The sequence below is a fragment of the Gopherus evgoodei genome, chromosome 6, assembly GCF_007399415.2.
Source record: "Gopherus evgoodei ecotype Sinaloan lineage chromosome 6, rGopEvg1_v1.p, whole genome shotgun sequence".
NCBI lineage: Eukaryota > Metazoa > Chordata > Testudines > Testudinidae > Gopherus > Gopherus evgoodei.
Genome location: NC_044327.1, coordinates 114,843,706 through 114,987,884, shown reverse-complemented (window position 1 = coordinate 114,987,884; position 144,179 = coordinate 114,843,706). Strand labels below are relative to the sequence as shown.

The window sequence follows — 144,179 nt, the reverse complement described above, 5'->3', positions numbered from 1 at the left end:
ACCTTTACTGCCATTAGTCTTTTCCTGGAACTTTATTCTCCTGCTTACAGGTGCGTTTTCCTTGCACTGTTGACACATTAAATTCATACACTAACATGCAGCTTCCGAATGACCCATTATGCCATATCAAACGCATCCTCATCTACCTGACATTTTTCTTGCAAGTCTCATTGTTAGGAGGGTAGATGTAGGCAGTCTTTAGCTAGGAATCAAGTCCTGGAGTGTCACCTGGAAGCGCATTCAAAGCCAGGGCAGTCCATAGAAACTTTCAAGTGTGCTGGGATTGGGATGGAATTTGGAGAATGCGATCCCTGCTGGAATCTACCTGTCAGTTGGGTGTCCCTCGCTTCATTGCTTCTGTAGGCCAAGCTTACTACACACACCAGGGGCTCTATGTGCATTCCTCTATACCACCCCCCTGGTGTCTCAGCCTCTCACCCGCCTTTATCTCAGGGACTTACTGAAATACCCCCTCTCTGTTGCTCATGCCAGAGGTTCTGGGCATCCCCCATTCCCTTGCCCATGCCAGGGCTTCCCCATTCCCCGTCCTACCAGGGTCTCACATTCTCCCTCCATTCCTTCCTTTCTTTCAAGTCTTCTGATTCTGCTCCCCCACCATTCTTTCTTTTCAGGGTGCTGACATTTTAACCTCAAGAGGGACATGGACAGAGCTAAAATGAAGACTATTCTTACATGGAATGTGCTGATTTCTGCTGTCAACCATTTCTTTGCTCTATACCGAATTACAGAAATGATTGAAGCTGCTGGTTTTGCTAACCAGATGTAAGGGGTCCATTTCCCTCTTCTGGTTTTTCCATCGTTCACAAAAATCAGCAGGGTTTTGCCCATTGAGACCTAGAAGATTCCCTGAAATTTTGGAATTGACAGATGCAGTGTTCCAAACTTATCATGTTACATCCAACCAGAGAAAAGCCATCAAGATGAGTGTAGGGGCCTCACAAGCCTAATCACTTATGGTAAAAATATTATTTACTGAGCTGTGACCATCATCCTACAGACATAGGAGAAGACCCAGTGTGAAATCCTGTCCCCACTGAAATCAATGGGAATTTTGCCATTGATTTCAATGGAGCTAGGATTTTACCCAGTCTTGGCCCCAATTTTTGGTTTGAACCAATGGTGTCCACCATATTTTCAGGAACTTCTAGTGGATTTTACAAAACTAGAATATTGAGATTATTCACCTATCATTTTAATCCGCTGATGATTGAATAATTTTTTAAATATAAGTTATGCAAACAAACATATATAAGTTATAGGCAATAAACAGATCTGGCTGAAACATTTTTAGGGGTGGGAGCAAAAAATGGCTTTTCAACTGAAACCAAATTTTTTATTAGTCCAGATTATTTATTATTAAAAAATGAAACAAACTGAAAATGAAACATTTGGGAGGGGGGAATTTTTGGTGTAAAATTTGTTTTCAAACTGAAAACACAAATTTCTAAACCAAAAACAAAAAATTTTGTTTTTGGTTTTCAAAACCAATTTTTGGTGAAAAATTTTGAAACAATTTTTTTTAACTGGCACTGGTTGAAAAGAGCAATTATTCTTCATGAGAAATTTTGAAAGCAATTTTTTTCCAAAATTTCCCATGAAAAATAATTGATATTTTTCAACTAATGATAGTTAAAATGTGTTTTATTTAAAAACTGTTGGATGCAAATGTTTTAAACATTTACTATCTTCTTGATGATCATTTGATTCCAGTACTTATACAAAGATATATTAAGAATATTTGTCAATAGTATTTTTACCTATCTAAATGATACTGAGGCATCAATGAGTTATTCCTCACATTAGCAGATGGTGGCTCAGTAAGAAGATATGTTTTCATACCCTCACAATTTATTCCCAGACTAAACAAAGCCACTTAGATAATAGGGCTAATTTATTTCAATCTATGTTAATATATTTCTTATCAAACTCCATCAGCCTACTACATCTGAAGATTGTCTAGACTTTGGATAAGAGTCTTCTTTATGATATATGAAAAGCATCATTAGAATTTCAATACAACACAGCAATTTTTGTGTTAATTAGGTAAGACCATTTAAAGTGCTAAAGTAATGTTAAGCATTTGTAGCAAGAAGCACCATAAAATATGGTGATCAGAAATGTGGCACAGGGCAGTTATAAGGACACACGATTGTTTTGTTTTGTTACAGACATTATTGCTTGCACACAGGTGAGATAAGAGGGGCTGTAAAATTTGCATTATCTGAAACCAAGCTCTTTCTTTTATTCTGTGTCTTTGTTATAATTTTTATTGCCTGTTTTGAAAGGTGTTAGAGGAAGCTGATTTTAAAAGAGGTCAATCCAATTTTTCTGCCAGCAAAAGCTTATATTATGGCATTTAAATGTGTTTCTGCAAGTATGATAAGCTAAATAGGATTTAGGTCAGTTCTCTACATTTTATCATTTTATTGTTATAGCTGAATAACTGACTAATTTAATAATTCACCTATGTTTAATGGACAAATATGCCAAAAATAAGGATTTTTAAGAAATAAATAAATATAAGGTTTCTAAACTAAGATTCATGCTTTTTAAATGTAATTGACATTTTTAAAATGTTGACAAACAAATGCTGTCTGTACCAAACGACAAGGTAATCACTCTCCCATTACACTGGGCCAGTTTTACACAGCTCCTTAAAGATTTTTTTTATACAACTTTACTATGAATCCTTAAATGTTACATGTCAATAAGCAATTTGAGCTTTAGGGGTGAACTTGACAGTTCATTTTACATTATATATTTAAATATTCAAAGAAAACTGATTAATATGAATTTAGAGAGACCAAGTGGGTGAGGTAATATCTTTTATTGGACCAACTTCTGTTGGTGGGAAGTGAAAGCTTTTGAACTTGATAGATTTTACATGATTTTAGTAAGTCACATTTTCTCACCTTTATTTTTAATCCAAAAAATGTAATTGGACATTAACAAAAACAAATAGAATAAAAACACATATCAAAGTAAAATTATAGTGTAGGACAGGGGTCGGCAACCTCTGGCACGCAGCTTGCCAGAGTGCTTACCCTGGCAGGCCGGGCCAGTTTGTTTACCTGCCGTGTCGGCTGGTTCGGCCAGTCATGGCTCCCACTGGCTGCAGTTTGCCATCCTAGGCCAATGGGGGTGGCGGGAAGCTGCGGCCAGCACATTCCTCGGCCCGCACCACTTCCTGCAGCCCCCATTGGCCTGGGACAGTGAACCATGGCCATGGGAGCCACGGTTGGCTGAACCTGCCGACGTGGCAGGTAAACAAACTGGCCCGTCCTGTGAAGGGTGCTTACCCTGGTGAGCTGCGTGCCAGAGGTTGCCGACCTCTGGTGTCGGACCTTTTTATTGTGTTCTGTATCTCCTGAGTTTAGCCGCTGTATTTCTGGTAGCAAATGATATGCAGAGATGAGGTGGACTGCAAAGATCTCTGTCTGTTCAGAAGGACAGTGTGTTCTAGTGGATAAGCTATGGGACTAGAATCCAGGAGATATTGTATTTCTGGCTCTGCCTCTGATCTGCTGTGTGATGTTGGAAAGCCACTCCAACACTTTCTTTTCTTTGTTTTTATAAACAGTAGCATGCTGTCTCCTGGGAGTGTATTGTTTCCTCTTCAAACTTCTTTCCTATCAGGGTGGGTACACTATGGACAAATTTTATTAAAGGAAAACAGGAAGTTCAAAAAGGGTAAGAGGGACTCTTCACCAGGAAAGAATTCTGAAGTAACATTTTCAAAGGCAATTAGATCAGAGCTGGAGGGGGGGGACACTTCAGGCCTGCGCCTTTGATGTCAGTGTGAGTTTTGTCTGTGAGAAACTGTATCCCCAACATTCCTCAAAGTATGTGTGCGTGGACACGGAGCTAATGCTCAAATGTTCTAATTTTACAGATTTTGTGCCAGTAACTAAGTTCTTTAGATGCCATATCCTGAAATCCTTACCCAAGACTAAGTCAAGTAAAACTTCCTATGAAATGCAACCTGAGTCAGTCAGGAGCACAGCATTTAACCCTTCATGATTATTAGAAGCTCTGGGTTTTTTCTGTCACCATCCAGTAGTACTATTTTTAAGATGTCCAAAATCATCGCATGTACAATGAGTGTAACTAGCCACTAGGTGTCACTGTTATTCTGTAGAGATACAGGGACAAGGTGTTCATATAAAACTGTATAAAGCAATTTTGGATAACTGATATTTTTCTTTTCCTACACCTATGTGGGTAGAAATTGAAGTTAACCAATAGTCCAACGTTATGGGCTGTAGAAGAGTGTTGGTGGGGATTTCAAATCCACTCCAAAATTGAGGCTTCAATCAAGGATGCTGGAACAATTTGTACAGTGTGGGTGCTGAGAGGCATTGAACCAAACTGTAAACTCTGACTATGATGGAAACCACTTCAAGCCAGGGGGTGCGGCAGTAACCCCAGCATCCCTAGTTCCAGCATCTATGGCTTCAATGTTTCCTAATGGAATCAAACTCTTGGAGGGTTAATTTGTGCTTAATAGTGTGGAGAAACAGAGACAGATGGTGGCATTTACCTGTCTGTTCCTTTGTTGCCTCAGCCGGTAATAAAATTGTAGGGGGTCCTTCAAGTGAAAAATAAGGAGCAAGAGGGGAAGTAGTGGGATTTTTTAGGATACAGTGAAAGCCAGGTAACTGAGCAGTGAAGTCTGGGAGGCTGGGTAGTCGGGAAGCAATGGCTGAGAAGAGGGAAGAGTTCTGATAGAGAGGTTCTTGGGAGTAGAAAGGGGCAAGGCGACAAGAGATCTGTTGTGAGGAACAGGGGACTAGCTACCAACATGAAGTGCGTACACGTGCTGGAAGAACCAGTCTCCGCAGTATGCCAATAGTTTCCCCAAGGAAACCTGACATTACACACAATCTAATCACTAACACAGCAGACTTTCAGCTAACAAGTTTTGTCTTCACTGACAATAATGGTGTGCTTTTACCACAGGATAACTAATGCACGTTAGCTATCTCTTTGTAAAAACACAGTGGAGGTAAGGCACGGTAGTTTTACCGTGAGGTAAACTAGTGAGATCAATCAAGGATGGAGTGTATAGCGCTGAACTTACCTAGCTACCTCATGGTAAATGCTTCCAGTACTTTGTCTCTGCTAAGATTTTATAGCAAGGTAACTAGCCCATATTTGTTATCTCATTGTTAAAAAAAGCCCCACACCTTTGTGTCGGTGAAGACAAAAAGCCACAGAGTTCTAATATTGGTTGATAAAGCACTAAAAGAACTGTAAAAAATGTTGTCTCTGGAAATTTTAAATTGTTGATTCGCCACTGGGCCCGAGCATGCCCTCTCTTTCTGGTTTATTCCCCCCAACCCTGACATACCTTCTCCCTCCTCTCATGCTGACTGGGAGAGAAGAGGTACCTGTGCAAGAGACAGAGTAGCTGGTGTAAGGGTGGAGTAGGCACCTCACACCTATGGAAAGTCCCACTACATATGAGGAATTCTCAGATATCTTCAGCTGCTTTAGGCTCTCATTGCATGATATAAGCAGCATAAAGTGAACGTGGCAAACTGGGGAATCCAATCAATTGCGTTGTGTATGTAGAACAGACCTGGCTACAGTGATGGCATAAAGAGAGAGTAGATGGTGGAAATGACCAGTGTACATTTTCTTCACACGTATTCACATGGGATTGGAAAATGTAGGCACATTTTGGTACAGAGTGATTCCTTTCCTTCCCAACACGCCAATATTGACAAAGTTACTGATGTCACTTAGAACACAACTGAGCTCTTAGTCACAGTAGCTCACTTTAAACTCCTTTCCAGACGAGGGAAGGCTTGTATCAAAAGCAGTAATGGCAGAGCTAACCAATACCCATATTGAAATAAATATCTGAGAGGGGAACAGGCAGAGGGAGTTAAAAACCAATGCTCAGTAATAAGATGGGCTCATTGGAGAGGAGAGCAGATGCAGCTAAATTTGATTGGCCATTTACAGAAGCCAGTTGAAACTCTGTCTTTAAGATAGAGGCTTAGTGATACATTAATTCAATGAGGCTTCCTTTGCTTTCCTCTACTAAATAGCCAAGCTGCGTAGGTAGCTGAGTGACAGCCTCGGCTGCTTGCTCTTATCCACAAATTTATAGTGAGATTTCAAAAGCATGTAAATTAGGTGCCCAGCTCCCATTTATGTTCAGTGGATGTTGGGCATCAAACTCCCTTAAGCACTTTTGAAACTCCCACTTTGAATGTGTTTTGGAAGGAACATAGAAATAGCTGACTGGGTCAGACACCTAGAGAAGCTACTCCAGTGTCATGTCTCCAGTGGTGATCAACACCAGATGCTTCAGAGTAAGAGATGAAAAACTCCACAGCAGGCAGATAATCTTATCCTCTCCCTAAAGAGTTAGAGATTGGTTTCAAACATGAGGTTTTATTTCCCTTCCAAACATTTTTATTTGGCATTTACCCTTCTAAATCTGGCAATTCTTGTTATCCATATAAAAGTCCAGTCCTCCTTTGAATCTTGCTAAGAATTAAACTACAGCTGGAAGAGTATTTCTGTTACTGTACTAAGAATCTGATGGGGACCTTGAATACAGCTGCTTGTTGGAGTGCAGCCAGTGTTGTACTAAATCTAACACCTCTGCACCATATTGGGTCTCTCTTGCACCTTTCAGCAACTGTCAATCTTGCTGCAAAAAGCATACTGGCTTCTTTAGCTGGTGCCCCCCTACATGATATTTGAAAAGTTGCAAGACTGACTACCTTCTTTGTAATTTGTGCAGCTGCTCTGTGGATGATGTTGGCATAGCTGTGAAGCTAAACCACCAGTTTGGTGGGCAGTCTGATCAAGATGAATGTCAGCTGTTTATAACCCAAAGTTTAGGGTAGGCAACCTATGGCACGGGTGCCGAAGGCGGCACGCGAGCTGTTTTTCAGTAGCATTCACACTGCCTGGGTCCTGGCCACTGGTCCGGGGGGCTCTGCATTTTATTTAATTTTAAATGAAGCTTCTTAAACATTTTTAAAACCTTATTTACTTTACATACAACAATAGTTTAGTTATATATTATAGACTTATAGAAAGAGACCTTCTAAAAACATTAAAACATCTTAAATTAGAGTGAATGAATGAAGACTCGGCACACCACTTCTGAAAGGTTGCTGACCCCTGCCCCAAACTGTTAAATTGCTCATCTCTTTCAGAGCCGTGGCAACACACCAAATATTAATGGAGTGATTATGCATCCGCATGGGAAATTCAAAAAGATCCTAATCAGTCTAAAATCAGTTTGAAAAAAAATTGGATTAATTTGGTCAGGGAAAATAACCCACTTCCTCCCCTGACGAACCAAGGGACAGACCCCACCCATGTACATATTCACTACAACAACACTGACTTAGACTCTAAATACACTCTCTGGGTGGCATACCCAAGGTCACTTATTCAACGATGCTTTAAAAACTCCCGCAACCCAATCTGGGTCTATGCTGGTTATGTGCTATGTATGTATCTTGTGAACCTTGTAACCGATACTTATAACTTCTCATAACTCAAGCCTGACCCCAGATGTACAATACCTTCCCTCTTAACTTGTGTTAATTTGATTTTAAACATTAGCTTTCATAAAAAAATTTAATTTGTTTTAGAGATTTTTTTTTTGGTTTTTGTTTTGTTTTGCTTAGTTCTCTTTTGAAATGTAATTATACGTGTTGCTGTGGCACCAGCAGAGAGAGTACAACCCATTGCATGCTGGATTCTGCCCCTGGCTTTGGCCACTATACCCTGCTCTAGTGGTGTATAGGAGCTGTAGGGGAACCTCAGTGAAAGAATTCCCCTACCACAGGAAACAGCATAGAGCCCATGTAACCAGTCCAATCCTGCTCACCCTTACAGGACCTGTTGAGCTGGGAGGCACGGGCAGGGGCAGGTAGGTGAATCAGGGGTAGAAGGGAGCGTGCATGTAGCACTCATTGTTATATGGAGTCTGGGCTGTCCATCAGCCCAAGTACCATAAACTGAGTGTAAAATTCATCTCCTTTGATCACCTGATATAAAACATTGCCCTTGAGCTCAAAATGGAGTATCTGCACAACTAAGTTGAATCACTTCACTCTCTATGAGGGATATTCCTTTTTTGTATACCCTACAGAGGAAGGCCTCACTCTGTTGCTCCATGCTCAAATTAGAGGGACCCAGCAATTTATCTACATCTACGGGATCCTGTTCCCCACCTATCAATACAGCCGGGATGTCCAGGTGGGTTCAGGTCAGGTTGTCTTCCATCTATGTTGGACTAGCACTTTCTCCCACCCACGAGCCAGTGTTTTCCCGCTGCTGGTCCCTGTCTTCATGCCTGGTGACTCTTCTTTCCCACTTGGCTTTATGGGATTTTGTCTGAGCTATGAACAAGTCTTCATTTGTAAATGTAGAATGCTCTCCCAGGGTCTTCTCCACCTGGGAGGGAGTTTCCCTGATTTCTTCCATCAGTATTTGTAGCAGGTGTCAGAAATCCAGCCAGTCTTGACCTGTCAGACCAAAGTGGTCCTCCTTGGCTATTGAACATAAGAACACAAGAATGTCCATACTGGGCCACAGCAATGGTCCACCTAGCCCAGTGTCCTGTCTTCCAACAGCAGCAAAGAATCCTGTGGCACCTTATAGACTAACAGACGTTTTGGAGCATGAGCTTTCGTGGGTGAATACCCACTTCCTCAGATGCATGACATGCATCTGAGGAAGTGGGTATTCACCCTCGAAAGCTCATGCTCCAAAACGTCTGTTAGTCTATAAGGTGCCACAGGATTCTTTGCTGCTTTTACAGATTCAGACTAACACGGCTACCCTCTGATACCTGTCTTCCAACAGTGGCAAATGCCAGACGTTTCCAAGGGAATGAACAGAACAGGGCAATCATTGAGTTATCCATCCCCTGACATCCAGTCCCAGCATCTGTCAGAGAATGGGGTTGTATCCCTGACCATCTTGGCTCATAGCTCCATGAACTATGGAACTTGGCTTCATGAACTTAACTAATTCTTTTTTGAACCCAGCTATATTTTTGGCCTCCACAACATCCCATGGCAATTAGTTCCACAGGTTGACTGTGCATTGTGTGAAGAAGTACTTCATTTTGTTTATTTTAAATCTGCTGTGTATTAATTTCATTGGATGACCCCTGTTTTCTGTGTTATGTGAAGGGGTAAATAACACTTCCTTATTCACTTTCTCCACACCGTTCATGATTTTATAGACCTCTATCATATCCCCCCTCACTCATCTCTTTTCTAAGATGAACAGTCCCAGTCTTTTTAATCTCTCATCATATGGAAGCCGTTCCATACCCTTTAATCATTTTTGTTGCCCTTCTCTGTACCTTCTCCAATTCTAATATGTCTTTTTTGAGATGGGGAGACCAGAACTGCACGCAGTATTCAAGGTGTGGGTGAACTCTGCATTTATTTAGTGGCATTATATTTACTGTCTTAATATCTAGCCCTTTCCTAATGGCTCCTAACTTTCTGTTTGGTTTTTTTTGACTGACACTGCACTTTGAGTGAATGTTTTCAGAGAACTATTCATGAAGACTCCAAGGTCTTTGAGTGGTAACCACTAATTTAGATTCCATATTTTTGTATGTATACTTGGGATTACATTTTCAAATATGCATAACTGTTGTAATCACATCACTATTATAATGGTGACATGATTCATTTGTCCTTCCTCTGCTGACCCTACCTTCTCAGTGAACGCAAATCCTGAAATCACTTCAGAAGTCAGTTTTAATTCTGAAAAGATCAAGAAAAGAAACACCCATGATGATAGCAATGTTTGGATTTTTTTTAAAAGAAGAAATGTAAATAGATTTTCTGAAATACTAGTATTAGCCTTTGCTAGGGAGAAAGAGAGATCATGTTTTATTCCCAGTAAAGCATGCGATGGGTTCGATGGATCTCTCATTGGTTATTATAGCATTGTTGAAACAATTTAGATGTCTTTTAACCCATTTTAAAAATTACATTTGTTTTTTAAAAAATCGTTAGGAAAAACTTAGCGCTTGCAATATCAAAGCTTTTAAGTTTTTCAGATTTACATAAAGACGAATTGATAAGTATTTAAAATATTTTAGATGAATCTTGTTTTAAATCAATGTACATTGAGTAATATATCAATTCAACATGTTAGCTTATAAAATTTATCGCTACCTTTATTTGGTTGAACCATAGAACTTTTTGGGAAAGGTCTATTATGTTTCCTAGCTCAGGGGTTCTCTAACTTTTCTGTAGTGTGGGACCACATGCTTAGATTCAGCGGTGATAGGCACTATGTAAAAATCTTAAATACATTTCAATAGAGAGAGTGTCTATGGACCACTACATCTCACACTCGTTATCTCATCATAACACTTTTGTGGCAACTGGAGCAACTGCTTGTGTAGTGACATCCCTGGAAGGTATCATCACTGAACCAGGCACTAGAGCTCTTTGAAATTTTTTTGAAAACTTGTCATAGAAAAAGGGACAAACGTTGCACTAAAATTTTCAGGAACAGATTTCCCGGTGTGTTGTTTAAACCAGCTCTACCTGGATCCTCTGAACCTAAAGACTTGTGCCTCTATTGTTTGAGCTAAAGAGGCAGAGGTGAGAGTCTCAGGGTACATCTACACTACAGGATTATTCCGATTTTACATAAACCGGTTTTGTAAAACAGATTGTATAAAGTCTAGTGCACGCGGCCACACTAGGCACATTAATTCGGCGATGTGCGTCCATTGTCCGAGGCTAGCGTCGATTTCTGGAGCATTGCACTGTGGGTAGCTATCCCGTAGCTATCCCATAGTTCCCGCAGTCTCCCCCTCCCCTTGGAATTCTGGGTTGAGATCCCAGTGCCTGATAGGGCAAAAATCATTGTCGCGGGTGGTTCTGGGTACAGCCTCACCCCTCCCTCCCTGAAAGCAGCAGACAACCGTTTCGTGCCTTTTTTTCCTGGGTGAACTGTGCAGATGCCATAGCACGGCAAGCATGGACCCTGCTCAGATCGATACCGCAATAGTGGACATTGTAAACACCTCACGCATTCTCGTGCAGTCTATGCTGAACTGGAACCTGCAAAGCCAGGCGAGGAAGAGGAGGCAGCTACGGCAGCGTGGCGACAAGAGTGATGAGGACATGGACACAGAATTCTCTCAAACTGTGGGCCCCTGCGCTTTGGAGATCCTGCTAGTAATGGGGCAGGTTCTAGCTATTGAATGCTGATTTTGGGCCCAGGAAACAAGAACAGACTGGTGGGACCACATAGTTTTGCTGGTGTGGGACGATTCGCAGTGGCTGCGAAACTTTCGCATGCGTAAGGGCACTTTCATGGAACTTTGTGACTTGCTTTCCCCTGCCCTGAAACGCCATAATACCAAGATGAGAGCAGTCCTCACAGTTGAGAAGCAAGTGGCAATAGCCCTCTGGAAGCTTGCAACGCCAGATAGCTACCAGTCAGTCGGGAATCAATTTGGAGTGGGAAAATCTACTGTGGGAGCTGCTATGATGCAAGTAGCCAAAGCAATCATTAAGCTGCTGCTACGAAAGGCTGTGACTCTGGGAAACGTGCAAGTCATAGTGGATGGCTTTGCTGCAATGGGATTCCCTAACTGTGGGGGTGCGATAGATAGAATCCATATCCCTATCTTGGCACCGGAGCACCAGGGCACCCAGTACATAAACCGCAAGGGGTACTTTTCAGTGGTGCTGCAAGCACTGGTGGATCACAAGGGACGTTTCACCAACATCCACGTGGGATGGCCAGGAAGGGTTCATGACGCTTGCTTCTTCAGGAACACTACTCTGTTTAAATGGCTGCAGCAAGGGAATTACTTCCCAGACCAGAAAATAACAGTTGGGGATGTTAAAATGCCTGTAGTTATCCTGGGGGACCCAGCCTACCCCCTGATGCCATGGCTTATGAAGCCATACACAGGCAGCCTGGACAGTAGTCAGGAGCTGTTCAACTACAGGCTGAGCAAGTGCAGAATGGTGGTAGAATGTGCATTTGGCCGTTTAAAGGCGCGCTGGCACACATTACTGACTCGCTCAGACCTCAGCCAAACCAACGTCCCCTTTGTTATTGCTGCTTGCTGTGTGCTCCACAATCTGTGTGAGAGTAAGGGGGAGACCTTTATGGTGAGGTGGGAGGCTGAGCCAAAACCCCTGGCCACTGATTACGCGCAGCCAGACACCAGGCTGATTAAAAGAGCACACCATGAAGCGGTGCACACCAGAGAAGCTTTGAAAATGAGTTTCATCATGGGCCAGGGTACGGTGTAACTGTTGTGTTTGTTTCCCCTTGATGACCCCCCCCCCCTTGATTGACTCATTCCCTGTAAGCAACCCATCCTTCTCCTTCGATTACAGCTTGCTTAAGGAAATAAAGTCACTATCGTTTAAAAATCATGTATTCTTTATTAAAAAGTCATTATAAAAAGAGGGAGAGGAATGATAAGGTATCCCGGGTGTGGCTTGGGAGGAGGATAGGAGGGAAGGAAAAGGCTACTAAAAACATTTCAGTGTAATGACAGCCTTTTGGTTGGGCTGTCCATGGGTAGAGTGGGCGGGTGCACAAAGCCTTCCTCCACTCATTCTTACACGTCTGGGTGAGAAAGATATGGAACATGGTGAGGGTGGTTACACAGGGGCTGCAGCGGCACTCTGTGACCCCGCTGCTCTTCCTGAAGCTCCACCAGCCGTCAGAGGATGTCAATTTGATCGCGCAGCAGCTCCAGCATTGCATCCCACCACCGCTGATCTTCCTGCCTACACCTCTGATCTTCCTGCCGCCACATCTCATCTCGAGAGTCCCTCCTGTCCTCACGTTGGTCCCTCCTGTCCTCATGTTCACTGGCATCTTTCCTGTAATTTGATACCACGTCCTTCCACTGATTCAGATGAGCTCTTTCATTGCGAGTCACTTCCATGATTTCCAAGAACATTTCGTCTCGCATCTTCTTTTTCCTCCGCCTTATCTGAGATAGCCTTCGGGATGGAGTAGGGAGACTTGAAAAATGTGCAGCTGCATGAGGGAGGGAAAAAAGGGAGAGAAGTATTTAAAAAGATACATTTTACAGAACAATGGTTATACTCTTTCACAGTGAACAACACTATTCACCTTACATAGCACATGTGATTTCACTACAAGGTCGCATTTTGCATCTTAATATTGAGTGCGGCTCTGGTGTTACAGATCTCACAGACGCAGGTCCAGGCAGCAGAATTCAGCTTGCATGCGGCCATGGTAAGCCATTGTCTTTTGGCTTCTGCATCCTTCATATACACAGTGCTCTCCTTTCCCAAATACCAAGCAAAGCCCGTTCAGTGCTGCTTCTTTCCTGTTAACATGCAGCAGCAGAAGCCACACCCTCAGGGCTGGTGCTACCATTTAGGCAGCTGAGGGCACCAGAATAATTGGTGGGCACTGTTTTGCCGGAGGGGGCGGCAGGCGGCTCCGGTGGAGCTGCCGCAGTTGTGCCTGCGGATGGTCGGCTGCTCGCACGGCTCCGGTGGACCGCCCGCAGGCATAACTGCGGCAGCTCCACCGGAGCCACGGAGCACTGGACCCTCCGCAGGCACCACTGCAGCAGCTCCAGCAGAGCCGCGGGACCAGTGCGTGGGGCGGCGAAATTGCCGTCCGCCTAGGGCGCTCAAACCCCTAGCGCCAGTCCTGCACACCCCCCCTCCAATTCTGTGGAATGATCGCTTTACCCCTCCCCTCACCGCATGGCTGGTATCAAGGAAGATCACTGCTAATCACCCCCCTCCCCCCGCCCACTGCGTGGCTGGTAGCAGGGAAGATCCCTGATAGCCAAACGCGAAAAAGCTCAGCACTATTCCACTCCCCCTGCTTGGCTAGCGCAAGGAAGGATTTCTTTTAAGCAACAGGCAAACAGGCCAGTAGGAATGGCCATCTCCGTCCCCTTACTTAAATTCCTGAATTTCAACCAGGTTACCATAAACGATATCACTTTCCTGAGGATAACACAGCGAGATAAAGAATGGATGTTTCTTGAATGCCAGCAATCACCAGGACTATATGCAGCTAGGCTTTGTCATGCAATGATACCCGATTACTTGCTACATGCATGGTGTGGTAAAGTGTCCTACCATGGTGGACGGAATAAGGCTGCCTTGCCCAGAAACCTTCTGCAAAGGCTTTTGGAGTACCTCCAGGAGCGCTTCATGGAGATGTCCCTGGAGGATTTCTGCTCCATCCCCAGACATGTTAACAAACTTTTCCAATAACTGTACTGGCCACGTATGCATCCCAAGTCCTCAGGGCAAATCAATCATTAAAAAATGCTTGCTTTTAAACCATGTTTTATATTTACCAAGGTACACTCACCAGAGGTGGCTTCCATGGCTTCACTGTCTGGGCTAGTGGCTTGGGAGGGCTGGGAGGGTAATTCCATCTGGGTCACAAAAAGCTCCTGGCTGTTGGGGCTAACGGAGTGCTGTGTGCTCTCTGCAAGCTCATCCTCCTCTTCCTCCTCCTCATCTTCCCTGTCCACAGAATCCTCAGGCATGGCTGAGATTACCACCCCAACCTTGGAATCCAGGGACAGGGGTGGGGTAGTGGTGGCGGACCCCCCCTAGAATTGCATGCAGCTCAGCGTAGAAGTGGCATGTTTTCGGCCCTGCCCCAGACCTTCCATTTGCTTCTTTGGGTTTCTGGTAGGCTTGTCTGAGCTCCTTAACTTTCACTTTGCACTGCACTGAGTCCCTGGTGTGGCCTTTCTCCATCATAGCCTTGGAAATTTTTTCAAATATTTTTTCATTTCGTCTTTTGGAATGGAGTTCTGTTAGCACAGAATCCTCTCCCCATATAGCGATCAGATCCAGTACCTCCCATGTGGTCCACGCTGGAGCTCTTTTTCGATTCTCAGGAGACTGCATTGTTATCTGTGCTGATGAGCTCTGTGTGGTCACCTGTGCTGATCAGAGCTCCATGCTGGCCAAACAGGAAATGAAATTCATAAGTTCGTGGGGCTTTTCCTGTCTACCTGGCCAGTGAATCCGAGTTGAGATTGCTGTCCAGAGCGGTCACAATGGTGCACTGTGGGATACCGCCCGGAGGCCAATACCGTCGATTTGCGGCCACACTAACCCTAATCCGATATGGTAATACTGATTTTAGCGCTACTCCTCTCGTTGGGGAGGAGTACAGAAACCGATTTAAAGAGCCCTTTATATCGATATAAAGGGCCTCATTGTGTGGATTGGTTTAACGCTGCTAAAATTGGTTTAAACGCGAAGTCTAGACCAGGCCTGGCCTGGCCGCTTTATTCTGGATGAAAGAGCCAGGGTGGCTGAAGAGGGTGCTAAAAGCCCCAGATCTAGCGTATGGAAGATAGTCCTGGCACAGGAACTGACAAACACAGCCATAAGGTGTCTTCCAAGTCCTATATTAGGGGCATCTAAAGGTGTGTTTCAGGGGTGGTGCTGCAGCATGTAGCCCTGTAGCTTGTAGCAATGCTCTGCCACAGCACTAGGCAAGGCAATGACTCTAGCCCCAACACCTGGGCACCTGAATGAGTGGCACAGGCCCAGTTCTTGACCTTGAGTTGAAAGGGAGAGGGAGAGTCATAGCTCTGCTAGTGACACCAGACTCTGCAAAAGTTGCAGAAAGGGGTGCGGGAGGCTCCCTCCTTTGGCACTGACTTTCAGAATAAACTATGTCTTTGTGGGGAAGCACACACTGCACTTCCAAAGAGGCAGCTTACGAGCCATTCCAAGCATGATCCTGGAGGTATTTTGCCTGCCTCAGCACAGCAGGCTGCAGCAGCAGCCAAAATGCAGATAGAATCTGTGTCTGATGTGCGGCCTCTTCTGTCCCCATAATGCAGCTAAGCTATGGCTTTGAAAGCTACTGTAGAGTCCAGATTTTATAAGGCACTTGAGATCGTCTAGGGTAAAAGGCTTTGTATGATACGTGTAAGATCATAATTATTAGCACTTTGGATTTATTTCCATTGCTTTACGTGACATAATGGATGCTCTGAAGAACAGTATTGCATATGTTCTACCACACAAAAAGATTACATATTTCAAGGTTTCAGGTACTAGACAGAACAGAACACAAGTGCCATCAATATACTTTGCACTTTACTTATCCAAACTATGGAATTCTAGCTTTCGGAAGGAAGAGAAGTTCAGACTAACAGAGAAGAGGATTCAGAGAAATGCATCTCCTTATGTTTGTTGCCAGAAGAATCATCACATATACAAAGTAGTAGAGGCTTGACAGTGAGTCAGCCACCAGTAGACAGGTGACACAATGGTCCCAGGACTTTCTAAATTATGTTAGGGTCTATAGAATAACCCAGGATTGGGAAAATACAAAGGAGACTTAACCTCTCTTCCCTTCCTCTTCAGCTGTTTGTTCTGTGCTGTCTCCTGGTGGTGCAGCACAGAACCTCACTCCAGGTGCATTGGCTCAGAAACAGAAGCAGACTTCTAAACCCTTATATGTGCTCTAGTTGGTGACAGAGAATTATATGGTGTTAGCATGGGTTACACTTCCATGGAAAAGTAATATTTATGGATTTTGACAAAAGGAGGGCAGCCAGCATCATCTGACCAGCAAACTTTCTGTGGACCATTAGTGGTCCACACATTTCAAGTAGAGAACTTCTGATCTAATCCTTCCCTTCCCCTCCCCCGACCTCTCCCAGAGAAGGACTGTACCCTGCAGCACCTTGATTCCCCAGTGCTTTGTTCCGTCTAGATTAAGCTGTTCCAAGTGCAAGGGTGTCTACTACTTCCCTCAGAAGGCACTTCTGCATCCTAATAGATCTCACTGCCAGGAAGTCTTTTCTGATATTCAGATTACATTTTCCTTTCCTTACTATCATTCATTTTATTTCTAACTGCATCCCCCTCCTATGCCACCTTAAACAATTTCCACCCTTTCTTGGTGTTTATCAGATGCTTGTAGATGGTTATCATATTCTTCCTACCTCTTTTTAGTTGGTATTTAGTCAAACTATGTAATTAGGTTTTGTTTCAGCAGAGGAACAGGCAGTGTCCTTTTAGCATCAGAAAAGGAAATCCTCAAATACAGAACTTGTGTATTTCTACATAAATCCCATTTAGTTCATATGACTCATCCTTTATAACCTTTGGTGGTGATGAATCAGGTGACCTTCCTCTAGCAGCATAGATAATGCTAGATAATGCTGGTTAAAGAAAGTTTCTGATCGCTCAGAAGTTCTGGCTGTAAATTAATTCCCCTTTTTTTCAAATCCACTTCAATATAGAAAGAACATAACATTCAGCCTTAAATTAGTGACTGCAGACAACCTCAACTGCTAATGGCAACTTCATCTGTGAGGAAAGAGTGTTTCCTGAGGCAAACACAATAGAAAGGACGTTAAAGTAATGTCACTCTTGCATAACCTATCGAAATGGATGTTGACAATGAATGAACAGCGCCTTTCCCAGGCTTTAAGGGAAACCTAGATCACCTTTACTTCAAAATTATAAATATAGCTTTCTTTCTGCAGGGTAAGCACGTTAGTCTTGGCTATACTCGATGCACCCATGCTGACAAGGATCTCTGTAACCTATATGACCTCTGTGTATCGAGGTTGTCATCTTATCCTGACAATTTCTGTGCCAGGAAGCAGAGGCAACTTCCCAAGTGGTGCTCGACCTCCGCCAGGAGCGGCACCAGGGTTTTTGGCGCCCTAGGCGGGGGTCCTTCCGTGCTCCTGGTCATTGGCGGTAATTCGGCGGCAGGGGGGTCCTTCCGCGCTCCCGGTCTTCAGGGCACTTCGGCGGTGGGTCCCAGAGCGAGTGAAGGACCTGCCGCAGAATTGCTGCCGAAGACCTGGAGCGCGGAAGGACCCCCTGCTGCCGAATTGCCACCGAGGGCGGCAAGATGCCGCCCCCCACAAATCCTGATGCTCTAGGCGACTGCCTAGGTCTCCTAAATGGAAGCACCGGCCCTGACCCAGGCCCTAGTGGTTAGTGCCCCAGACCTCCAAACCCTTGTTTCTCTGTCAGGGTGGAGGTAGCAGTACCTGGTTCCTGACCTAAGGTCAGGAGTGTTTGGACCTCCTCCCCCTCCATCTGGGCCTTTGTCCTTAAGTAGGGTGTGGTAGGTGGACCCTGGCCTTCCCTCTGCACTGGGTGGCAAACCCAGGGCCTTGTGGGAAGTAACACTAGTAAGGTCCTCTGTGCAGTGAGTCTAAGTCTGCTGTCTTGGGCTACTTCTTATCTATGTACTCCTTCAATCTGGGGCATTGACCCTATAGTCCAAACAGTGAATAGCTTCACAAAGTCCAAATGAGCAGGGCCCTGCAAGATCCGCTGGTTCTTGAAGTGGTGGTTGAAGAAGGCTCTGCCTGAGAACTTTATCTTCTCTGTGGTTCGCCTCTCAAGGTCCACCTTCTGTCTGGCTTCCTGGAGAAGAATTCCTCTCTCCTGCAGCCTGTCCACCACCCTTTTCTTGTGCTTCTGAGGTCCTTTTAACCCACTCCTGCAGCTGGAGTCTGCTAGGCAGGGCTACCTGAATTCAGCTAAGGTGACCAAATAGCAAGTGTGAAAAATCAGGATGGAGTTGGAGGGTAATAGGCACCTATATAAGACAAAGCCCAAAATATCGGGATTGTCCTTATAAAATTGGAACAGCTGGTCACCGTAGTTGCTCAGCATTGCCTTGTAACCCCTTCGGGCCAAGTGTGCGGTTTGTTTACAGCATCACAGCCCCCCCCCATCAATTATTAGCTCAGCTCTACACCTATTAAAAGGCCTTCTCTTCCATCTCTCCCCTTTTTCCCAGGGCAAGAAACTAACAAAGTACTGAGCCCAGCATAGTCAGTGCCCACTCTGTCCACGTCCCCAGGATTCAGGGCATCACACCTTCCGTACTGACCAGCAGGTTTGGGGGATGATGGAGAACTTGGATTTGAGAACTAATTGCACCATTTTTTACTCAAAAGATAAGGCAGGTGCAATTAGACCAAACTGTTGGTCCATTTTGCTTGTTTTCCAGTTCCTAATTGGATTATTTCCTGACTGTTGAGACTTGTGCCATAAAAAGCACTTGGGAAATACAAGTGCATTCCTTGTGTCTGTTGGTGGCTCATGTTATCAGGCGTTGTATGTTGGTAGTGCACACTGAAGACTAGAGTGTGTGAAGGCCTTCTGCGCCATTGCTCACTGGCCACTTCTTGCTGGGAGAAGCTAGACTCCAATAAATGGTGCGAAGAAAATGGGGTCATGGCCTCAACCTTTAGGCTTCTTTTTTTCCATTCACTCACAGAAGCAAAGGGAGCAGGTCTGGCATGCCGGAGAGAACAATCTGCAACATCCTAATAGCTCTGCGCTGCTTCCTATGCAGGTCTTAAAAGTCAGGGGCCAGCCTTAATTTTGACGAATCTCCAGTTTTCCGCACATTTGCTTGAAAGAGTCTCCTAGCAAAAATGTTATTCATTCTGATTAAGGGCAGTGCTCTGCATGGCCAGAGGATTTTGGTTTGCTTGGTTTCATTTATAGGATTAATTTTACTTTGACACCAGGCCATGCTGTATTCTTGTTCTATTTCCTGCTCTGCCTCAGAGGAAGTGTTCATCATTTTGTTGCAATAAGCAGCAGTACAGCAGGCTAGCTTCCAAGATGCAACAGATTAATTTGATGCTTTTGTTACAACACACTGGTCTGATTATTGCCAAATTAACTTTAAGGTAGCTATGGAATTGACTCTGGCACTTCAAGTTTTCATGTAGACTGGTAGAGGGACTGCTGGAATTTGTTTTTAGGATGAGATGTCCTGATCAGGTGTAGTGTTTAAGATTTCATGGACTGTTTTGCAAGAATAGGAGGAGTTTAACTCTGGTTTCCTGGCCAAATACAATTAGGATGATAATAGTTGTGCAATCTCAACTACACCTGCAGTTTACACTAATTGCAGCATTGCCACACCTGCCTACAGTGGGCAACTGAAAAGCCTGAGGTTTGCATCTTGACTGTTCCTGCACACCTGTCCCTAAGGTTTTTCTTTGCCCTTAGATATACATACAGAAATATTGGCATAAAAGAAACTGATTTTCTTCTAATCAGGAAAATAATATATAATGTAACTTGAGTGACTCTGGACTACAGCATGTTTCATGAGCTCAAATGGTGTCTTCTTTGCAGCCTGTTTTAATAAGACCTATTTCCATATCCCAGAGCTACAGCTCTGAAAGTCCTCAAATTATGGAGGCAGACCTGACAAATCCTACAGACCCCGAGGGTTGGCAGGTCTGAACATTTTCCACTCCCTGTCCTTGAGGCCCGATTTTCAAAAATGATCAGCCCCCATAATTCCCACTGAAGTCTATGGAAGCCACAGGTGCTCAGCACCTAAAAAAGTTATTCCATTAGTGTGCAATGCTACCAGAGACACCAAATTACACTGCAAAGGTGGCTGCCCTTTTTCAATTGTGAGTGAAATGATTGCTAGACATGAAGGAACATGGCCTTATTCAGGGACAGCCTCAGCATGTGGGTACTTGGACAAGTGCCAGGCCCAATTGCAGGCCTTGAACTTGAGTTGAAGGGAAGGGGAGTCATAGCTCTTCCAGTGATATTAGACTCTCTGAAAGCTGCAGGAAGGGGTTAGGGAGGCATTGGATTTCAGAATAAACCATGTATTGGTGGAGAAGCACATACTGCACTTCCGAAGAAACACTCTAGGAGCCATTCCAAGGATGATCCTGGAGGCATTTTGCCTGTCTCAGCAAAATGCAGCTGGAATCTGCATCTGATGTGTAGCCTCTTCTGTCCTCATCATGCAGCTTTGAAACTATGGCTCTGAAAGCCACAAAAGAGCCCAGATTTTAGTGAGACACTTTAGGTCCTTTGGGATGAAAGGTTTTGTCTGTTACTTGCAAGGGACTATAATAATTAGCACTTTTGACCTATTTTATTGCTTGAGGTGAAGTAACAGATGCTTTGAAGGACAGTATTGCAAATGTTCTACCACACAAAATGATTGAATATTTCAGTGAAAAGGTATCGGGTACTGTATAAAACCAAAGACAGGTGCCATCAATATAGTCCAAACTGTGGAATTCTACCTTGGAGAGGAAAAGAAGTTCAGACTAGCAGAGAAGAGGAATTCAGAGAAATTTTTCTCCTAGTGTTTGTGGCCATGAGAATCATCACACATACAATGCAGTGGAGGCTTGACAGTGAGTCAGCCACCAGTAGATAGATGACATGATGTCTCAGTTGACATTGAAGTAAATAATCAGTTAATCCTATATACAAAGTTCAACTCCAGCCTTCTTTCTACACCCCTGTGTAAATGCAGGTGAACATGTAGCATTCAAATAGCTGATGATAGCACCATCTGCAAAAGGCTAATGGCTCAGTCATCAAGCAGTGTGAGCCACAGTCTAATCAGATATTGTAAGATGAATAATTCAACAATAATCCAAGTGCTTTTGAATAAATATTAATTGAAGCAAAAACATACATATGGCACGTTACGGGAACAAAAAAGGCATTTTTCAATTTCCCAGGCTGACAAGCTTGGTTATATTAGACATTAATCATGTGCATGCCTAAGACCCACGGAGAGGTTTTGAGTGAGGTGCTTGTGACACGGCATTAGTAAGCAGAAGGAGCTACAGAGCCCATGAGAAGATCTATTAGCTCTGTACTTTGTGGTTAGAGCCATGTAATCTGCATGCGGTACTACTAGAGGAAGGATGAACCAGTACACAGGGCAGTAGCCTGGGATTTGGGAGATCCAGGTTTGATTTCCTGCTCTGCCAAAGACTCCCTCTGTGATGTTGGGCAAATAAGTTTGTCATCACCAGTTGTTAGCTCAAGATATAACTTGTGTGTTGCCTCTAACCTGACTCCCGTCCACACACAAAAATCTCTGACGGGAATGGGGGTTGAAGCTCAAGTACTGCAGATGCTTGAGCTAATGCAGTGGGGACTCAGCTACTATGTGCGGCTAATCCAATCACTCTGTGCATAGGGTGACCCGATGTCCCAGTTTTATAGGGACAGTTCTGATATTCAGGGCTTTGTCATATATAGGCACCTATTACCCCCCACCTCCTGTTGATTTTTCACGCTTGCTATCTGTGCAGCTCCAGTGTTGTTTTGTGGTTTGTCATTTCTCACTCAAACTAGGTTAACCTGAGTGTAGATATTTCACGTCAGCACTGCACTGAGTGAAGGCAAGGTTTTAGTCTCTCTCAGCCTCAGTTCTGAATCTGTAAAATAGGGAAAACAGTAATTCTCTGCTTCACAGAGGTGCTGTGAGGGTAAATACATTAAAGATTGTGTAATGTGCAGGTACTATGGGCCTAAAGGGTAAAAGCGGCCATATAATTGCGGGCAAGAAGATAGATAAAACACAGACATCTCTGTGGTGCTCCTATCATGTGGCTGGTCCAGCCATCCTACAATCCCTTATAATACCTGTAATGTTGAAATAAAATCTGAATCTTATATTCCAAGTCAGATTAAATTCCTATTTAAGTGTAGATAAATCACAAAATTCATTCCTTTTCTTTCCATGTCCAGAAATGTCTGGGATTAAGCAAATGGCATCCTCCTGCCGACACAGGTAAAGCTATGGTACATTTCCAATAGAACAGCATCTTCAGCATGACTTTAATATCAGACACACAGTGCTGATTTATATATCATTATTATCACCTAAACTGTCTAACTGTGTTTATGGTCAGAAGTAGGGCTGGGTCAGAAATTGTTTTCCCATCCTGAGAATAATTTCAAGAGTTCAAGAGTTTTGTTCAGGACAAAAAGTTGAAATCTTTGAAATATTTACACACAGAAAAAAACATTTTTTTTTTCATTTCAGGCAATCAAAACATTTCAGTTTGATAATTTCAATTTATTTAGTTTAGATTTTGACCTTTTTTCTTTAACTTTTTGTCAGCACAGTTAGTGTAAATTTCTAAACAAAAAGTTGTTTTGAAAGAGAAAACCAGTAGTTTTTACTTTGAAAATGTCTAAATGAAATGTTTTGAAACTTTTTTTTTCTTGACATTTTTTCAGCTAGGGAAATTCATTGAACCTGACTCTGTTTTGTGAACACTTTCAATTTCAACAATTTGGTTTTCTTTTTCTTTTCTTTATTTTTTTTGACAAAAAAAGAATTTGTTGCAAAATTCTTGATTAGCTTTAGTCAGAGGGACTCCATAAGTGGTCTTATGGGGACTTGTATTTATGCACTCTCCAGGGTATGGCCTCCCATTGAGCTCAGAAATATGCCGGAGGCCACAAAGTACGCAGAAGGATATGTGCAGTTGTTTGAGTAACTTACCTTGTGGGCTCACTGCCTCTAATAGGCAGAAAACAGTGCTATTACCTGTTCCCAGTAAAATCCTTGCCTCTGACCCCCAGCAGGAGCCCAGAAAATGCTGCATGGTGGGTTCCTGGCTGTGCGGGCTGCTCCTAGCCACTCTCCCCATGTGAGTACCTGCCCCGCCTGCCCACAGCCACCCGCAGCCACCCCCTGCCCGCAGCCACAGCCCCTGCCACAGCCACCCCCTGCCAAAGCCCCTGCCTGCAGCCACAGCCTCTGCCCACAGCCGCCCCCTGCCCGCAGCCACAGCCCCTGCCCACAGCCTCCCGCAGCTGCCCCCTGCCCGCAGCCACAGCCTCTGCCACAGCCACCCCTGCCCAAACCCCTGCCCGCAGCCACAGCCTCTGCCCATAGCCTCCCGCAGCTGCCCCCAGCCACCCCCTGCCCACAGCCTCCTGCAGCCACAGCCCCTGCCCGCAGCCACCCCCTCCCCACAGCCACAGCCCCTGCCCACAGCCTCCCGCAGCCGCCCCCTGCCCACAGCCACAGCCCCTGCCCACAGCCTCCCGCAGCCACAGCTCCTGCCCCCAACCACCTCCTGCCACAGCCTCTGCCCACAGCCAGGCCCTGCCCACAGCCTCCCGCAGCTTCCCCCTGCCCGCAGCCACAGCCCCTGCCACAGCCACCCCCTGCCAAAGCCCCTGCCCGCAGCCACAGCCTCTGCCCATAGCCTCCCACAGCTGCCCCTTGCCCGCAGCCACAGCACCTGCCCACAGCCGCCCCCTGCTACAGCCTCTGCCTGCAGCCACAGACTCTGCCCACAGCCTCCCCCTGCCCACAGCCGCCCCCTGTCCACAGCTACAGCCCCTGCCCACACCCTCCCGCAGCCACAGCCCCTGCCGCAGCCACCCCCTGCCAAAGCCCCTGCCCGCAGCCACAGCCTCTGCCCATAGCCTCCCGCAGCTGCCCCTGCCCACAGCCACCCCCTGCCCACAGCCTCCTGCAGCCACAGCCCCTGCCCCCAGCCATCCCTTGCCACAGCCCCTGCCTGCAGCCACCCCCTCCCCACAGCCCCTGCCCACAGCCTCCCGCAGCCGCCCCCTGCCCACAGCCACAGCCCCTGCCCCCAACCACCTCCTGCCACAGCCTCTGCCCACAGCCAGCCCCTGCCCCCAGCCCCTGCCCCCAGCCATCCCCTGACCACAGCTCCTGCCCGCAGCCACCCCCTGCCCACAGACCCAGCCCCTGCCTGCAGCCACCCCCTGCCACAGCTCCTGCCCACAGCCTCCCGCAGCCACAGCCCCTGCCCGCAGCCACAGCCCCTGCCCCCAGCCAGCCCCTGCCCACAGCCCCTGCCCGCAGCCACAGCCTCTGCCCACAGCCTCCCCCTGCCCGCAGCCGCCCCCTGCCCGCAGCCGCCCCCTGCCACAGCCCCTGCCCACAGCCTCCCACAGCCACAGCCCCTGCCTGCAGCCACAGCCCCTGCCCGCAGCCACAGCCCCTGCCACAGCTGCCCGCAGCCATCCCCTGCCACAGCCGCTGCCAGCAGCCTCCCGCAGCCACCCCCTGCCACAGTCCCTGCCCGCAGCCACCCACAGCCACAGCCCCTGCCCACAGCCTCCTGCAGCCACCCCCTGCCCACAACCACCCACAGCCCCTGCCCACAGCCTCCTGCAGCTGCCCCCTGCCACTGCCCCTGCCCACAGCCAGCCCCTGTCTGCACCACCTGCCCACAGCCAGCCTGTTGCAGCCAGCCTGTGTCACACTCCCTGCCTCCAGCTAGCCCTGCCCCACCCCCCTGTCTGCAGCCAGCCCCAGGTCCACTGGTGCCCTGCAGTTCTCAGGGCAGTAACCTGCTTCAATGAGGGGGGCAGGGAGCAGCTGGGACCCACACATATGCACACCCTAGCGTGACCAGACAACAAGTGTGAAAAATCAGGATGGGGGTGAGGGGTAATAGGAGCCTCTATAATAAAAAGACCCAAAAATTGAGACTGTCCCTATAAAATTGGGACATCTGGTCACCCTAGCACACCCCAAGGGAGTGGCGGGGACCCACACATGTGAAACGGAGCTCATTTCTAGTTCAGGCCCATCTTTTTTAAAAAGAACTTTAGGTAGGGTTAACATACATCTGTATTTTCCCAGAGATGTCAGGCTTTTAGGTCTTAAATCGCTGTCTGGGCGGAATTTTAAATTTAAATTTAAAAAATTCCTCCCGGGAAAATACGGACGTATGGTAACCCTATTGGTACAAAAAATACATACTGTGGCACATCTCTTAAATCAGAGCTTTTTATAGGGAACTGATTGTTAAGATTTTAGCAGCTCATCACTGGTGATCAGGAACAGTCAGCATGGATTCACCAAGGGCAAGTCATGCCTGACTAACCTTATTGCCTTGTATGATGAGATAACTGACTCTGTGGATGAGGGGAAAGCAGTAGATGTGTTATTCCTTGACTTTAGCAAAGCTTTTGATACGGTCTCCCACAGTATTCTTGCTGGGACGTTAAAGAAATATGGGCTGGATGAATGAACTATAAGGTGGATAGAAAGCTGGGTAGATCATTGGACTCAACGAGTAGTGATCAATGGCTCCATGTCTACTTGGCAGCTGGTATCAAGCGAACTGCCCCAAGGGTCGGTCCTGGGGCTGGTTTAGTTCAATGTCTTCATTAATGATCTGGAGGATGGCGTGGACTGAACCCTCAGTAAGTTTGCTGATGACATTAAACTGGGAGGAGTGGTAGATACGCTGAAGGGTAGGGATAGGATATAGAGGGACCTAGACAAATTGGAGGATTGGGCCAAAAAAAATCTGATGAGGTTCAACAAAAACAAGTGCAGAGTCCTGCACTTAAGACGGAAGAATTCCATGCACTGGCAAAGACTAGGGACCGAATGGCGAGGCAGCAGTTCTGCAGAAAAGGACCTAGGGGTTACAGTGGATGAGAAGCTGGATATGAGTCGACAGTGTGCCCTTGTTGCCAAGAAGGCTAATGGCAATTTGGGCTGTATGAGTAGTGGCATTGCCAGCAGATCGAGGGACGTGATCATTCCCGTCTACTCGATGTTGGTAAGGCCTCATCTGCAGTAGTGTGTCCAGTTTTGGGCCCCACGCTACAAGAAGGATGTGGGAAAAATTGGAAAGAGTCTAGCAGAGGGCAACAAAAATGATTAGGGGGCTGGAGCACATGATTTATGAGGAGAGGCTGAGGGAACTGGGATTGTTTAGTCTGCAGAAGAGAATAATGAGGGGGGATTTGATAGCTGCTTTCAACTACCTGAAAGGGAGTTCCAAAGAGGATGGATCTAGACTATAGTGGGAGGGATAGCTCAGTGGTTTGAGCATTGGCCTGCTAAACCCAAGATTGTGAGTTCAATCTTTGAGGGGGCCATTTAGGGATCTGGGGCAAAAATCTGTCTGGGAATTGGTCCTTCTCTGAGCAGGGGGTTGGACTAGATGACTTTCTGAGGTCCCTTCTAATGCTGGTATTCTATGATTCTACCAAGTGCAATACTCTGGCAATCCAGTTAGTGCTGCTGGAGTGACCCAGTGTAAATCTGGTACTTCCAAACTCCAGAGAGTGAAAAATGTCATTGATTTCAAATTATACATCTTCCCCAGTGAGAAATGCCTGTCCTTTCTTTTACTCTCTCCTTTGGTGAGACTTTAGAGTCTTTAAAGGTCTTCAGTGCTCTTCCCTTGTCAGAGCAAAGGTGTTTCTCCTTGTCTAGATTTTTCAAGGCCACCACTAGGGTTTAAAATGCCCTCCTTACACACCGTGGCCTTGCCCCCTTCTCGGGGTGGTGGTAGCAAGGCCCATTCACACAGAAGCCCACTATAGGGTGGTGGTAGGTCTGACCCACTGCCACTGGTCTTTAGGAGAGCTGTGACTTTCCCTTCTCCCTGCCTACTGCTCCAGCCTTCATGTAGGCTAGGGGTCAGTCCAGGAATTAACAGGCTTCAGGCCTACTGCCAGAGCCCTCCTCCTGGCATGCAAGTGTATGAGAGAGGGAGACACCTCTCTAGCAGTACTCTCTGATGGAGTGCTAGCTGAGGCCCACTCCACAAAATCTTCTGTTGGGTTTGGCTTGCTGAGAAGTGACAGGAGGTCCACTTCTGGAGTGACAGTGTGTTTCCTAACATGTAGCCTTCTGCTGGAGTAGCATGGAGCATGGCCTCCCACACAAAACTCTCTGCTCGGGGCCTTTCAACTGCATCCTCCCCATGATGGCTCTTCCAAGATATGACAGCCTTAATCTCAGTCAGAGAGATGACAGGGGGGATCTGCTAAATTAGCCCAGTTGGACTATCTGCCAGTGTGGGCTCTGTGGTGAATGTAGCCTAGTATCTCTAAATACTGTGGCATGGTTGGCAAATTGGGGCCATATTAAACTGAATTAGAAAAACATACCCATTGAATTTTGTTTTGCATTCACCCTGATGGCCTTTTGAGTCTGTCTGGGAGGGTACCCTGAAATAGACGCTGCTTTCATCTTTATGTTAGTGACTCTGCCAGGAGAGATGATGCCATTAATCCAGTTATGTATAGATTGTATCATGTCATTCATCCAATCATAGTATTGTTGTCCCTTTGGCCCAAGTGAATCTGGGGCCTTACAGCTTTGTTTCTGCTAGGAGGAGAAACTGATGAGATGAGTCAGGTATAATTCTTATGTGCAACCCTGTATATTTACAAAGAATGTACACAAAGGCCTGTTTCCCTGAGTGTGGTAGAAACAAACAACAGCAGGCAAATTGCTCAGAATTTCCCATGCCTGCCTTTCTAGCACATTCTGTGCCCAAATAGCTTAGTCTCCCTGCTCCCTGTCAGGGCCACAATCGTGACAGATTCTCTTGTCATCTGCTGGCTTTCTGCCTCTCTTACACAGCTTGCCAAACAATCCCTCAACTCCTGTGTTTCAATCAGGGAACCCCTCAGCCCACTTTATAGCCTCTGATCAGGCCTTGTCATGCAGTCCTTTGTCTTGGGCAGTGGCTTCTCTTATTTGCAGTTAACTCATTACGTAAAGTAGCTTAATTTTTCCTTCCATTTAGCCTGAAAGAAGGGTGCTTACCACATTTGTTGACTTTAACCATACTGTGATTGTCTATGAACAAAAGATTTGCTTGATGCCAGTCATTAACACCTTCCAGCATAATAGTATGCTAATATCTCTGATAAGTTTTATCATAGATCAGGGCAACTGTACCTGTATTCCCCCTCTGTGGTCCCCTGAGGGCACAACTTAAGGCTCCTGGCTCCTCAGCTGTCACCTCTCTTGGATGGGGATCCACATCTTTCTTTTTCCCGACTGGGTTGTTTTCCAGGCTGCACAGTTCCCTGACTACACCGTGATGTCTCCATCAAGCCAGATTGCCTTAACAGGACAGAGTCTATGCTTTGCTGTAATTGCCAACAGTTACATTACCACACCATCCTTTGCAAGCAAGAACATTTATATTTAAGGTGAAAGCATTACAGAGAGCATCATAAAAACAATAAAAGAACCTACATGCATGCTAATAAGCTACCCAGAGATCACTCCCTGGCTCCAACAAGGGATCTGAAAGTCAGTCCTTCAAACCCCACAAAGGATATTTCTTGTGGTTACAGTTCATAACAGCCCTAGATCAGAACTGGCACCCCCATAGGTTAGTCTTTCTTTTATACAGCTTGAGCCTTTGATATTCAGATTCTGGGAACAGGTAATCAGCAGGCACTGGTCCTCTCCTCAGGATGAAGCTTCAAAAGGCTGGGGTTCTGCATAACTGGAGATGGGGAATTTGTCTTCCCCATTCCCTAGAGATTCCCAGGAAAATCACTTAACCCTGTTTGTCTCAAAAGTCCATTTGTCAAGTTGTCTGGCATATTGTTTAACATAGTCCTCTGAAGTTCACAACACTTTCCAGGGTTCACTTCACATCTCCCTCACCCCCACGGAGAGGTTACCTTCAATCCTGGCTCACAATAATACATAAATTTTGCATTTAATACAATGGACCCCAAAGAGACTTAAACTTAATTAAATCAGGTTTTTCAAGGATATTGTAGAAAATTGCCATATTTGTCACAAGTATACTTTGAAAAGCAGAGTTGTTATTGCTTAGGATTCCTTGTAAAGCTATTTTAGTACTCCATTCTTCATTAACAAAGCATAGTTGCTCAGTGTAATGCTTAGTTTGCTCATTCTTTTTGGCAACTAGAACAGAAACATTATTAAGCACTGTCATATCTTACCTGTTTGTACTGTACTTAAACTCAGAATATCTTCTACAAGTGATTCAAAAAACTTCTCCAGAGCCCTCTTGCTCAGGGCTTTTCCTTGCTTTGATCTTTCCAGACTATAATACTTGAAAATTGTTTGGGTTTCTCACTTCTCAATAGGACAGTTTTCAGGTTACTTTTGATATTGTGGAGCTAGTGATTTTTCTGCAGATGGGTATAACAAAGAAGTACTGATTTCTTTTTAGCCACCAGCCTTTAAGGGAACAAAAAAAACCCAAAGGTTTCTGGAGTTCGCTTGTGACAGTCTTGGACGTTTAAGTCCTATAGCTACAGGCAGTGCTGTTTAGCTACAGCTTAGGCAGTGCCGCACTTCCAGCTACTCACCATTGCTATATCAAAGTAACTTGAAGAAGGATCCTCTATCTAATCTATATATAGTTTGATCACTGTGGTATTTAAGTATCAGACAACAAATTAATGAAGCAATGACTGTGCCCTAATGGCTATATTCAGGCATGTGTGTTGTAATTTTTATTTATGGCATTGGGAAGCAGCTATTACTAGGGAAGGCCTTGTCAAAGGCAAGGTCTTCTACTAGCAGAAGTACCTATTGCTGACAATAGGCTTCAACAACAGGTTCAGCAGTGCACAGGTTAACTGCAAACCCATTTACCATCATTTTAGAAACCTGTGGTTCAGATATTCTTGGTGTTGGTTTTAACTGTAGTTTGTCCTCATCTACACTTACATTTAAACTGTATGCAGCCCTTAAATGGTGCTGAGCCTGTTGCTGATACCTTTTGTCAGTAACTGGCCCAACAGAAATGATGGACATGTAAGGCTAGGTGTCATCTGCAAACTAAAGACACTACAATGAGACCACACTGTCCCACTAAGGTCTTGTTTATACTGCTAAAATGGCGTGTATTTAACCTCAGGGTCACTCACATGTGAGCTATGCCAAGATAAGACTATAGCAAGACAAGGCATTTTAGATTTACTATGAGGTACACTTGCTAAGTCAGCCCTATACCTCAGGCTGGGGTTTACCTTGCCTAGTTTACTTTGTAGTCAAACTAAAGTAACTTGTCTTCACTATATTTTTACTTTGGGATAGCTCATGAAATGTGAGGTAAAAAGCTCACCGTTTTTAGCAGAGAAGCCAAAGCCTATGCCTTCTAATGGCTCAATATACACACTGAACAGGAGAGGTGACAGAATGGAACCTTGACTGAGGGAGGCATCAGGGTACACAAGCAACTGCCCAGTACTACTTTCAGAGATCTCTCGGGTGTGGGGAAAAAGAAATAAAGAAAAGAAAAGAAAAAGGCCCTGTTCTAGCAGTTTTCACACCTCAACTGCTAGAACAGGGCCTCATCCTCCCTGATTGAACTACCTCATTATCTCTAGCTTGCCTGCATATATATACCTGCCCCTGGAAATTTCCACCACATGCATCTGACGAAGTGGGTATTCACCCACAAAAGCTCATGCTCCAAAACGTCTGTTAGTCTATAAGGTGCCACAGGATTCTTTGCTGCTTTTACAATCAGTGTAGTTTCCATGCTATGACCAGGCCTAAAACCAAAATCACTGGTTCTGAAGAGACCAACAATGGCTCCAGCAACTCTAACCACTTGGTGACTTGATGTCACCAACAGAGAGAGACATGGTTCTGACTCAGGCCTGGTTTACACTAAAAGTTTGGTTGACATAATTATGGAGCTCAGTGGTTGGTGATGGGATGTTGGATGGGATGGGATCTGAGTTACTGCAGAGAATTCTTTTCTGAGTGCTGGCTGGTGAGTCTTGCCCACATGCTCAGGGTTTAGCTGATTGCCATATTTGGGGTCGGGAGGGAATTTTCCTCCAGGGCAGATTGGCAGAGGCCCTGGAGGTTTTTCACCTTCCCCTGCAGCGTGGGGCATGGGTCACTTGCTGGTGGATTCTCTGCAGCTTGAGGTCTTCAAACCACAATTTGAAGACTTCAATAACTCAGGCATAGGTTAGGGGTTTGTTATAGAAGTGGATGGGTAGGGTTCTGTGGTGTGCTTTGTGCAGGGGGTTGGACTAGATGATCACATTGGTCCCTTCTGACCCTAGAATCTATGAATCTATGTGAAAAATCCACATCCCTGAAGGCCGTAGCTAAAATACCTAACCCCTGGTATAAATGCAGCTAGGTCAATGGAAGAATGCATCTGTTGATCTAGTTACTGTCGCTCAGGGAAGGTGGAGTTCCGCCAGTGACAGAAAAATCCCTTCCATTGCTGTAGGAAACTTCGACACTATGGTGTTACAGTGGCATAACTACAGCACTATGATGCCTGTAATGTAGACATGGTCTCACATGTAGCCTGAGACTCTCCATGAATTGAGTACATACAAGAAGGCCAAATTACAGATGAGGAATAATGTTGTGCCACTTGCTGAAATGAGCTGCTATTCATGCAGTTCTGTAACTGTATTAATTACTTAGTGATATTTTCAAAAGTGCCCATGAGAGTTAGGGATCTAGCCTGCTGCAGAGCTTTTGAAATTCCTGCTAGGTGCTTATCTGCATATTTAGGCACCTAAATACTTTTGAAAATCTGACCCCAAGTGCCAAAGTCAGTTTTGAAAGTGGGATTTAGGCTCCTCAGTCACTAACAGCCAAGCCAGATTTTTTTTACTGTTCAGCTGGATATTTTATGGTTCAACAGAGTCTGCACCAATACAATCTACGCCAGTTCTTGCCTCTATAATAATCTGGGGGTGACATCAATTGCTGCCTCCTCAACAATCAGTTGAAGCACTTCTATGTATGGACACAAGGTGCTCTTTAAATCGACTGAGGGGTTAACTATCAGTGTAACTTCAGTAGCGACAAGGTCAAAACCACTAAAATCCTATTAGGTCCTTTCAAATTAGAACAACAGTATACTGGCTGTGGAGAAGTTTGGATTGCTGTTGCCAGTTACATTCTTGTTCTGGGTACTGTCAGCCTGGCTCAATTCATAAATGCTACTGTAAATTCTCTTATTGTTAAATATGTATGCTTGGGCCTTGGACAGGTCTACACTACAATCCCTCATAGCAGCGAATAGCCTTGGTCAAATGATTTGGGCTTGCATCACAGGGCTAAAAATAGCAGTGTAAACATTCCCACTAGGGATGGACCCCGGGCTCTCAGACCCACCCCCGTCACCAGGTTTCAAAGCCCAGGCTCAAGCCCAAGCAGGAATGTCTACACTGCTATTTTTAGCCTGGTAGCATTAACTCAGTCAGTTGATCCAGGCTCTCAGCCTGGCTGCTGTGGTTTTTTTGTTTTTTTTTCAGTGTAGACGTACCTGGAGTTTTCTTTCCCCAAAGATGTCAAGGACATCAGAGTGGAAAGAGAAAAGTAAAGCAGCCTGAAAGACAGGATGCTCAGGAATGCTTTACCCATGTATAAATGGTAGAACATATTTAAAATGTTCTGTTCAAATATTAATATTTCTAGGACTACTGTTGGCAGCTGTCACCTTGCTTATCTTAAGATACAAGCAGCATATGGGATCCAGTAAAAGAGAAGAGAAACGTTTTCATTTTGATTTAATGTTAAAACCATCAGGGGAAAAAAACATTTTACTGGTTATCAGGAAGAAAATAGGATGTCATAAACGTTAGGCCTGATTCTGAAGCTCAGTACAGACAGAGTCCTGTGCCTGTGCAGAGCTAGATGAAAGATTGGGGTCCTTAGATTAAGTATTAAAACAAGTCCCTTAGAATATGAACTAATTTATTCTAGGGCTGTCAGGCGATTAAAAAAATTAATCGTGCACTTAATCGTGCTGTTAAACAATAATAGAATACCATTTATTTAACTATTTTTGATGTTTTCTACATTTTCAAATATATTGTACAAAGTGTACAGTGCTCACTTTATATTTATTTTTATTGCAAATATTTGCACTATAAAAAACAAAAGAAATAGTATTTTTCAATTCATCTAAAACAAGTACTGGAGCGCAATCTCTTTATTATGAAAGTTGAACTTACAAATGTAGAATTATGTCCAAAAAAAAACTGCATTCAAAAATAAAACAATGTAAAACTTTAGTGCCTTCAAGTCCACTCAGTCCAACAAGTTTGGTTACAATTTGCAGGAGATAATGCCACCAATGTCACCTGAAAGTGAGAACAGGCATTCTCATGGCACTGTCATAGCTGGTGTTGCAAGATATTTACGTGCCAGATGTGCTAAAAATTCTTATGTCCCTTCATGCTTCATCCACTATTCCAGAGGACATGCATCCATGCTGATGATGGGTTCTACTCAGTAACGATCCAAAGCAGACACATGTTCATTTTCATTATCTGAGTCAGATGCCACCAGCAGAAGGTTGATTTTATTTTTTGTTGGTTCGGGTTCTGCAGTTTCCAGATCTGAGTACTGCTCTTTTAAGACATCTGAGAGCATGTTCCACACCTTGTCCATCTCAGATTTTGGACAGCACTTCAGATTCTTCAACCTTGGGTCAAGTGCTGTAGCTATTTTTAGAAATCGCACATTGGTACTTTCTTTGTGTTTTGTCAAATCTGCAGTTAAAGTGTTCTTAAAAAGAACATGTGCTGGGTCATCATCCAAGACTGCTATAACATGAAATATATGGCAGAAAGCAGGTAAAATAGAACAGGAAATACACATTTCAGTCACAAATTTAATTAATGCATTTTTTTTTATCAAGCATCATCAGCATGGAAGAATGTTCTCTGGAATGATGGCCAAAGCGTGAAGGGCCATACGAATGTTTAGCACATCTGGCACATAAATACTTTGTAACGCTGGCTGCAAAAGTGCAACGTGAATGCCTGTTCTCACTTTAAGGTGACATTGTAAATAAGCAGCAGTATCTCCCGTAAATGTAAACAAACCTGTTTGTCTTAGTGATTGGCTGAACAAGAAGTAGGACTAAGTGGACTTGTGGGCTCTAAAGTTTTGCATTGTTTTGTTTTTGTGTGCAGTTATGTAACAAAAAAAATCTATTTGTAAGTTACATTTTCACGATAAAGAGATTGCAGTACAGTATTTGTATGAGATGAGTTGAAAAATACTATTATCATTTTTACAGTGCAAATATTTATAATATAAAGTGAGCACTGTACCCTTTGTATTGTGTTGTAAAATAAATCAATACATTTGAAAATATAGAAAAACATCCAAAAATATTTAATACATTTCAATTGGTATTCTATTATTTAACAGTGTGATCGCAATTAATTTTTTATTGATTTTTTTGAGTTAAACGCGTGAATTAACTGCGATTAATCGACAGCCTTAGTTTATTCTTATTACTGTTTGCCAAATTCATTCAAATACTTACTCTAAAATGTGCCAAACTTACACTGGATCAATATTGTGCCTGTAATTAATTTATTGTGCTAATCATTTATTATTTTGATTAAGATTATAAGCAAGTTAAGGTCTTGATCCTGCAAACCCATACATGTGGATGGATAATCTGTCCCAACTGAATGAATCTGAAGAACTAGGGCCTTTGTAAACAAATCTTCTAATAAAAGCATCCTTCCATAAGATGGCACCTTAATGATAATTTGTATCTATGCTGTTTTCAGCAGTCTTATGTGGAATGTTACTGTAGCATTCATGGCGTTGATGGATTTCCACTCTATAGGGCTAAATGCAGTGCCTTGCATAATGACAGGTTTCAGAGTACCAGCCGTGTTAGTCTATATCTGCAAAAAGAACAGTTAGTGTCTAAGGTGCCACAAGTACTCCTGTTCTTTTTGTGTAGCACTCATGATTATCAAGTGTGCATATGACAAATTTCTATATACTTGCAAAAAATGCCAGAAGTTCATGCCAAAGTATATAGAGTAAAATAGTAACACCTATTTCAAATGTAATAATGCTATTATTGTGATGTTATAATTAATCATTCATATATAAAGTTCCAAAGACTAATACTGTACACTTGTACAATATGCTGTCCCATTATCAGAGAAAAAGGATCAAATAATGAAATTAATGGCAGTCAGCTTTACAATGAACCAAAGGCTATTTCTACACACAGCCTGTAGTCAGCTCATAGAACTCATGCCACAAGAGATCAGTCATACTAATGGAGTAATTTTTTTTAAAGAGGTTGGATAATTTTATGATCAATAATATTTGTAGTTAGGGGACACTGAAGTCAATGTAGGACAAACTTATGTTTTGTTTAAAAAAAAAAGTCAAAAAGCTAAGGGGTTTATAACAGCTAAGATTCAAAACTCTATTGAAGACTGTAAGCACCAGCTTCTATAAGCCAGCCCTTAACACTGGATTTAAACATTCTCCTGTGAGGCAGAAAGTAAAACTGCCAAGAAACAAAAGTGAAACTAACTGTTTTCATTGTCCAGTGTCCACAGTAGGTGAAATGCAAATGATCGTCAGTAATGTTAAAAAGCACGTGCAGATGTTTTAAGTTCCTGCCTTGTAGTAATCTACAGTGATACTGATTAAAAAAATAACATTTTATTTTAAAATATGGAATTTCAACCTCCCCATCTCCCTTTATGCATGCCAAAATAAGTCTAATCAAATCTCATGTTTAGGATGTAAATTGATTACTGCAGGAGTCAGAAAAAAAATAACTCCTTTCTTCCACCCTACAGCAAATAATAATTTTTATTCTTCCATAGCATCTTCTGTCCAGTGACATCAAATAGCTTCACAATGCTGTACAGTGGCCCTGTGAGGAAAGTAAATATTGTCCCCATTTTACAGGTGGTGAGGAAACTGGTAGAAACAAGTGTTTGCTTTGTTTGTGGTCATAGCAAGTCAGTGGAAGAGGTGAAAACAAAACCCAGATCTGATTCCTGTGCTGTAACAACTAACAGACCCCTCTGAGACTGAAGGCTTTTTAACATAGGTAAAGATAGAATAAAACAGAAAAGATTGTGAAAGGAGGAAACATGCTCCCCATCTCCCCCCATTTCCTATTGAAGTCAGTGGGATTTTTCTGCTCTGAATTTCAAATGTTGAGTTCTCAGTTTCTAGCTGTAACAACCTCTGTGATCATTAAGAATAAAAATTAGCTTCTCACGGCTACTTTCTATTTAAAATTAGTATTTGTGTAACAGACATTGTAGCCAACACCATTTTCAGTCTTCAATTTGGAAAAACTGAAACCATGAATCGCAGCTGGTATATATATATATATAAACTCTTTGCCTGGGCCTGCTCAATCTGATTCCTAAAGAACACGTTTTTGTTTTGTTTTTTAAAAACCCTAAATTGCAGATCCCCTGTTAAGTGCACTTGAGCTCCCCTCGTCTGCGATTTAGACATGTATGGTTGGCTTTTAACTCCTTCGCTCTCTCTCCTCTGTCCCCCAAGGAGTCCCAGATTGTCAAAGGAAATGCTGCAAACACACCTATAAAAGCCCCTAACCTCCTACCTAGCAAGGGAGAAGCTTAAAATTGGATCACACGGGCGATCTCTCCCCTCTCTCGACAAGCCACAGAGGCACCCCCCCACCCCCACCTTTTCCTCCAGTCCCAGCCAGAGTGTCTCTCTCTCTCTGCCATTATGTTCAACCATCTTTTAACCAGGCCTCTCTGCAGGCTGCAGTGGCAGTGAGAGAGCCCTGAGCCCTGTCTGCCCGAGGTCCCCCTTGCAGGAGCAGCCCCCCGGGTGCGGGTCGCTGGCCCTGCAGGGCAGCAGCAGGTCTGTTTGCATGGGGGTGCGGCGTGTGCATGCAGCGGGTTCGCTTTCTCCCCAGGGCCTGGCTGCTGCTCCCACGCGCGCTAGGCCCCGCTGGGCTGGGGCAGAGCGGCCTGGAGCGCGGCAGCCGCGGCTCTCTCCCCGGGCCCGGCTGTCGCCGCCGCCGTCGCTCCTGCAGCAGCCGCCGCCGCCCAGGGGGCTCCCGGGCCGCCGGGGGGAGGGGAAAGGGTGTCCCCTGTCTCTCACTGGGGGGACTCCTCCGTAATGGGGAGGCAGCCGGCGCCAGCGCGCAGGGCCGAGGTCACCGGAGCGGTACAGCTGCCAAGGCCTGACGGCTGCAAAGTCCAGCACGGCGGGGGCTGGTTAGCGGCTCCCCTGCCTCCAGCCGCTGGAGGGATTAGGGCGTAGGCACCACGGCCTCCCAGGGGAGCGCCCTCTCCTCCAGGCAGGGCCCCTGCGGCCTCCAGGCCTCAGCTACCCTCTGAACAGGAAGGGGCTTTAGTTTGGCGCTGGAGAGCATGTAGGGATTCTAGTTAGGAGCTCCCCCTCCCAGTGTGGAAGGGATGGGGGCCAAGAGTGCAGAGGAGATTGGTTGGGGGTCTGCCATTGTGGGGGGAAGATGGGTGTCAGGGATGCAGAAGGGAGCATGGTTAGGAGCCTCCCCGGGAGGAGGGGGTGAAGGGTGTGGAGGAGACTGACCATGGTTAGGAGCCCCCCAGTGAAGGGTGTGGAGGAGACTGCGGTTAGGAGCCCCCCAGTGAGGGGTGGGGATGGGGGTGAAGGGTGTAGAGGAGACTGGCTGTGGTTAGGAGCCCCCCAGTGAAGGCAAGGGATGAGGATGACAGGTGTGGAGAAGACGTAGTTAGGAGCTCCCCCAGTGTATTGAGGGGATGGAGGCAGGCAGTGAGGCATGGGGATGGGAGCGAGGGATGCAGAGAAGATGGTGGTTTTGATCTGCTCCAGAGAGGAGAAGGGACGGGGAGTGAGTGAACCAGAAAAGACTGTGATTAGGAGCCGCCCCAGAGTGAAGAGGAGATGAGTGTAAGGGATGTAGAGAAGACTGTGGCTACGAACCACTTCTGTGTGGAGAGAAGATGGGGTGAGGATCAGAGAGAGACAATACTTTTATTAGGAGCCACTTCTTTAAGAGGAAGTGTTGGAGTGAAGAAACCAGTGATAAGTTATACCAGTGGGGGGATTGGTTGGGGTGGTGCAGAGAAAATCATGTTGAGGCACCACCTTACTGAGGACATGGGAAAGGGCACAGAAAAGATTGATGGTGGACAGGACAGCAATGGGGGTATAATAGATCCTGATTTGGAGCTGCTCTCAAGTGTGTGTTGAGGAAGCCAGGCCCTGGATTAGAGGATGGAGGAGGAAGAGGGGAACTTGGTTAGGAACTATCCCAGTGCTGAGAGGGGTGGGTGCAGAAAAGGCCTTGATGAGTCATTCCAGACCTTTGGGAAGTTGAGAGGACCTTGATCAGGACAGAGTCACATTTGGGGATGGGGGTTGTGGGAGATGAGAAGACTTCAGTTAGCAGCACCCTCTCCATGCCCCCTGTGGTTTGTGAAGGTGTGGGGGAAGATCAGACCTTGGTTAACAACTCTTTTCCACCAGTGCCCTAAAGCGAGTTGAGAGGCAAAAGAAACCACCACAGTGATATTGGGTGTGGGGAGGGGACAAAGAAGGGATTTCTTCTGGAAGTGGATTGTGGGGTGGGGAGAAAAATGATGTGTGGAAGGAGAAAACACTTATTAGTGTTGTCCCAAATACTGTGAAGAGTTGGGAGGATGGGAAGGAGAAGACCTTGGTTAGCTGCCACCCCAGAGCTGCTGGCATGAGGGGGCAGTTATGACGTTAATCGGCAGCCACCCTGTACTGTAGGGAGTGGAGACAGAGAAGACCTGGGTTAGCAGTCACCCCACTGCTGCGGCCGAGTCTGCCTTGTGCAGCAAGAGAGATCCTATGAGGATTTTTATTGCAGTCTCTTTGTTAGCTACAGACACACAGCTCACAGCTTTCAGCCAGGTTGTGGGAGGTAAGTGGGGGAGGAGAGGAAGGGAATGTTTGTGGGGTGGAGTTGGGGTGTAAGGATGTTTGTATGTAGTGGGGATATATTTGAAATAGGGGGACATAATGGAAATCACCCACACACACAAAGAAGAAAAGAGCCCCTGCGATTTTCAGGGACTTGTTGGCAACTCAGCGAGGGTTGCCATAGCTTTTTATGTAGGGTGACCAGAACCGGCTGAAACTGGTTTGAGGCAGATCAGCTCCTGAACACAATGCAGTCACTGAGCTACTACAGTGGGATAGCTTCCTCCCTTCATGGCAGCCAAAAGCAGAGGAGCTTGCAGAAAGATATCATCCCAAAACAGTATGTGAATGCACACTTTAGACACACAGCACTGGTATGTGGCTAATGTAGTCATAAAGGATTCTGTATATAAATTTACATATTTGCAGTAACTGAGATTACTTTAGCTTTTCATTCCTTTTTATGTTTAAAGAATGGGCAGGAGCTGAGATTTATGACCCTTATTAAAATATTTTTTCTTTGCAAGGGTGGGACACTGGTTAAATGAAATAAAAATGGATTGAATGATTTGTAATTGTAGTTATGCTTGTGACTGAAGAATGCTGCTTTGCATGCTGTTTTATTTACAGGGTGTTGTCTTATGGTGTTCTTCGTTATAAGATGTGAAGGGGGGGTGTGCTATGTCTTTCTTAAAGGCCAAAGGAAACAGTATTGTTGTAGAATTGTGCATAAAAGCATTGCAAAGATGCTATAAGGCATACTCTCTCTCTCTTTTTTTCTTGTAGGCCTATTGATTGGGGCTGCCTTTAACCCTTTCATATTTGCAGAGGTAATGCATCTCTGACAATAACTGAGCATTGGCTAAAAAATCTTTCAAAGGTCAAGGTTCACAAGGTGAGATATGGCATTTTGAGTATGACTATAACAACAGTATGAAGCTACATGTATACAAAAACTAAATCTGACTCCTGATTGCACACTTGACACATTGGTGAAGAAACAATGGTTTAAATGTAGGTGAAGAAATACTATTAACTTCATCCAAATTTAATGGGATTAAAGCTGTTATTTGTAAAGACTTACTGATACCCAGGCTAAATACAATATCTTCATTTATATATCTCATAGAGGAGGATTTTTTCACTATTCAGTCATACAGAATAGGCCTCTGAGTGACAATCATAAATTGTGGACCACATGGCATTGAGCTATTCTGCATTGCAGTACAGCATTACACATTTAGAATTTTCCATCTAATTATTTATAGATATTGATTGCATGGCCAAATCTAGGTAGCCTACTTACTATTTCTGAATTAACTACTTTAATGTAATACCGGTGTTTTATATATGTTTTATATATAGGTGTATAATATATATAAAACATACCAAGTTGATTGTGTTTCTTAAACTGTATTACACGAGAGGATTTTGTAGCCAAATGGAAGGATATATTTTAGAGCTTTGATGGCGTTCCAGTGGATTATTAGTGACATAAATTATAATATTGAGCAGTTATGAAATAAGGATAGGAATGGGCAGCGCATCAGCTGCTAAGGGATGACTACTTTTAACCAAAGCTTCACAGCAATGGATAATGGACAGGGTTTTTTTTGTCATCTAAAAAATAAATGTGTACTTAGATTTGAGCTGGCATTTGCATCTTATACTGAAAGCTGGAGGCTTCAGAGAGGGAGAGGGAGAGAAGAAAGCAGTAATGATTATAGCAAAGGGAAGAACAAAGGCTGTTAGAGCTTGCACACTGGAACACTAAATATTTTGCCTTGGGGATTCTTTTGCTAGAACTGCTACTTCCTAAAACAGGAAATCAGCAACTTTTGAATCTTATCCAGTATATTTTCACAAAGCTAACGAGTCCTGGATGTAAGCTGGTTTTATAAATCTACAGTCAAGAAAAATATAGAGGAAAAATATTGAAAATGTATTTTATTCTAGTGTGAAATGAGTTTTTTTCTTTGTGTTCAGGGGAATAAAGTAGACAGTCTTAAAAGCCTTGAGAATTTTTGGATTGGGTAAGTTGTATGGTGGCTGTTGATAGGTAGGGTGTCTATATCAAAGAGTGACAAATATAAAGGAACCTTTTTATTTCTGACTGCAGTAGATTACATAAGGTATTTGGAAGTGAATTGTGATATAATGGAAGTGGCATGTTTTAAATGTTTACCCAGATTATATTTTATATAGTTTTATATGTAGGTATAATATATTGTGTTTCTCAAATTTGATAGGGTAATGAATAGCTTGCATGGTGGAGTAAAATGCCTAACAAATCACTGTGCTATGATTTCTTTTAATAGTTTACAGAATTTCTGAGTGCAGAGGTTCTATATTTGACTATAAACATCTGTAGCAGAATTCTGCTTGCAAACAGGAATCCATGTTGCATAATAGGAATAGTATTTGTTGCTGATGCATGCTCTTTTCCAAGTGTCAGCTAAAATTCATAGGGTTACATGGGAACACCTTTCATTTCATTTTTCCCCACCAGAATAGTAAACTATTTTAAAACTGTAGGTACTTGAATTGAACAAAACTCAGTATATCTGTTTTATTTGGATTTTGGCACTAGTTCTGCATTACGCATTTTTTATTTTTATTTTTTGAAAGGATGTCTTATTTACATTTTACATTTGCGAGGAAGTTTATACTGTAACATGAGAAACCTGAATAGATGCTGGTTTATATGGTACTTCTGGTGGCTTTGTTTTTTCCACATAGGCCAGCCTTTTCAGTTGAAAATGCTGCTTAATGTTAGAGGGTTGGTCCTCTGTATCAGTAATCATGAGCTCATCTTGGATTGAGGATTATCTTGGGTATTTGATCTTGAACAGAGGGATAATGATTTATCAGGTTCGAGGTCTCCTTTGAATGAAACAGCTAGGTTTCTGTTTCTTGGAAGTATGACTGTAAGATAGAACATACATATGCATACTGATTCCTGGAACTGAATATAAAAATATTGACCCTAATGTTTTCAGGGCCTGTTCTCTTTGCTGGTGTTGCGCAGACAGGCCTTGCCTGATTTGGAGTGCTCTCACTGAGATTCCCTGTAGCTGCTTCATGCTGCTTTTGAGCAAGAATTGCCATCCACTTTGCAGAAGACTGTATTAGTCTGAGTGGAGGAAATAAATGGAAGAAAGTGTAATTAGAATTTATTCTCTTTTTCGTTAGATTCAGGATATCAGGAGCTGTTAAGTTACCATTATAAATTCTTTATGTTCAGGTGTCTGTAACTTAAAGTTTCAGCCTATTTTACATACAAAAAATATCAGGGTAGGAGAGAGAGCTATTTTTGTAATAATCTTTCAAAATAGCATGCAAAAAGAGAAGTTTTGTGGATTTAGATGGTTTTGGGGCTTGTCTTCAGTTTAAAGAGAAACTATTGTGGCTGATAGACCCAAAACTTGACGTACCATATTTAACCACATTTGTTAGCAAAATGTAGGCCATTTTACATCTGTCATCTTCCTCCACAGTTTTACTGTGGAAGTGGTCTGCTCAGCTTCAGAGAGTGGATGGGAAAGCAGTGCTGTGTCATGGCCTAGACTAGAGCAGTGCTCTCCAAACTGTGGGGCAGGGGGTGCAAAGGACCATTTGTGGAAGGGCATGGTGGCTCCAGGCTAGCCCTCATGGGCGGCAGGGTGGGAGTTTAACCCAGCCCCTCCCCACCGCCACCTCTGCTTCCAGCCCTGTCCCCGCCCCCAGCCGGGGCTCTGTTCCCAGCCCTGCCCTCAGTCGCGGCTCCGTTCCTGCCCCCAGCTGCAGACAATTCCCCTTACTCCTGTTCACGTCTCCCTCCTCACTCCCTCCACGGGAGCCATGGCCCTGCTCCCAGGGGTGGTCGTGTAGACAGGGATACCCCTGAAAAATTTGGGGACCACTGGCTTAGAGAATAGAGCACTGGATGAGGAGTTAGGAGACCTGAGTTCTGTTTTTGGCTTTGCTGCAGACCTGCTGACTCACTTTGGGCAAGTCACTTCCTGTCTCAGTTCCCCCATCTCTAAAATAGGGATAACCTCCTTTGTAAAGTGCTTTGAGATCTACTGGTAAATGCTATTTATTATTATCATGTTAGTGAAAAATCTGCCCTCCTGCTGCCAACCAAAGAGTGGCAATAACAAAGTTTGAAAAACCACATTTGGTTCTTTTTGACTAGAAGAATGGGACATGGGCACACAAGACATATACAGAAGGGAAGAACCAAAAAGAAGAATAGGTATTTAGAAATTTGGCACTCTTCCTAGTGTACTCAGAAGAGGAGGGCTCACCAGCTGGCAAGCCAGTTGGCCAGGTTCTTTGAATATTAACCTGATCCTGAGCAAGTAATGTACAATGTAGCTTTGCCTTAATAAAAAGTACAAAAGACAACCCCAACAACAACAAAAACACAGCCAAGAAGTAGGCCGTTAGGAGTGAGAACTCCAGATGAAACTCCAGAGAATTTCCTTTCTTCTCCTTTCACTTTCTCCCCATTTCCATTAAGAAGTTAAATTCTACGTTAACAGCCCGCTTTGTAGACAATTGATGATTGAAAGAGGAAGTAGATTTTCAAGCTTCTGAAGAGTCATAAATCACCAGTGATTTTTTTTTTTAAATAGTAGAAAATATCAGTGTGTGATTTGACTTTTTTTTTTTTTTTAAAATATGGTAGCTTTGTTAGTTTAATTATAATTGTGAAAACAAAAACTAACCTTTCAACAAATCAGACATTAAAAAATTCCAAGATATAGTACCCATAATTTAAAAACAAAACAACAGTTGCCAACAGTTAGCTATTATAAGCATAGGAAATTGTTGGCAAATGGCAAACTATTGAAGTTCTCTGTAGAGATCAAAACAAAACATAGTTGTGTGATAGTGGACCATTCTTGGCTTGCCATTGCTTGGTAGTCCATAACCGTAAAACTCAACTAAGGTGTATACACAAATAGTGGTCTTGCCATACCTTATAGTAAAGATTTCACAGCCAAATTCTGTATAAAAGTTTTGTATTTTTTAAGATCCCAAACCTGAACCCATAAGCAAAGACTGTTTGAAAGAGCTTTGTCTCTAGGAACTACAGAAAGCTAGGGGAATATAATGCTGATTTCCAACTGTTTGCTCAGCCTGTCTGGAGCTGCTGTTGCACCGTATGTGAAGAAGTGGATGCAGACCAATGCCTGCTGAGGCACCCAAATTAGTTGTGTGTCCCAGTGGAAGCTGTTAGGCATAGACCTACATCCTTGGCTGTTCTCTCTGCCAAATTATAGAAATACACTATGGATATTTTCTGTCTGGCATGGATACCTGTATGTGTCTGGGGTCTCCATGGCTTCACCATCCCAACTACAGACTTCAGATGCTTTAATTCCTAAGATGTTTTCTTAAAATGGCACATTGCTTGAGCTCAAGACTTCATTATTTTTACAAAATATATCACAGTACACTACAAAGTATTATAAATAATTAAAACCAAACGACAGTTGTCAAAATCAACAAAGTACATTTTGTGATGCATTGTCTTCGTTAATTGTTGGCTTACCGTATTTGCTAATTCACAAAATGTCAGTAATTGACAATCAGTCTCCCAGGTATTAGTATGGATTAACAAGGTTCTGCTGTCCTTCAGAAATAGGATAATGTAAAAATGAGTTAAAAAGAGAGAATATTAAATTTTTATTACAACAATTTTTATTCCATCGTATATATTTGATAGTTTGCTTTTAATGTTGCCTTTAGTTTACAATGCCAACTAATAATAATCTGGGAGTATAATGTACTCAAATCTCATTCCATGGGCAGGTTAGTGATAGAAAGGTAAGGGAGGTGTCATTTGTTTTGTAAACTCTACAGAATCATAATTTCAGTGGTGTCACCCTCCGCAGCATGGCAGGAGGCACTTGCTGTCTCCCGTGGCTCTCAGCTCTGTGTCTCTGGTTGGTTGAAATGTTGATAATACAGTGTCGTCAGAAATGGGTTGAGTTTGGTATTATTCGAAAGCCATTTCTCCAGTGCAGTGGGTCTCAACCAGGGGTCCGGGACCCCCTGGAGGACCATGAGCAGATTTCATGGGCATGGGCAACGCATGACTCCTCTGTTTGGGGAGGCTGTGGCCACACCCTGACGCCCACTTCTGCTCAGCCTCCTCTCCTGGAAGCCCTGCCCATGCTCCACCCCTAACCCCGCTCAGCCCTCTCACCTGTCGCTTGCGCCTGTTCTCCCCCTCCCCAGGACCCCCCCTGCCGCTTGCATGTCTTTGCCCCTTCCGTCAGATACCCACCGGCTGGCCAGCAACTCATGCAAGCATGCCTCTTGTGCCCAATCCCCCCAGACCGCCGCCGGCTGACCAGCAACTCACACAGGCATGCCAATTGCACCCAATCCCCCCTGCCTGCCCACTGGATGGCCAGCAACTCACGCAGGCGTGCCTCTTGCGCCCAATCCTCTCAGACCCCCGCCGGCTGACCAGCAACTCACACAGGCGTGCCTCTTGCGCCCAATCCTCTCAGACCCACGCCGACTGGCCAACAACTCATGCAGGTGTGCCTCTTGCGCCCAATCCCCCCAGACTCCCGCCGGCTGGCCAGCAACTCACGCAGGCATGCCTCTCGCGCCCAGTCCCCTTGGATCCCCACTGGCTGGCCAGCAACTCATGCAAGTGTGCCTCTCGTGCCCAATCCCCTCTGCCGGCTGGCCGCTCACTCGCCTCTTTGCCCCCTCCCCAGGGGCTGCTAGCCAGCAGAGACAGCTGGCCAGCCACTCATGCGCCTCTTTGCCCCCTCAGGGCCCTCCCCTCGTCTGGCCACTCACGTGCATTTGTGTGCCTCTTTGCCCCGTCTCCCCATCTGCCGGCCAGCCAGCTGGCCTCTCATATGCGTGCACCTTTTCTCCTCTGGCGCCTGCCAGCCGGCTGGCCACTCATGCACCTCTTCACCCCCACTGGCCAGCCGAGCCAGCCAGCCTCTTCACCCCCTCCCATGAGGCTCCCTTGCCGGTGGAGCTAATTTGGGAAGAGGACAAGTCAGACTGGGGTCTCAGGCGGGAGCACATGCAGGACCGCAGGCGGGATGCCCGCCTGTTTGGCGGTGGTGCGCTTAGCCTCCCCTGGCCTTTCATATGTGCCGTCTATGTTCAGGGGTCTATGTTCAGGCATGGCTAGTGATATACTTGCTAGGGCCCAGACAGCCGAAGCCTTACTGCGTGGGACTGCAGCCTGGGGCAGCAGGACCCCCCAACAGGTGCTGAAGCCAAAGCCTGAGCAATGTAACATCACAGTGCGCCCTGTGGTGTGGGATCCTGGACGGTTTCCTGGCTTGCTAACCTCTAAAGCCAGCCTTGTCTTTTCTATGCAGAAAAAAAGTTGGTGTGACACAGGTGGGCCATGGAGTTTTTATAACCTGATGGGAAGGGCCTCAGAAAGAAAAAGATTGAGAACCTGACTCCAGGGAACACAGTGGTAGCAAACATGACAAACAAAGAACAATTATTTAGCTATATTTGAGAAAATGTTATGTTATCATAGAATCATAGAATATCAGGGTTGGAAGGGACCTCAGGAGGTCATCTAGTCCCACCCCCTGCTCAAAGCAGGACCAATTCCCGACTAAATCATCCCAGCCAGGGCTTTGTCAAGCCTGACGTTAAAAACCTGTAAGGAAGGACATTCTACCACCTCACTAGGTAACCCATTCCAGTGTTTTACTACCCTCCTAGTGAAAAAGTTTTTCCTAATATCCAACCTAAACCTCCCCCACTGCAACTTGAGACCATTACTCCTTGTTCTGTCATCTGCAATCACTGACAACAGTCTAGCTCCATCCTGTTTGGAACTCCCTTTCAGGTAGTTGAAAGCAGCTTTCAAATCCCCCCTTATTGTTCTCTTCTGCAGACAATCCCAGTTCCCTCAGCCTCTCCTCATAAATCATGTTCCCCAACCCCCTAATCATTTTTTGTTGCCCCCCGCTGGACTCTTCCCAATTTTTCCACACCCTTGTTGTAGTGTGGGGCCCAAAACTGGACACACTACTCCAGATGCGGCTTCATCAATGTCAAATAGAGGGGAACGATCACGTCCCTCCATCTGCTGGCAATGCCACTACTTATACAGCACAAAATGCCGATAGCCTTCTTGGCAACAAGGGCACACTGTCGACTCATATCCAGCTTCTCATCCACTGTAACCCGTAGGTCCTTTTCTGCAGAACTGCTGCCTAGCCATTCGGTCCCTAGTCTTTAGCAGTGCATGGGATTCTTCCGTCTTAAGTGCAGGACTCTGCACTTGTCCTTGTTGAACCTCATCAGATTTCTTTTGACCCAATCCTCTAATTTGTCTAGGTCCTTCTGTATGCTATCCCTACCCCCCAGCTTATCTACTGCTCCTCCCGATTTAGTATCATTGGCAAACTTGCTGAGGGTGCAATCCACGCCATCCTCCAGATCATTAATGAAGATATTGAACTAAACTGACCCTTGGGGCAGTCTACTTGATACCAGCTGCCAACATGGAGCCATTGATCATTACCCGTTGAGTCCAACGCTCTGCCCAGCTTTCTATCCATTTTATAATCCATTCATCCAGCCCATACTACTTTAACTTGCCGGCAAGAATACTGTGGGAGACTGTATCAAAAGCTTTGCTAAAGTGAAGGAATAACACATCCACTGCTTTTCTCTCATCCACAGAGCCAGTTATCTTGTCATACAAGGCAATTAGGTTAGTCAGGCATGACTTGCCCTTGGTGAATCCATGCTGACTGTTCCTGATCACTTTTCTCTCCTTTAAGTGCTTCAGAATTGATTCCATGAGGACCTGCTCCATGATTTTTCCCAGGGACTGAGGTGAGACTGACTGGGCTGTAGTTCCCCGGATCCTCCTCCTTCCCTTTTTTAAAGATGGGCACTACATTAGCCTTTTTCCAGTCATCCAGGATGCATTGCTTACATAAAAAAGACACCAATCTTTGATGATCCTAGGGAAGTTAGCCTTGACATGTAGGACTGAAAACATTTATTCATCAAAGACAACTTTGGTGTTGTCTCCATACAGGGCAACACTGCTAGACATGTTGTCACGCTGATACTCGTCTGAGCCACACTTGCACATCTCTGTACAAGGTAGGCTGCTGACCAAACATTAGCAGGGGTGGTGAGCATCTGGTGTTTGCACACAAACATTTGATTAGCTTAAGGATTGATTTGGAAGCACATGGTATTTTGCACATAACTGGTGTGATCAGTCCATCCTTCAAGACACATCTGTGTCCAATAGGGGAGGGTAGTTTTGGATGTGCTTTATCATCCTGGAGCTATTCCATTGCTTGATGATTTGACTTCTTGATGCCAGGTATAAATGTTGCCCTTGTTGATAGTAATTTTTTTTCTTTTTGTCTGCTTCTTGGAAAACATCCTCCAGTGTAGCTCGGCAAGTGTCATAATGTTGGTCTTCAAATGGTAAACTCAGCAGATGAACATCTCCTTTGCATTTATGACCTCATCAATGACTGTCATAGCCATTCCAAGCATATTCAGAGTGAAGAGAGAATCTCTGGAGTCTGAATCAAATGCTTTCCAGTAAGATAATTCAGTCTTTCCAACAGCACTTGTAGTGGTAGATTATGCACCTTTGGCACACAGTTGTCGTAGAAACCTGTCTTTCACTTAAGCAGTCGTACATGAGGTTCTCTGATAAAATGACAGCCTTGAGCTCCGTTTGCTTACTGTCATACTTCTGGTGCTGAAGTCACTGCAACTGCTGATGCACTACCTAAAGAAGAACTACAAGTCATGCAATTTTTTTTTTATTATTTTTTTTTAGGTTTGGCATCAGCTATGGATCCCTGAAGCTCTCACGTACTGCAGGACAGAACACTTTTCCATAAAAATTTAGCAGCTGCATATAACTCTTGACGTCAGCACTTTCTTCCGCTTTTCATAGCACCATGTTTTTTGCAGCTTTTAAGGATAAGTGCTGTGATTCATTTCTGTTGATAGGGTTGCTAAAAGCTACATCGCTATCCCATAGTTCATCTTCAATAAGTGCTTTAAGAGCTTTTCCGCTAAGCATCTGTTCCTCTTCAGTGCAGTTCAGAGCACATATTTCTCTGTACTTAGCCTGTGCATCAGCTATTGCCACCACTTTCCTCTCAATTAAAGACTCTGTGAGGCAATTTATGTACTCTAGCTGAGTCTCACAGTTTGCAATAGTAAAATCAGCCATTGTTTCTCTTGAATTTTACTTTTTGACACATCACATAACATACATTGTTGGTGTAGTACTCGATGTGACACGCTCTGTCCTAGGCGTAGACTCCTTTTGGGTCAGTGCACTCTCACTTTACTTTCCATGCAACATTCTCTCTAAGAGTGATTGATTTATAGTGTCTCACCAATGTCACATATTGAAACAGTGTTTGATGGATGCCTTTGGGCTTTCGGTTTACTGTAAAAGAAACAGGTGTTCGTCTCAAAACGCATGTCCAGGGACGTAGTACAAGACAAATCTCGCCCATAGCAGGCACTTTCTCTGGCATCTTCAACTTTTTCCTGAAGCTTGATATACTTCCTCTCCAACCGTACCACTTCAGTTTGTGTGTGCTTCTTGTGTTTAATCAGGTCTGCCACAGTGGTATTCTCCAAAGATTCAGCTACTAGTTGGTATTCTCCAGCTCCCCATTGACGCCTAAAAATAATCAAGGCCAAAGTAAAAACAAGAATTTTGTAATCAGTTACTTTGGGATTGTAGTTAATTATGTCAGCTATATTATATAAGTATGTGCCGGCTATTTGTGGATGGATTCCCATAATTTATGGCTTGCTGGTGATGTCTTAACCAGTGCCTCATTACAACTCTTTTGGCATAATAAACAAAGCTGATAATCAGTATCACTGAACCATTCCTTTTTTGCCAATGATGGCTGTGACCTGGGGTGCCTGGGGCAGCCCTCACTTAAAAGACCAGCGTCAGGGCAGGCTGCAAAAGGGAAAGCAGATAACCTCCAGTTTGGTGAGTTTAACTTCAGTGTTACTCCCAAACCAGTCATAAACTCTGCTGCTGATCCCCCACACTGGTTATCAAGAAGCCGAAAGAAATCACATAGCCCCTTTTATTGCATTCCTTCTCTGGCTCCCAATCAGGACATAGGTCCAGTACAGTGAGAAGTTACTTAAAAACTATACAAAACGTTCTTCTGACCCCAAAAGGTCAGCCGCATTACCAGGTTAATATTAGGTTAGATCTTACCCAAAATACTACACTGCCAGCCAATTATTTAGTGCAGGGGTAGGCAGTGTATGGTACGCGTGCCAAAGGTGGCACGCAAGCTGATTTTTCAGTGGCACTCACACTGCCCGAGTCCTGGCCACCGATTTGGGCATCTCAGCATTTTAATTTAATTTTAAATGAAGCTTCTTAAACATTTTAAAAACCTTATTTACTTTAAATACAACAATAGTTTAGTTATATATTATAGACTTATAGAAAGAGACCTTCTAAAAACGTTAATGTGTTAGTGGCACGCAAAACCTTAAATTTGAGTGAATAAATGAAAACTCTGCACACCACTTCTGAAATGTTGCTGTCCCCTGCGTTAGTGTTTAGAACTAAAGGTTTAATTATAAAGTAAAAAAGTATAATTTTAAAAAGTTGAATAAAAATATATTTTCTTGAATATAAACCAGCAGTTCTCAAACTGTGGGTTGGGACCCTCTTTGAATGGGGTCACCAGGGCTGTCTTAGACTTGCTGGGGCCTAAGGCTGAAGCCAAAACCCGAGGGCTTCAGTCCTGGGCGGCTGGGCTCACGTTGCAGGCCCCGTGCCTGGGGCTGAAGCCCTGGAGCTTCAACTTTGGCTCCTCTGCCCAGAGCAGTGGAGTTCGGGTTTTGGCCCCGCACCTGGGCAGTGGAGCTTGGGCGGGCTCAGGTTTCATTTCCCCCTCCTAGGGTAATGAAGAAATTTTTGTTGCCAAAACGGGGGGGTGGGGGGGCATCAATGAAGTTTGAGAACCCCTGATATATATTATTCTAGATTTTTCATGTTTGGTACCATGGTGTTTGTAAGAGGAAGGACTTTCAAATGATACCTAACTTTCCACTCATTTCCAATGACATTGTATTACCAAATTTCCACCAACCAGAGGACTTGAAGCTGTGAGGTGGAGGACACAAAGTTCCTCCTGCCATGCTGCAGAGGGTGACAAGACTGAAATTGTGATACTGTAGGTTTTTATGAATCAAATGATGTCTTCTTTACCTTTCTATCATTAACTTGCCCACAGAATTACACATGCTCCCAGACTATAATACATTATGTTGTTAATGGGTGGTGAAGTTTGAAATTTCAATTTTTTTCTTCTGTTATCATTCTAATTTGCTTTCAGTATCTTGAATCATGAAACTAACCTGAAAATCGTTTAACTGAAGCAAAAGTGCACCACCATTGTCACAGCAATGTGGGTTTTAAATAGCATCATAGAAATTCATTTATACTCTTCTCTTACCTTCCTCTCCAGGATTTCTCTAAATTAAATTTCTGAACATACGGCCATGTAGTTTGTCCTTAAGTAGATTTAAAAAAAAAGGTGGCTGAAATTTGTACTTGTTTTGAGAAAAAATATATTATTAACTTGGTCTAGTTTAGCATGGTAGGAGGTGCACAAGCTTCCCTATTACTGCACTTCAGCCATAACTTTTATAGCCAGTCTTGGCCCTGCTTCAGCATAGCTCTCCAGGTGTACACTGCTTTTGTGATAGAAACAAACAAGGCTATGGAATATCCCCAAAGATATGTTTGTTTGGGACCTGAGCTCCTATTGGGTTCTTGTCTCAAGAGAGAAAAAGCTGCTGGAATACACCCAGTTGTGCTGTCTACTCCCAGATACAAATTTTTGTTTTGTCTTCATGTTCCTAACTCTAGCCTCCAAGTTTTTTAGATAGCAATAGTTTTACAGTAAAACTATGCAATGTGTTATTTCTGTTGTTGTAACATCTTAACCTTGAGGTCAGAGTTAAGGTTGTGCATATGAGTGTGTTAAAGAATTGAATATATTCATTATGGGTGGCAGTATTGTAGAAAGGCTAGGAAGTTTGCTGTGGCACTAGAGAGGCTGAGTGTAGTTGAATATTATGTTTTGAAGCAAACCCTGTGACCGATTAGGTTTGGATATTAATTTTGCCTTAACTGGTGATGTCTTTGATTTTTAGTGATTCTGGAAATGTAGCTGAACATCCTTAACAATTTTTTTTGAGTGGAATAATAAATTTTTAAACTGTTTCAGGCATCAATCAACTATTAGTTACAGTTCATAAATGTAATTCATGATTTTCTTTGCAATTAGCATTAATTTAAAAGTTTTAATATTGGGAAGATTTTGCCAGTAGTATCACCTTGCTGAGATTTCTGTTTTCTAAAGAAAAACAGAACTTTTTTGAAAAACGTGTGCAAATTGAGAGGCTGGTATTAACATTTCTTCTACGCATTGCAGTTTATGCATAGAGACAAACTTGATTTTTTGTTTAAGTTTAATAATTGTTTATTGTGTTGAATTATATTAAGTTCTGTTGTTTGGTGCAAATTTGTCTAAAGGTGAGACATACTAGCACTTCAACAAAGATATTAAGGAAACTGACTTCATCACTTTATTGGTATTATGGGTAGGGTAAATAACTTTTATTAGGATTCAGAGTAGCAGCCGTGTTAGTCTGTATCCGCAAAAAGAACAGGAGTACTTGTGGCACCTTAGAGACTAAGTACTTCTGTCCTTTTATTAGGATAGAGAGTAAAAAGCTTGTGTATTGTAATAGTTGCATTTCTGAAGCAGTGTTTCTTCTGGCTGTCCCTTAGTAACAAATTGTGGGATTTTTGATAAGCCAGAAAGGCCTTGTGTGCTATGCGGGGATGAGAGGCATTACTGATTGAGGTTAAGGTGGCTTCTACCATATCCTAGTTACCTTCTGAGTATTTCAGACCACAGTTTGAGTTGTGATTAATCCTATTTCCTGGAGAAGTTCTGCTAGTTGATAGCTCATGAAAACTAGTGTACTGCTTTTGTTTGCCTTAACATATTTGGCATTAACAGCAAATCATCGGAACTATTGATTAGCTGTCACTGCTAACATACTTGCTTTTGTTTAGGCTGGTGTTAAGAACTGATATCCGTTATTGATGTTCTAACTGGGAGATAGGGCATGTCTATGTGGGAAAATTTCCTGACACAGCTACATGAGAATAGTTATTCTGTTGTAGGTACATCATTATAGCTCTTTGTGGGGACACTTGATAAAAGTGAATTTATTCCAGAGTAGAATGTCCACATGGGTACTTATACTTGTGTACTTACACTGAAATGACCAACTGGGTGTAGCTATGCTGGGAAATTTTCCAATTTGACAACACTTCAAGCTAGCCACTGATAAGCTCCCTACACCTTACTACTATTTATTATTTTTACAGTACTCAAACTGTTGCTGGGTTGCTTTACAGATCAAATAGAAAAATGTGGTCTCTGTCCTGAATAATTAATAGCCTAGTTCTAGACATAATATGAATTTGGACAGCAACTGTTAAGGAGAGAAACGGGTGAGGAAGGAAAGGTTAGAGTCAGAAATTTGCCTTTTTTTTTCGGTGTAGGCATATGCACATTTTGAATGTCTCAAGCCCCCTTATCCTCCATAATAATTGTAGACTCACTTCTTGTGGGAATTGCAAAAGATGTGCAGAGATTGAAGAGGTATTTGAATAAGGAGACAGGGCTACTATGTAGGTATTGGCAGAACTATGTAGAGCCTGGAAGATGAGGACAAGGTAGTTAGATATCATGGAGCAGAAAAGAGGGAGCCAGAAGAACGTTTGAGAGACTGTGTAATGTGGTTAAATTCATGAAGAAAGAGGTGTGATGGTTCTTGGGGCACCCAGGAGTGTGAGTCGCCTTGTTACCTACTGCCTTGTTATGCCTTTTCTCTAGCTGGAGGGAGTCTTTCTTGGAATAGCTTGATGTCAGCTCCCTGACACCACCTGCTTTTTAACCTCTCAAGTTATCACCCAAATCCCTGAGCCCCTTTCATTCATTCCCCTGTGACGTTCAGCCCCTGACACTGGCTACTCATAGACATTCCAGATTCTGTGCACCCAAAGGGGCAGTGTTTACCAGTTTACCTTAAACCACGGCTCCTCTAAACCATACAGCACTTGTGAACACTTATGATAAAACAAAAGTAGGTTTATCTAAGAAAAAATAAAGATTTAACGAGAAACAAGAGAAGAGTGGTGGAAAGAAATTGTTACAATACAAAACAAAATCATAAAATGGGAAGTAGGGGCTATCTCATAAAGGATATTTTCCCCCTCAAAGTTTGATCTGTTGCAGAGCTGTCTGGTTTCTCAAGAACCAGGATCCAAATGTTTATGAAAGAACACCCACTTCACAAAGGATTTCCTCAGTGAATGGATACAATGTGTTTCTCCTGTTATACCGAAAACAGCCTTTTGTTTCTAGTCGCAGACAGGGCGAACCTCTGTCTTCTAAGTTCTCTTATACCTTTACGTGATTTTGATTGATTGTCATTTTCTCTGATGGTTTCCCATTCAAAGTTTTAGTATTTTGCAAGGATAAAGAATTGAGTCTTGTACTGGATCACTGGCCAAACAGAAGGGGGTGGCAACTCTCCCTTGCCAGTATGGGCCACTCCCAAGACACATTATCTACTGGTAACTAATTTCTACTCCCAAATCCATAAAAAAAAATGTCAGCATAAAGACATTATTCCTTAACTATTACCCATACAATCATCTCACAAAGACTGTGAATGTTGACAAGTTACAAGCTTTCTGTAGATACCAAACATGTTACTCTTTTTTATGAATAAATAACCTGTAAAACACAGAACTGTAGGACTGGAAGGGACCTTCAGAGTTCATCTAATTCAGTGTGCTGCGTGCATGGCAGGACTAAGTATTATCTAGACCATCCCTGACAGGTGTTTGTCTATCAATCACCCTGACTGGAAGTTTTTCCTAATGTCCTACCTAAACCGCACTTGCTGCAATTTAACCCATTGCTTCTTGTTCTGTCCTCTGAGGTTAAGGAGAACAGTTTCTCTTCTGTTTCCGTGTAATAACCTTTATGTACTTGAAAACTGTTATCATGACCTCTCTGTCTTTTCTTCTCCAGGCTAAAACCCCCCAATTTTTTCAATCTTTCCCATAGGTCATGTTTTCTAGACCTTTAAGCGTTTTTGCTGTGCTTCTCTGGACTTTCTCCCATTTGTCCACATCTTTCCTGAAATGTGGTGCCCAGAACTTGACACAATGAGGCCATATCAGCGTAGAGTAGAGTGGAAGAATTACTTCTCATATCCTACTTACAGCACTCCTGCTGACACATCCCAGAATGGTTTGCTTTTTTTGCAACAGTGTTACGTTGTTGATTTGTTTACAGTAGAACCTCAGAGTTATGGACACCTCAGGAATGGAGGCTGTTCATAAGTTTGAAATGTTTGTAACTCTGAACAAAACATAATAGTTGTTATTTCAAAAGTTTACAACTGAACATTGACTGCAAAGCTTTGAAACTTTACTGTGCGGAAGAAAAATGCTGCTTTCCCCTTTTTTTTAGTAGTTTATGTTTAACACTGTACTGTACTGTTTTTGTTTTTTTGGTCTCTGCTGCTGCCTGATTACATAATTGTGGTTCCAAATGAAGTGGTTGACTGGTCAGTTCATAATTCTGGAATTCGTAACTCTGAGGTTCTACAGTGACCCCGAGATCCCTTTCTGCAGTACTGTTTCCCATGCAATCATTTCCCATTTTATATGTGTGCAACTGATTGTACCTTCCTAAATGGAATATTTGCATTTGTCCTTATTTTTACTTCAGACCTTTTCTCCAGTTTGTCCAGCTAATTTTGAATTTTAATCCCATCCTCCAAAGCATTTGCACCCCTTCCCAGCTACGTATCATCTGCAAACTTTGTAAGTGTACTCTCTATGCCATTATCTAAATCGTTGATGAAAATATTGGACAGAACTGGACCAAGAACTGATCCCTGTGGGTCCCCACTCGTTATGACAGTCCAGATTGACTGTGAACTGCTGATAATTACTCTCTGGGAATGGTTTTGTAACCAGTTATGCACCCGCCTTATAGTATTTCCCTAATTTGTTTGAGAAGGTCTTGTGAGACAGTATCAAAAGCCTTACTAAAGTCAAGATATACCACATCTACCGTTTTCCCCCAGCCACAAGGCTTGTTACCCTGTCAAAGAAAGCTATTAGGTTGACTTGGCACAATTTGTTCTTGACAAATCCATGCTGACTGTTACTTGTCACCTTATTATCTTCTAGATAGTCACAGATTGATTGCTTAATTATTTGTTGCGTTATCTTTCCATTTACTGAAGCTGACTGATCTGTAATTCCCTGGTTATCCTTGTTCCCCTTTGTATAGATTGACACTATATTTGTCCTTTTCCAGTCCTCTGGAATCTCTCCCGTCTTCTGTGACTTTTCAGAGATAATTGCTAATGGCTCAGATATCTCCTCAGTCAGCTCCTTGAGTATTCGAGGATGTATTTAATTAGGCCTGGTGACTTGAAGACATCTAACTTGTCTCAGTAATTTTTAACTTGTTCTTTCTGTATTTTAGCCTCTGATCTTCATTTTCACTGGCATTCACTATGTTAGACATCCCCAATTGCTACTAACCTTTTTGGTGAAAACTAAAACGAGTCATTTAGCATTTCTGCCATTTCCACATTTTCTGTTGTTATTCCCCCATTGAATAATGGGCCTACCCTGTCCTCGGTCTTCCTCTTGCGTCTAATGTATTTGTAGAATGTTTTCTTGTTACCTTTTATGTCTCTAGCTAGTTTCATTTTGTTTTGTGCCTTGGCCTTTCTAATTTTTCTCCTACATCTTTGTTGTTGTTTTTATATTCATCCTTCATCATTTCACTTAGATTCCACTTTTTGACATGTGTTTGGTCTTGTGGGTTTGTTGCATCTGAGGTGAGAGACATTTGCAAAGAATAGGGGACCCGTTGCCAAATGGTTTTTATGTCACAGGGGGCTAGTTTTAGCAACTGTTTTAGATGGACAGGAGAGAGAGAGAGATGATGATGTGGGTATGATGAAGGCTGGAGAGTAGGAAGTTGCAGTAGTTTAGATAGGAGCAGATCAAGGAATAAAGGTAATTTTAGTTGTTGGGATAGAGAGAAACATCTTCAAAATGTGGAGGGGGAAATGCAAGAGTTGTACACAGCTTGCATGCGAGGACAAAATGCAGAGTAGGAGATGAAGATCACACAGAGATTTAAAGTCTGAGTGACAAGGGGATGGTGGTGATAATAGGGAAGGAAAATGGGGTAAGTGAGGAAGGTTTAGGAGAAAATGAGCTTTATTTTTTACTGTTACACTTAAGTTGTTAGCAAAATATCTTAAAGGGAGGTTGCTGAGGCAGCCTAAAATTCAGTTGGAAGCACAACACAAGTCAGGAGTGGAAAATGTAAATTTGCAAGTCATCTTCATAGAAATGGTAATTGAAATTGGGTGAGCAAATAATGTTGCTCAACTATAAGGTTTAGAGGGAGAAGAAGGGGCCCTGAACCCATGTAGGTCCCACAAAGTGGAGAGGGGAGGGGGCACTGAAAGAGTGGTTATTGGTAAGAAGAAAATTAAAGGAAGGACTGTTTTACAAAGGTTAGAGCAGGGGTGGGCAAACTCTTTGGCCCGAGGGCCACATTGGGGTTGTGAAATGGTCTGAGGGGCTGGGTAGGGAAGGCTGTGCCTCCCCAAACAGCCTGATCCCTACCACCATCCACCCCCCCACTTCCTGCCCCCTGACCGCCCACCTCAAAACCTCTGACTCATCCAACGTTCCTGCTCCTTGTCCCCTGACCATCTTCTTCCAGGACCCCCCGCCCCTAACTGCCTCCCTGGGACCCCATCCCCTATCCAACCACCCTCCTCCCAGTTCCCTGACTGCCCCTGACCCCTGTTCACATCCCTGCCCCCGACAAGCTCCCTGGGACTCCCACCTGCTGTCCAACTCCCTCCCTGTCCCCTGACTGCTCCCTCCTGGGACCCCTCACCCCTAACCGCCTCCTGGGACCCTACCCCCTATCCAGCCCCTCCTGTCCCCTGATTGCCCCCTCCCAGGACCCCCTGCCCTCCCCAGCCCCTTTTGGAATGTGGCCCTGCGAACATGGGCGGAGGACTCAGGAGGAACAAGGGCAGCGGCGTAGCCAGAGAGAAACGGCGGTTTCCCCTTGAAAGTGCTGCTTCTCTGTGGCTGGCTGCGTGGCCCCCTGGTGCTCCTCCTGAGTCTTCCGGCCTGCGCTCACCACGCTCCCGCCACCCACACCTCCTGCTGCTCCCCTGAGGCTGCAGGTGAGCCTTCCTCCCTGCTCTCCCCTGTCCCCCCCATGGGGGGGTGCGCTGGTGCTGAGTTGCCCGGTGGCGGGGTGAGCTGAGGCTGCAGGGGAGGGGGATCAGCAGGGGAGGGGCCCAGGGCTAGCTTCCCCGGCCGGGAGTTCAGGGGCTGGGCAAGATGGCCCTGTGGGCCAGATGTGGCGGGCCCTACTTTGCCCACCTCTGGGCTAAAGGAAAGGACAGGATATCAAGAAGGGAAGAGGAGAATCAGCTGTATCAACAATAGTGGAGGAATGAAGGAGACTAAGGACTGAGCATATGGTGCCCAAGATGTAATCAGGAAGTGATAGTTAGAAACCTCTACATTTATTGAATAGTAATTTGAGAAGAAAAAAGGTTGTTTAGCATAACCACTTCCACAGAAGTTGCAGTCAGTCGTGTCTGCTTGTAACTGAGAGGGCAGAACCAGACCTCTGAGCTACTAGTATAGAGGTTCCCTGGGTTATGCAAACCTGCAATTATGGAAAAAGTTTCATAAGCGTTGTGTGTTTTTTGTGTAATTGTCCAGTATATGTCCCTGACTTATGCAAAATTTGACTTACGCAATGCGTTCCAGAACAGAACGCTTGCGTAAGTCAAGGAGCATCTGGTCTGGTATAGAGCTAAGCTCATCCACTGAGGAGGCTGCCAGGTTATTTTGTTTCCATATCTACATTGGGCTGACAAATCTCCTACAAGGCATCAGGCTGTTTTATACTGATTTTTCAGTTTTCCTCTTTACAGATCAAAACAAAACCAAAAAAACCTTTTCAGTTTCAGCATTAATTTATAGTGGCTTGGCCTCATTCCTGGAAGATTGGGGAAAAACTGTCTCCTGTCTGAGGCACTGCCCCAGTCCTGTCGCTCCAGCTCTAAGTGAAATCGCAGACAAAAAAGCTAGGACACAACAATGATTTTTTCTTGTTCTTTTCCCCACTAGAGTATTTGAAAGGATAGTTTTGTTGGTTTTGCTCTTAGGACTAGAGTCCCTCCAACTCAAACCAGTTCAGCCACAGAGCTTAGGGAGGAGTGACGAAGAATCGCTTTAAATCCAGGTGCCTTCATTAACCCCTCTGCATGGAGCCCCACACCAGGGAAACAGCTACTGCTACTAAACCGCCTGAGGGTGTTTCAACGTGGCATATGTGAACTTCCCCCACTTCCAGATCCACAACAGCTGTGATAAATCAATATTTCAACACAGGTTCTAGGAAACCAGGCCAGTAGTGGTAAGGGCCTCCAGTCATAGATTTCCTGCTGCAGCAACTTTCTTCCCATACAGTACTACCAAGGGTCAGCATCGTTTTCTGCCTTTCCGTCTCAGCAACCATGTAGCGTGGGCCACAGAGGATCCACAGAAATGGAGTGTTTCCAGTGGCAAACCACTGAATTCTTGCCCTGGTTCCCACTTCGTGTGTCTGTAGATAGCAAGCCCCAGCGAGCTATCTTGTATTAATGCTACAGTCATACCAGTGATTTGCTTCACTGGAACTTGTGTGTGATGAACTGCATTAAAATGATAAACAGGAAGAAAATAAAGAGGCAATGAAACAGCAAGGCAGAATTTTCCCTTCAGCTCAAAAATGGACCCTCTTCATGCTGTTCTCTAGATGTAATTACTTCTGATTAGGCATTTTCAAAGAAACAACGTGAACAGTCATGAACATTTACTACATCCATAGAAGCAAAGGAGATTTCCTTTTCTCGTGGAACTTGATGCCGAAGATTAAACGTTGGTAACAGACACGGAGGCCCACAAAAGGACTTTCTACCAAAAGAGCCTATCGATAGGTGAGTGGACTCTTCCTTGAAAATAAAGAAGCAGTGAGAGGCAAAAAGGCATCCTCTAAAAAGTGGAAGTTAAATCCTAATGAGGAAAATAGAAAGGAGCATAAACCTGGCAATTGAAGTGTAAAAATATAATTAGGAAGGCCAAAAAAGAATTTGAAGAACTGCTAGCCAGAGACTCAAAAAGTAATAGCAATTTTTTTTAAAGTACATCAGAAGCAGGAAGCCTGCTAAACAACCAGTGGGGCCACTGGACTATCGAGATGATAAAGGAGCACTCAAGGATGATAAGGCCATTGCGGAGAAACTACGTGAATTCTTTTAATTGGTCTTCACGGTTGAGTATGTAAGGGAGATTCCCAAACCTGAGCCATTCTTTTAGGTGACAAATCAGAGGAACTGTCCCAGATCGAAGTCTCATTAGAGGAGGTTTTGGAACAAATTGATAAATTAACTGTAATAAGTCACTGGGAAAGATGGTATTCACCCAAGAGTTCTGAAGGAACTCAGATGTAAAATTGCAGGACTACTAACTGTCATCTGTAACCTATAATTTAAAAATTAGCTTCTGTACCAAATGACTGGAGGCTAGCTAATATGATGCCAATTTTTCATTAGGCCTCCAGAGGGGACCACAGCAATTACAGGCCGGTAAGCCTAACTTCAGTACTGGGCAAACTGGTTGAAACTATAGTAAAGAACAAAATTGTCAGACACATAGATGACCATAGTTTGTTGGGGAATAGTCAACATGGTTTGTGTAAAGGGAAATCATGCCTCACAAATCTACTAGAATTTTTGAGTGGGTCAACAAGCATGTGGACAAAAGGGATCCAGTGGATATAGTGTATTTAGATTTTCAGAAAGCCTTTGACAAGGTCCCTCACCAAAGAATCTTTAAGAAAAGTAAACAGTCATGGGATAAGAGGGAAGGTTCTTTCATGGATTGGTAACTGCTTAAAAGATAAGAAACTCAGGCCTGGTCTACACTACGTGTTTAAACCGATTTTAGCAGCGTTAAATCAATTTAATGCTGCACCTGTCCACACAACGAGGCCCTTTATATCAATATAAAGGGCCCTTTAAACCGGTTTCTGTACTCCTCCCCGACAAGAGGAGTAGCGCTGAAATCGGTATTACCATATGGGATTAGGGTTAGTGTGGCTGCAAATCGACGGTATTGGCCTCCGGGCGGTATCCCACAATGCACCATTGTGACCGCTCAGGACAGCAATCGGAACTTGGATGCAGTGGCCAGGTAGACAGGAAAAGCCCCGCGAACTTTTGAATTTCATTTCCTGTTTGCCCAGCGTGGAGCTCTGATCAACACGGGTGGCGATGCAGTCCCAAATCCAAAAAAAGCTCCAGCATGGACTGTATGGGAGATACTGGATCTGACCGCTGTATGGGGAGACAAATCTGTTCTATCAGAGCTCCGTTACAGAAGACGAAATGCCAAAGCATTTTAAAAAAATCTCCAGGCTACGATACAGAGTCCACAGCACAGTGCTGCATGACATGCATAAAGAAAAGCCAAAGAATCAAATAGATGCTCATGGAGGGAGGGAGGGAGGGGGTACTGAGGACTCCAGCTATCCCACAGTCCCCAGCGGTCTCCAAAAAGTATTTACATTCTTGGCTGAGCTCCCAATGCCTGTAGGATCAAACACATTGTCTGAGGTGGTTCAGGTTATAGCTCGTTAATTTACCCCCCTCCCCCCCCATGAAAGAAAAGGGAAAAAAAATCGTTTCTTGACTTTTTTCAATGTCACCCTATGTCTACTGCATGCTGCTGGTAGACGCAATGCTACGGCAGTGACCAGCAGTATCCTCACCTTTCCCCTCCCCGGTGGCAGACGGTACAATATGACTGCTATCAGTCCTCATCATCAGCCTATGAGTGCTCCTGGCTGGCCTCAGGTGAGGTCTGCCGGGGGTGCCAGGGTAAAAATAGGAATGACTCCCAGTAATTCCCAGTAGATGGTACAGAATGGTTGGTAACCGTCTTCATCATAGCAACTGGGGGCTGAGCTCCATCAGCCCCCTCCCTTTCATGTGTAAAGAAAAGATTCTGTCCTGCCTGGACTATCATAGCAGCGGGATGCTGGGCTCCTCTCCCCCACACTGTTTAATGTCCTGCCTGGACTATCATAGCAGCTGGAGGGTCGTACTGAAGGGTGAACTGTCAGGCTGGAAGGAGGTTACTAGTGGAGTTCCTCAAGGATCGGTTCTGGGACCAATCTTATTTAACCTTTTTATTACTGACCTTGGCACAAAAAGCGGGAATGTGCAAATAAAGTTTGCGGATGACATGAAGCTGGGGGGTATTGCTAACACGGAGAAGGACCGGGATATCATACAGGAAGATCTGGACAACCTTGTAAACTGGAGTAATAGTAATAGGATGAAATTTAATAGTGAAAAGTACAAGGTCATGCACTTAGGGATTAATAATAAGAACTTCAGATATAGATTGGGGATGCATCAGTTGGAAGCAACAGAGGAGGAGAAGGACCTTGGGGTATTGGTAGATCACAGGATGACTATGAGCCGCAAATGTGATATGGCCGTGAAAAAAGTTAATGCGGTTTTAGGATGCATCAGGCGAGGTATTTCCAGCAAAGATAAGGAGGTGTTAGTACCGTTATATAAGGTGCTGGTGAGACCCCACCTGGAATACTGTGTGCAGTTCTGGTCTCCCATGTTTAAGAAGGATGAATTCAAACTGGAACAGGTTCAGAGACGGGCTATTAGGATGATCCGAGGAATGGAAAACCTGTCATATGAAAGGAGACTCAAAGAGCTTGGCTTGTTTAGTCCAGCCAAAAGAAAGCTGAGGGGGGATATGCTTGCTCTTTATAAATATATCAGAGGGATTAATATTAGGGAGGGAGAGGAATTATTTAAGCTTAGTACCAATGTAGATACAAGAACGAATGGGTATAAACTGGACACTAGGAAGTTTAGACTTGAAATTAGAGGAAGGTTTCTAACCATTAGAGGAGTGAAGTTCTGGAACAACCTTCCAAGGGGAGTAGTGGGGGCAAAAGACATATCTGGCCTTAAGATTAAGCTTGATAAGTTTATGGAAGGGATGGTATGATGGGAGAGCCTAATTTTGGCAATTGATCTTTGATTATCGCCAGATAAGTATGCCCAGTGGTTGGTGATGGGATGTTGGATGGGATGGGATCTGAGTTACTGCAGAGAATTCTTTTCTGAGTGCTGGCTGGTGAATCTTGCCCACATGCTCAGGGTTTAGCTGATCGCCATATTTGGGGTCGGGAGGGAATTTTCCTCCAGGGCAGATTGGCAGAGGCCCTGGAGGTTTTTCGCCTTCCCCTGCAGCGTGGGGCATGGATCACTTGCTGGTGGATTCTCTGCAGCTTGAGGTCTTCAAACCACAATTTGAAGACTTGAATAACTCAGGCATAGGTTAGGGGTTTGTTATAGAAGTGGATGGGTAGGATTCTGTGGCCTGCTTTGTGCAGGGGGTCGGACTAGATGATCACATTGGTCCCTTCTGACCCTAGAATCTATGAACCTATGGAGGCCGCCTCCCCCTCATTTTATCTCACTAAAAAGTCAGTGTTTCTTATTCCTGCATTCTTTATTACTTCATCACACAAATGGGGGGACACTGCAACGGTAGTCCAGGAGGGTTGGGTGAGCAAGGAATCAACGGGTGGGGTTGTTGCAGGGGCACCCCCTAGAATGGCATGTAGCTCATCATTTCTGCGGGATCTGACACGGAGTGGCTGTGCTCTCTGGTACACTGGTTTTCTTGTACACTTGCCCCATATTCTAGGCAGGACTGACTATTTTTGGATAAACCATAAAGGAGGGATTGACTCGGGGAGTCATTCCCATATTTGTCTTTGCGCCCCCGGCCGACCTCAGCCAGGGGCACCCGAGACAACAGCAGACGGTACAGAACGACTGATAACCGTCATCTCATTGCCAATTTACAGTGGCATGGCAGACGGTACAGAACAACTGATAACCGTCTCTATCTTGCAAAGGCAAATGAATGCTGCTGTGTAGCGCTGCAATACCACCTCTGTTAGCAACATCCAGTAGACATACGGTGACAGTAAAAAAAAAAAAAAAAAAAAAAAGCTGAATGGGCTCCATGGTTGCTGTGCTATGGCGTCTGCCAGGGCAATCCAGGGAAAAAGGGCGCGAAATGATTGTCTGCCGTTGCTTTCCTGGAGGAAGGAATGAGTGACAACATTTACCCAGAATCACCCGCGACACTGTTTTTGCACCATCATGCATTGGGATCTCAACCCACAATTCCAATGAGCGAGGGAGACTGCGGGAACTATGGATAGCTACGGGATAGCTACCCACAATGCAACGCTCCAGAAATCGAAGCTAGCCTCGAACCATGGATGCACACCACTGAATTAATGTGCTTAGTGTGGCCACGTGCACTTGACTTTATACAATCTGTTTTACAACACCGGTTTATGTAAAATCGGAATAATCCCATAGTGTAGACATATCCAAAGAGTAGGAATAAATGGTCAGTTTTCAGAACAGAGAGAGGTAAATAGTGGTGTTCCCCAGGGATATGTACTGGGCCCAGTCCTATTCAACATGTTCATAAATTATCAGGAAAAAGAGGTAAAAAGTGGAGTGGCAAAATTGGCAGATGATTCAAAACTACTAAAGATAGTTTAAGTCCCAGGCAGACTGCGAAGAGCTACAAAAGGAGCTCTCAGAACTGGGTGACTGGACAACAAAGTGGCAGATGAAATTCAGTGCTGATAAATGCAAAATAATGCACGTTGCAAAATATAATCCCACCTATACATGTAAAATGATGGGGTCTAAATTAGCTGTTACCACTCAAGGAAGAGCTCTTGGAATCATTGTGGATAGTTCTCTGAAAACATCCACTCTATGTGCAGTGGCAGTCAACAAAGCGAACAGAATGTTGGGAATCATTAAGAGAGGGATAGATAATAAGACAGAAAATATCATATTGGCTCTCTCTATAAATCCATGATACGCCCGCATCTTGACTACCCTGTGCAGATGTGGTTGCCCCATCTCAAAAAAGATATATTGCAATTGGAAAAGGTTCAGAAAAAGGCAGCAAAAATAATTATGGGTATGAAATGGCTCCCGTATGAGGAAAGATTAATAAGACTGGGACTTTTTAGCTTGGAAAAGAGACAACTAAGGAGGGATGTGATAGAGGTCTATAAACTGGTGACTGGTGTGGAGAAAGTAAATAAGAACGTGTTATTTACTCTTTCTCATAACACAAAAACTAGGGGCCACCAAATGAAATTAATAGGTGGCAGGTTTAAAACAAAAGGAAGTCTTTTTTCACACAACACACAGTCAGCCTCTGTAACTCCTTGCCAGAGGTTATTGTGAAGGCCAAGAAAATAACAGGGTTAAAAAAAGAACTAGATAAATTCATGGAGAATAGGCCTATCAATGTCTATCAGCCAGGATGGACAGGGATATTTTCTGTACCTTCTGTTTGCCAGAAGCTGGGAATGGGTGACGGGATCGATCTCTTGATGATTACCTGTTCTGTTCGTTCCCTCTGGGGCACCTCGCATTGGCCACTGTTGGAAGACAGGATACTGGGCTAGATGGACCTTTGTTCTGACCAAGTATAAATGTTCTTATGTTCTTATGTCCCTGGGTCCTATAGCATCTTCTGCGTTTTTTCCTGGGATGGGATCTGTCAGAGGTCCCACCACACACTGTCAGAAAAGCAAGCTTAATTCATATGATCCACTTCACTGGTGTTACTCTCTGTTATGCAGTGGTCTCTTGAAAGCATTTCGGCACTCTGCTAGAAGACCAGTATCCAGGCTTAAAGAACTCCTACATTCTTTGGAAAGCTTCTGAGAAAAAATCTTGGAGTGATCAGTAGACAAAGTAGTGGCTGAATTTTGAGAGAAGCTGAGAAAACGCTTCTCGTAACTCAAGTAGTATGAAAGGGATTTCAAGTCCTTTTACAAAAGCAGGAAGTCCTTTGCCGGGTAGTCGGAATAGACAACCAGTACAAAAGAGGGAAATCAAACAGGTCTAGAGGAGGTAGGACTAGGAGAGATCTCATTCTGTATCACCCCCTCTGAAGTGAGAGTCCCTGATTTGAATACTAAATGGCCCCTCATCGCATTGGTCAGATGGGTTCAATAAATAATCAAGAATGGATAGGCTATAAAATTAAATCAGTATCCCCAAACACAAGTTGTTTTTATGTACTGCACCCCAAAATTGGTGGAGAGCAGACATGAAGGAAGTTGCATTTCAGGGTAATTGTCCACCATTCTAAGACTGGGCAGAAATGAGTGGTCTTGAACTTCAAACTTTTTCTGTTCTGTTAATCTGAGATACATATCCGTGTTTGCACATCTCACAGAATATTTTTCAGACTTAAGTATGGTTTTAACCATTTTATATTCTAGGTGTTTCCGCTTGCTCTCTCAAGTGCACTACAAATCTTTACCAAAGCACTTGTAGCCTTAGTGGCAGCCCTCAGGCAGAAGGGTTTTCACTTTTACCTGTCTCCTAATTTGGGCTCCATTCATGGAGAAAGTGAAAGCAGATATTCTGTGAATAATCCATTCTTGGGAGATCATGGTTTCATGACAAATCAGGATGTCACCTTATCCCTGTTGTAATGGACTTTGCAAACTGCACATTAGGCCAGGGCAGGAGTAGAAGTCAGTGGTCTGGCCTGCAGGCAGATTGCTGTTGATTTTATCCTAAAACACCTACCAGAAATCATGCTTGGAAGTAGAGCTCTCCAGGATGAAGGAATAATCAGGAAGGGACCTTGAGATAAAAGGGAGGAATCAGGGTTCAAATGCCTGGCTGTTGTGATAGAGCCAAAATGTAATTTAAGTTGGGAAGGTATTGGTCCCAGATGCCTGAGAACAACAGCCTGCCTAAAAGAGGGAAGAGCAGTAGCAGTGCTTTATCCTGGGGTGAAGGAAAGCTCTGACTACAAACTTTTCATCCACTCAGCAAGTGGGAATACTGGCCACTTGCATGTATGTGAGTTTTTCCTGTTTAGAGTTGAGTTCACAGACTGTTTGAAAGTCCAGTGAATGGGAAAGACCCATAGTAGGAAGGGAGAGAGCCTGGATGTGAGATACAAGTAAACTTTAAAAGCAGCAAAGAATCCTGTGGCACCTTATAGACTAACAGACGTTTTGGAGCATGAGCTTTCGTGGGTGAATACCCACTTCCTCAGATGCATGTAATGGAAATATCCAGGGGCAGGTATATATATGTGTGCTAGCAAGCAAGCTAGAGATAACGAGGTCAGTTCAATCAGGGAAAACTTTGTTTTACCTGATGTTTTTCACCAAGCATCCAGGCTCACCATTCCTACCCACCTGTACTGGGAATTGATCTACCTTCTTTTGACAGACATTTAGAACTATGCCTTATGTACTCTTTTGGTGAAGTTTAAACATTTAACCTTAACCACGCCTAATGTTACAGCATGCAAGTTCTTTTGAGCCATTTTTCAGCTTTGGAAGCAAACTTAACTGAATTCTTAGTGAGGGAGGAACAAAATTCCTGTTTTGACGTGGACAATTTCAGTCTTACACAGTATTTTATCTGAGGACTTTTATTATGGTGCTATTGTCATATGTAAAAAGTTCAAAATGTATAATTAAAAGAAAATCTTAAACTAAACAGATTTTAACTCTCCCAGAGCTCCCCAAATCAGTTAAATGGATATTTTCTTAAATTTCTAGAATTTTTGAGGGGTTAGCTAGTAATTGGTATCTCTCCTTACATATTCTCTTTGAGGAACATCAGCATTGTCCTTCTGGTAAGGCAACCTTGAATCATGGCTGACAATACATAGCACAAAGCCAAGGGGTCTAAGCAGCATGACAATTTCCTTCTAGCCATGTACTGAAGGCGAGTTCCCCGTTAACATGTTGTCCCTCCCTTTGGTGTGCCAACCAGTGTAGACTCCATGCTAATTTGCAATTCAGCGAAGACCTTGCTGAATAGAAATGTAACTGAGTGTTGGTCTACAAAGGGAATTCACTGAGTTCAAGCACACTAGCAGATCCACTATACATAAGCAGATGTAATAGCTTGCAAATATCTTTAGTCCTCAAAGTCTCAAGGATCTGCCATAGTGGGTGTTTTAGTAGCTTTTATGTCTCCTACCTCCTTTACAGATGATGAAGAGAAGATCTATACTTAGCACTAAGGAAAGGAAGCAGTGTAGCTGTTTGGGGCAGGGACTGTCTTTTTATTCTGTAGGTACCACGCTTTGCACAATGGGATCCTGGTCCTTCACAGGGGTTCCAAGGCACTATGATTATATTACTAATAAGTTATTCAAGGCTTCAGTTGCTTTCTTTTTGCTTCCTGCTGGTGTATGATAAACGACAATTCTAACTTATTATTTTCATCCATGGACATTTTACATATAGCTTTGTGTTCCAGAAATGTTAAACTGGCTGTGTTTGCCTAGGAAGAAATAGATTTTAAGGCTAGGTGGGACTGTTTAACTATCATTTTAATCTATGCTGAAGTCCTGAAGGATGTTGGCCAAAGAACCTCACCCAATAATTACTATTTCAATCCAATAACTTCTGTTTGAACTCTAGCATATCTTTTAAAAAAAATCCAGTCTTGATTTATATAGGTAGGATTTGTGCCCATGAAGGTGTCATTCCTCTCCTTATCCTAATTCCTCCTTTCTGATCACTGCTGTCCATTCTGCAATAGCTTCCCTGACCAAGCCTAATACAGGTATCAACTGCTGCCTCAAAGGTGGAATTGCTGCAGATGCAAATCTTCAATCCCCATCTCTGATTCTTAAAGAAACAGTATAAGGCCAAGAAAATAGAAGACCAGATGAAAAACACAAATGTCCTCAGTGATTTGGATGAACTTTAAAAATGGTCTATTTTCATTTATAATCAAAGAGTCTATCCTTGGCTCTGGGCACTTTTAATATTTATAAAATACACAGTACAATATATAAAATTCACATTATCGCATTCAACACAGCCACTGCCAATGAACCTATAATAACTCCCACATACGTTGTGACTTCATTCTCTCCCTCAACTAGCTCCCTTCCCAAATATCTGAGCATTTATGGACTTTTCAGCATGCCTGGATAATCATCAATGTTGGGGTCTGGCAGACCGAGTGGAGCAAGTTCTTGAGTCTAGGATGCTTCAGGAAAAAATAATAACCTGCCAGAAAGCCCCACCAATTTTTTAAAAACAAAGCGGGCTTGAGCATATTCACTGATCTAACATGCAGAGGTTTATTCTAGTCAGAGAAATCATCTCAGATAGGCAGTTCCCAAATTCTTCAGGGCTTTAAGTTTTTTTAAAAGTCCTTTTAAAGTCCATTCTGAAATCAGCAGGCAGCCAGAACATATCTGGGAGCATTGATACCATGTGCTGTCAGTGAGAAACATGGCCAATAAGTAGGTTGCCACATTCTTTGCTAGCTTCAGTTTCTAGATGGTCTCAAAATGTATCTCTATTTAGAGCACAGCCGGTTAATACAGTCTTGAGGTGGCAAAGGCATGTATTGCTGTAGCAAGATTCTCAAATGAAAGAAAGTCAGTCATCTTACCATAACAGATGGAATATCTGGCTACAGCTCCTATCTGAATAGCCTAGGATCTAGCAGGATCCTTAAATTGCAAATGTGCATATAATCTTCAGTTTTTATGGCCATGTCTTGCATTTACCAACGTTAGGTTTATCTGGATTAAACATCAGTCTGTTAGCTCTCCTCTAATCCCCAATTTTATGCAAGCACTAGGAAACGTATACAGAAAATTCCCTCTGGAACATTAATTGCTAGGAGTGACAGACATGGTTAAGGTAGAGACAAATTATTTTGATGTCCATGATTGTTGATCTTGGCTCACCTCTGCATTTCTTTTTACAGTAGTTTTATGGTAGTCTCTAAACCCTTATTCTTTCTGACTGTCATCATTTTTGCTCTGTGAACTTTTTTGTATCTTTCTGGTAATGAGGGTCCAGTACTGAATTAATATTCTAGACGTTGCTATATCAAAGCCATATTGAGACTACTAACCTTCTTGGTTTTTTACATGAAGCCTTTATGTCTGTATCAGCAAGGTAAGGGTGTGATTCCCCTCCTCATGTACACTACTCACACTAGTTCCTATGAAGCTAGTCCAAGTATAAATAGCAGTAGGACTAGTAGCAGCAGTAGAAGCATGGTTGAGCCGTGCTGAGTACATACCCACCTGGGTGGGTATATATTTGGCATGGTTCAACTGTTCCTCCGCTGTTGCTGCCAGTGTTACGGTGGCTACACTGCTTTTTGTGCTCGTATTAGCTCAATGAGAGGTAGGGTAAGTATGTGTACACGAGCAGGGAAATTACACTCCTATATGGCAATGTAGACATAGCCTACAACATTTATCATAAAGATGCATTGTCCTCTTTTGCTACCAGATCACACTGCACAACCAAGATTTAATTTGCAGTCCAGTGTTGACCTTCAGGGTACATCTACACTGCAACATAAGCCAAGGGTTAGTCTATGAACCTTGGGTTTGCAAGCCCAGGCCTTGAACCTCCACGCTGCATATTGATTCTGGGTTTAGAATGTCTGGAGCTCGGCCTCAGACCTAGGGCTCCAGCTTCCAAACTGCAGTACTGAGTCACACCTGAGTCAAACCACTATCCCAGGCTTCCTAGCACCCTCTCCAGATGTGGCTGCTTTAGGCTTTGGTTTATTCCGCAGCATGGGAAAACTTGGCTGTCCACCATGCATGTACAAGAAGTTCCCAACAGATCCTGCCAAATTATCTTTTGGGTCTGCATTCTCCCGGCAACAGGAGCAGTAATACTGGGAGGAGCCACCATTTGAAGAGCTTCTCTTGCTTACGCTTTCACTCCTGTTTCAGCAAATGGGCAGAGCATCCATTAGATGCCATTGGACATTCTGGCAGCAGATTATGGTGGAGGAGGAGGAGGATGATAGACGTGGAAAAATGGAACTGGCTGATGCTGTTTGTGGCTGTTGGTGTAGCTGTTGATGTCTGTGTAGATACGCATTCCTAGAGCCCAGCCACAAGCAGAGATTAATGGGATCACATCATCATGCAGACCCGGAATAACCAGCAGTGAGTCCAGACTTCCGCAGAAAGAAAGTTAAATTTCTGGAGCTTTGTGAGCAGTTTGCCGTACCCTCCAGCATCACAACAAATGCATATGTGCGGTCATACGAGTCAAGAAGTCGGTTTCTATAACCGTCTGAAAGCTGGCTTATAACCCAGGCTAATAAAGGTCCATTACTAACCAGTTTGGCGTTGGAAAGTCAGTTGTGGGTAAAGTGTTCATGGAGGTTTCGGTGCCAATCAGGCTTGTGGTTTACCCAAACAGGCCAAAACAATATTCCTGAAGTAACTGTTGGTTTTGAGAGAATGGGGTTTCCAGACTGCGCCGGGGCCATGGACTGGACTCATGTGCCCATTGTTTGCCCTCTTCAAGGAACATGTGAGTACATAAATTGCAGAGGGTTCTACATTATTATGCAGGCCCTTGTGGACCACAGAGGCCTATTTATGGATGCTAGTATGGGCTACTCTGGAAAAGTTCATGATGCCATGGTTTTCTGGTGGTCAGGAGTCTACAGTAGACTGGGATACTATTCCCACCAAATGACATTATCGTAAATGGAGTTACTGCCCCCACTGTTATCGTGGGGGACCTCACATATCCCCTTTTGCCTTGAGTATGAAACCATATCCAGATCTCAGAGGGACCAGCAAAAGAACATTGTTATATTCTTAGCAGATGAAGAATGGCAGTTAAATGTGTATTTGGCAGACTGAAATCCCACTGGCACTGTTTACAGACACATTTGGAAGCCTTTGTCATGAATGCTGTCCATATTATTGTGGCTTGCTGTGCTCTTCATAATACTTGTGATGCCAAAGGTGAGCCATGTGCCTGTCCATGGAGCTCTTACAGTAATGGATTGCTGAACTGGTGCAATCAACCAGAAAGTCCACCTATCACAGCTAGGACAGTATGCATCTAGGCACACAAATCAGGGATGCTCGGTGCTCCCACATCATGGACTTATGGAAGAGGGAGAATACTAAATTTATGAATATGCTTGCACAGTCTTTACATCTTGCAATGAAATGTATGTGGGAGGTTGATAGCCGTGCACTGTAGTTATGAATATAATGACAGCTTATGAAGTAGCAAGCACTGGATTTTAGAGTATGGCTTGATTTAGAGAAATTTATTGAGAAATAATGATTGCGTACAACTTCCGAGTTGTCCCTTTTTATGTGATAACCTTTTATTATTTGAAGTACACATTACATGATATAATGCAGTGATGCCAATAAAATTTCGTAGTAAAATAAACTTTATTTTTTGAAGATTTATTAGAAACACACAATATTAAACCAAATTGTTTGGAACTGATCGCACTATCAACTCCTACTGTTGAGTGTCTCTGGCCCCCATTCTCCTTTGCCTTTCTTCTACCTTTAGTGTGTACTTGGTGCCACAGCAGGTGGGCGGAGCTGTTCACAGGGGCAGAGGTCAGCAAGTGGTTGTATGTATGCAAGGAGGAGGGGGCCAGCATGGACTGGAGATCTGCATGTGGTAGATTTGCCGTATCCAACTGCTGTTAAGTCCTGATTGCATGGGCCAGTCAACCATGGAATTGTCCAAAGTGTTCCCGGTCTGCAGCACATGGAACCACAGAGGGGGACTACGGCCATGGTGCAGGTGCAGCAAGAGGCTGTATTCTGATGACTAAAAGCATAAGGTCTCAAACAGGTCTTTCGGCTGAGCTCTTTCTTTTTTTCCTCAACTTTTATATTCCTCCTCCAGAAACTGTGCTGCACACCTGCCTTATGTACTGAAACTCTGTCCTCTCGCTCTGCAGCCTGCCTGTGTCTTTCCACTTGCCGCAAATCTTTCTCCCTCTGGCACTGCACCTGCTTATTGGTCCAGAATGTCCAAAAACATTTCTGCTTGGACTGGTCTGTGACAGTTCTGCATCCCAGGGGCTTGCTGGAGTGGGCCTATGCTACTGAGGTGGCAGGACCATCAGACATTGCAGGACCGTCAGAGCTGGAAGAGTCTAAAAGCAGATATCAGACTGTGTGCATTATTATTTGTGTTTCCCAGAGAGGTTCAGTGCCTCGTGAAACAACAAGCTAAAAATGATCTTTTGTAACCTGAGCTCGTATAGATTCTGAGAGGAATGCCTCAGCTCCCAGAAGCTCCTTTGACAAAATTCAGTTAATCACAGTGAAGAGACTGCACAGACAATGGTAAGTTACAATTTACTATGATTTTGTTTAAAAGTTACAGAGCTCCTTGACCTTTTGGGGATTGTTGAAGGGCTGGTGTAGCTTTCTACGTAAACCTTCTCTATACTTTCAGGCATTCCACATTCTTGAGGACATCACCAATCCTAGAGGTCCCAGAATGGCGAAGGGGGATTTTATTCCAAGCTGCTGGTGGCAAGACAGTTGTGTCTGAGACAGAGGTGTTTCTTGACAGAACAGCATATGTACGAGTGGAGTGGGCTGTTGACCTATAGAGGAGGGCCTGGAAAATATTCCCTTCCCTGAAATTTGTCTGAGTATCTGGAGTCCCTACTACAGGGAAAAAGTGCTGCTTCAGTGCCCAGGATTGGATCAGAATTCATGAGGGAATCAACAGAATGCTGCACAATTGTCCACATAGATGATTGTCTCCCTACAGCTCTGTACAGCACTCATAGGCTGTTCTGAATGCATCTACCCAGGAACTATGCGTAAACACACATTCCGTCCTCCCCCATCTTCTTGGCACATTTCTGTACTGCATACAACCTCCTGGTTGTACTCCAGACATTGATTTTGTCACCCATGGACTACACTTAACCTCCCCAACAGTGGACAATTTTCTGTTTACTGGGGACTTGTTATGATGTGGCATGCCTGATTTGTACAATGTGGTGTATTAAAAGTGAAAGTATTGGTTCTTATTTTATACACCCTGGCACATCTCTGTAAGCATGTGTGAGTTTGTAGTAAAAATTTAGTTTTAAATGCTTGTTTCATTGTTCTTTGTATTTCCTTGAATCATGGGTGCCAACTTTCCCCGGCACCAGTGGGGGCTCGTGCCCCCCCGGCCCTGCCCTGACTCCACCCTTTCCCCACCCCTGCCCTGCCCTCATTCTAACCCCTTCCCCAAAGTCCCCGCCCCAACTCCACCCCTGCCCTGCCTCTTCCCCGAGTGTGCCACTCCCTTCCCCCCCCCCGAGTTGTGTGAAACAGCTGTTTCATGGCGCAAGCACTGGGAGTGGAGGGAAAAAGTGGGCACATGGCGCATTTGAGAGGAGGCGGAATGAAGGCAGAGGTCAGCTGGGCGGGGAGCTGCCGGTGGGTGCCGAGTACCCACCAATTTTTCCCTGTGGGTGCTCTAGCACCAGAGCACCCATGGAGTCGGCACCTATGCCTTGAATCCCTTGTGGTGTGTGTCTGGAGGAGCTTATGCCACAGCGCTAGGTATTAGCAGATATATGTTGGTGCCCATAGCTTGCAATAAATTTTGTACTGGGTTATAAATAGGAAATTCCTCCCATCCCTGTGTTAATAATAACAAACATGGAGCCAGAAACTTAACAAGCTCCGGGACTACTTCTGTCTTTTGCATTTCTGATGCTGCATTCTCTTTAGTAACTTTGTAATTCTGTTTAACAAAAGAAAAAAATCATGTTTCTTTGCTGCTGCTTATTGCTAAGGTTCAGTTATCTGTTAATTTGTTCTCTTGTTACTGTGAAGACTGTGTTAAAAGCCACATTTATAACTATATCAAGCATTTTACAATTTTCCGTTATTTCTGTTTAGAAACCACCCTTCATTATGGATTTGAAACTGCCTGGAATTCGTCCCAATACAACAGCGCCTTCTCTAAGGGCAACTGCTGTCTTTGAACTAGTGTCCTTAAACTCGCTTTATCCACATGACTCGGGTCCTTCAAGCTGTTCCACACAGACATAATCTGCATTGGTATGGAGACCTATTGAAGTCAGTAGGGCTGTACATTGGCTCAGAAATCTGAGTGGGTGAAATAACTGGATGGGCACTGTAGTTTGTGCACAGGGTTCTACACTTTGCCTAATTTTGTGTGTTTTATTTTATTTTATTTTATTTTTATTGCAGTAGTGACTAGGAACCCTAGTCGTCGTCTAGGACTTGGTGCTGTACATTTCTTTATATTTTTATACTGAAATTCAAAACAGCTGTTAAAAATAACAAACTATGTTTTTATTTCATCTATTATATGTGTAGGATAACATGCAGTTAAGTCAGTGTTTCAGCTACAGGTGACTTTTTTAACATTAAAATTGGTTTTTACAATAGTATGAGCATTTGTATTAAATGTTTTAAAAGTAGGGCTGTGAAGCAATTAAAAAAATAATTGTGATTAATCACAATGTTAGAATACCAGTTATTTAAATATTTTTGGATGTTTTCTACATTTTCAAATTATTGATTTCAGTTACAACACAGAATATAAAGTTTATAGTGCTCACTTTATGTTTATTTTTAATTACAAGTATTTGTGCTGTAAAAAAAAAAAAAAACTCCAAAAGAAATAGTATTTTTCCCTTCACCTAATACAAGTACTGTAGTGCAATCTTTTTATCATGAATGTTGAACTTAGAAATGTAGAATTCTGTACAAAAAAAATTGCGTTCAAAAATAAAACAATGTAAAATTTTAGAGCCTACAAGTCTGATCGGTCCTACTTCTTGTTCAGCCTATTGCTCAGACTAACAACTTTATTTACATTATGCAGGGGCATAGGAATGTTTAGCATATCTGGCACATAAATACTTTTCAATACTGGCTACAAAAGTGCCATGCAAATGGCTGTTTTCACTTCCTGGGGACATTGTAAATAAGAAGAGGGCAGCATTATCTCCTGTAAATGTAAACAAATCTGTTTGTGTTAATGGTTGGCTGAAGAAGTATGACTGAGTGGACTTGTAGGCTCTGAAGTTTTACATTGTTTTGTTTTTGAGTGCAGTTATGTAACAAAAAATGTACATTTGTAAGTTGCACTTTCAGGACAAAGAGATTGCACTACAGTACTTGTAAGAGGTGAATTGAAAAAATATTGTTTTATTTATATAGTGCAAATATTTGTAATAAAAATATTGATTTCAGTTACAACATAGAATGCAGTATATATAAAAATGTACAAAAACATCCAAAATATTTAATAAATTTCAATTGGTATTCTGTTTAACAGTGCAATTAGAATAGCAATCACGATTAATTTTTTTAATTGCGATTAATTTTTTCGAGTTAATCGCATGAGTTAACGGATGAATCAACAGCCCTATTTAGAAGCAGATTATTTTTAGTATCATCTATATGATTTAATTATTTTTGTAGGGCCAAATTAATTTTTTAAAATAGAATTCTCAGCCCTCTTCATTAAAAGTCTACCATCTTTTGTGTCGATGTTTGAGTGGTCGATTACTATCGGTTTAACTGTATTTGGTCCATATTTTTTTCATTAGGGATAGAAATCACACTTTCCAGATTCAATTACCAGGGTCACATTTCTTATCTTTTTTGACAACTAGACAAACAAGTGTTTCTAATCTTCAATGTCTCCCTAATTCTCTGGCTTTTAAAAAATTATTGTCAATGGTTCGGTAAGTTATACTTTCCTTAACACAAATGGATGTCATTTGGACCACCAGATTTGAATACAGAAGAATTCAGTAATTTGCACTAATGGCTGGAACTATAATTTTGAATAAATTAATTTTGTAAATTTGTAATTAAGTGCACAAACAATAGAACAAGGCTACTGTTATTTCAAAATGTACTTTTTGTGCTTGAAAAGTGTAGTTTGTTTATATCAGTGTTTCTCAAACTGGGGTCACTGCTTGTGCAGGGAAAGCCCCTGGTGGGCCAGGCCAGTTTGCTTACCTGCCCCGTTCGCAGGTCCGGCTGTTTGGGGCTCCCACTGGCTGCGGTTTGCTGCTGCAGGCCAATGGGAGCAGCTGGAAGCGGCGGCCAGTATGTCTCTCGGCCTGTGCCACTTCATTGGCCCCCATTGGCCCGGTGCAGCGAATATCGCGGCCGGTGGAAGCAGTGATCGGCCAGACCTGCAGAGGGGGCAGGTAAACAGCCTGGCCCGTCAGGGGCTTTCCCTACAAAAGCGGCGACCCCAGTTTGAGAAACACTGGTTTATATGCTACAGTGCACCAGTATGTTTTGTAAAAGTAATAAAATCTTGAGTATAATACTTTGCTAACAGTCTTTACTGAGAAGGTGAATTATTCTGAATCAAGAAATGCAGATTGGAAAGTATGAATTAGTGAGGTAGAGTTGTGTATTATTTTCAAGAAGTGAATTTATTTAAATCAAAGCAATTTCAGATCACTTACTTCAATCATGATTTAAATCATTAATTTTAATCCTCTTTTGAATGTGTACTTTTTAGTTATTTTCCTAAAGAAAGATTAATTCACGTTATTTGTTAACTGTTAAAACGTTTTGATTGGGAACTAAATGTAGCCTTCATATTAAATTTGATCCTTCTTTTTGGTAACCAGGAGGATACACTATCTATACACATTAATTAAGCTGTTACATAAAGTGTAAGTTATATATATTCAAATTCTTATTTTTTACATTTTGCGTATGTTAGAAAATGGTGAATAATGCATTTCTTATTTACTAGATGGTTAATTTTTTAACATGTGAGCCTGTCAAGCTCTAGTTGGATAGAAATTCAGATCAATTAAAAATGCACACCACCAGTATTTTAAAACTTTTTGTTAAATAAAACTACCTTAAATATGGTGCATACATAACAAAAAAAAATTATGAAAGATTTCTTTGCACTGTAAACTAACCAATTTATTAAACAGAGGAAGTACTGTCTATAGTTAATAAATTGAACTGATTGTTTTTGGTCATCATGTCCTTCAGGATTTTAAAACGAGTAGATCTCATCCTCTCACACCTAGTTTTTTTTCTTCCCCCATAGATTGGAAGAGGAAAATAAATCCCAGTTGGTTTCTTAACTTTGAATGAACTAATCATTGAATTGAACTGGTTGACTAAACAAATACATTGTTTTCTGTGCTGCTGCAGAAGAGGCTACTCCTGTCAAAAGTTGATTTAGCATTTCAACAGTCTGATTCCAGGAGCTTAGCCAGTTCCTCCAGTTCAGTGTTGAATGTTAATTTTTTGTATTTAATTTACACAATTTTAATATAAGAAGCTTGGGCTATAATATAGGTTGTTGGTTGCAAATTGATTTTAAATAGGTTTATTTAAAAAACATTTAATTTAAATAAAAATCCAGGTTTGATTTTTTTTTAAAAAAAAGCTTCATTTTTATCGACCCTGTTTTCAGTCCAATTCTTGCTTTTTATTCATAGTAGGGCTGTCAAGCAGTTAAAAAAATTGCGAAATTAATTGCATGATTAATTGCACTATTAATAATAGAATACCATTTATTAGTATTTATTTAAATATTTTTGGATGTTTTGTACATTTTCAAATATATTGTTAATAATAGAATACCATTTATTTAAATATTTTTGGATGTTTTGTACATTTTCAAATATACTGATTTCGATTACAAGATTACAAAGTGCACAATGCTCACATTATATTTATTTATGTATATTTAGTTCTGATTACAAGTATGCTAAGCATATCTGGCACGTAAATACCTTGCAAGGCTAGCTACAAATGTCCCATGCAAATGCCTGTTCTCACTTTCCAGTGATATTGTAAATAAGAAGTGGGCAGCATTATCTCCCATAAATGTAAACAGACTTGTTTGTCTTAGCGAATGGCTGAAGTAGAAGTAGGACTGAGTGGACTTGTAGGCGCTAAAGTTTTGCATTGTTTTGTTTTTGAATGCAGTTATATAACAAAAAAAAATCTACATTTGTAAATTGCTCTTTCACGATGAAGAGATTGCACTACAGTACTTGTAAGAGGTGAATTGAAAAATAATGTGTCTTTTGTTTATCATTGTTACAGTGCAAATATTTGTAATAAAAAATAATATAAACTGAGCACTGTACACTTTGTATTCTGTGTTGTAATTGAAATCAATATATTTGAAAATGTAGAAAAACATCCAAAAATATTTAATAAATTTCAGTTGGAATTCGATTGTTTAACAGTGCGATTAAAACTGTGATTAATTTTTTTTTAGCTTATGCGTGAATTAACTGTGATTAATTGACAGCTCTAATTTATAGGTATTTTTTCAACCTCTTTATTATTTCCTAATTTTCCAAACTTTTTTTCTTGTTAAAGACAGATGTTAAAACTGATTTCACATACCTTGCCATTTTTAGTCGTCCTCATTTTATATGGTTCTTTTTTCTCAATAGAAGTATTCTCCCTTCTCTGCTATATTTGTGAAAACCCTTTTAATTCTTATCTCCTGTAGCTATCAGCAACTTGTTCTTCTTTCTCTGGTGCCACTCCCCTCATCACATGACATCTTTCCGACAAAGAGAACCATTTCTTCTCTGTATCCAGTTTTCTCTATTATCACCTCTGTCATTCCCCATTCCTTTTTTTGAAGACACTGTTAATTCTCAAAATTACAACCATTATACCACTGTTGGCCTCCAGAACAAAACCACCACCCATCCCCAAGTTAACGATGTGTTACTTAATGTTTCTCAGTACAGTACAGGAAGTAGTGATCTTATCTTTTAATGACATCATTTCCTACCACATCCTCAGTCCATTTTAATATCTCCTGCCTCTTCCTTAGCACTGAACCTACACTCCTTATTGTGGTCAGTCACTCCTTCCCACTGTTCTGATTTTGCCTCCCTTACACTACATTATTTTCGTCTTTGACCTCAGCACTGTATTTGACATTATTTGCTACATCAATCCTATGTTTTAAACATGATGGTGATATCTGATATTTTTTTGTCTTCCTAATAGCTATTGGAACATGGATTATAGGTCCACTAAAGGCTGTCCTTGAAAGTTCTAGCTGCATCCACTTCTTTGTGTACTGTTTCCAGCATGGATGTCCAGAGTCTCTTCTATCAGAGCACAAAGGATTTCTGAAATCCTATGCTGTGACTATGAAGAAAAGATTATTTACCTCCACAGTAGCATTTGCAAAGTCCATGGCAACTGAACCGATCTGAGGTGGCAGGCTAGTAAACGTAATGTGGTGATGGCTGAGCTTATTTAGTAGTGAGGAATTTTAGGGTTACTTTTTTTAAAAAGAGTTTTTTGTCAGGTACAAAATAAAAAATTATTGCTTAGATTAAATACTAGCAACATTTAATATGAAAATTCTAATTTATATTAAAACTTCCCTTTTAAACCCTGGGAAAGTCTCCAGCATCTCTCATTTGTTTGTCTGCTGAGCAGTCAATTCAACTGTCACAATTGTCAGCCATATCTTGCCATGGAATGGCTAGTTGTTGGTTCGCCAATAGTGGTGTACAGTAGAAGTGCTGATGTTCCCAGGCTACCCAAATCCTATTACAAGTATACTTGCAAATGTGATTCTCAGATGACTGCCTGCCATATGACAGCTAAATTCCTGGACTGCACAAGGTTGTCTCCTGATTTTCATAGCACATAGGGTTTTCCATATTAGATCAAACCAAAGATACCTCAGACCCAGTAGTATCCTATCTCCAGAAGTGGCCTATGCTTGATGTTTCAGAGGCATGTAAATACCCAAGCATCAGTAAGATATCTGGACATAGGTGCAGTCCTGGATGCAGTGTGTGTGGGGTGGTGAGTGGAAACTTCCTTCCTTCCCAAATACCTGTGCTGTGACCATGGCCTGAGATACTTGTAGCTATCAGCTGAATGGTAGACATGTGGGTTTTCAAAAGTGGCAGGATTGGACCAATAAAGGCATCTTCTAGTTGTATTTTAACTATCTGTGACGTATTATGTTCATGGTTAACGCTAACAAAGCTGGAGCCCCTGCAAAGCTATTTTATTGTTCCCCTTACATACAAGGGCCAGAATTCAATAATCAAGCTTCTTTCCTCTTTCCACCCCAAATACCTATGCTGTGACCATGGCCTGAGATACTTGTAGCTATCAGCTTAATGGTAGACATGTGGGTTTTCAAAAGTAGCAGGATTGAACCCTCAAGTCACTGTACAGACAAAATGGCAATTTCCCCGGTCTTTAGACTTTTATATTATCTGCCTTTCCTTTTGAAGGTGTCCATCACCAGTGTATCGGGGCACCAAACACAGCTATTAGACATGCATTATTTTGTTCCCAAACACTTGTACTTACTATAACAAGACTGTAGCCCATCTCAGGATGGATGGTCAGTTCATCTGTAAAAATCACATCTCAACACATCTGAAAAACTTTTAAGGGAGCTCAGTCATCTGGTAACACAAAATGAGTTACAGAAACTGAACACACATGTTTAAATGTCACAAGCAAACAATTCAATTCTGTTGCAACTCAGCCTTGATTATCTGAAATGTAGTCCTGTCCCCCACCGCCATCATCTTTTCAAGCTATGGTCTGGGGAGCCCTTCTGGGTGATCCATGGAACATAATCTGTCATATTAGCGAAACCTCTGTCATTCTTCAAAGTAGTGATGATTTCTTCCGGATGCGGCACAAGACTTGTAGGGCTGTTCTACATGGGGAACATTTTTTCTAAAATGCTACTCTCTGTTTCTAAAACTAGTTAAGCCAAACAGATTTTAATGCTGGCTGAAGCTTTAGGATAGATTCATTTTTAGATCCTGAACCATTTTTACTCAACTGGTGTCAAAAAGCAAATTTTGAACTAAGTGTCAAATTTAAGGTGAAGAGCAGAATCCTCAGCTTTTGCAGTTAAATACCTCAAGAGAACTGTAGCAGTGAGTAGCAGCATCAGTACAGCTGAAACAGGGATGGGGCTTAAGGTCTCTGTTAAACTTTTAAAAGTCTTGTCCTGGTTTACATTTTCATTGCTGCACACATACATAAGCTCTCTTTTGTGGTAAGTTTGAGAAAGAGAGTGCATAGGTCACTTCAGTGGAGCTGCACTGGTTTACATCCCCTAAGGCTCAGACCTTTGAATCTTCTTTGTATACCAGAAATGAAAGATATAGGCATGGGCTAGCCCAACTGGCTGATTATGTGGAGAATAAAGTCCTGAGGATAAAGGCGTGAAACAACATGTTTTGGATATTTCAGTACAGATGTAAGCACCAGAGAGGCAGGAAGGCTACTGAATAGTCACGGAGCTGCATACTGTAGTACCTGTATGCAGAATTATTGTTTTAAAAAAAGAAAAAAAACCCATTCAAACAGTCCTATCCTATTTCTCCTCTTCAAAAACAAACGGTCCCCCAAACAAAAAGAAAAACCCAACCACCACCACTATCACCACCACAATAACCTGGTAAATTTGTTTATTTTATTTTTGTTTAATACCTTATTTTATTTTACTTGTATCGCATCCTGAGTGTGCTTCAATAAACCTATTCTGAGCAGCTGGCTAGTGATATCTCTCCATGGGGAGATTAAGATATTTTAAATTCCACTGGAAACCAAAACTTGTGTATATGGTCTTTAGGAGATCCTGTGAATTTGTGGCCCAACATCCTGTTTTTCTCGGTTAGGTTGTCAATGAAATAGTTGAGAACTACTGCGTTCTTCCAACAAAGGCATCTTCTAGTTGTATTTTAACTATCTGTGATGTGTTATGTTCATGGTTAACGCTAACAAAGCTGGAGCCCCTGCAAAGCTATTTTATTGTTCCCCTTACATACAAGGGCCAGAATTCAATAATCAAGCTTCTTTCCTCTTTCCGCCCCAAATACCTATGCTGTGACCATGGCCTGAGATGGGAAGGAAAGTCTAGATATTATGTTTAGACCAGATATATGTATTCATGGAAGGAGTTAAGTGAGTAGTGAGTGAAGATTTCTGGTTAGTAGAAATAAAGAGGAATGTGTGATTTCCCCTAGTGATATACATGGATGATACTCGCAAATAGTACAAGGTGCTGAAGTTATGGCCAGAGAGCCCTCGTTCAGTAAGTAGCAACTTGTTCTGCATACCATGTGCTCATCAAAGCACTGGAGCACAAGCAATAAAAATGTCACTAGTACTTCATTCTGTCTCAGGTGGGAGCCCATGGCCTGACCCCTCCTGCAAATGTGGTAGCATTGTCTGATCCATCACTGCTCTTGTTCACTATATGTGACAGGACCCAGTACTCTCTTTTAATTTTATCCTGTCAAACAGCTCCTTTAATGGTAGCAAGCAGAGCCCTCTGCCTATCCTGCACAGGAAGTAAGCGTGCCACTAAGTTCAAGCTCCTGACTCTTTCATATCAGGTTTTCAGAGAGTTAGGACTTGTGTGCATGGGGAAATTGACAGGCAGCTATAACAGAAAATCCCTGCGTAGACACACTGTTCTGAAATAAATATAACTTTATTCTGAAGTAACTACTTTGCTTCCAAAGTATTTTGGAAGTAGAGTAGTTATTCCAGGCTAAATCACTTTTATTCTGGAATAGAGTGTCTACATGGGTATTAGTATTTCAGAATAGCTGTGCTGGTAAGTTTCCTCTGGGTAGACAAGGCCTTAGCCAAGAATCTTCTCAGATGCTTATGAATTTGCACAAGGCAGATCTATCCCCATCACTCAGTATTCTAAAGGCTGTAGTTGAACTTTTGTCCCTCTGAAGCTCCCAGGACAAACCCTGAGATTAGAGAGCTTTTGCTGCTTTGTTACAATCTCCAGGTCTGCTTCCTTACAGCCAAAAATGTTCTATTTTCATTAGCGAAAACTTGCTTGTCTTCCCAAATATCATTACTTTACAAATGAGGTCAATACGGTATTTTAGTCTAGGATGTCAAGTATCAGAGGGGTAGCCGTGCTAGTCTGGATCTGTGAAAAGTGACAGAGTCCTATGCCACCTTATAGACTAACAGACGTATTGGAGCATGAGCTTTCGTGGGTGAATACCCACTTTGTCAGATGAAGTCTAGTCTAGGATGTGTTTGTTTAAAGACCGTCTGAAAAATGTTACTGCATTACATCCATTGGTCAGGCAAACGATGTTGGTATGATATGTGTTTAAAAGCAGTTCAGTTAATAGGATTTTAACCCTAGAGTAGAGGGAGGGCAAAAGGTCCTTTGCAGGTATTCCTCATATTCTAACCTTGTGAAAATATTCTGGGGGCAGTTAGTTAATAACCCACCCTTTTGTAAACTCAAAGGAATTTCAATCTGCCTAGTTCTTGCAGAGAAAAAGGAAAGATTGCAGGACAGTGTCACAGTTAACAAAGGGCAGCCACCATAACAAAAGTACTTAACAGTCAATGGGACTACTCAGAGTACCTAAAGTTAAGCAAGTGTGTAAATCTTTGCAGGATTCGGGTCCATGGTGGGTGACTGGAAATAGTCTGTGAAATAGCTTATTGAGGTTAACTGTTTACTGTGAAGACAGTTCAAATGCCCAGGACTGCAAAGACCTCATGACCTTAATTGATTCAGTCACTAGATATGCTGTGTTGCTGTAGCCATATTGGTCCCAATGTGTTAGAGAAACCAGGTGGGTGAGGTAATATCTTTTATTGGCCCAACTTCTGTTGGTGACAGAGACAAGCTTTTGAGCTACATAGAGCTCTTCCTTAGGTCCGGGAAAGGTACTCAAGACTGTCACCAATAGTTTGATCTTGTATTTAGCTATGACACTCTTGAGTACCATTTCCAGACTTGAAGAAGAGCTCTGTGTAGCTCAAAAGCTTGTCTCTCATCAACAGAAGTTGGTCCAGTAGAACATATGACATCACCCATCTTGTCTAGTCAATAGATGTCAAATAGTGGGCAACACACCTCCCTCTCTACTCCTTTGTCTATTTATTTGCAGCAGAATTTATCAGCCTAAATATATAGACTAAATTGGAATTAATCTTGATGGAACTGTTTCATAGCTGTACTGAAAAGTGAGTTTTCTGGACATCCAAGTCATATAGAGGGAAGTGTGATGGAACAATGCATTTTTAAAAGTGCATTTGATCTACAGTCTTTGTGTATGTTCAATGATTTGCCTAACTGTGAAAAGTACAAATGTATAAGAGATCTAGGTTTTTAAGTTCTATAATGTAGAGGTGTCTGGCTTTTAAACACAGGAGTAGGGTGCTTTTGAAAGGAAAGTGTAAATCTAAAATAAAAGGGAAAATTATAATCCCCAAAGACTTCTTTTGTGCTGGTCTCACAGTGTAATCATTTGGCATGTTCGCTTGGACCTGGACAGCTATTGTATAATTTCTAATTTCTGAAAAGAAATTGTGATTTATAACACTTCTGTACATTCATGGGTGAAATAAGTGTATGGTAACACTTCGCAAAACTATTTGCAAACTATGTATAGGGGCATTATTTTTATTATATATATTGTTTTAAAATATGGTTTTGATGTTTTAATATACTGATATAAAGATTTTCTGCTCTTTTTACAGATTTGCTTCCAAACAAATACATGAACATGGGGGATATGAAGACTCCCGACTTTGACGACCTTCTTGCAGCCTTTGACATCCCAGACATGGTTGATCCTAAAGCAGCTATTGAGTCTGGACATGATGATCATGAAAACCACATAAAACAGAATGCTCACACAGATGAAGATTCTCATGTGCCATCATCATCAGATGTTGGTGTGAGCGTCATTGTGAAAAATGTACGTAATATTGATTCTTCTGAAGGAGTGGATAAGGATGGCCACCATTCCACAGGCAATGGCTTACATAATGGTTTTCTAACAGCATCTGCTCTTGAAAGTTATGGTAAAGATGAAGGGAAGTGTCTGAAAGAGGAGGGGTCAGCCTCTGAGAGTACTCTGAAAGACTCAGCTTTCAACCAGTTTAGCCCAATCTCAAGTGCTGAAGAATTTGATGATGATGAAAAAATAGAAGTGGATGATCCTCCAGATAAAGAAGAGATGCGTGCAAATTTCAGAGCAAATGTGTTAACAGGATCAGTTTCTCAGCAGGAATATGACAAACTAAAGATGCTTGGAGGGGAAAACTTGATTAAACCTGGAATTCCAGTTTCAAGTAATGTAGATAAAAACAAAGGTGTTAAAAGAGAAACAGAAACAAACTCAGTGAATTTAAGTGTCTATGAACCATTCAAAGCCCGAAAAATAGAGGACAAATTGCTAAAAGACAATTCTGAAAACAGGGTACTTGATGGAAAACTAGGTACTGAAAAAGGTGAAACAAATCTTGCTAGCATTTCACAGTCCAAAGCAAAGTCATCAGCAAAGCTTTCTTCATGCATTGCTGCAATTGCAGCACTGAGTGCTAAAAAGGCAGCTACAGATACTAGTAACGAATTACAGTCTACTTCAAGAGAATCTTCTCCATTACCAAAAGACATGAATGAAAGTCCCCGGGCTATTGAAAAATCACCTGAATCTCAGAGTCTTATTGATGGTGCTAAAAAACCATCTATAAGACAACCTGATAGTCCCCGAAGTGTATCAAGTGAAAACAGCAGCAAAGGGTCTCCATCTTCTCCTGCAGGGTCAACGCCAGCCATTCCAAAAGTTCGCATAAAAACCATCAAGACTTCCTCTGGGGAAATCAAGAGAACAGTTACAAGGGTGTTGCCAGAAGTTGATTTGGACTCTGGTAAAAAGCCAGAGCAAACTGCTTCCATGGTAGCTTCCATGACATCTCTCCTATCCTCTCCAACTTCTGCTGCTGTTCTTTCTTCTCCTCCTAGGACACCTCTCCAGTCAGCAGTTGTCACTAATGCAGTTGCATCTGCAGAACTTGCACCAAAACAGGTCACTATTAAACCTGTGGCTACTGCCTTTCTCCCAGTTTCAGCAGTTAAAACAGCAGGTTCACAAGTTATTAATCTGAAGCTTGCTAACAATACTACAGTGAAAGCCACTGTAATATCTGCTGCTTCTGTGCAAAGTGCCAGTAGTGCCATTATTAAAGCTGCTAATGCTATACAGCAGCAGACTGTTGTGGTGCCAGCATCAAGCCTAGCCAGTGCTAAACTTGTGCCAAAGACAGTCCATCTTGCCAACCTTAATCTTCTGCCTCAAGGTGCTCAAACCACCTCTGAACTCCGCCAAGTGCTAACAAAACCTCAGCAACAAATAAAGCAGGCAATAATTTCTGCAGCAGCCTCACAGCCTTCTAAAAAAGTGTCGCGAGTCCAGGTGGTATCATCTCTGCAGAGTTCTGTAGTGGAAGCCTTCAATAAGGTGCTGAGTAGTGTTAATCCCGTCCCAGTTTACGTCCCAAACCTCAGTCCTCCTGCCAATGCAGGTATAACGTTACCAACACGTGGTTACAAGTGTTTGGAATGTGGTGATTCGTTTGCTCTCGAAAAGAGTCTGACACAGCATTATGATAGGAGGAGTGTGCGAATTGAAGTGACGTGTAACCATTGTACAAAAAATTTAGTTTTCTACAATAAATGCAGTCTTCTTTCCCATGCTCGTGGACATAAGGAAAAAGGAGTTGTAATGCAGTGCTCCCATTTGATTTTAAAACCAGTCCCAGCAGATCAAATGATAGCGTCTCCTTCAAGCAATACTGTTGCATCTTCTACTCTTCAAAGCCCTATGGGAGTTGGCACACATACTGTAACCAAGATACAGTCTGGCATAACTGGAACAGTAATATCAGCCCCAGCAAGTACACCTATCATTCCAGCTATGCCTCTAGATGAAGATCCATCAAAACTCTGTAGACATAGTCTAAAGTGTTTGGAGTGCAATGAAGTTTTCCAAGATGAGACATCTCTTGCTACACATTTCCAGCAGGCTGCAGACACAAGTGGACAAGTAGAGTATCTTATGTTTAAATTCCAGTGTTTCAGCAGTAAGAATAGGAGATTTGAATATGTTTTTTGCTTTCACTTAAACATTCATACCTCATTTGAGAGAAGTAATAAATACTTGAAAAAATATTTTAAAAATAGGAAAAAAAACTGCAAGCACAAAATAGTGAATGTCATTGTTTTCAGAATTGGAGTATACTGTTAGAAAAATTTTACTCAATCCAGGTCTTAAAAGTTTACATCTGTAAGGGTGTTGGAGGTTTTTTAAATTAAGATTTAGCAAAGTTGTTTAGAACTGTGCCCTGAGATACTGATATTGGTAATGAGAATTTCTAGTGATCCTTTATTATGCTTTGGAATTTAAATATACAATGGAATCCACTTAATTGGCACCCTCCTTAACAGTACTCTCACTTAATGGGAACGATTGTCTTATGGTTGATTGTGTCTTTGATTTGATTTCAATTTTTATTACTTGTAGTGCGTAAGTGTGCTAGGCGCTTATTTGGGTGTTACAGTGATTCTAGGCAATGAATAAATGGCACACTAACTCTATTTAAATGATATGCCTGCTGTGTTTTGCGGGCCTTCTGAAAATAGGAGTGAAAAGTGATGTTTGCTAGCATATATTTCCAGCTGTGTGCCCATTTGTTTACTTGTTACTGCTTTCTTTCTCTCTTATGGTTGGTAAAATGAGTCAAATTTATCTTAATATAGTATTTAAAAAATGTTGTGTACATTGCATACTTTAAATAAAAACTTATTAAATAAAAGTGAAATAAACCAATGCACAATGTATTCTATAAGCCTCTGATAATTGAGACCATTGCTTAATTGGCATATTTGGATTTTCCCTGGGGTGTGCCAATTAAAAAGGATTCTACTGTATTTCAAAGCATTTCGCTGGCTTTCATGTTGCAACTTCCTGTTATGTGTGAATAGAAAGCCAGTAAATCCACTCAGATCGACAGAGACAGGAGTGTGGTATAACATTCTTCATCTTACGGACAATGGCAGGGGTAGACTTGCTGAGCTTTTGCACTTAGTAAGAAATCCTCTGATAGTACAGATGCAGATGGCTTCTACAAGGGCCTCCATATTATTTAAGACTCATTGTGGGACTGTGCTCCTGGGATGTCTGTGAAGCAACACTTTGTACACATCACCTCACGTAGCTAATCATATAAAGGTAGATGAGTGTGGAAACACTGAATCCAGGATTGCGTGGATAATGTGACACAGTAGCAGATGGTATTCCAGCTATTAGCTGGGATAATAGTTACAGAGGGCCTGTAGTGAAATCTCATGGCCTTACTCTGGTTTGCTATGTACGAATTCCCACCCTTTGAATGCTGTAGAGATTCCTGCATAAAGTCTGATTACTCAGGCTTTGGGTGAAGAAGATGGAATGGTGAATTTTCACCCTTAGGTCCCACTATAATTTTTAACCAAGCATTTAACCAGTTATTGGCATGGTTGACTCTAAATATATTTTGTGTCGACGTGCAACATAGTTAAAACTCCGTAACTGGTCAGCTCACCCTGTCAGAGGCCTAGGCTGGCATACAGTTGGCTTTTTTGTAACTAATCCATTACTATTATTTCTGTTATGGTAGTGCCTAAGAACCCCACCTAATCAAGGCCCCATTGGGCTTGGCACTGTAAAAGCAAGTAACAAAGAAGACATTCCCTGCCCCAGATCGCTCAGAAGCTACATATCAGACAGGACGAGTGGCATGCGGGTGGGGTGGGAGGATGAGGTAAGGATAAAATGAACAGAGTTGAGCAGAAAAGCATGAGAAAAAAATTCTGCTCTATCATGCTGGGTTTTTGTTGGTGGTTTTGCCAGGGTGGGCAGAACAACGTATTCATGTTTGTGTAATCGGTGTGGCTTGTGCTGTTTCCTCCCAGTTGTCCCTAAACGAGGATGTTCTTGCCTAATGCGCTGCTATTCTGTGCTGCGTGCATGTCCTTTGGACACATTTTCCTCTGCTGAGGCTTATGGGACAGCTGCCCAGATTTCCCCAGAATAAGCCTGAGTAGGCAGAATGAGAGGTGCAGACATTCAATACAGTTGTGAAGGCAGGAAAGCTGCTATGGGGACGCAAACTAGACTGTATTGCATATAACTTGTGAACGACATGGCTGTCTCTAACTGGTAACAAAACCTCTTTAAAAGTTTAAGTGTTGACAATGCCTTAGTATCTGGCCATGTGATATTCTGTTTTCAAAGAAAAAAACAAGCATTTTAGCTACATCAGCCTCTATCATTTCAGTGAGCCACTGCAAGGGCAGAAAGTTTTAAATTCTCTTTTTTTAAAAGGGCACTGATAATAAATACATTTTAAATGCTATAAATCTCTGTTGTTTGCAAAATCCTCTTTAAAAAACTGAATTATTTTTCCTATTTATTGTGGTCTTTTTCCTTTGTCAGACATGGTTTTAACCTCTCTGACTATTTTTTTATATATGTGCATTATTACATTCAGTAGTATTACAACTGAGATGCAATGCCCAACGTGAAAGCAGCTTTAATGAACATGACCATTTTAGGTAACGACAGTATATCACATTTTTCTGACAAGATATGTTTTTGTGCTCTGTCATCAATCATTGTAAGCATTGTGGGAATAGTGTTTGTTGCAGAAGGACATTATCTGGGTATTTATTAATAATTTTTGAATTTTTCTCTGATTATAATATCCCTTTAGAAACTTGAAAGAGAAATATTATTTCTTTATTGACTTTTGTTCTTCCTTGTACCTAGTACTGGCTTATTATTGAAAAGTTGCTCAAGAATGTGGGTTTCTAGCACTGATTTGTTTTCTGGGGCACTGGGGGGTGGACAAGAGGTCAGAAACGGTGAATTGATTTGGGGGGGATGAGGGAAGAACACGTGGAATTATTTGGATTTTGCAAACAAATGGAAAGCACAGTAACTCCTATTTGGAGGTTACCAATCTTCAGTGTCCTTTTAACTACTCTTGCAAAGCAGGTAGCACAAATGTTGTGTTTTGGTTTAGTCTAGATAATAATTTTTTCTTTTCAAAAATATTTCTCAGAAAGAGAAAACTATCCAAAAAACCCTATCCACCCAAGTGTTTGAACATGGAGGTCCTTCTCCATATATTATAGGAACTCTTCTGTGTTATTTTGTGAAAGATCCAAACAAACCACCGCAGAAATGGACTATGTGTCTAATACTGTAGATGAATAAGGGCTTATCTACATGGCAGTATAGAACTGTGTCAGTGCAAAGTAGGTATTTTTTAGAGCATGCCAGCAGGGCCCACATGGAGCAATTAGAGTGCTTCACAAATTACACTCGGTTAGAGTTATTTGCCACAGTGTGTAGACAAGCCCAAACTTTATTCATGTAAGTAGTCCCATTGAACTCAATGGGCCCACTCATGTAGGTGCAGGATTGAGCCAGTGGGCTATATAGTGAACTTGAAGATAGTGAACTTGAAGTAATAAAATGTTCAGGTAAGATAGGCTTGGACGTATACTGCATTGCTCATGGAAGCTGTGTAGCCAATACCCCTTAATATGACTTAACTGGTCTTGTGGGTTTTTATTTCTCTTCACCACCATTTTCCCCTAAGCCTCTTCCTCCTTACTCCTAGATCCTAAATGAAGACGTAATGCTTGTCACACTGAGAAAAACATGTTTTGTTCTTATGTGGGTTGGAATGATGGACGTGGACATTCAGGCCCACCTTAAGCCCAACATAAAGTGTTAAGCAGAAGTGTTGGCTTGTAGAATTCCCTGGTAGTGTCTTCTTGTAAGCAGCTACAATTACAAATATTTTCAACACTTGTCAAAGTAGACAGTTTGCTACTTTAACAACTAGTATTGCTGGAGTTTTGTGACATTCTGCGGTGTTAGTGTTGTAGACTAATTATGCAAAGTGCTTGCTGTCACTTCTGAACTGAGGAATACTTAGTGGGATTGGTAATGGTGTATGGCTTTTCTGTGGCGTAACATCCAGGTTTTCTTTTGTAGTGCTGCAAACAAAGATACTTTGGAAGGAATATGAAAAATCCATATATTTCTATTATTGGAATAAGAAGTTTTGTTTTGCCATTTTCTTATGTAATCAAAGAATACTCCAGATTCTCCACTATTGTATTACTGCTTGTTAATACGTAGATGGCAAAAGATAAATTGTGGCAGTGGTACTGAAGCTCAATAAATGTGGTAAGAACATTTTAAATAGAGTTATGGTTAGTCAGGCTTTTGCCCTTAAGCCTGTGATTAACACAAATTAAAACCCCACGTTAGTTCTATTAGTAATGGAAGTCATAATTCAGTGTTTAAGGAATTATTTGTTGGGACAATTGAGAACAAATATTTGGCTTTTTGAAGTTTGTGTGTGTGTGTAAAATGAGGACATTTTGTGGCACATGCTTGGAACAAGCCCATGCTCCAACATATAGGGCTATCAAGATTATAAAGTAAAGTTTAAAAGTGAGCTGCTTAAAAATAAACTCCCTAATTCAGTGTAGAGTTCAAGATATTTCATGTTAATATTCTTCTCTAAAATAAAACTTTATATAATTTTTTTTCTGGGTTTGCATGGGTCCTCAAAAGCATTTAGACCGAGATCTTGCATTATGAAAGGAATAAAAATGAACTTACTTTGTCTCTTGTCAGGTTTCTAAAATTAGAGAGTTGTACAAAATAGTATCTTTAAAAAAGAATCCCTTTATAGCTGAAATACTGGCATCATTGAAGTCAAAGGCAAACTTCCATGAAGCCAGGATTTCACCTTATATATTTAGGGTCTGATCCTGCAGTCCTACTCAGATAAGCAATCCTTACTGGAACATGCCTGTGACCCTGGTGGAGAATCACCATAATATTAATAAAAAGTATATTTCATGTTAGAATAAGCATAACATTCTCAAACTGTTAAATTGTTTGGGGGATTACTTTTGCTCATGGTATTTAGTAATATTCTTTTAAAAAACAAACCCCTTAATGTTATCGTTCACAGTAACTATTAAGGCCCTGTTCTTGCTTCTTTTGTAGTCAGTATCAAAACTCTGATTTACATGGGAGCAGGTTTAGGCCCTAACTTTACATGGGTGCATAGACTCAATTTCCAATGATGATGAGTCAGCACCATATGTAAGCTACTTATAACTGGGGCCCTACTAAATTTAGGGTCCATTTCGGTCAATTATATGGTCATAGGATTTTAAAAATTGTAAATTTCATGATTTCAGATATTTAAATCTGAAATTTAATAGTGTTGTAATTGTAGGGGGTCCTGACCCAAAAAGAAGTTATTGGAGGGTTGCAAGGTTATTGTAGAGGGGGTTGTGTTACTGCTACGCTTACTTCTGTGCTGCTGCTGGCGGTGGTGCTGCCTTCAGAGCTGGATGTGGCCGGAGAGCGGCAGTTGTTGGCCGGGTGCCCAACTCTGAAGGCAGTGCAACAACACAGAAGTAAGGGTGGCAATACCATACCATGCTGCACTGTTGCCTTCAGAGGTGGGTGGTCAGAGAGCAGTAGCTGCTGGCCAGGAGCCCAGCTCTGAAGGCAGAGCTGCCGCCAGCAGCAGGGCAGAAGTAAGGATGGCATGGCATGGTATTGCCACCCTTATTTCTGTGCTGCTGCCTTCAAAGCTGGGCCCTGGTTCAGCAGCTGCCACTCTCCAGCCACCCACCTCTGAAGGCAACAGTGCAGCATGATATGGTAGGTATTGTCACCTTCTGTGCTGTTGCTGACGGGGCACTGCCTTCAGAGTTGGGCACCTGGCCAACAACTGCCACTCTCTGGCTGTCCAGCTCTGAAGGCAGTGCAGAAGTAAGGATGAAAATACCACAACTCCCCTAAAATAACCTTGCAACCCCCCACAATCCCTTTTTGGGTCAGGAACCCCAGTTTAGAAACTCAGGTCTCCCCTTGTGAAGTCTGTACACAAAAGACCCTAATATGTTTTTCATGGCTGTGAATGTGGTAGGGCTACTATTGTGTTTACAACTGCAATTTTGATTCTACTGTTGTCACTATAATTGCAACATATTGTGAAGGAGCAGCTTTGGACTATTAAAGTAATTCAAAATTATTCAAAGGAAAATGGTCCAGAATTGGAGGAGATGGTCGTTTTCATATCATGGCTACCATTTGAGGGGGACAGCAAGAATAAACACATTCTATTGAATTATTTCATAATTATAATTTTGTTTAATCAGTTCAATAAGTCTGTAAGACTAATTGATAGAGGATTTTTTGTTTTGTGTTTTAGCAAAACGTACATCATTACGGATAAAATTTTCAAAAGTCTTATTTTCAAAAGCACCTATATCATTTAGGAGGCTCGATTTTATTTTCAGAAGTGCCTAAGTCACTCAAGAGCATAAGTCCCACTGAAAGTCATGGGGCACTTTTGAAAAATGATCCTAAAATCCATCAGAGCAGAAACTGAACATTTTAAAAGTTGTACTTTCTCATGGACAATGACCTCCTTACTCTAATTTTTTTTAGCGAAGAAAAAATAGAAACACCAAAAAGTACCAGAAGCCCTCTACATTAGATATCCATTATTTATGTATATCATAGTTTGGTTTACAGTGTAGGACCTAAGAGATGTGCTTGTTTTAGTTTTTAGTTTAATTTCAGGCTTCAGCTTGAGGCTTATAGCTTTCTGCCTTGGATCAATCACTTATTATTATTAATTTTTTATTATTTTATTATAACCAGCATGTTATTTAAAAACAAAGTATTAAAAAGAGGAATTAGGGATCCTGTTCTGCAAAGACTTAACATCTAATACTTAATTTTAAGCATGTGAATAGTTCCGTTGAAGTCACTGGAACTGCTCATGTGCTTGAAGTCAGGCACTGAGCATAAATCTGTCCAGGATTGTAGCCTAGCTATTTAGAGATGCTTTTTTCCATACATGTAACTAAAACCTATGTGGGCCAGATTCACAGGTACCCTTCAGCCTCTTTGTGCCTCTCCAGTGATGGAAAGGAGCTGTAAACCCAATTTAAATCTGTGTTTACATCTGATTTACATCATTTGCATTCCATCCCTGGAGTGGCACAAAGCAGACAGAAAGTACTGATGATTCTGACTTGACAAGTGATCAGCATGTACTAAAGGATTTTACTGATTTTTTTAGTTTGAAAACCAAAAATAATTGCTTGAGATTGGGAAAGTGGCTACTGCACTTACAGAGACTCCTTTTCAAAGAAAAAGCTTTAGAAATACTTTATATAAATGTAGTTCTTATTTACATGTGCAATATTTACAATGCATACACAATTCTCTGGTCTTGTGGGTAAATATATTTAAAACCACCTTCTTAAAGAAAAAAAATGAATTAACCTTCCCCTCCCCCACACACAATCAAGTGACACTTTGGATGTTACAATTAAAAAACAACATAAGCAAGGAGATCTAAAAGAAAAGACAACACTCCATATTTAAGTTTATTTTGGTGGAGTAGATTTTTCTGTGGTGCTCTGAGTTAAGGGCATAAATATAGTTCACATGGACCGTTAGGCTCCTTCACAGTGCCAGAGTGGTGTGTAAAGGGGACTTTATATCAGGCCCAGAATGTCCAATTTAGAGGCCTCTATCTTACAAAGGGATCCAGGACTAGGGCCTACATCTAAATTTGTCTGCTCTTGTTGGTTTATATCACAACTATAGCACAGATTTTTTCTTTTAAATGTACTGTTATGTTTGACAGAAGAAAGCAAATAGTTGTACCAAACCATTTGTTTTATCTATTTTGGTCTATCATTTAGAAGACTTGCAATATCTGCCAGATGCTGCTTCCTAACCAGTGCAGTTTTGCATCACACCAGAGAATTCATCAGCATAAATCTCCATATACGTGTCCTGAATGTGGAGCTATCTGCAGATCGGTCCACTTCCAGACCCACGTCACTAAGAACTGCCTACATTACACACGAAGAGTTGGTTTTCGGTCAGTATTACACATGTGTAACTAAAATATGTTGTTATATACATACATATATAAATGTTTTTTTCCTATGTTTTTCAAACTTAAACTAAAATAGTTTCTCTTTATTGTGAAAATTGCTTGCAAGATGCTGTTTTATTGTTTTAAAGTTGTCATGGCTAAATACTATTTGTACTGCACATTTTGGGATACAAATTCTTGCTGATGTCAGCCATGTATTTGGACATCTGCTTATGTATGGTACTCAGTCAGAATATTACTAATTTCATCCAGCCATGAGAGGTCATATTTAAGGCATACAGTTTTTAAGCTAATAAATTCAGACATGTTTTACTAATTTAGTTTCTTTAAAAAAAGACATAAGCTGACTTTTAGGTAGTCTTGGTAGAATAATCAGAACCTTTTTTGTATTTACTGCTAGACAGTATCTTTAAAGGACTGATGGGTGTATTCCATTTGTCTGTCAGTTACAGAAGGTAACTTTGTTGAAGTCTTTCTCCCTCTCTTTTCTCACTCTTTCTCCTCAGTTGGGGAAGTCCAGGTTCCCAGTGCTGGATTTTCCACTACACTATACTTTAAACCAGTTCACATTGTCCATCACAGAGTGCAACAGTCTGCTACTTTGGCTGTTTGTTGAGAGTCTTCAGTTGTGTTTCCCCATATTTTCTGCTGGGAAGCAGCTGTCAGTGGGGTGATCAGGATTGGAGGAGTATCAAGGAAACTTCTAGCCTTGCACTGAGCAGCCTTAAAACTCCCTAGAATTCCACCAAAACTCAGAGCAGCACCAAGGCAACAGCTCAGAAGAGTCTCCCTTTTCCAAGCTCCTTCAGCAGGCTTCTTCATAGCACTTCAGTATAGCCTTGCAGTCAATGTTAACTGGCTACCTAAAGACAGAGTGGTGTGATTTAGAATCCCACCAGCCAATAGTACGTCTTCCCCTCAAGGAAACACAGTTCAGTTAGCAGGATGACTGAGAAGTTTTCTGTTAAGGTTACTCTGAATCTAGGCAGATGTTATGGCAGGATCTTTCTGGTTTTGGTGACGTGGATAGGTCAGGCCAAAGATTCAACTCTCATCTGCCCCAAAGTCTCTTTTGATTATTCTCTCTCTCTCCTTCCCCTTCTCCTGAGTAATCGGGTGCTCTGAAGAAGGGGGAGGTTTCTGCTCTCTTCCATCTAGGGTGATCAGATGTCTCGATATTTAGGTGTTTGTTCTGCGTCCTAATCGTTCCGCTGGCAGCATTCAGCTTCCCCACCCACTGCTCCTCTGCCGGCAGCACTCGCCTTTTTTTTTTTTTCCTCGCTGCTCCGCCGGCAGCACGCACCATTTTTTTTTCTTGCGCCGTCCACCCCCCCCCCCCCCCACCAACGTGTCCTGATATTTTCTCTCTCTCATCTGGTTACCCTACTTCCATCCCCAGCCCATTCCCTTCCTAGTCCTATTCACCTGTGGGACTCAGATGCAACATCTTCCTCAGAGACACCTGGCCTCTACTCATAGGGCCATAGCAGCCAGAAGACCCCCTTATAGTCAAAATCTACTTTCCACAATGAATCAGGACAATGGTGTTAAATTATCCAGGATTTTTCTTCAAAACCCTATGAGAAACTGTCTGAACCCCTCACCACAGTCTGCATCCAAGTTCTTTTTCTCCTCTCCATCCAATGAGCGTAAAATAAAAATCCATCTTCTTCCTTATTAGAATCCTCAGAATCTCCTCATCAACACCAAACTTTCTTTTGAGGGAGGATGTATTTCCTCCAGCCTTTCTGAACATTGTCTGATAATTTAAGGAAGTTGTTTGATGCCAGGGATCTAGACTAGTTGATTGAGCTCATTAAATTGAGGAAATTCAGCTCACTTGACTCAAGCTGGATTCTCTCAAACTGGGTGAGAAAAAGCTGCTGCAACAGTGAGTCCAGGAGGGGGAACCCGGAACTGAGTGGGACCCAGATCTTCAGCAGAGCTACTTCTGTATTCAGGCAGACATGCAGGTTATAGTCAGCATTGGATGCTTATATTTGTGGATTATTTTATTTATAAGGAAAAAAACTCATTTAAAAAAAAATCCTCTTGAATGTGATATCACTAGCACATTAGAAGTAGAACTAATATGGAGTTAAATGTAAAAAGATGATGATACTTAAAAGTTAGTGTTGTGGAGAGGTGTGTGTCTGTAGTTAAGATGGAAGTTCGTTTTCATTTACAAGTTCCATTTGAGCCCCTCCCATCTTTAACAGATTTAAGCCAAATCACCTGAAATTTCACATATGTGCTGTTATGTTGAAGTAGAGGGGTTTTTTTTTTAGAAATTTTGAGGTATCTCAGAGACAATGTGTTTGTGAGATACGAGTGCTCAAAAATTGTGCTTTCACTTTTCAAAAAGTTTCCTAATTCTTTTGGCTTGCCATATCTGAAAAATGGCATATTGTTTCCTATATCATCATGCTATCTCTCTTCCATAAGATCACCGTATCTCTAAAAGGATATAACAGACATAGAAGGAGTTCAGAGATGGGTAACGAAAATAATTAGAGGCATGGAAAATCTTCCATAAGAAGAGAGATTTAAAAGGTAGGAACTGTTTAGTTTAGAGAAGATATGAACAGGTAGAAACATGATAGATGCAAAATAATAAATGATATATAATAAGTGAATTTGCCCTTTCTCTCTTAATATAAAAAGAAGGGGACAGTTAATGAAATGGGAAGCGAATTTTTTTAAATGCAATGCATAATTGGTCTGTGGAACTCATTGCCAACATTGAGGCCAGCAGATTAGTGGGTGTCAAAAGGATTGGACATTTATCTGGCTAACGAGAACTTCCATAATTATAGTAGATAGAAATAAAGTTTGGAAGGGATACAAACCTTCATGCTTCAAGCGAACTTCCAAAAGATTGGGATTAGTAAGAAACTTTCCCTATAAGCAAGTTATTCCATAATTGTCCACTACAGGTTATTTTTGGAACTTCTTTGAAGCAGCTAGTACTGGAGAGAGGATACTGGACTAAATGGGCCACTGGCTTGATCTAGTATGGAAATTCCTGTGTTCTTATATTAATTCAATTTATGTTACTTGCTTTACTGTATATTGAATTGTGGGAAGGTGTCAGACACTAAGATTTCAAAGGCATATTTTAGAAAAAGGTTTTCAGAATCCCAACTTGATGTTTAGAAAAGATTGTAAAGCTCCTGTGTAATCACTCTGAATTTAAGTTTACTCTTCTCTGTCCAAATATTGATTTGACTACGTATAGAGAAAAATCACTCAGTTAAGAAAACATTTTCATTAAAATTAAACCTGAATAAATATAGTAAAGTTGTTATTCTTTTTGTATTTCATTTTTGGTAGCTTCTAGATTGCAATATGGTTCTTCATACAATCCCCTACTCCTGATAAAAATGTATTTTCTAGGACCTATGAGTCTAAAAAGTTCTTATTTATAAACAACAGATGGAATAGATTCCATTGGCCGTTTTGACTGTTGTTAACATATTATCAAAGGTATTATCAAATCTTGTCCTCTAGCGTTAGATCTTGCAAATTAATTATTCTTATCTTTTTTAGGTCTATAACCATTTTGTTTCTGTTGGATCTTAATATGTGACTTATACTTTCCAGTATTATTGTAGCCGTGTCGGTCCCAGGAAATTAGAGAGACAAGGTGCCTGAGGTAATATCTTTTATTGGAACAGTTGTCTTTCTCACCAACAGAAGTTGGTCCAGTAAAAGCTATTACCTCACCCACCTTGTCTCTGTGATTTGTACTTTAACCAATCAAATCATATGATTGTATCAGATTGAATACATAACCCTCCCTCCTCCATCTGCCTAAAACCCAGTTTTGATTCCACATATTCTAGTACACTTTTGTGTTATGTTATATTGACTATTTTCCCCTCCTCTTTCAGCTGTGTACATTGCAATGTTGTGTACTCTGATGTGGCTGCACTCAAGTCTCACATTCAAGGTTCTCACTGTGAAGTCTTCTACAAGTGTCCTATCTGTCCCATGGCATTTAAATCTGCACCCAGCACCCATTCCCATGCTTATACACAACACCCTGGTATCAAAATAGGAGAACCAAAGTAAGAAATATTAAATCTTTTGCTCTTACTCTAATGCTATATTTTAATAACCAATGAAATTACATTCTCTGTTGTATTTATAATGTTAAAAGTCACATACTGCATAACCAGCAATTTGTCATACTGTTGATAATGTGTGGAGTACATGTCACATTTTCTAGTCATTTATTTGGCAAAGGTAAGATTTCCATGAACATAACAATAAGATTTCTTTAACCACAGCAGCACAGAAAACATGATACAATTGCACCCAAGAAGCTACCTGTATTCAGTCTTGCTCAGTGGTTTTTTTTCCATTGTTAAACTAAATGATTTTAAATCAGCTGCATTTTTAATCAGGAACTAGAGTATCAGTAGTGACAGTTCAAACCATTAACATATTTGCTGTTTTTGAAATGTGTTGAGACATATATAATTCTAACAGAGTACTGTTTCTGTCTAATGGTCTATTTGCTGGCATAAACCTACAACCTGAGGAAACCGTGATGGTCACTTGACATTTTTTTCACAACATACTATTATTCATTAATTAGTAAAATATTTGCATGTTTATGCTGTGATATAATAAAGGTATATTCATAACTTTACAGTGCAATAATATTGATAAATTGACATAATCATGGATGACTTGATTCTGATTTAAAACTTGGAAACAATGTACAGGTGAATCAGCAAGTATTTTGCTTACAGTGATAAGTCATCCATATTATAATTGCTCTGCAGGACAAAAGTGTAATATTATGGTTTTGTGGAAATGGTCTCTAATTTAGGATGCAAACACCACAAGCCTTAAAGAAATTAGAAACTAGCATAATGTCTCTCTGATTATGTTAAATTAGGTCCACATGTTCTCCACATCAACCAGCATTCAAAGGTACCAGAGAAATTGCAGTAATTTTTTACATACATCTAGTTCTTCTCTCCCAAGCTCCTCAGTAAAACTCTGCCTTTCAAACTGAACAGAAAGAGCCCTTGCTTTCCACACCTTCTAGAATGCACTCTAGTTAATGTAACTTTTCCATTTAGTGTAGCTTAATAATCATTAATATTCCTCAGCACTGTTATTGCACTTTTCTACTTCATAATGCTTGCCTGACAAACCAGAAAAGAGAAATGCTTAACATATTGCAGAGCAGATGACTCCAGAGAACTTGGTTCTTTCAGTCACTTTTGCTCGCAGGGCTGTAGATAGTCACTTTTGGCAGTCTCGGAAATGTCGGGTATTCTCCGTTCATTGGTTTCATGCTGTTCTGTCAGGGAAGAATTGTCTGTAGCCTAAAGTTCTCCCAGGTAGGCCATTTCATGACAAGATGTGTTTTTTCTCCAGGAGATGTTTTCCCACATCAGTCTTTTCTACCTGACTTGTCTTCACTACTAGCCACAACCTCTGGGAGTGCTGAGCTAGGCTTGCACCTTCACAAGACCCACATGTCATCAAGAAAAAGAGAATTCCAACTGCAGTTAAATGAGAGGCCCACCACTAAACATTCTCCAAATTTGCTTGTCAAGATCAAGTCAGATGCACCTTGGTCTGTCTCTGCACGTGCCTTTTTTGATGCAAAGCAATTCCTCTGTTAAATGGGGAAGCATTTACTACAGAGGGGTTTAGAAGGAGAGTAAGTGATTTACCCAAGGTCTGTGGGAGAGTTAGGATTTGAGCTTCAGGATCCTGTTTTTCAGAAATATTGAGCGTAAGCTCCAGCTGAACTCAGTGGAATCTACATACCTCCTAAACCTCAACCCAGCCTAAATTCCAGTGCCTTTGCCACAAAGCTGTCCTTCCTCTACCTGATTTCTCCAATGTAGAGTATTAAAATATTCAAGAATTCTGCTCTATCTCACCCTCTGAAATGCAGAGAGTATGACTCTGTATTTCAATACTTTGCATGCTCAAAAAAAAATGTCAAGGAGGCAGAGTAAAAGAACAGTGCAGCATGCATCATTATGTCTAATTTTAAGCCTTTTAAACTTGACACTGTCGTGTTTAATATTCCAAAGTTCACCTCTGCCCCGATATAACGCTGTCCTTGGGAGCCAAAAAATCTTACCCCGCGTTATAGGTGAAACCACGTTATATCGAACTTGCTTTGATCCGCCGGAGTGCGCAGCCCCCCCTCCCCTGAGCGCTGCTTTACCGCGTTATATCCAAATTCGTATTATGTCAGGTTGCGTTATATTGGGGTAGAGGTGTATATTTTATTCTTCAGATTGTTCAAACCCATATTGAAGCGGAATTGAAACTAATGTATGGGCTCTGACCCTGAATTCCCATGTTTCCATTGCTGCAAATTATGTTCCTTTTTAGCAAGATGGCATCTCTGACAGTGGGCTCAGAAATGCCAACATTTAATTCAGAAACTTTTAAATTGCTGTGGAAACAGTTCTTTAGTTATGTGATTTTTTTTATTAGTAGTAGTGTAAAAGCCAGTGTGACAGAGTGCTAAGCAAGAACAGCTGATTCAGTACTCTGGTCACAGCAGCTCCAATCAAACAACGTAGAATGGAGCTGTTTAAACAGAGCTGTGCCTAATTTGTGGTGGAGGAGAGCTGGAGGGCTAATTAAGCTGGAAGGCTAATTAAACTATTAGGCACAGGAAGGAAGTAGAGAGAGATTGCCCTTCCCTGCTTGGTATAGGAGTTGGGGGCTCCATAGGATTGTTGAAGCAGAGCTGTATATAGCATGAAAGTATTGAGAACCCATATTGTAAATAAACTACACAAGATGTTTGACCAGCACAAGGGTCTCTGAGCAGTTTGTAAGCCAGAGCAGAGGCAGGAGCCAGAGGGCCCTCCCACAGCCAGCAAAAAAAACTAAAATCAGAAATTACAAGTGACTATTTCACATTGAAAGAGTTCAAAAGATATCTTGAATAAATCTTGACCGTATTGAGCTATATCATGTCATGTTCACAGGTTAATTCTTTTGAGCTGGCTCCCCTAATTGTAGATATGTACTGACATGCTTTTTCTGAGTATGAACTGGTGTATCGTTAGAGCCATATGCAGAAGGAGGAACATGCATTTTTGTGGAATACATTTGTAGAGCCCATTTGATATCCCATCTGCCCATGGGCAGTAAACAAAAATTCACGGCCCATGACCTGTCCATGACTTGTACTATACACCCCTGACTAAATCTTGGGGGAGGGGTCGGCCCAGGGCTGCCACGGGTGCTAGAGGGGGGTGGCCCAGGGGTGCTGCGGGTGCTGCAGGGGGTGGCCCAGAGGCGTGGCAGGCACTGGGGGGGGGCGGTGGCTTGGGGGCACGCAGCCTGGGAGTCCCGGTGGTGCTGGGGTAGGGAGGAATTGGCAGGGCTGGCAGGCTCCCTACCTGGCTCTGCAACCTCCCCAGAAGTCGCGACATCACCTTCCCTCAGTTTCTAGGTGGAAGCACAGCCAACCGGTTTCACCACTCCCATTGGTCAGGAACCGCAGCCTGCAATTCCTCTGGGCATCGTGTGTGCTCAGCACCTTAGAAAATAAGGTGTGATGGGTGGACTGAGTCAGGAAGGATTTATTGGTCTGTCCTGAAGACAAGGCCTGAAACCACCCCTGAAACACCTGTCCAGAAATGAATGAAAGACCATCCTCTGGCTGAAGGGGAAAAGAGGCTTCAGGCTTAGGCTCTCCAGACACAGAGTTTTTGTGTGTCAGAGGGAAAGTTTGATAGGCCAGGGCCTGTCCAACCTGAACTAGGAACACTTGGAGCAGCCCAGCCTGGACAGAAGGCTTGAAGTGGACTTACAGTTGCCTTACTGCTCCTCTGTTTGTTACAAAAATGAAACCCTAAGAGGGAGGTGAGTTTTGACCCTACACAGGGATGTGCACTGTGTTTGCAGCTGGGGCAGTCAGCTTCTCATACGGTCTGTTTTGTTTTCAGGAACTAATGGAGATAGAGGATTAAGTAAGCCACTGTATGCCCTTGTCATTTAGTGGAATTTCATGATTTATAATTGTATTACTAACGTCTGTTTATCAGAACAGATGCAGCAAATAAGATATGATTTCACTTCTTAAATTTAATTTTAACCTGTTTTATGAAAAACCACATTAGGTAGAATGGCTCTCAATAGGTACAAATGAGATTATTTTAATATGGGGGAAAGGAAGGCTTTTTCTATTTTAATTCTACACATACACACACCCATCCCCACCACCACACTCAATCTTGTCAGGAATAGCTTAATTTATTTTATGGGCTAAAGATGCTCCTGTGCGACTTTTTCTTAGTAGTTAGTATGAGCTCTTAGGAATAGCAGTAAGATTTTTTTAAATCCTTTTAAACCTTGGGGAAATTAATATTTATGCAACCAATTTATTAATAACATTAGACTGTTGTTACACAATATAGTACATTATTGCACAGTTATCATTTATATAGAAAAATAAATTATTGGAAGGAGAAATGCCGTGGCCTAGTAGAGACACCTTTAAAATTACTAATTGTCTTTTAATGTGATGTTCAGGTATCTACCTATAGATTCCATGTTTATTTGTTCGAAGGAAAATTTTAGAATTTCTATTGGCCAGATTTTCCCAGATTGAAATAAGTGCATTTCCCACATACAGTTGTTGGTACATAATATTTGTGAGGAAATATTTAGCATGTGCATGCATATAAGCCCCAATTCACTGACCTCAACTAGACTACCCATGAGCTTTAACTAAGGCATGTGTTTCAGTATTTTGTTGAATTGGGGCTACAGTAATTTAGATCCTGATCGAGCATAGCCCTTAAACACATGCTTTAGTACTTTGTTTGATCAGGGCCTTAGCTAGACACATTTGCTATTGACTCACATTATTTGTTTAATTCACAAATGTATGTGCTCAGTTGTATATACTGTGACAAAGTTCCTCCTCTACCTTGGTGGGTCCTGCGCTTATTGGCAGATTTGCTCACCTCAGTGATCTTCCCCACAGCCTGGGTCAACTCCCCCTGTGTCTGATCAGGAGTTGGGAGGTTTAGGGGGAACCGGGGCCCACCCTCTACTCTGGGTTCCAGCCCAGGGCCCTGTGGATTGCAGCTGTCTATAGTGCCTCTTGTGACAGCAGCATGACAGCTACATCTCCCTGGGCTACTTCCCCATGGCCTCCTCCAAACACCTTCTTTATCCTCACCACAGGACCTTCCTCCTGGTGTCTGATAATGCTTGTACTGCTTAGTCCTCCAGCAGCACAGCCTCTCACTTTCAGCTCCTTGTGCCACTTGCTCCCAGCTCCTCACACACAGTTCTTCTACTCTGGCTCCTCCCTGCCTTACTGGAGTGAGCTCCTTTTTAAACCCAGGTGCCCGGATTAGCCTGCCTTGATTGGCTGCAGGTGTTCTAATCAGCCTGTCTGCCTGAATTGGTTCTAGCAAGTTCCTGATTACTCTAGTGCAGCCCCTGCTCTGGTCACTCAGGGAACAGAAAACTACTCATCCAGTGACCAGTATATTTGCCCTGTACCAGACTCCTGTACCCCACTGGCTTGGGTCTGTCACATATCCCTCTCCCTTGCTCAACACCAGGGGGTTGGGCAGCTTGGGATGCCAGACAGTGCACACGTGACAAGCCATCGACATTACCGTGACGGCTCCCTGCTCTGTGTTGCACATGGAACTGGGAAGGTTGGAGGGATAAGAACCACCTGGTTACCCTTGTGTTCTTCTCCTTGTTCCACTGCATTCATTGAAGAGGGGCATGGTCAGTCACGAGGACAAATCTGCGCCCGAGCAAGTAGTAGCGCAATGATTCCATGGCCCATTTTACGGCGAGGCACTCTCTCTCCACCATTGCATATTTTTGTTCCCTCGGAAGGAGTTTCCTACTGAGGTAGAGAATTGGGTGTTCCTCCTCCCCTACCATCTGTGATAGAATGGCCCCCAACCCTACTTCCGATGCATCTGTCTGCAGGATAAATTCCTTGGTGAAATCAGGGGCTATCAGTACAGAGGGCAGTCCGTAGGTCTGTGAATGCTTCCTCTGCTGCGTCAGACCATCTCATCAGATCAGGTCCATGGGCTTTCACTAGGTCTGTCAGGGGGCTTTCCCTTGTGGCAAAGTGGGGGATAAATCGTCAGTAATACCCCACTACACCTACGAATGCCTGGACTTGTTTCCTGTGATGTGGTTGGGGCCAATTTTGGATGCCTCCAACTTGTTCACTTGGGGTTTTACCAGACCTTTTCCCACAATGTAGCCAAGTTATTTGGCCTCCGTAAAGCCTACAGCACACTTGGCAGGGTTTGCTATAAGGCCAGCTCGCCTGAAGGTATCAAGGACTGCCTCCACCTTCTCTAGGTGGGTTTCCCAGTCTGGGGTATGAATGACCACGTCATCCAAGTAGGCAGCAGCATAACTGTTATGCGGGCGTAATAGCTTGTCCATGAGGAGCTGGAAAGTAGCTGGGGCCCCATGTAGTTCAAAAGGGAGGACAGTATATTGAAAAAGACCCTCTGGTGTAGAGAATGCAGTCTTTTCCTTTGCATCTTCTGCAAGGGGAATCTGCCAGTACCCCTTTGTCAAGTCTAAGGTAGTCAGGTACCGGGCATTCCCCAGACGATCCACTAGCTCATCTATGCAAGCTATGGGTACGCGTCGAACTGGGATACTTTGTTTAGTCCCGGAAGTCATTGCAAAACCTTGTGGTGCCATCAGGTTTGGGCATCGGCACGATTGGGCTGGACCACTGATTGTGGGATTCTTTGATGATCCCCAGCTCCAGCATTTTTTTTACTTCTGCTTTTATTTTGTCCTTTTGGCCGCTGGCACCCGATAGGGCCTCATTGTTTTTCTGGCCCCAGGGTTTGTGACGATGTGGTGATATGTCTCGGTTGTTCGACCTGGTTTTGTCGAGAATGCATCTTGGTTCCAGAAGATCATCTCAGATACCTCATTCTTCTGGTCTGGTGTTAAATCGGGAGACACTCTCACCTGTTTGGAAAGCTTGTTTTCCTGGATAGTTATTGTCATAAACAGATAGCTAAGGGTTAATGTTCTTTTACCGGTAAAGGGGTAACACCAGTAACCTGAAACACCTGACCAGAGGACCAATTAGGAAACAAGACTTTTTCAAATCTGGGTGGAGGGAAGTTTGTGTGTGAGTTCTTTGTTTTGTTCTTCGGCCTCCATTTTTGTACTGGAAGGCATGGTTCCTGTTTTCTTGTGTTGGGGTGCCCTCCGGTGTTTATCTTCTGAACTGCAGGCTCTCTGTTGCCTCCTGGGGTCTGCCTAGCAACAGTGCCTTTTTCCCTTTCTTCCTCTAGCTAATCTTTTAAATGTAAAGTAAACCAGAAAAACCACTTTATTTGCATGTGTATTGCTGGATACTTGACTCACAATCGGAGTGCTATTGTCTGACAAAAGACCCGTTTGTCACAGCTTAATGGTTCCTTGCTTAATATGCAAGCTACTGCCAGGAGAGAACAGAAGAAAAAAATTCTCTCTGGTTCCTTTTAAAAACAAACCCTCTCTGCTTAAAAGCCCCTAGCAGAGAAAAGAAAAATATAATATTCCTGCTGCCTTCTGGATTCTATCTATCCCACCACTGCACACCATGTCATAACATTTTTTTCCAGATTTGGACCTTAGCGTCCAAAATATGGGTGTTAGCATGAAAACCTCCAAGCTTAGTTACCAGCTTGGACCTGGTAAAGCTGCCACCAGCCAGGAATCTATACAGTGCCTGGCGCACTGTGGTCTCCCCAAAACCTTCTCTGGGGGACCCCCAGACTCAGATTTCTTGAGTCTCACAACAAAGGGGAATAAACCATTTCCCCTCCCCGTCCTCCCCTCCAGGTGTTCCCTCCCTAGGTTCCTGGAGAGAGATACAGAAGCAAGCTTCGTGAAACTAAACAGAGGGACTCCACCCTCCCTGTTTCCAGTCCTGGAAAACAGAAGTACCGAGAGCTAATCTCTCTTCCCCCCTCACCCAGAGGGTATGCAAAGTCAGGCTTAGTAAATCTAACACAAAGAGATTTCCCCCATGACTTCTTCCTCCCACCAATTCCCTGGTGAGCTGCAGACTCAATTCCCTGGAGTCCCCACTAAAGAAAAACTCCAACAGGTCTTAAAAAGAAAGCTTTATATAAAAAGAAAGAAAAGGACATAAAAATGGTCTCTCTGTATTAAGGTGACAAATACAGGGTCATTTACTTAAAAGAAAAATGAACAAACAGCCTTATTCAAAAAGAATACAATTCAAAACATTCCAGCAACTACACACATGTAAATACAAAAAAACCAAAACAATATAAACCTTATTGTCTTATTATCTTGTACTTACAACTTGGAAACAGAAGATTAGAAAGCCAGGAGATAGAAAAATCATTCTCCTAGCCGAGAGGGTCAGACACAAGACAAAGAACAAAGAACTCACACACAAACTTTCCTCCACCCAGATTTGAAAAAGTCTTGTTTCCTGATTGGTCCTCTGGTCAGGTGTTTCAGGTTACTGGTGTTACCCCTTTACAGGTAAAAGAACATTAACCTTTAGCTATCTGTTTATAACAGTTATGCATGCTTCTTGTGCATGCCAGGGTTTCAGAAGGTTGATGTGATAAATCTGTTCTTGTTTTCGGCATCCTGGCTGCCGCACCTTGTAGGTTACTTCCCACATGGGTTCAACCACCTCATAGGGCCCCTACCATTGGGCCAGAAGCTTGCTTCTGCCGTGGGTACCAACACCATCACCCGATCCCCTGGTTGGAACTGTCGGACTTTTGCCTGGCGATTGTAATAGGCTCTCTGGGCCTCCTGTGCCTTTTCCAAATGTTCCCGTACAATTGGGGTGACAGGGGCTATCTGGTCTTGCATCTGTATTACATGTTCTATTATACTCTTCTCCCTTCATTGGGTTCCTCTTCCCAAATCTCTTTAGCAATATAATAACTCGAATGGGGAAAACCCAGTTGAGGCCTGAGGTACCTCCCGGAGAGCGAATATAAGGTAGGGCAGTAGGGTGTCCCAATCCTTCCCGTCCCGACTTACCACCTTCCTTATCATAGCCTTGAGGGTTCGGTTAAACCTTTCTACCAACCCATCAGTCTGCGGATGATAAACTGAAGTTCTCAGCGTATGTATATGGAGCAGCATACAGAGGTCCTTCATTAGCTCTGACATAAATGGGGTTCCTTGGTCTGTTAATATCTCTTTTGGTAGCCCCACACTTCGGCAAAGATCCCCACCAGCTCTTTGGCTATCATTTTAGAGGCTGTGTTCCGCAGGGCGACAGCTTCTTGGTAGCGAGTAGCATAGTCCAAAACAACAAGTATATATTGGTGGCCCAGAGCCGTCTTCTCCAGGGGTCCCACTAGGTCCGTGGCTATTCGCTCAAAGAGGACTTCTATGATGGGAAGGGGTACTAAAGGTGCCCTCAGGTGGGGACAGGGACTGTGCAGCTGACACTCCGGGCATGGTGCACAGTACCTCTGCACTTCTTCATGTACTCCGGGCCAGAAGAACCGTCGTAGGACTCGTGCCAGGGTCTTCTCTACCCCCAAGTGCCCCCCCAAAAGATGACTATGAGCAAGACTTAATACAGCGTTCTGGTGTTTTTGAGGTACTAAGATCTGCTGTACCTTCTGCCCCTGTACTGATGCAAGCCGGTATAAGAGATTCTTCTTCATTATGAAGTAGGGTCCTGGTCCCTGGGTTCTCCCTTCCACGAGGACCCCATCTATTTCAGTCACCTTCTTTCTAATGTTGTTGTACCTTGGGTCTTCAGCTTGGTCCTGTCTAAAATTTCCTCTTCTGGGACTAATCTGCCCCAGATCTAGGGGCCCAGTCTCTGTTGTCTCTACTGGTTCAGAAGCATTAGGGTAGGGGTCAGACTCGGGTGTTTCTCCCTCCTGGATAGCCTTCTTTTCAGCTGCTTGGGTCCGCCTACCTGCTAGGGCGATCCTCTGGTTTTGGGCCAGTATTCAGGTTCCCAAGGCCTTAGCTGCCCTCCTTTCCTTTTTCGACTTTCTACCCTGCCTGGGAATGGAAACTAAATCTGGGAATATTTCAGAGAAGACTAGGGGTGGACAGTCTACTGTGGATGCCTCACTAACTTCAGGATTCCCCTCTTTCTCTAATTTTCCTACTGGGAGTAAATCTCCAAACCCTGGGAAGTCCCTCCCTATGAGTTCCGGCTATGGGAGTTCAGGGAGTACACCTGCTGCTACCTCAGTAGTGTTCCCCTGAATCTCAATTTTTACTGGGATGGTGGGGTAATAACCAACTGTCCCATGGACACATGTTATCCCCGTACGCTTAGCCCGCAGCAGCTGACTACACTTCATGAGCTTCCCCGAGACAAGTGTGATAGCACTCCCTGAATCAACCAGTGCTGTGGTCTCTACCCCATTTAGCTTTATTGGTCTGGTGTACATATGTGGGGTTAGTGAGACACCCACAAGGTGGATTAGGGAACATGGGTCTGCCTAGTTCCCCAGGTTACACTGCATATGCTCCTCCGCATTGGGACACTGTGCAGCTATATGTCCCCACTCCCCGCAGCATAACATCTGTATGGGGCCTTAGGAATTCCCTGGTCACTTGGTTTGGGCAGTCTAACATCACGATCCTGTTCTCCTTCAGTGCTCCGACTCTTTGCGGCTTCTGGTGGGCCTTCAACCCCCCTCTTTTTCCATCTGTGATCCCCTGGTTGCCCAGCTACCTGAGCTCTAGGGCTTGGTGCTGCTAGTTTAACCCGGGGTGCCTCTTCCTTCACTGGTCAGATCAGCTCCCTTGCTGTCCTTCGCCTCTCTACCAGTGCGACAACCTCATCATAGGCGGAGGGTTCGTTCTGGCTTACCCAAGCATGAAGGTCTGGCGGTAGCCACCTCATCTATTGGTCGATGACCAGAACCTCTAGTATCTCTTCCGGACTTCGGGATTCCATTCACAACCACTTTCGTGCGAGATGGATGAGGTCATACAATTGGGACCGCAGGTTTTTGTTTTCCTGGTACCTCCACTCGTGATACCGCTGGGCCCGTACTGGCGTTGTTACCCCAGATCTGGCCAGGATCTCTGCTTTCAGCTGGGGGTAGTCTGCTGCAGCCTCTTCAGGCAGATCATAGTAGGCCTTCCCACACAGGAATGGGGCAAGGATGCCAGACCACTGATCTTGAGGCCAGGCCTCCCGTAGGGCTGTCCTCTCAAAGGCCAGAAGGTATGCCTCTACATCATCCTCCCGCATCATTTTCTGCAGCCAATGGCTGGCCCATATGATCTGCGTCCCATCATGGCCGCAGTTCAGCTCTGTAAGGGTCTTTACCTGGTTTACCAGTTCCCGCAACATAGCTCGGTCTTGAGAAGCCTGGTCCATCAGCAGGCGATTAGTCTCTTGTTGCAGCCACACTGTCTCCTGTTGGGCAGCTGCCTGGACACAGGTAGCCTCCTGCTGGGCCGCCATAGCTTGTATCAATGCCCGTACTAGGTCATTCATTGTGGTGGGAAAAAAAAAAACCCTCTACTTTTTCTTGTTTTAAAATCACCCTCCTCCTTCTGCTGCGCTGTGCACACCCAAATCCCACAACTGACACCAGTTGTGACAAAGTTCCTCCTCTACCTTGGTGGGTCCTACGCTTATTGGCAGATTTGCTCACCTCAGTGATCTTCCCCACAGTCTGGGTCAACTTCTCCTGTGTCTGATCAGGAGTTGGGAGGTTTGGCGGGAACCCGGGCCCTCCCTCTACTCCGTGTTCCAGCCCAGGGCCCTATGGATTGCAGCTGTCTATAGTACCTCCTGTAACAGCAGCATGACAGCTACACCTCCCTGGGCTACTTTCCCAGGGCCTCCTCCAAACGCCTTCTTTATCCCTACCACAGGATCTTTCTCCTGGTGTCTGATAACACTTGTACTCCTTAGCCCTCCAGCAGCACACCCTCTCACTCTCAGCTCCTTGTGCCTCTTGCTCCCAGCTCCTCACACACACTTCCTCTCCTCTTGCTCCCCACTCCCCTGACTGGAGTGAGCTCCTTTTTAAACCCAGGTGCCCGGATTAGCCTGCCTTGATTGGCTGCAGGTGTTCTAATCAGCTTATCTGCCTGAATTGGTTCTAGCAGGTTCCTGATTACTCTAGTGCAGCCCCTGCTCTGGTCACTCAGGGAACAGAAAAGTACTCATCCAGTGACCAGTATATTTGCCCTCTACCAGACTCCTGTATCCCACTGGCCTGGGTCTGTCACAATACCTAACTTTGAAAATGTGGCTGAAAGAAATATTTTGTAATGGATTGGATCCATGTGTCTACGATGATCCATGTGTCTACCATGATACATCATGTGTCTACTATGATACATGATACATGATATTCTGTATGTATATACCATACAGAATACGTGTATCAATTTAAAGTAGTTGAGTTTATTCTGAAAATAGATGACTTGGGAATTTGGACTCCTATTGGGAAGATTTTGAACTTCTGCAAAAGCAGAGCAACTTTAACTAAATGTTTATTTAAAATGTGAATATTAAGAATCTGATATTTTTAAAGAGGTGTAATATTCTCAGTAGCAGATTTATTTTCTCCTATCAGTATTTGCTGGTTTTGCTAATGAGCACCGTGTTGCTCCATTACACATACATTGATTAGGCAAGGATTAATTTACTTTAAATACAATGAAAAGATCACAAAGCAAAGCAAATTAAAAAGTATTAACATAATATTTCTCCATTTGACAATATATACATTCCTGTAGTCGCAAATTTATAGATTAGGGGCCTGAAACAGTTTCCACTGGAGTCATTGGCTGTGAAACTGTACCCTAGATGACTTACGAGGTTTTTCTGATTTATAATGTACACGATTTTATTTGAAATATATGTTTATAGTCAGAGTAAGGGTATTAACTTTTAGTTCTTTCCACTTCTGCCATTTTCTCACTCAAACTGTATGGAATCAGAATTATGTCATTTTATTCCCTTCTTAGTTTCTAACAGTGTAATCAAGTGGGTAGTGATGGGTATCAGAAGTCAGGATTCCAGTGTTCTGTCTAGTGTGTTGCCATGGGTGACAATTGTTTGGAGGGTCAGTGCCATGGTGTATAACCTTGTTCAAGTCTCTTAACCTTCCCATGCCTCAGTTTCCAAACCTGGTTATAATTATTAATTAGCTTTGTAAAACACTTTATCAGAGATGAGTCACATCACAAAATATGGGTATCTGATACATGCCATCTGTTGTTATTGATGTAAATACACATCTTCTTTACAAAATGTATGAATAAATGAGAATTACATATACTCTTGCTAGTGAGTAGCTCTTTATTTTCTCACATAAAAATGAAGAATGCTGTGAATAAAATATTACCATTTTAAACTGTTGCATTACTGCTGAGCCAGGCCATCACTGGGAGTGTGCACCCCCTATAAAGTATAGAGCTACACCGCAGCTCTCAGTGTGCCAAATGGTGGAGGGTGAACACATTGCTATGTGAATCCTTGGGTTCTCCCCATCCGCTATGGATGCATTATGGGCACAGGTGCTATTGAATGCTTAGGGGTTAAGTGATGCGCATGGTACATGTCCAAAATAGCTCTGTGGTCAGGGGAAGATTCCTTTGCCCTGCATCTCTCTCCAGCATTCTGCTCAGGTGCTCCGACTGGGCACTGAGTTGAGGATTTCGCTTTAACACAGTTAGCTCTTCCAGTAGTTTAGGGACAAAATACAACCAGTACCAGTATGATTCAGCTGAATATTCCTCAGCATTGGAAAATTATGATTAACATTTAAAAAGTAAATTTTAGAAATGTTGATGATGAAAAAATGTCAGGGAACTCTAGATACTTACACTTTTCTATGAAGTGGATACTAGGTTAGTTGGACCACTGGTCTGATCAAATATGGCAATTCCTTTGCTGCTATGTTATTTTTCCCTTTCAGCTGCCATTTTCTATGTTTCCTTTTTCTAAAGAAAAATTACAACAGTTCTGAAGAAATAAAGGGAATTACATGGGCTTTATAAACATATATAAAAAAGAGGATATATTTTGAACCTACCAATCTTGACAGTGCATTTTTATTTAAAAATTAAAATAACTTCTTCCAGAGAACCAAACATGTAAATAGGCAAAACAAACAAACAAAAAATCATGAAAAGAAAACCAGTGCATAACATTCCACGTTGTTTGCAAAATCATTGGCAAAATGCAGCCAGCCTCAAACCATTATTATATAGTATTAGTTCTTTCACTTAAACCAGAGGGTTACCCTCTCTGTGAACTGACTTGATCTCTCCATTTCACTAGCACATCCTAGTTTCACTCTGGTTTATTACTTATTGGTGGGGAGCTTGACAGAGTCAGAATTCTGCTGAAATTATACCCATTTCAAGATTAATTCATAATTTTTCCTTAATTTTAGGAAGCATTGTTATGCTGTCATTTTAACTCGCTTTCAGAGACTGCTGTTACAATGTCTTTTACTAATTCAGCCTGTTTTGGTCCTTGCTAATTACTATCTTAGATTCTTCACCAGGCTTTTTATAAAGTCTGGATGAATTTATGCATTACCTAATTATCAGCTGACTCATAAAGTACTTTTGTTGCTAGTTAACATCTTTATGAGAATATTGTAATACAGGAAGGAAGTTGATTCACTTGCTATTAAAATACACAGTTGGCTTTTGCTGTTTCCAGCAGTCCTCCATCAGCACTACTAGAAGCTGTGCTTTGGTCATTTCTGTACAATGCTTTGAAATAGGTAGCTGATGAAAAAAATTAAATTTCCAAATAGAAAGGCTGCCTTCCAGTGAAATTTCAGCTTCAAAGAGACTGGAGAGATTGGACTAATAGTTCAAGAAGTTGAGAAGACACATCTAAGCCAAAAGTGAACCTGTAACGTGTTAATACTTTTGATCAAATCAGTAACCCCTTCAAATTAGTGCCTTTGAATTCCAAAGTCAAGTAGACCAACAGCCCTTTTGTGATAAATGTGAATTAAAGATCTGAAGATATATATGTTGGGAAAATCTTGTCAGAAGCGTTTACTGGTTATATATATAATGGTTATAAATAGGTGTAAATGTGCCATTGGTTTTGGATTTTAATACTATTTTTCTTGAGTGCTGCTTTACTTTCCATTTTGAGGATTATTTTTAAATTAGTTGTATCATTTTCATTTTTGATTTTCCACAACAGAACAATATGTTCATGTATACATACATTTGGTCTCACCTGTGATGAAAAGAAATTTAACAGTGATTCCTGCTGATAAGTGATCAGGATGACTGACTTTTATTTACTGAACTTCTTCTGTTTTTAGAATAATATATAAATGTTCCATGTGTGACACCGTGTTTACCCTACAACCCTTGCTGTATCGCCACTTTGATCAACACATTGAAAACCAGAAGGTGTCTGTTTTCAAGTGTCCGGACTGTTCTCTCTTATATGCACAGAAGCAACTTATGATGGATCATATCAAGGTGTGTGAGCATCTCCTTTCATTTGAATTCTTATACAGCATTTGTCATGTTTAAAGCCGTACACAAAATCATCTCAGAAAAGCACAAAATTATGAGAAAACTACTAAAAGTAATAAGTGATAGTTATACCTAAAGAGTAATTTGCAGTTAATATCTCTAAGCAGTTAAAATATAGAATCTATATGTTCTAGTCACTAACTCGATTTCTCTGTGTGAACGTTAGTATTTTATATATTGCCAGTGACTGTGTGTACTGCATGCAAGATGATATATTATAAAAATAATACTGATTACAATGAGATTTATGCACCCAATATTGCTAAGTGTTGGCATCTCCTACAGTGTGTGCTAAGTATCATCAGCTCTCGTTGAAGCCAGTTGGGAGTTGATGGTGTTCAGCTCATTACAAAATCAAGCTTTCTGTACTCAGAACTCACTGATAAGAGAAGCATTCTGCTGCTTGTATGGATGCAGAAATATATATACCCTTAAATGGTAAAATTTAACAGAATATCTCATAACTATATTTATACAAGAAGATGATTTATTGGAGAACTCTGGCTGTTATCCTTCCAACCTGTGTTATTAAGAGACAGTAACACCCTACCCCACCCCCTGGCTGCAACTGGTTAGCCATTTATTTTAAATATATTGCTTTACCTTGTTGTTAAAGCGCTGGAGGCCTTAGCAACTCTTAGATTCCTTAAACCACAAGGGTGTGATTCATCATTGCCCTGTACCGTGTGTCATCATACGCCGTTGTAAAATGGTGTGAACCAGAATAGTGGCATTTGACATCCATTTTGCATTTCCTTTACACTGACATAAATGACTTAACAAGGTGCAGGGCAGTGGAGAATCAGACTCCTAGTCTTTGCTGAAATCAGCACGTTGAATTTCAGCCTGAGCTATGGCACTTACTACCTGGGAAGTAGCTGAGTTTGCGCTGAAGGCAAGAACATCAATTCTGAGAAACCAGCTCTTTTAAAAACACACAATATACCCTAAAGTTCTTTTTCATCTACATCCAGATAGGGGAGGGGACTAGAAATTATTTTTTCTTTAAATTCCTGGGTTTTCTGCTGCGAATATGATGTCATAAACAACTGGATCCCAGTATGGCAATTTGTATTCCAGAAAAACTGGTTTCAAGTATTGTACCAGACAGGGCCCCTGTGGTGCATGGTTACCTCCTGACCATTGCATGCACTCTCATACATCTGTCTTCAGGTTATGTAACTGCTCTTAGGTGACTTTATCCTATAGTTGAAAACGAGGGAAAATAACATGTTTATCAAATGTATGGGATGACAAAAGATGTTCTGAGAAGTGAGGACAAGGTATTTTCAGTGTTCTAAACCTCTGTTAACTCCCATTTTAAGACCTGTGACACATTTTCTGTGAGAATTTATTTCATAATCTGGTTGCATTTTGCCAGATACTTTAAATATTATTGACCTGCAGTAATGTTTGTTAAACTAGACCTTTATTTGCCTTCGTATCTAACTCTTGCATCATTTTCTTGCTCAACCATCAAGCAAGGGGATATTCTTCCCTTAACAACTTACTGAAAGCATCCCCTTTGTGATGTGCGCAGCTTCTTCCATTGTAAACAGGAATAAATAGTGGCATATACACAGACATGCATATATAGTTATATATGTATTGTTTGTTTCAGTATTTGAAACCAGTTGGTTTTAAGGGAGAGGTAGAGTTGATAGCTACACCTATAGTTAAGATGGCTTAACTCTTTCCATTATAAAGCCCTGTTTTTAGTTGCTTATCACTTTGCTATATTTTTACTGTTTGGGCTGAAATCTTGTATGCCTCAGGCTGATTTTTAATTTCATTGAAAATGATTTAGCTATTCTTGAGAACAACATTGGGGAATGATACGTTGTTTTGTTCACATTAAAAATTCTTACAGCCATTTCATTGAGGGTGGAGTACTCTGGAAAAAAGAAAAGTGTGAGCATGTAATTAAAGACTGTTTCATAATGGATACAAACAAGAGGGGTGAATTAAGCTTGCCTGGGCAGCCTTTTAAGTGCTTGACTTTGCAATTTTAATGTTCTTTTAATGCAATTTTTTTGGTATGTAAAGAATAAAACATTTGACTCTGATAGCTAACATTATTTTAAGTTAAAAATGTGCAGAATACTTAAAAATGAGCAACCATTTTTACACCTTTCCTCCACACCCCAGAAATTATGTCTTTTTTTCATTATCTTTCATAGAGTTTTTGTCAACTTGTAGTGGGAACAGATTTAATTATATTAGCTAGTACCTTATTTAGACATGCTAAAAAGAGTTAACCTTTCTTCTTTTTGGATGTCAGATGGGTGAAGTGAAAGCACCTTATCTTTTTAGTCACAGTTTTTAATGAAACATTTTGGTTTTGAAAGTAAATGGCATTAATTTCTGTAGAGACCACTTAAACAGAAAGACAGTTCTGTCCCACAGCACAGCTGAGTATGACATTTGTGAAGTACCTGGCAAACAGTCAATGGGAATCATCTGGTTATCCTACAAAGAAGAGCTTAGTACTGAGATAGTTTGGCTTTGCTAAAGTATCAGATTTATATCCCAGTATCAGTTTCCTCTGGTTCAACAACATATTGAATGGTTTTGGCTGCTGGGACTACTTGCTCAGCGCAGCTATAAGATAGGATGATTATATTCAGAGTGGCTGGACATGCAAACCAGCAAGGCAAAGGTAATGGATGGTGTAAGAGACCATGAGAACACTGGCAATTGGAAGGCAAGACTTTCATATGTGAAGGTAATCTCCTGACTGGCAAATTCATGGTTGAAAGGGGTTATTAACTGAGTTATCTAATCTTTCACAAGCCGTCTTTACTTGTATCTCTTTCCCAGTATTGCTGCCCAAACTCTCAATGCAAACATCTTTACAGGAAACCATAAGCTAGACTATCAGGTGGTCCACATTAGGGAAGACAGTTTCACTTTATTGTGCAAGTAAAATGAAAAATTAGAGTTAATCAGGATAAAGAAGGCCTTTTAAGAAAGCCCCCACTCCCTCCCAAAAGCAAGTTAAACCTCTCACACATTTTTATGTTGCTTGTTTGTATTACAACCTTGTTTTTATTTAAACATTGTTTTGAATGTCCTTATATTACAAGTGATCTGATAAATAGATATATATCATGAGGGTAGAAAGTAGTAAAGCTTTTAGTCAGATAATTTTTTACATTTTAGCCACACCAATAGCTAACTCTTTTGTAACATTTTTATTTTTTATATTTTAGTCTATGCATGGAACATTGAAAAGTGTTGAGGGGCCACCAAACTTGGGTATAAATTTGCTCCTGAGCACTAAACCCACAACTCAAAACTCAGCCAGTCAAAACAAAGAGGATACAAAATCCATCAACGGAACAGAAAAGCTGGAGAAGAAATCTCCCTCTCCTATAAAGAAAGCAGAGCCCAAAAAAATAACCAACCCTGGCTGGACGTGCTGGGAATGTGATCGACTCTTCACTCAGAGAGATGTGTACATATCCCACATGAGGAAGGAGCATGGAAAGGTAAATTACTGTAGCTTCCGAATTAAATGAATTAATACTAAAATAGAAACAGTTATTTTTTTCAAATTCAATAGACCTTTATAAATAGAGTGATAACTTCTGATTATTTCATTTTGTGCTCTATTTTCTTCTTCCCTGTTCTCGTATCCATTTCCTTTTTCTTTTTATGTTGCTTAGCTTTTTAAGTTTCTGTTGAAAGACTCTCACTGCCCTCAGTTAATTGTAGGGTTATTTAGTCAATACAAAAGGTTGTTCAAGAACAGATAGAATGACTGAAAAAAGTTCCTATGAAATTTTTCTGAGTCAGCTAAACTGATTTTGGATTCTCTTTCCATTCCCCTCCCACAGTTCTTTAATAGTTTGATTCCAGAGGACATAATTTTTTTTGTTTTTGTTTGACCAGATGAGTATGGTTGTTGTAAATTACAGACGTATGTTGCATTCCTCATGCATCTTTGACTGCCTCTTCTAGGTCTAATAATATTTAGAGCTAGTCAAAAAATAGAAAAAAAATCCACCCAAAAAGCCTATTTTTCTTCTTCGAGTAGTGTCCCTATGGGTGCTCCTCTTCAGGTCCCCATGCGCCTCTTGAGCCTTTGATCAGAGATTTTCCGTTAGCAGTGTCATTTGGCCTTCACATTTTCCGAATGCTTCCTCATGCCAGACACCGAGAATATACAGGGATGCGTGGTTGAACCCCTGTCAATTATTTCTCAGCCACCTTGGCCTGAGATAGAGCTTGAGCGGGTCCATCTTGAACGTGCCTCTGTTATCTTGTATACACTTTTTTCCGATTGTTGTTTGTTTAGTTAGTATAGGTTAGTTATTAGTGATAGTTTTAGTTAGAGATATGTAATGAGAGGATTGTTTTGTTCCTCTCCTTCCCCTCGGGGAGCCTTATTCTCCAGGCAGGGCATGCCTGGCTCGTCAAGTTTTATACTCTGCCTCTCCTGCCGAGAGGCTCTACCTGTTAGCGATAGCCACTATAAGTGTGTCCATTGCTTGGGTGAGTGCCATATCTCCCAGAAATGAAGCTTCTGCCTGGCTCTCAAATCCAATTTAAGGATGGAAAAGGAGATTAAACTCAGACTGTTGAATATGGAACACTCTCTTTGACAGCTTTTGAATCAGATTAGAAAAACCTTCCGTACGTCAGTCTCTGGACAGATCGAGCACTCCTTCAATCTTGGCAAACACCTCCCCTTAGAAAAAGGAAGATTTTGGAGGCTTCAGCTAAGATTGCTAAAAAGAGGAGTGCAGGCTCTCATCTTAAGAAGCCAGCTCCAAAAAAGCCCAGGTCCTCTTCGAGATTTACTGTCTCCAAAGCCTCAACCTTTCAGTTTAGTATTGTTGAGTCGAAGGACTCCTCCTCTGGTACTGGTGGAGCTGGAAAGTCCCAGAGCTTGAAGGAGAGACATGGCTCCAACAGAGCCACAGGACAAGGAGAGCATGTGTAAACATTCCAAACTGACACCATTGGGCTCAGCCCTCTGTCAGTACCTACCCATTCAGCACCCTTGGAACCAAACAAGCAATGGCTCCAAATACCATTGATGCAATGGCTCTCCTCCACAATAAGCTTTGGCCACTGCATCCTCAGTACCACGTCAGTACCATTCTCCAACTTAGTACCACAAGAGTTCAGATACACTAAGGACCTGTCTGTAACAGACAAATCAAAGTCCTGGCTTTCTACAACCCAAAATTAATCTCTGAATCTACTGCTTTATGTAATCCCATTATGAATATGTAACTAATACTAAATGTAAATGAAGCAATTTTTTTAAATAGAAAATCTCGCAAACTGGGACTAACTAGTTTTTCCAGGGGCAATAAAAAACATGATTTATCTGGTGGAAACTACCTCTGATAAATACTATGCCATTCCTGCCACCCCAGCCTAAGACCTAAACCTTGTAATCAGTTACCTTATGAGATCTCCATTTGAACCAATGGCAGTCTGTTCACTGCTCTATTTATCTGCGAAGGAAGTCTTTTTAATAGCCATCATATCAGCCTGTAGGATCAGAGAGATTGTAGCCTTGATGGCAGATCACCCCTTTAAGGTCTTCAACCATAAAGTATATTTATGTCCACACCCTAAATTTTTACCTAAGGGTACTGTTGGAGTTCCACCTGAACCAATCCATTCATCTACCAGTGTTTTTTCCAAAACTGCATAGCTCTTTGCATGTGACCTATTCTCATGTCTTGGATATTAGAAGGGGGTTGGCTTTATATTTAGATAGGACCATCCAATTTTGAAATGTCACCTAGACTATTAATCTCTTTCACAGATAGTCTCTGTGCACAGATCATGTATCTATCAAGATAGATATCTGGGTATATTATCACTAGTTTTGGTACTGCGGACATTCACCCCCTGCAAAGGGTGATAACGTGTTCTACCGGATCACAAGCAACATCCACAACATTACTTAGGAATGTGTCAGTGTCTGAGATATTAGGGTTGCAACATGGGCTTCATTATATACATTTTCTAAACATTACACTTTGATCCATGCCACTGGATCTGATGTGGCACTTGGTAATGAAGTACTGTCTTCAGTTTTGGACCCAGTTCCAAAAGTTCCTCTTCTCTCTGGGAATACTGATCGGAAGTCATCTGAAGTGAAGCACCCATAGGGACACTACTTAAAGAAAAAAAGATTACTCATCTTGTGCAGTAACTGCAGTTTCTCAAGATGTGTCCTCGTTGGGTGCTCCACTACCCACCCTCCTTCCCCTCTGCTTTGGACTGTTCTCTATGGAACGTTTGGGCGGAGAAGGACCTGAGGGCAGTTCGCTTGCACATCCCCATACAGCCTCGGTGTCCAACACAATAAGATATAGGGATCATGTGCGGGCTGAACAGACACAGTTAATGGAAAATCTCTGATCAAGGGCTCGAGAGATGCATACACACATGAAGTGGATCATCCATAGGGACATACTTTTCAAAGATCCACAATTACTGCACAAGTGCACAATCTCTTCTTCTTCAAAATTACTCATAGACTCATAGACTCCAGGACTGGAAGGGACCTCGAGAGATCATCAAGTCCAGTCCCCTGCCCTCATGGCAGGACCAAATACTGTCTAGACCATCCCTAATAGACATTTATCTAACCTACTCTTAAATATCTCCAGAGATGGAGATTCCACAACTTCCCTAGGCAATCTATTCCAGTGTTTAACCACCCTGACAGTTAGGAACTTTTTTCTAATGTCCAACCTAAATCTCCCTTGCTGCAGTTTAAGCCCATTGCTTCTTGTTCTATCATTGGAGGCTAAGGTGAACAAGTTTTCTCCCTCCTCCTGATGAAACCCTTTTAGATACCTGAAAACTGCTATCATGTCCCCTCTCAGTCTTCTCTTTTCCAAACTAAACAAACCCAATTCCTTCAGCCTTCCTTCATAGGTCATGTTCTCAAGACCTTTAATCATTCTTGTTGCTCTTCTCTGGACCCTCTCCAATTTCTCACATCTTTCTTGAAATGCGGTGCCCAGAACTGGACACAATACTCCAGCTGAGGCCTGACCAGCGCAGAGTAAAGCGGAAGAATCACTTCTCGTGTTTTGTTTACAATGCACCTGTTAATGCATCCCAGAATCAGGTTTGCTTTTTTTGCAACAGTATCACACTGTTGACTCATATTAAGCTTGTGGTCTACTATGACCCCTAGATCTCTTTCTGCCATACTCCTTCCTAGACAGTCTCTTCCCATTCTGTATGTGTGAAACTGATTGTTCCTTCCTAAGTGGAGCACTTTGCATTTGTCTTTATTGAACTTCATCAGGTTTACCTCAGACCATTTCTCCAATTTGTCCAGATCATTTTGAATTTTGACCCTGTCCTCCAAAGCAGTTGCAATCCCTCCCAGTTTGGTATCGTCCGCAAACTTAATAAGCGTACTTTCTATGCCAACATCTAAATCGTTGATGAAGATATTGAACAGAACCGGTCCCAAAACAGACCCCTGTGGAACCCCACTTGTTATACCTTTCCAGCAGGATTGGGAGCCATTAACAACTACTCTCTGAGTATGGTTATCCAGCCAGTTATGCACCCACCTTATAGTAGCCCTATCTAAATTGTACTTTCCTAGTTTATCTATAAGAATATCATGCGAGACCGTATCAAATGCCTTACTAAAGTCTAGGTATATCACATCCACCGCTTCTCCCTTATCCACAAGGCTCGTTATCCTATCAAAGAACGCTATCAGATTAGTTTGACACGATTTGTTTTTTACAAATCCATGCTGGCTATTCCCTATCACCTTACCACCTTCCAAGTGTTTGCAGATGATTTCTTTAATTACCTGCTCCATTATCTTCCCTGGCACAGAAGTTAAACTAACTGGTCTGTAGTTTCCTGGGTTGTTTTTATTTCCCTTTTTATAGATGGACACTATATTTGCCCCCTTCCAGTCTTCTGGAATCTCCCCCGTTTCCCATGATTTCCCAAAAATAATAGCTAGAGGCTCAGATACCTCTTCTATTAACTCCTTGAGTATTCTAGGATGCATTTCATCAGGCCCTGGTGACTTGCAGGCATCTAACTTTTCTAAGTGATTTTTTACTTGCTCTTTTTTTATTTTCTCTTCTAAACCTACCCTCTTCCCGTAAGCATTCACTATATTAGACATTCCTTCAGACTTCTCAGTGAAGACCGAAACAAAGAAGTCATTAAGCATCTCTGCCATTTCCAAGTCTCCCGTTACTGTTTCCCCCTCCTCACTGAGCAGTGGGCCTACCAACATTTTCTGATTTGTTCTACTGACATTTCAAACGTTGGAACAGCTTGTAACAGACATTTACAAAAGAAACAAAATATGCCAGAGAAATGTTTCCTTTTTTCCGCAGTTGTGGAAATTCCTGAAAATTATAATGGCCTGTTGTGCAAGTAGACATTACTTTGTGTTGCACTAGTGTCAGGTTCATATCTCATGACCAAAGAGGGCTAGATGTAGGAGCTTTATGTGGAAATATATATATGGAATTTTCTCTCTGTATATTTGGAAAAGGAGAGAATTCTAGCTTCCAAACGAGACATGTGCCTTCCTTCTAGGTCTAGCAGTCCTGAGATATAAAACCATGATATTATTTTGTTTAGAAAACTATTTTAGCTAGTTTTTACAGATTTCTAAAATCTGTAGGACTTGTTGAAAAATTCCAAAATTCAAAATTTTAATTACTTTTTTTTTCAAAATGTCAGCACAGAAAAAAGACTAAATTTTTGTGAAACAATGCAAATGAATTTCCCACTTTTCAAAAATGTATATCTTGTTTTTCTCTCCCAGGGAGGCCTGTATAGTTGGATTCATGGTACTAACCAAGCCTGGCTTTACAGGTGGAGGGTATGAAAAATAGTACCAATAAAAACAATTCAATTCTCAAAAAAAAAAATCTTTTCCCCCTCTGAAATAGACTGAGTAAAGAGAATACATGGGGGTGTAATGTGGTATAACATTTTTGGATGGCCATATAACACTTTCATGGCTTCACCATGAGAAGTAGTCATCCATAGCTCTTGCTGAACTTTAAAGCACACCACCAGGCATTTATATATTCTAAAAATGTGGTTTCAGATTGTCTTCAGCTCATGTCCCTCCAAATGTCTTTTCTTTTAGAAACGTGTACAAGGATTTATACCCTGAAGAAGCATGGTACTTAAGAAACATAAGAACAGCCATACTGGGTCTGACCAATGGTCCATCTTGCCCAGTATCCTGTCTTCCAACAGTAGCCAATGCCAGCTACTTCAGGTGGAATGACCAGAGCAGGGCAATTATGGAGTGCTTAACTGTAAGCATGTGAGTAGTCCCATAAGATTCAGTGAGGCTCCTTACATGCTTAAAGTTAGGCAAGTATTTAAATATCTTACTGAATAGGGTCTTAATCCCTAAAATGGGACTAATAATTTTCCAATATCACAGGAGAAAATGGTTTACATTTTTTTTCAACTGGCTTAAGGAGTCACGATTTTAATATTAAATATAAAATGGAAGTTGGAGTCAGACAGGACTGTGTCTCTAAAAAGTTTGTAATTTAGGATTAACCCCATTTGATATATTTTCTCCATTATCTGTCAGAGGTCCTGCAGCCATTCCTAAGTAGTGTAACCATTAGGGAGGATGTGCACACCAGCTGATGATCTGGCATTCAAAACTATAGAGATGAAATAATTGTCCTTAAAATCATCTTCAGTTCCTCTTATTTTTGGCAGCACAAGCAATCTGGAAACATTCCCTTGTCCTCAGCCTGTTGTAAAGTTAGGATTTAGGGTTGTTTGGAGATTTTAAGTTAGGTTGGGCAGATCTACACAAGTTCTCTCCATTCAAGACATGTACCTCCTGTCATATTGATATGCCTGTATTAGATCAATATATGGGTTTAAGAATTGGCATTTATGTAGGGGCTATTCGGCTTCAGGGGATAGGAATGAATGGAGCCAGAAACTGAATGTCATCCTCCTGAAAAAGTCCTTACTGCTCATTCCTTTGAATCTGTTGGATAGGAATTGATGGTTTCACCTCTGGAGCCTAGGTCCTAAGCATTGATCCAAGAACTCAGCTCTGAAGTCCCAAATGGATTACTGGAAGACACTGATTTACCTGGCCAGTGCCCGTGAGAAAAAGAGGAAGGAGAGGAAGTTTGAGTCACTCTGGAGGAAAGGTGTGGTCTCTATCAGAAAAAGAATAAATGATCCTAGATATCAGATATTTCTTCTTCTAGGCATCAGGCAGATTATGTCTCAGTGCCATCCTCTCACTTGAACCTGAATGGCAAGTATAAGCCATCCTCATATCAGAGCACTTCACCTCAATGTCTGAGTAATCTGGATTTCCTTCTATGGGCTCAGTGCTTCTAGGGTCCAACCCAGTTCTTTCAGATCTGTTGCATATTCAGACCCAGAGAGTCCTTGGATCTAAGAGTCTCCTAGTTGGGAAGGGATAGTTTGAGTGAACCAGATGCCTGGTTCTGATTAGCTCAGTTGAAGGCTCATCTAAGTCAAAGTGATCCGTTAGATCTGTTAGTATCAGAGGGGTTAGTCTGGATCTGTAAAAGCAGCAAAGAATCCTGTGGCACCTTATAGACTAACAGACGTTTTGGAGCATGAGCTTTCATGGGTGAATACCCACTTCGTCGGATGCAACTCACTTTGTCTGTTAGCTTTCTTTTGGCTTTTTCTTTCAATCCTCTGTTCCAGTGGGGGACTAACTTATCAATTTCTGAAGTGTTTAAGCTGTCAATAAAATTAAATTATGGCTGCAAAGATAAACTTCTAATTGTAAAGCTTCTAGTCTTCTGAGTGTGCAATGAATGAGCAGTATCTTTCCTGCAAGCTCAAGGTGATAGACCTGTTGTTTAAGGGACTAACTTGCTGAGTTCTTGGATTGGTGATATGCCAAATCAGTTATAGGGGACATTAACAGTGGCTTGTTCTTTGAGCTTTTGTGGCCCATAAGTGGGAGAAAGTGTTCTTCGGATACTAGAGACCCTCTGGCCATTCTCACTAGGAGTACCATCACTACAGATGATTATTAATCTTCTCTTTTAGAGAAACACAACACAATACAGGGCTTTTTTGCTGGCACCTGCAGCTGCATCTATTTCAAGCAAGTACAGTTTTGAAAAAAATCTCTTGAGAGCTCAGAGTGAACTGACATAAATTACTCTGCTTATTTCCTTCCTTTTTGGGATTGTTTTTCCCACCTCCTTCCTCATGGTAGTCTATAATATAAAACTATTAGATCCTCGAAATTATGAAGAAGGATTTGTCCTACAATGGAATGCCATGCTATAGCCCCTCTTTCCGCATGCGTTTTCAGGGATCTTTCCTGTGAGTCAATGATGTGAGATGAAATCACCACACATCAAATTTGGCAGGCCAGTGCTTCAGTCTATTTTCAATTAGGTATCCCTCATCCTTTCTCCTGCAGTTGTCTGCTGCTTGCTAATCTACCAGAATGAAGATCGGCAGAAGCAATTTGGCAGTGGAGAAAGCGTTATTTAAAAGTAACTGGAGTTATCTGAAAACATTGTCTGTGTAAATTCAAACCAATCCTCCCTTTTTCCCTTCCGTCTTTGGTGGCAGAGAAGAATTGAGAAGGGGGCAAGGGCATCTCTTTTTTTAATTACAATTTACAATGCTGGTAGGTGTGTGAATGCCTCTTAATGGTCACAAAGTTTAGAAATTGTTCTGGGACCAATGACTCCTACAGTGTCCTCAAAGAATAAAAGATCTTGGTAAGTAACCTTACTTGGTTATTTTTAAAAGATTGAAAATGTCTGCTGCCTTTGATTACCTTGCTAGTTAATATTTTATTTTTTTTCCCTTCTTTAAAGCAAATGAAGAAACATCCTTGTCGACAATGTGACAAATCTTTCAGTTCATCCCATAGTCTATGTCGCCACAATCGTATCAAACACAAAGGCATTAGGAAAGTTTATACCTGCTCGTAAGTTCTACTTTTAATGTTCTTTAAGATCAATGGAGCGAAAGGTAAAGAGAAAAGTAGAGGCTGTTGTCAGTTTATCTGCACTTCTTATTTATGCAAAACCAAACATCTAATTAATTCAGTTAGATCAGTTAACTTATTATATGAATGCATGGATCAGTCTGAATTTGAATGACAACCAGAGTATCCGGACTGTCTCACTTATGTATAATATAGCACAGTGGTTCTCAACCAGGGATATGTGTACCCCTGGGGTTACTCAGAGGTCTTCCAGGGGGTATATCAACTCATCTAGATATTTGCCTGGTTTTACCACAGGCTACGTAAAAAGCACTAGCAAAGTCAGGTACAAACTAAAATTTCATATAGACAATGACTTGTTTATACTGCTGTATATACTATATACAGAAATGTAAGCACAATATTTATATTCCAATTGATTTATTTTATAATTATATGGTAAAAATGAGAAAAAAAGCAATTTTTCATTAATAGTGTGCTGTGACACTTTTGTATTTATGTGTTTGATTTTGTAAGCAAGTAGTTTTTAAGTGAGGTGAAACTTGGGATATGCAAGATAAATCAGACTCCTGAAAGGGGTACAGTAGTCTGGAAAGGTTGAGAACCATTGATCTAGCATATTGCTTTACAGACTTAAAATAATTAGCATAGTAATGGGTATGTCACCTCTTTGGTTATTGGGCAGGATCTGCCATACTCTGAAATCCATTTCAGGCTGATTTCAGCTGATCTACTAAGTCGTATCGAGTTGCATTAATCACTGATTATATGATCTGGTTGGCCACTGTTCCATTTGTTCCATTCGTCACGTGATGAGCATCAAGAGCTCCTATTTTGACTTACATCGCCTTTAAAAGAAATCATAATGTGTATGTTCATTTTAATGTCAGAATCATCAGTTTGTATCATAAAGAATATTGTCCTTTTTGAATTAGCAATGTAGTTATCATAAAAAATGTTAATTCCTGAAAAGGGAGAGATTTTGAAAGAGAATATTGGCATGTATCTCTTTCCCCTGTTCTCTGCTGGGCACACCCCTTCCAGGAACCATTCTACAACACCCCCATCCCCTACCCAAACATCACTTGGGGTATGTTAAATAATATCCAAGCCCCACAACCACCTCCAGCTGAGGGAGCAAGCCAGATGGGGAGATAAGATTGCTCTCTTGACCAACCTGGATGCATGCCAAGAACAGCAGGCACCAGTGAAGTGGAAATGGAGCTATGAAGGGATGCTTGGTTCAAAGAGGGAGGTGAATCAAGTTGAAACTTAGAAGAATCCGGGGATGAGGTCAGACTGAAAAGTTTCTACAGTGCCTAGCGCAGTGGGGTCCTGGTCTATAAATAAGCCTCCTAGGCACTAGTAAAACAAATAATAATAATGGTGATATTTGGAATCCAATTTCAGACTGTAGGGGAGATGTTTGCTGCCCAAGTGAAGCTTGGATTGGGGAGGGGAGATGAAGAATGAGTGTGTCTAATTTTAGCCACTGGTGATGTGGACAGAAGAGTAGAGGAGGGAGGAGCTCAGATACTTCAGTTTTCACTTTGTCGCCCAGTATGTGAGCTTCTAGGATGTTACATCAGAGATATCCACAGCAAGAGAGAGAGGTTAATTTGCTCAAATATTTGTAATTAATAGTGTATTTGGTAATTTTGTTTACTTTTTAATACTTTTGTAGACAAACTTGGTTAGAAAAACATTGGCATTTTCTTTAACAAATTGCAATGGTGCCTGGATATAGTGCACTACTTCATATCTGTCTTTAAAAAAAAAAAAAAAAAGGATTGTTTAGAAAAAAAGGTAAACATTTGACCATATGTATGTCTGCTTTGTACTTATACAGGCACTGCCCGGATTCAAGACGCACTTTTACTAAGCGGCTGATGTTAGAAAAACATATTCAGTTGATGCATGGCATTAAAGACCCTGATGTGAAAGAAATGACAGAATCAACCAATATAGAAGAAAGTGAAGTAAAAGAAGACACAAAAGTAAATACTTTAGGAGTACCTCTTTAAAAAAATGAATTTTTTGGTCCGTTCTTGTTTGTGTGAAGTTAGACTTTTTTATAGATACTTGGATTTTAGGACCAGAAGGGACCATTATGATTATCTAATCTGATCTCCTGTTTAACATAGGCCAAAGCATTTCACTCAGTAATTCCTGCATTGGGTCCATATAGGGTGACCAGATATAGCAAGTGTGAAAAATTGAGACGGGGTGGGGGATAGTAGGTGCCTATATAAGAAAAAGCCCCAAATATCAGGACTGTCCCTATAAAATGGGGACATCTAGTCACCCTAGATCCATAGCTTGTGGTTGAACTAGGGCATGTTTATTAGAAAGACATCTATAGAGAATTCAGCCTCTGTCTTGGTGAGTTGTTTCAATAGCACCTTTTTAAAGGTGTTCTGTTGGAAGCTCTGCAAACCCAAATCCTTTATCAACCAAACAGCTACAGCTTAGATAGAAGCAGAAGCTAGAGGTACAACCTTCCTCAATATACTGTGTCAGTGTGCCTCAGTCCTGTGCTGGAGAGAGCACTCCTGCATGTGAGAGGCTAGCGCCGTCTCCTTGGTTATTCAGTGTTTGTTCTGCCTGCTAGAAATAACAGTGATGCCAATTTATTGATAACTTGTGGTAGCTTTGTTATGTGGACATATGTTTACTGACAAACTGGCACCACTAAACTCATTTCACATAGGACGCTGAACAGCCATCACATAGTAATAATACCAATTTAGGCTTAGTTTAAAGTAGTCATTTAAAAATGAAAAATTTGCAGTAATCCCTAGAATAAGGCAGTCGTCCTGCAGTGCCGGATGAGTGAGTGGTGTTGCCTAGCACTGAACAATCATCCTTTGCCAGAGGAATGCTGATCCAAAAACAGAGCTTTGAATGTTCATGGTATATATTAAAAGCAGCACCAGAGTCCTGTGGCACCTTATAGTCTAACAGATGTTTTGGAGCACGAGCTTTTGTGGGTGAATACCCGCTTCGTCATGCATCCGACGAAGCGGGTATTCACCCATGAGAGCTCATGCTCCAAAACGTCTGTTAGTCTATAAGGTGCCACAGGATTCTTTGCTGCTTTTACAGATCCAGACTAACACGGCTACCTCTCTGATACTTGGTATATATTAAGTATCTTGGTTTTATTGAGACAGGCCTCGTTTTCCATTTGATGCCTGGGAATTTCTTTCAGGACACCTGGAATAGTCCCATTTTTTTTCATTTCATCAATCAAATGTTTGTATTTTTTTAATCAACGTTTATTTCCATACTGAGTAAAATGTGCTTTGTGTTTACCAGAAATGAATAGTAGAGTGGAATTAGTGTTCAGTGTGATGAAGAATGTTAGGAGTGAAGAGAAAACTAAAATGGCTCTAGGGTGCTGTCAGAGCTGTGGAGTTGCATAGGGTGAATGTTAATGACACTTGTTCAGTGTTTTATGATCAACTCGTTCTGTACACTAAGAAATATATACGGCTTTGAGTCATAGGCTGATAGTGGTGACACCTGCACACATTTTTTTATAAGATAATTTTTGAGTGACTGTTTCACTACCCTAAAAAATGTTGCCATGGAATTGTCCCCCCTTTCTAAAAACATTTTTGAAAATAGAGTCATGTTAGGTATATAGTCTTGAAATATAACATGGATTCTCTGGGCCAAATAGGTAAGTGAAAGATTCTTGAAAAATATGCCTCTTGAGCAATAAAATGAAGAAACACATTGGTGGTACATTAGTAATCAAAAATTGTACTCAGTAGTCATCTTTCTCCAGCATCTCCTTTTGGCCACAAATAATCAGGAGGTGATCTACAGTCTTCATCATCATGCATGGAATAAAATCAAATCCAATTAAGATTGAGATTCTGAAAGTAAGCACTCAAGTGCTGATAGAATGATATCCTAAATATGTCCATCATTGCTGTAGCAGTGAATATTATATTTTAACACAGTAATACTGGAAAACATTTATTAATGTTCATACAGCATTTGGCGCATTGTTACCTAGCAAAATCAATCTGAACTGATTCTTGTTGACATAGATGGTTGTTTCTATTATTTGAGAGATTCGATTTAGCAGGGGGTTATTAGAACATATCCATGGAAGATTTTTAAGTCCAGAAGTGGTGAATATTAATGAGAAGAACTGTGTATTTATAACTGCATAAAATACACTTTTCTTATTTTTTAGGTTCCCAGTCCAAAGCGTAAGTTGGAAGAACCTGTACTGGAATTCAGGCCTCCCAGAGGAGCAATCACGCAGCCATTGAAGAAGTTGAAGATTAATGTCTTTAAAGTCCACAAATGTGCTGTGTGTGGCTTTACAACAGAAAATCTTCTTCAATTTCATGAACATATCCCTCAGCACAAATCTGATGGCTCTTCGTATCAGTGCAGGGAATGTGGCCTCTGCTATACCTCTCATGTATCTCTGTCCAGGCATCTCTTCATTGTACATAAGCTGAAGGAGCCTCAGCCAGTATCAAAACAGAACGGATCTGGGGAGGATAATCAACAAGAAAATAAACCCAATCATGAAGATGAATCATCTGACAACATGGTATCAGATCGAAAATGCAAAGTGTGTGCAAAGACATTTGAAACTGAAGCGGCCTTAAATACTCATATGAGAACACATGGCATGGCCTTCATTAAATCTAAAAGATTGAGTTCAGCTGAAAAGTGATCAGATATTTGAGAAGCAAAAACCCATCTCCACATTGGAATATAAAAGACATTTTTGTTACAGAAAGTTCTCCGTATAATAGTGTTAACAGTACGGTTCAGGCTGTTGCAATATATTCTACATAAATGTATCCTCTTCACCTCATTGTCTATATGCTCACTAAGCATTAAAACAGTATTTGAGTTGAAAAGAGTTTGTATATATTTAAACTAACAATTTTTATACTCTTTGTTACGTGTTTGTATTGATATTTAGTGGAAAATCAGTTGTTTGTTTTGTTTGTTTTGTAGTAAGTTTCTTTACAACAGAGTTCTTAATACAGGGGCAGTTCCTTGGGTTCCGTTAAACTGTTTTATATATGAAATGCTTCTGAAAGAAAGTTTGGTTAATGAAACTGCACCAGAAAGCAGTGCTTTTATGTATAGGGAAGATTTTGAAAATCAGTGGGACTTCTGCTTCTAAATCTCTCAGGCGGTTTTGAAAATCTTTCCCTAAGGAATAGTCACTGCATCTATAGAGAAGACAGGGTTGAGTTTAAGCAGTAACACCAGAAATACCAAGTGTTTACTATTCAGGGTGCATACTCCTTAGAAAGTCATTGCACTTTTGAAAACATGTTACTGCACAACTGGGCATCACTACATAATTTGTTTAGGCCCTGCAAGGAGGTCTTTAAGGTCACAGAAAGTTAAAATTGTTACAGAAGAGCTGGGCTGCTGTGGATTAAACAAATAAAATGTAATTAGATAAATACGTTTTATAATTATGGTGGGTTTTGTCATATAATTTATTTAACGTTATATAGAAGCGAGTACACAGCATCGTGTATTTTCCTTTCTTCTGGCTCTTGAAAGAAAACAGTTTAATTCCTTGGCTGTGTGAGTTGGTATTTCCCAGCTCTTTATGCTAATGCCAAATGTTCTGGTGCTCAATGTTATGTCCAACCACAACTGTCAAGAAGGTAATACGCGAGCCTATTTAAGTAAAAGTTGTCCTTTCAACATTAGCACAGACCATCTGAAACTAGTTCAGTCATTTCAAAAAGTATACCTAATATTACTGGTTATGCTTTCTTGAAGTACAGCAAAGGTACCATACTGTCCCTTTCATATATAGTTCTCTGTGAGAGTTATATTTTTGTTTGTTTGCTTTTGCATTTTATACCTTGTATGTATCCCTAAACAAATTTTGTACCTTTTTTTAAAAAAAATTGTGTATATATAGATATCCGCATGATATACTGTAGTAATTGTTTGGTTCTTTAAAAGTCTTGCTGCTGTCAAATGTTACTATACACTATGTCCATTATAACTGTATTAAACACATTTCATATGTAAATAAATGTGGTGCATTTTGCCCCTAAAGATTTGTGAGATTCTGTTATTTATCATTAAATTCTAACAGCGTTAGAAACCTGAGCATCTATGTAAAAATTCCTCTTGCCACTCTGTGTTGTATATCAGAAACTTTAGCGCTACCTTTTCTCTCCATCCATGGTTGATTAGTAGATGCTTGTTATCCCCTTTATACACTACTCAAGTATTAGGTGGTTATGCAGTACTTCTGTATGCTAAAGCTTATAGCTGAAGTTGCAGGTTCCTGGTATGTTTTTGTCAGTTATGTGCACTGGCTATCATTGCCCTTTTGTTAAGTGTATACCTCTTAAACACTTGTTTGTTGATGAGCACTGTCAACTGTACAGAAAATAAGTTATCACTATGCAGCAATGGTGTTTTGTATACAGTGAACAGATAATAAAGGTTAAATTTGCACAGGCATTATTAATACTTTTTGTTGTCTGTTCCCTTTCCATTATTGTACACCTACAAAGGAGAACCAATGGTTTTATGTTACTACATACAGGGCAAAAAACTGCCAAGTTAGTATTGGCTCCAAGTTTTTAGGTAGGCTAGGTGACATGAGTTTGGTGATCACAGTCCAGTTTCCAAGTGTGCATGTGTGCATCAAAGAATCTGCCACAAATTGTCCATTAGGGATTTCGTTTTGCCAACCTGTTAAGTGGGTGGAACTCAGATATTTGGTAATGGGCGCCAGTCAAAACCCCAGGTTGGCAGAATTGGCATTCCTTGGTAGTAATTTCAGCAGAGGTTTAATGGGAGACAGGAACTGAACAAGTCCTGAACTCCTAGAAGCATTTCTTCTAGATTTATAGACATTGGTTTATAGACATTGGTAGAACAGCATATGGAAATACAACCTGTCACTATCAGTAACATACCTTCTATTTAAATAAATGTCTTTGAATTTCCATAAGCCCTGAATACACACACATGCCTTTTAAGAAGAGAGATAGAATACCATAATAGCTGCCCCACCATCCCATCTCTGTGTCTCATCCAACTCCTCAAAGCAGTTCTCCAGCTCTCTTCTTTCTTTTCCCCCCACCCCCCTTCTGTTGCCAAGTTGAAGGAAGAATGCTAGAAAAGTGGCTAGCCCTTTTCAGGTGAAAATATGCTCGATGACATTCTGTTAAGAGCATTCTTAGCACAAGCTAAGCGTGGGGGTGGAGGGAGGGCTCCTTACCGTCAGGAAAATACCTCCATCTCAGGATGGTTATCTACACCAAAGCAGAGAAATATTTCATATCCCAGGACATACAGCCCCTGTGGGTAGCCCTCCAGGATGTTCTGTTCCTCAAGTGCAGTTTCATGGAGGGGTTTCCTGTGTGGTCATGGCACTTTCCACCTTCTGTGGTCTTGATCTGCCAAGTGAGGCTATTCTTAAGTCTTCTAGTCACTTATCCTGAGAAAACGTCATCATCTCTCTTTTCTGTCAGATATATTTCCTTCCCCAGTCAAACATGCACTCCTACAATGGATCTATGACGCAAAACTACCCAGTACACAACTTATTCCCTGTTTTGAAGGTCCATCTGTGCTACCAGGGAATCAAGACTCCTGGATGCGCTGTGGGGGTCACTGAACAGGACAGTCCCTCTATAGACAGTGATTCAAGGATGAAATTTTTTTGTATTACACAGTCAGCTGTGATGAACACACCTTTATGCAAAAGTCCCACTTCAAGCAATCTGGGGCATCAGCCCAGATAACAATGGTTCAAATCAAATTGGCAAGAAAAAGGCAGTGTGTAAACTAAGGTGACCAAACGTCCCTGGATGAGGGTCTATGTGCCTGGGCAAACTATGGTCCCCGGAAGAGTCCCTGGTTCACAAAACTCGTCCCTGAATACCCTTGCTTTTAATTTCTTACATTGGTTTATATGTCTAATGCATAAACACGTTGGAGAGAAATATCCAGAACACTTCCATTATTGTTATTATTATTACTATTAGCTATACCAGATGTAAGCAGGATCTGAATGAGCTCTCTCCCTTGACATCTAGTGATGAGCTGGGGGACAATACTTCAGGGGAGGACACTAAGCTGGGGTGAAAGGCTTCAGGGACTGCTATGGGGCAGGGGGCACAAGGCTCGGGTGAAGGGGGGCTTTGGCCACTCAGGTGAGGGGCATGAGGCTGGGGTGTAGTGGCCGGGGAGGGGGCTGTGCCACACTGAGTGCCCCAGCACAAGGGGATGCTGCAGGACTCCGTCAGGCACTTACCAGCCAGGTTGCCCAGTTAGGCCTGGGGCCCACAAGTCACAACTCCATGGCCAGCTGAAAAGAATTTGAAGTAGGGCGCTGACAGTACTACCCTCTTATTGGTCTGCAGAGTGAGCACATGACACCGCATTGTTCCCTGATTGGAGGGGCAGGTTGTGGTGGAGACACATTAGGCTCCGTGTGGGGTGGAGACGTCCCCCTCAAACGTCACCGCTCACCACTCCCCATCCCCGCGCTGCTGCCATTGGGATGCAGCTGCACAAGCCACTGCCCGGGGACACAACATGGCGTTTGGCAGCAGAGGCAAGAAAGAGCTTCTTTAAACAGGCATACGGACAGTGGGTATGGAAAACTGACGTTCCTGAACGGTGTTTTTGTCTCGTTTGTCATCAGTGGCTGAATGCACTCCTTCAGTGCGCGGTCACAGCCAGGGTGATTATATGCATATTTGTTTTGTATTTTTCATTTATATGTGCAACTATTAAAATTTAAGCTGCTAAACATTTTTTGCCTCGCTATGCTCCACAACTTAACATTTTCAATCTCAGCTACTTTGTTGTGGTCCCATCCCTGTGTGCCCCCGGATTTGGTTCCCAAAATATGGTCCCCTTACTGTAAACATACATTTAAAAAGAGTCCAAGGGCCCTTGATCCTCAGGGCTTTTGTCTGTTTACCTCGCTTGTCCCTCCGAGGGGGCTAATAGGCTTTCAGAGGCAGTCTGCTGCTAATTCTGCTGGCTGGGAGAAAGTTACTGCTTCTTAGCCATCCCAAGCTCTTTCCCCTGTCTCTTCCTGTTCCTTCCTCTGCATAGTTGGGCTTATCCCTACTACTCACAGCTGTGAGTGTGGATCCATAACTGGTATTTCTCAGAGCTGAGCTGGGGTGTGGCTAGTTTCGGTGTCTGCAGATAGGTAGGGTCTTAACTGCCTGTATTTTGTAGGGGGTTTGTAGCCTTCATCAGATACACCTACTGAAGCTCAGAGATATTCAACCAGCATTTGAGGGGGTGGGAATCCTTCCTGAGATGCCATCATGTCCTGGCAGAGTCTTAGATTCCAAAGTCAAAAGGGACCATTGTGATCATCCAGTCTAACCTCATGTATAACACAGGTCATATAGAACTTCCCCAAAATAATTTCCAGAGAGTAGCTTTTTGTAAAACAGCCAATCTGGATTTTAAAATGGCCAGTGATGGATAATCCATCCATTCCAATAGTTAATTACCTTCATTGTTCAAAATTTACAGCTCATTTCCAGTCTGAATTTCTCTAATTTCACCTCCAGCTATTGGATGGCATTGTATTCTGCTAGATTGAAGAGCCCATTATCAAATAATTGTTCTCCCTGTAGGTATGTATAGACTGTAATCAAGTCACCCTCTAACCTTCTTCTTGTTAAGCTAAATAGCTTGAGCTCTGTATTGTGCCACAGCCCCTAGTTAACCCAGAGGAGGAAACAAGAAGTTTTCTGTACAACTGGGCTTCACCCTGCCATGAATAGCTGGTTTGGCATTTATCTGGTCCTGCCATCTGAGCCTGACCTGGTATCCTGACTCTTGCTAACTGCCTCCTGGTTCCTGCCCTCTAGTTCCATCGTCTGAACTTGATCTTCTGGTATCCTGACTTGGCCTGACTCTTGGTAACTGACTCCTGATCCCTGCCCTTTGGTTTATTCCATCTCAGCCTGATTCCCAGTAATTGGCTCCTGGCCCCTTGGCCTGTGCCTGATGCTAACTCCTAAGCCAGACTTCCCATGCCCTGGCCCTGACACTGCATGCACCAACTTACCAACTAGTGCTGCTGCACCCACTCACAAAAACACAGTCACTGATGCTGACTTGACCACTAGTATCAACTCAACTACCAGTAGTGATACCCTTAGCCTCTTCACTGGACACAGGATGACACATCCTCGGAATCAGACATCTGCACCACCTTCCCATTCCAACCTCCCTCCCCGGTGATGTATCCAGAGGACAAATTGCCAGGAACTAGCTGATGCCTAACCTGTAAACCATGTCTGGAACACCCTTAGGGTCCTTCTCCTTTTCCCAATGCCCCACCTCACTGGGCTTTCTGGAACCCTTGGGTCCCCTGAAGTGACCAATTTTATAGTGTGCCCTCATGTAAGAGGCTCCATCAGGAGGACCAGCCACTGGTTCCATGGAACCTCCTCTCCAGGGAGCTCCTGTTCCTCATGGAGATCTTTCAGAGGATCAAGAGCTAAGAGATGAGAAGGAAGCACCTCCTTCCAATAAATCCTCTTTCTCTCCAGACAAGGCAGTAATTCCCACTTCCCCATTCTATGCAAATAATTTTGAAATCTTTCAAGAACTGATGAGGAAGGGTGTCTGTGACTTTGCAAATTCCCCTGGAGAAGATACAGGAGCTTCAGCTCTTTCAGGTGGATATCCTGCATACTACATCTCAAGGAAAGATAGCTTGCCTATTAATGATGCCCTCTTGTCATCAGTCCATACTACATGGTAGACCTTTAGTTAACCAGCAACTGTGACACTTCCTGGTAATACCCAGGGCTGTGAGGCCCCCTCACCCTGAGCATGAAGGAGCCTTATCTGTGCCTATCGGGGGTCAGTTCCCTGACTCCACTAGTCATGGGCAACACATGCACTCTTCTCAGTCTACACAGGCTGCTCTCTCCTTCTACAGATTAGTGATAGGAACATTCCAACTCCCGAGTCCTCTGGGCATCCCCCTGTTGTGCCCAACCCCTGTTCCACTGGACACTCACCATATTTACAGATACTCTATTCCCAAAGGAACAGTACACCCAGTTTACCAGTTTCACCTCAGGATTACCACCCTGCTTAACTCACAACACTTAGATTTGTTGAAAGTGAAAATAAGTATATGTTTATTTAACAAAGAACAGAGCTTCAATAATAGCAAGTAGGTAGAAATATTGGAAACAATTGGCTACATCTAAAACAAAGTCATAATACGCCTTCTAGAGCCTAGACATAATGAACAAAGACGCTCTCCTGGCCCATAAAGGTTATCTCACCCAATGTCTTTCTCCCAGTGATTAACAACTGGATCAGCTGTGCTCATAAGCACGGGCAGCTTGTCCCCTAGCTGAAGGACACTGGGTGTCTCTCTGCATTCTCCTGATAGAACAGAGTCTAGCTTGATCTTAGTCATCATCAGGATGCCCTCCCCACCTTCACTGTGTGCGCCTTCCTATAGATTTTGTAATCTCTTGTCAGCTTTGCAATCTTGATTAGCTGGTGGCTCCATATACAAATAGACTTAAATTGTAAGACACAATTGTCAGCTAGGGAGTGATAAGTGTCTCCTACAGCCTGTCTGAACAGAACATGTTTATCTCCCTCAGGTGACCTATCTTACCTTACATACCTTAAGACCATCGTTTTCATGATAGAGACATAATTCCTTAAATGCCATCCAGCCATACATTTCACAATGATTAGGACAACCAGTGCCTTACTGGCTGTTGGTAGTGACCGCACATGCCCCCCCCCCTTTGGCACACTATTATGTAGACGTTAACTCCTATGCACAGCCCCCTTATGCCTTCTGCCAGCTGGTACCAAGGGTCTCTGGGTCACACAAGCCTCCCCTGATGCTGCTGACACAGTCTCTTGCTCTATGGCTACAGCCATACTTATCTGCCAAGCTTTCTGGCTGCAGTTTGCTAGTCTCCTTAGAGAAGTGCAGAATATGGCGAAAGAGCGTCCCTTCAAAGGTCCCAGGCTTGACAATGATGCAGGGGCAAGTCCTTGCACTGTTTCAAGGATGCCAGGGCAACCCTGAAATCCTTGAATATTTACATCCCTGCAACAAAAAGGAAATTTAGCAAGTTCCAGAAAGCCAATGGTCTTGCCCAGTGCAGTACTTCACCTCCCACGGACCAACCAAACCACCCAAGAGCAGATCTAGATTTCACAAGAAGGAACCATCTTCTACTGTTACCTCCCAGTCAGCAACCTCTTCCAAATGGCCATTTTGACCCATTGGTCAAGGATCACAAATCACCCCACCCCACTGTGTGACTCCTATGATGGACCATACTGTCCTCCATCTATTCTATGGGGACCAACTCTCCCATTTTATACCTGCCTTGGAGCTCATTATATCAGACAGATATTGGAAATAGTTTTATCAGGCTACACCACACCTTTCAACTCCATTCCCCCACTGACCCTCCTCCCCATCTTTCTTCAGGGCCACTTCTCATGAGGGCTGTTTAAGGCAGGAGGTTCGATCTCTCTGGCTAGTGGTGGTTATTGAACCTCCAGAATTCACTACAAGGGGGTTCTACTTCAGGTGTTTCCTGGCTCCCAGAAAGAAAGAGGAATGCAAACCAATCCTGGACCCCAGGCCTCTGAACACTTCTATCCAGATACAGAGTTTCAGTATGGTAACCCTAGCAGTGGTAGTACCATCATAAGCTCCAGGGGACTAGTTTATGTCCCTCTGCCTCCATGATGCATACTGCCATATATCCCATACACAGATGTTTCCTACAGTTTATTGTTGATGATGACCACTACCATTACCAGTACCAGGTTCTTCCCTTGCTGTTTCAATTGCCCCAGGACACTTCACAAAGGTCCTCTCAGTGGTCACAGTCATCTTTGACAGATGGGAATAGTTGTATTCCCCTACCTGAATGATTGGCTCCTCAAGGATTGTTCCATTCTCTGAGGTTCAGTCTGCCACCAACCAGGCCTAGCTCTTTCCCATCCTCTGGGCCTTCAACTCAGTATAGAGAACTCCACTTTAACACCTGTCCAACACACCAACTTCATTAGAGCCATCCTGGATTCCACAATCAGCAGGGCATGTCTACCTACAGCCAGGCTTGTCACAAAGTCCAGTCTCATTTCTGTTCTGCAGCAGCGAACTCATACCACAGCAAGGTCTTGTCTGCAACTTCTAGGTCATATGGCAGCCCCAAGCCAGGCCTTCACTCTCGTCTCCAAGCGTGGTTCAGAACCATCTATATTCCCAACAAGCACAGCCTGTCCAAACAGGTAGCTGTTTCCCAGAGTCCTAGACTGCCTCAAGTGATGTAAGGACCCCCACAGCAGGAAAGAGAAAGAGAGCTTTACTCAATTACCCCATCATTATGATACTCACCTGAGATGTGGGACACTTTGGGTCAAGTCCCTACTCTGAATCAGACAAAGCAGGGATTTGAACCTTTGACATACAAGGTGAGTGACCTGTCCACCAATCTATAACCTATTCTGGGGTGTTCTTTTGTGAAATTTTTGGAAGATCTCATTTTCATTCTGTATCAGAAGGTTTCAAATGTTGAAACCTTGATATTTTTGCAAAATGAAATTGTTTCCAACCAGCCCTACTCCTCTCCCTTCCAGCAGCTGTGGACATGAGGTGGGAGGCTTCAAACATCAGATGCATCTGCTACCAGAGGATGTGAAAGGTGGATCACTCCCCTGCAGGATCTAGAGAAATCTCCCTGATAGGAACCCAACACATGCTAGAACATGTGGGAAATTTTTGGTATATTTTCCCAGCATACACAAGTCCCAAGGATCTGTTCCTGTATGCTTACTTACTACCTCATTGTGCTTCATAAGAAACAGAATTGTGAGGGGTGAGGGACTCATTTTGTCCAAATGGTAAATTAAACTGGTAAAAAAGAGAGAATTTTTCAAGATCTTAATATGATATTATAAATGATAGCAATTTTAAATAGACTTTTGTATGTCCCTTCACTTTGCTCTTCTCTTCTCCACTCCTCATGATTACCATGCAAATTGTATAATTTGACCCTGTTTCTAAAGAAAATCTGCAAGCATGAAAATACTGTTTGTCATCTGTAATTTTCCTATGACAGCTACAAACAAAAGGGTACAATCTAGCACGCAAGTTTCCCTTCCTACTTTGGGCAGTTCCCCCATCTATTTTTTCAATTGCATGTGTTCATACTGCTGTAAGGAACGTAGTGGAATCAGAGTATATTGTACCTTCCCACTACCCTTTTACTGAAAATTAAAACACAACCACTAAAATCCTTTGGCTTAGCCTCATTGTATAGTTTGAGGACATGATGACCAGACAAGCAACTAAGTTCATATGATTTTCATTTTCTTTTTAGTCTCCTGAAAGGCCGGTTCCTGCACCCATTGAAATCAATGGCAAAATACTCAGGGACTCCGGTAGGATTAGGATAAAAACTGAAGGGTTTATTCTTGGCACTACTGCTGTGTAGTACATATAGACAGACTCAATAAAATGTGTTATCTACAGAAGAGATACTGTATGTGTGGTCACCATGTAAGTAACCAAACCCTGTCTGGACAATGTGCTCTGACCTGCAGGGACCACCCTTAAGACTGAAGGAAAATTTCGGTTTTCATGTCCATTTAGACCCTGGCATCTCTGGGTATGTCTACACTGCACACTAAGCCCAGGTTCTGACTCAGGTTTGAATCCAAGCACCCCTTCTGTCCACACACAAATCAGTCTGAATCAGGTCAGCGAGCACTCAGGACCTGGGTGCTAGGACCCTGTTAGGGTGGTGGGGCTGAGCCCCAGTCCTGCTGACTTGAGTCTAATCCCCATCTTTCTGCAGTGGGGATGCAGCTCAAGTGCCAAACCTGAGACAGACAGTCTGAGTAGTGCAGTATGGATGTGTTACATGGCTGTGAGAGCCAGGCCCAGCAGCTGGATTCCCAGGTTTACAGTGCAGTTGGATGTCTAGAAGCAGGCTTGGAAACACCAAGTCAGCAGGCCCATAGTGCAGTATAGACATATGCTCTGAAGCTGCATTAAGGTTGTCAATCAATGTTGGTTTGTTGTGGTGGTTCTGTGATGTGGATACTAGGCTGGGGTTATCTACATTGTACTCCATCCAGCAAGAATTTTAGGTCACTACAATTTGGGCTCACTTTAAGCCAGTGAAAAGCTCTATATGTAAGACACCCCACCCCACTCCATAGGTCTAGAACCTAGCCCTGCAAAGCTGCGCACCATACTGCCACCCAGTGTTCCATGGCCTGCTCTGCACACACACCATGGGAAGTCCCACCTTGTGGGGTCTGACAGGCAGCAGCCTCATGGCTTCTCATTGGCTCCCCACCCTATATAAACCCCAGGGCATTCTAAGAAGCATCTAGGCAACAGTGTGGGTCTTCTGTAGCTGCTATGATTATTTCTGTTCCTGAACTCCTGGCTTTGACCTTGACTTGACTTGGACTTTGCCTCCTGACCGGGACCCTAAAATCTGACTCCGACTCTGAACTGTGGTGTTGACCCTGGCCTGACTATGAACTCCTCCACTACTCCCAGCCTCAGGTTTGCCCCTGCTCTGACTCTTGGTCCTGACTGGCCTTGTTGGGATCCTGATAGTATGTCCAATTATCAAGCTCCTAACCAATCCAATCCCTTATACTTTCCTCTTTATAGATTTTATGTACCTAACACAGTTTTACTTGTAATATTTATTCTATGCTCAAGTGACAACAATAAATCTTACCATAAGAGGTAAAAAAGAGAATAAAGAACTCCTCAGTGAGCAGTTATGGCTTTTACATTTCATGAGGAAGCACTTTGGAGTTCATCATGCCTGTCACTGTGACTTTTTTATTATGGTCATGATACATGGGCTTTATAACCTTCGGGAGCAATATGTTCTGAAATTAAGGCCCCTTTTACTTTTTATGCTTATTCATACACAATAGATATAGTATGAACATGCTTTATAGATATCAGAACATTTTTCAATCTTTCTACTGCTGTACAGGTTCCTGGAACTTTGCTCCCATGGATTGGGGAAGCAGGAACTATGGGATTTAATGAAGTCTCCAAGTTATACTAGCAGTAATGGAGATGTAGGATCTTTGCTGCTCTCTGGCCTAATGGGAGATTTCTCCCACACCAGTTTCCACAGAAACCCATAGACCAAGACCACCATATGCTGAGGTAAATAACATAAGAACGGCCATATTGGGTCAGACCAATGGTCCATCTACCCCAGTATCCTGTTTTCTGGCAGTCAGAGTCTTAGGAACACCTAGAGCAATGGGTTGCATCCCTGACCATCTTGGCTAATAGCCATTGATGGACATATCCTCCATGAACTT

General features: G+C 42.3%; 1 protein-coding gene across 6 annotated transcripts; it reads left to right on the top strand.

The window, feature by feature from the left end:
* The first annotated feature begins 37,115 nt into the window (after positions 1-37,115).
* On the top strand, positions 37,116-134,254 carry ZNF532 (zinc finger protein 532). Of its 6 annotated transcripts, none has more exons than XM_030567494.1 (11): positions 37,116-37,242; positions 40,066-40,174; positions 75,347-75,508; positions 85,976-88,326; positions 96,090-96,271; positions 100,183-100,359; positions 115,597-115,759; positions 119,029-119,307; positions 127,663-127,775; positions 129,646-129,793; positions 132,007-134,254. In XM_030567494.1, the coding sequence occupies exons 4-11, from the start codon at positions 85,996-85,998 to the stop codon at positions 132,499-132,501; spliced, it is 3,888 nt and encodes a 1,295-aa protein (XP_030423354.1). In that variant the 5' UTR covers positions 37,116-37,242; positions 40,066-40,174; positions 75,347-75,508; positions 85,976-85,995; the 3' UTR covers positions 132,502-134,254. The 6 variants fall into 6 exon arrangements, with proteins under 6 accessions (XP_030423354.1, XP_030423357.1, XP_030423356.1 ...); XM_030567497.1 differs by lacking the exon at positions 37,116-37,242 and adding an exon at positions 39,180-39,280; XM_030567496.1 differs by lacking the exon at positions 37,116-37,242 and adding an exon at positions 39,429-39,619.
* Positions 134,255-144,179: the final 9,925 nt, after the last annotated feature.

What these genes read in the sequence shown, in the direction of transcription:
- ZNF532 (XM_030567494.1), top strand. Translation starts at nt 85,996, where the DNA reads ATGAACATGGGGGATATGAAGACTCCCGACTTTGACGACCTTCTTGCA. An exon ending in CTGCAGACACAAGTGGACAA is followed by an intron (nt 88,327 to 96,089) that starts GTAGAGTATCTT and finishes TCTATCATTTAG; the next exon opens with AAGACTTGCAATATCTGCCA. An exon ending in TTATGATGGATCATATCAAG is followed by an intron (nt 115,760 to 119,028) that starts GTGTGTGAGCAT and finishes TTTATATTTTAG; the next exon opens with TCTATGCATGGAACATTGAA.